The 143,317-nt window shown below is 41.6% G+C and overlaps 11 protein-coding genes across 11 annotated transcripts; 7 read left to right on the forward strand and 4 right to left on the reverse strand.

The window, feature by feature from the left end:
- The first annotated feature begins 432 nt into the window (after positions 1–432).
- Positions 433–1,603, forward strand: LOC106084071 (death-associated protein 1). Its single transcript, XM_013247519.2, has 4 exons — positions 433–540; positions 608–704; positions 1,032–1,120; positions 1,187–1,603. Exons 2-4 carry the CDS (start codon positions 656–658, stop codon positions 1,340–1,342), a joined length of 294 nt encoding a protein of 97 aa, XP_013102973.1. The 5' UTR covers positions 433–540; positions 608–655; the 3' UTR covers positions 1,343–1,603.
- A 20,611-nt stretch (positions 1,604–22,214) lies between these two features.
- Positions 22,215–43,592, reverse strand: LOC106084067 (uncharacterized). The gene is made up of 6 exons (XM_013247512.2): positions 42,757–43,592; positions 38,265–38,318; positions 37,268–37,491; positions 29,692–29,838; positions 28,951–29,097; positions 22,215–23,068 (listed from the first exon to the last, which is right to left on the reverse strand). Exons 1-6 carry the CDS (start codon positions 43,516–43,518, stop codon positions 22,270–22,272), a joined length of 2,133 nt encoding a protein of 710 aa, XP_013102966.2. The 5' UTR covers positions 43,519–43,592; the 3' UTR covers positions 22,215–22,269.
- Positions 29,462–29,946, reverse strand: LOC106084072 (coiled-coil domain-containing protein 103). Its single transcript, XM_013247520.2, has 2 exons — positions 29,692–29,946; positions 29,462–29,635 (listed from the first exon to the last, which is right to left on the reverse strand). The coding sequence occupies exons 1-2, from the start codon at positions 29,847–29,849 to the stop codon at positions 29,527–29,529; spliced, it is 267 nt and encodes an 88-aa protein (XP_013102974.2). The 5' UTR covers positions 29,850–29,946; the 3' UTR covers positions 29,462–29,526.
- Positions 36,938–37,743, forward strand: LOC131997606 (trypsin alpha-4). Its single transcript, XM_059368595.1, has one exon. It carries the CDS (start codon positions 36,944–36,946, stop codon positions 37,709–37,711), a length of 768 nt encoding a protein of 255 aa, XP_059224578.1. The 5' UTR covers positions 36,938–36,943; the 3' UTR covers positions 37,712–37,743.
- A 5,162-nt stretch (positions 43,593–48,754) lies between the features above and the next one.
- LOC106084059 (uncharacterized) lies at positions 48,755–113,283 on the forward strand. Its single transcript, XM_059369756.1, has 18 exons — positions 48,755–49,531; positions 55,961–56,018; positions 56,801–56,926; positions 56,977–57,042; positions 58,127–58,945; positions 61,727–61,848; positions 62,032–62,084; positions 65,658–66,441; positions 76,434–76,560; positions 76,968–77,644; positions 80,872–81,603; positions 86,877–86,980; positions 87,154–87,314; positions 88,685–88,847; positions 91,266–91,707; positions 99,743–100,516; positions 108,274–109,068; positions 112,458–113,283. The coding sequence occupies exons 1-18, from the start codon at positions 48,770–48,772 to the stop codon at positions 113,256–113,258; spliced, it is 7,566 nt and encodes a 2,521-aa protein (XP_059225739.1). The 5' UTR covers positions 48,755–48,769; the 3' UTR covers positions 113,259–113,283.
- Positions 76,921–77,937, forward strand: LOC106084063 (trypsin delta-like). The gene has a single exon (XM_013247506.2). The coding sequence runs from the start codon at positions 76,922–76,924 to the stop codon at positions 77,690–77,692; it is 771 nt and encodes a 256-aa protein (XP_013102960.2). The 5' UTR covers position 76,921; the 3' UTR covers positions 77,693–77,937.
- LOC106084060 (trypsin alpha-4-like) lies at positions 80,842–81,740 on the forward strand. The gene has a single exon (XM_013247502.2). The coding sequence runs from the start codon at positions 80,863–80,865 to the stop codon at positions 81,628–81,630; it is 768 nt and encodes a 255-aa protein (XP_013102956.1). The 5' UTR covers positions 80,842–80,862; the 3' UTR covers positions 81,631–81,740.
- On the reverse strand, positions 88,353–89,218 carry LOC106084061 (trypsin beta). The gene has a single exon (XM_013247503.2). It carries the CDS (start codon positions 89,175–89,177, stop codon positions 88,395–88,397), a length of 783 nt encoding a protein of 260 aa, XP_013102957.2. The 5' UTR covers positions 89,178–89,218; the 3' UTR covers positions 88,353–88,394.
- Positions 99,720–100,612, forward strand: LOC106084062 (trypsin alpha-4). Its single transcript, XM_013247504.2, has one exon. The coding sequence runs from the start codon at positions 99,749–99,751 to the stop codon at positions 100,520–100,522; it is 774 nt and encodes a 257-aa protein (XP_013102958.1). The 5' UTR covers positions 99,720–99,748; the 3' UTR covers positions 100,523–100,612.
- A 3,564-nt stretch (positions 113,284–116,847) lies between the features above and the next one.
- LOC131997605 (trypsin alpha-4-like) lies at positions 116,848–117,740 on the reverse strand. Its single transcript, XM_059368593.1, has one exon. It carries the CDS (start codon positions 117,712–117,714, stop codon positions 116,938–116,940), a length of 777 nt encoding a protein of 258 aa, XP_059224576.1. The 5' UTR covers positions 117,715–117,740; the 3' UTR covers positions 116,848–116,937.
- A 17,381-nt stretch (positions 117,741–135,121) lies between these two features.
- Positions 135,122–135,964, forward strand: LOC106091296 (trypsin). Its single transcript, XM_013257774.2, has one exon. The coding sequence runs from the start codon at positions 135,122–135,124 to the stop codon at positions 135,884–135,886; it is 765 nt and encodes a 254-aa protein (XP_013113228.2). The 3' UTR covers positions 135,887–135,964.
- The last annotated feature ends 7,353 nt before the right edge of the window (positions 135,965–143,317 follow it).

Consider the following 143,317-nt stretch of genomic DNA (forward strand, 5'->3'; position numbering starts at 1 on the left):
GCCGTTTTAGCTACACCGTGTGGAGCATTCCACTATCCGCCAAACGTGGACACAATGCTGTCTCGTGACAGCAATGAACACGGCACAGATCGGACCTCACTATTCCAGCATGTGTGGTGCTCAAAGCAATCGCGTGCCGTTGTTGTTGTTGCAGTGTGGTATACACTGAGTAGGCAGCCCTTGCCGATGAGGAACTCCATCGGGTCAATCTGGTACGTACAACCGGCTGCCATGTACAATCGCGTGCCGTGTCTATGCATAGTGATGTACAAACTTTATTTATTTTTTCATAAATATGCTGCTACGTTAAACGTTACGTCTTGTGTATAGTTGTACGATATATCATTTATACTGTAGTGGTGGTAACTCTAGGTGCAATGGTAACAAAAAAAAAAAAGGCGATAAAGAACAACAACAAAACAGAGGACGAAAATTCTTAAATTCTATCATATCATATATAAAACTGCAGTCGTGTCACAAAACAATCGTCTCACCCGGCTAACAGAGTTGAAATCTGGAATTTCACATCATTTAATAAAGGTAAGCAGAAAAGATAAAAGGTGCCTAAAAGGCTAACGCAGTAATTGTGAATTTTGTTTCTTTCTAGCATTTATATTTATAAACAAAAGCAAAGAATACCAAGCACAAACTGAAAATGGCCGATGAAGAGCAGCCACAACTTCTAGCTGGACATCCCCCCGCAGGTATGTGGATTTATGTAGAAGAAAATAAATTGGGAGGAACACAATTCACCAATCCTCCTCGTTTTCTTTTACTACGCATCAGACATTTGTGCTAGGCCAACATTAAGTAAATAAGAAGGTTGGTATGTAAAGATATGCACGTATATATGTCTGTATGTATGTATGCAGTACGTGAGAACGTGGAGGAATGACTTCATGACGCATTGACCTTGCATTGACCAAAGATTTGGAGCGGTCAGGCATTTTTTGTTGATTGAGGGGAAAGATGGGCTACAGGTGTAAAGTCTGATTAGAATGTTCTATTGATTTTTTGTTTTAATTTTACAGTTAAAGCCGGAGGAATGCGTATTGTGCAGCATAAAACCCATAGCAATGAACGCCCTGCCAAGGATGCAGAGGATTGCACTGGACTGACAGTAAGAAGTTTTTAGGTTCATTTCTTTTTTGTCTTCAGTTCTAAGTGTGCTTTATTTTGTTTACAGCAACCTGTTAGTGTGAATACCATGTCGGTGAGTGGTGCGCCCGTTAAGGGTCATGTCGATTACACCACTGAAGCTGTACAGGTGGCACATTCCCCTAAACCACCAACTTTTGTGCCTGCCAAACCCAACATAAATATTCAACAACCTCGCAAGTGAGCTGCCAGGACAGCAACAGCAACAACAACAGCAACTGCATATTTTTATTAGTAATATTTAAGATAACCCACATACTACATTCCCTACATATGCCTTTTGTTTTTGTATTAATTTCCACTAAAAGTTATTAACATTTTTTTTTTGCTTTATTACTACGGCTTTGTGGATTTTTTCAAATAAAAATTTTGAGAGTATATATATTTTAAATATATATTGTCAAAATTGTTTAAAATAAACTAAATCATATTTTTTGTATATGTATGTCGCTCAATTTGTCTTAATTGTTTGTTGATTTTTAAGAATGCCTATGGCTAAGCAATAATATGAAATTTTTTATTTTCGATTTATTATGTGTATTTTCCAAAATGTATCTCATAGGGAGAAAGACAGATTAATGGCTTTTTGAAAAAAAATCACATGATTTTCGACCAGGCCTTTCTGATAAGAAAGTTTACCATTCTTGTGTTTGTTGCCGCTTAGACAACGAGTATTTTCTATAGAAATTACCTACTTTATAGTTGCTAGTGCTTGAAAGATTGCACTGGGATATAATGCCTGCGGGAACGAACATTCTGATAAGAACTATATACACAATTGATTTGAAAATTATTTTTTTAATTGATATAGGAATACAAGAGAAGATAGTCTTTTTCTGCCCTCTTAGTGGGATTAGTTGACAACTAGGTTATGTTGGCAATTTTTCTTTTAAGCACTTTTGTGATTGTTCTGGCTTGATGCTGAGTTGTTGGTACTTAAATACATATTTGTTAACGCAGCACCTCTTGCTTTAATCTGTTTGCAGCGCAGCACTGTTGTACGTATTATCGTACCCATAATGCTGCGATAGGCAAATGCATTCATCGGTTACTTAAAAGATATAAGATAAATGTTAGAGAATAAAATGTTCGAATTTCTTTTATCAACCACAGCTTCCGTCCTTAGGTCTTAGCTTTAAGTAGTTCACTTTTTCTTCAACATCCATTGTGGTAAGATCGTCGTCTTCCCAGAATAAAAGAACTGATCCGAATTACAATTCTAATTCACGGTGTTTTATTTTCCCTTGTCTCGCCCCCAACCGAGTTTTTATCCATTACACATCAACTGAGAAATAACTGGAGTTAACTGCCTTCCTCCCCTCATTGGTTCTTTTTCTAAGGGCTTCAGTATTGAGTCCCTCCCCGACATCCTCTACTTATTATTCCAGAGAAACATTGGTCCTCAACGAACCGGATTAGCAGCGAGTGAGAGACATCCCGTTGGTGCGTAGCAGAAATTAACAGAAGAACTTTGGAGACAAGGTACGTTTGTTGTTTGGCTTTGGTATTGCATTCAGTACAGTAACAAGTGTCAGGAAAAGAAAATTAAAAAAGTGTGCTCGTCGAAATACTTAAAGTTTCACAGAAATAATGAAGAAAACGTCGAAAATAATATAATTTTAAAATACGATTGTCATGAATTGCTCATAATACTGAAATCGGAAGCAAAGCCAACGTTGTGGACTTTTGGATGAATTAGGATATCTATATATTGCGTATATTCTAAACCAAACATTTTGAGGAGAAGCGACTAGACATTTTCCATGGGCTTAGTTTACCAAAAGTAAGTTTTTAATGAATTCAGTAGTGTTTGAAAAAGAAATATTCTTATTTACGACTGTCAAGGCATTTCTGATCAAAGCACGTGTTGTTGTGAACGAAAACGGCCATATGAATGTTACATGCTCTATGGCCGCACATTGCAATTGACTTACGTACATCGCCCACTTATTGATTTGATCTTTTTTGTGGTATTTTTTATGCATAGACACCACGAGTAAATTTTGCATGAATATTTGTTTTTGGTTTTTCGTCTCAGTTCATTACCTTTGGGGACATCGGGGCTAGCATATCTTTGTTGTAGTTCTGACAACAACTACTTCTATTTCTTTTTTCTCGCATGCGATAATTACAAAAGCTTTACTGTTCTCATCATTTCACTCAAACCAGTTGTTTCACAGCAGCAAGGTGATAACAGAGAGTTTGAGCTTTATTACGATTCTATTTTGGTTTCATACTCATCGCTGTTATTTCGTTTGGCTCTCTTGGTGGAGAACATTTCCAAACAGCGACGGGCCATACCATATACATATCTTCATATATATCTTCCAGTGACGGTGCTACCTACAAACCTCTCTTAAGTTGTGATTTTTCTACACACCTGTATAAGGTAATCCACATCCTCCATTGGAACACTTTCCAAGCTCTCAGTGAACTATCTCAGCTATATGTTGGGGTAAACGAACTGGTGTTCCAGGAACATATGTTTATGTTGTTTTTCTTTCTTGTACATTAGCGCCCTTCCAGTTTTGCTTTTACATTTTGCTTCGTTCATAGATGCATCCACTGAATACTTAAAGGTTCGATCTTTATCTTCAATTCTTGAGTAGAGTTGCCATCAACTTTTTTACCCGACTATTTCTCGGTTTCCTACAGATCGAATTGTAGCCTTTCCTTTTCATAGTTTTTGGTTGAGATATTTCCGAAATGTCCCTCGATCATTTCATCCGTATGGCGGATCGGTTAGTGGAGTTTGAGGCAGCATTGAACACTAACGCGATACCGATTTCTTCCGTCTTCGCTATCGAGACACATAAGGAAGAAGTTAAATCGATTTGGAATAAATTGAAGCAGGCTTATGATAAATGTTTAGAAGACATTTCAAACGATGATGTCGATGGGGAAGGTTTGGCAAAGGACGATGCTAGTGAAGAGGAGGAGGCCAATGAGCTAGCGATAGTCAAGGCCAAATACCAGAGCTGTTATATAACGTATAGCAGGTGTACAACTACCCTTTGTGAACTAAAACAGGAAATGCTCCCTAGTCCTCAGGGGCGGGTCTCAAGCCCCAAGCCTGCATTTTCGCTACCGCCATGTGATATTCCAACTTTCCAAGGGGACTACCAGTCCTGGCCTACATTTAGGGACTTATTTACGGCGGTATGTAAGGATAATTCGCGATTATCCGGAGTAGAGAAATTGTTCCACTTGTTGCAGAAAACCAAAGGGGAGGCCCACGATATTGTAGCTAAGAGTCCACTGACTAACGAGGGATTTTGTTCGGCATGGGCAAATCTCTGTTCCCGTTTTGAGAATAGAAGGATTTTGGTGAATGAACAACTTAAATCATTGTTTAATTTGCCTTCTATTTCTGTCGAATCCGCCAGCTCAATTAAAGTTTTGCAACGAGATATTAACTCTTGCATTTCCGCTCTTGGTCTTTACGAGATAAATGTGGAGAGCTGGGACCCCGTTTTTGTTTTCATTTGCTCCAATCGCCTACCGGAGACTACTCTCACGATGTGGGAGCAATCGCTCCACAATAAAGCCGTTATTCCGAAATGGTCGGATTTAGATTTATTTCTTACTGACCGTCACAGGACTCTAGAGTCTGTTCATCATACGAGGAGCATGAAGGAGACAAAGTCGGGTACAGGAAAATCAAATGTTTCTTCGAAGAAAGTCGAGGCAGTCCGAACGTATCATGCGAATGTCAACCCGACAGAATGTCGTCTTTGTCCCAACGAATTTCATATCATCCGAAAGTGTCCTCGGTTTCTTGAGATGGACTGCAACCAAAGGCTTTCCGAAATAAAGGCCAGCAAACTATGTATCAACTGCTTCTCCAGTGTCCATTCAGTAAGAAATTGTAAAAGTAAACATTCATGTTTTAAATGTCAACGACGCCATAATACCCTGCTCCATAGGGATACTAATGATACTACTACGGCCTCCTCGCCAGTCTCAAACTCGGCACAAAATACACAACCTTCTCTGAACCTTAACACAGCAACCGCTTGTCCACTTTCTCCCCCCATACAGTCCACTACGTCCAAAGGGAGTTGTGTTCAGACGTACTTTTCTATCGGTTCCAGGACTGTTTTGTTAGGAACAGCCCTCGTGAGGATAGATCACTTAGGTGACACATATATAGCCCGCGCTTTATTGGATTCAGGTTCAGAGGGTACTTTGGTCTCTGAGAGGTTGTTTAAAAGGTTGAGGATCCCTTTTAAACGCGCCTGCGCGAAAATATCAGGTTTGAACAACTCGGTGACTGCCGATGTTTCCAAACAATGTTCTTTTGCTTTGAAGTCGAATATGGATGATTCCCATGAAGTTTCCGCGACCGCTCTCGTGGTCCCTCACTTGTCCAGTACACTTCCTTCTCAGACCATCAATATTGACTCCCTTCCTGATCTTCCCCAGATTTCATTGGCAGACCCCCACTTTTATCGAAGTTCTAATGTCGATGTTCTTATTGGTAGCGATCTGCTTCCGTCGATTATTCTACCGGGGGTCTTGCAACAGGTCTGTGGCACGTTGATGGCACAGCAGACCATTTTCGGATGGGTCCTGACTGGACCTCTTCCTGTTTCCGGGTACTCACGTATTTCTCCTTGTGTTTCGTGCTTTTGCGAAATTTCTTTAGATAAAGAAATTTCTAGATTTTGGGAGGTGGAGGACGTTCCACGATTGAGGCCACTTTCCCCACAAGATCTTTTTTGTGAGGAGTTGTATAGGCGTACGACGAGACGGAATGCGCAAGGAAGGTACATTGTGTCACTTCCGTTCAAGGAGGATGATTTAATGAGTCTCGGTATTGGTCAGTCCAGACAGGGGGCAATAGCACAATTTTTACGCAACGAGTGTCGTTTGGGGCGCGACACGGGGCTGAAGAGGCAGTATGATGAAGTACTCCAGGAGTATATTGACCTAGGTCATATGTCTCCTGTATCCGCACCTATCCGCGAGGATCCTTTACGTCATTACTATATGCCCCACCACGCTGTCATGAAGGCGGAGAGCACGACAACGAAGTTGCGTGTTGTGTTTAACGCCTCATGTCCGACTTCGAATGGCCGAAGTCTTAACGACCTTTTGCATACAGGTCCGACTCTACAGAAAGATTTGACTGTTCTCATTCTGAAATGGCGTTTATTCCGGTACGTGTTCAGTGGGGACATCCAGAAGATGTACAGGCAGATTTTGCTAAACCCCGAACATACCACATTCCAACGCATTGTATTTCGATCCAATTCCAAAGATGTCTTACAGGACTTTCGATTAAATACTGTGACCTTTGGGGTTAATTGTGCACCTTATCTAGCGATAAGGACCATTCTGCAACTAGCCGATGACGTCCAGGATAAATATCCTTTAGCTAGCAATATTCTAAGAAGTTCTATGTACGTAGACGATGCCATTGCCGGTTCCCACACAATAGAGGACGCCATTTCTGCCAGGGATCAACTGATCGTGGCTTTGAAATCAGCAGGATTCACCATGAGGAAATGGACTGCTAATACTAAGAAACTGTTGTCGGATCTCCCAAATGACCATCTCCTTTTTGAGGATTTTTTGGACTTGGATGATCGTTGTTCCGCAAAGACTTTGGGGATCCGATGGAATGCTCGATCGGATGAGTTTTATTTCTCCCTTACGGAATTTCCGGAGAATTGTGAATATACGAAGCGTGAGGTCCTTTCACAGATTTCGAAATTATTTGACCCTGCGGGATGGCTATCCCCTGTTGTCATTCAGGCGAAAATTATAATGCAGAGGGTATGGGTTGATAGGACCGAATGGGACGAAGTCCTTTCCCCCGCATCCTTGCAGTCCTGGAAAATATTTCAACAGAATTACTCTGATATAAATTTGATAAAAATTCCGCGATGGATTCGATTTTGTCCAAGAAGTAATGTCCAATTTCATGCGTTTTCCGACGCGTCGGAAAGGGCTTATGCGGCTGTACTTTATGCACGTGTACAACAAGGCGAATCGGTGTCTTGCCATTTAATATCATCTAAAACTAGGGTGGCTCCTATCAAGACCCTCTCGATTCCTAGGCTGGAGTTATGTGGGGCCACTTTATTGGCGGATATGGTCGATAATGTTCTTCCTCAATTGGAAATCGAGAATTATGCATTATTTTGTTGGACCGACTCAAGCATAGTCCTTTCCTGGCTGGCAAAACCCCCATGTTTTTGGACCACATTTGTGGCCAATAGGATTTCCCGAATTTCCCAGGTAACAGATACGGTTCGTTGGTATCATGTTAATTCCGAGGAGAACCCCGCTGATTTACCGAGCAGGGGAGTGTCACCACAGGACTTAAGAGGTAATGATCTTTGGTGGCATGGTCCGAAATGGCTATCAAATCCGATCTTGAAGTGCCCCGATTTTCGAAACACGGAAACTGAATTGGAAAGAAAACCACTGAAAGTGAATATCTCATATTTTGTAAACTTCTCCGATATTCTTGAGCGTTTTTCTTCATTCCCTAGAGCTCTTCGGGTGGTAGCATATATCTACCGTTTCTTTCACCATACCCATCCAAAGTTTCGAATAGGATTTTGTAGGGAATCCACTGTGATAAGTGCTTCTGAAATTAATTCCGTAAAGAATGTACTCATTATTGTATGTCAAAAGGCTTGGTACTCCAGAGAATACCATGCCTTATCCAGAAAGACGCAAATATGTTCCTCTAGTTCCCTACTTAGCCTTAATCCGTTTTTGGACGCGAAAGGGGTAATGCGCATTTGCGGAAGATTGGAATCCGCTCCAGGGCTGTCTTATGATGAAAGACATCCAATCATCCTTCCCTATGACTGCCAGTTTTCTCGTCTTCTAGTTCAGTTCGTTCATCATATTAGTTTACATGGCGGGAACCAGTTAGTACTACGTCTTTTGCGAACATCCTACTGGATTCCTCGAGTTCAGAGTTTAATTAGGACCACTATCCATAAGTGTAAGCCGTGTGTCTTGTATAGAAAGAAATGCCAGAAACAATTGATGGCTGCCCTACCTCCGGAAAGATGTGAGGTCTCAAGACCCTTCACTCACACGGGCTTGGATTTCGCGGGGCCTTTCGACATCAAAACATACTCTGGTAGATCCTTTCGCCTTACTAAGGCTTATGTATGCGTTTTTATATGTTTTGGCACCAAGGCTATACACCTTGAAGTTACTTCCGACTTGTCTACTTCGGCTTTCCTTGCGGCTTTTGCTCGCTTTGTTTCGCGCCGAGGGTGCCCCTTACATATTCACTCCGACAATGGCACTACCTTTGTGGGGGCTTCTAGAAGCATAGCTCGTGACTTTGTTCAAGCGTCAAGAGAATCCACCATATCCAACTACTCGCATCAAAATTTGGTTTGGCATTTCATTCCGCCAGGAGCACCTCATATGGGAGGGCTCTGGGAGGCAGGGGTGAAAAGTTTTAAACAACATTTCAAAAAAGTTGCAGGTAATATGAAATACACCTACGAAGAATTTCAGACGATTCTTTGTAGAATTGAATCTTGTTTGAATTCAAGACCTCTGTCTCCCATGTCCCAAGACGTTTCCGACCTCTCCGCATTAACACCAGGCCACTTTTTAGTGGGTTCCCCATTATTGGCCCCAGTCGAACCAAGTATAGATGAAGCTCCCCTATCATTGCGAAATCGATGGCAAAGGGTCAAACTTATTTATCAGAATTTCTGTTCGAGGTGGAAATCGGAATACCTCAAAGAGCTTCATCGACGAACCAAATGGAAGGAACCAGAGGAGAATATTCATGAGAACGCCCTGGTCGTTATTAAGGAGGACAATATTCCTCCAAACTGCTGGCGACTTGGTCGAATTTGTAAAGTCTATCCAGGCTCTGATAAAAGGATTCGTGTCGCAGATATCCGTACCATAAAAGGTACTATTACACGTCCGATAACAAAGTTGGTTGTGCTTCCGAGCGATTCCTGACTATTCATCTACTTTATCAATGTCCAATTGTGTAACAGTCACTCGTCTGGTGTTTTACAGAAATATGCGCAACCAATCTCCAAGCAAACCATACCACAAATCTAAGAGGGGTAATCATGGGAACTACGACTGTAGAGTTTGCAAAGGAACCCATCCTCTTAGACTGTGTCGTCGTTTCCTTAGCATGAATACCATACAAAGAAAGGAAACCGTCCAGAAATATGGTTATTGTCCTAACTGTCTTGCGCACGTACACTCCAAAAACTCCTGCTTTAGCACCTCCGGATGCAAGTACTGTAAAAAACACCATCATACATTGCTACATATTCATCCACGGTTCCATATGCAATCTAATAAATATAAATCCACCACATCCGATTCCAAATCATCCTGTTCCAAATCATCAGATTCCAAATCATCCGGTTCCAAATCATCTGATTTCAAAGGATCCACTTCCAAATTATCCAATTCAAGCAATTCCAAGGCATCAAAATCATCATTTCAACGGCAAACCTCAGAGTCCAAGAATGGCGTACCTAAATCAGCGACATCATCTTCAGAACCATCCTTATCATCAATCCTAAAGCAAAATGTAATCACCCTCCTTCCTACAGCTATAGTGAATGTAGAAACCAAAAATGGATCCTACCAGGGCCGCTGTTTACTGGACTCAGGGTCAAAAATGAGCTATGTTTCCAAAAAATTTGTCGATAAGTTAAACCTTATGACCTTAGAACTGGACGATGAAATAATGTGCCCGTTGACCTTGGTTTCATCTACCGATCTTAACGATAAAATCCACGTTATTCTTAGAGTCAATAACAGAATCGCGATTACTACCCCCAGCCAAGATTTACCTGAAGAAATTAAGAAAAACTTTCAAAATTTTGTCCTCGCCGATAAGAATTTTTACAAATCTGCACCCATTGAATTAATCTTAGGGGTTGATATTTACTCAAAAGTTGTAACTGATGGTATTTTTGTCCGCAGTGGTCTCCCTACTGCCCAAAATACGACTTTTGGTATAATCTTATACGGCACTGTCTCAATTTAAATAACTGAATGCAAATCCAAAGACTAGAAACAAACGTAGAAAACACATTGGTTCACCATATTTAGTTTTAACTTCTTTCTAAGCATTAAAACATGAATTTTAAAATTTGCAAATGAAATCACGCTATAAGAAATTTTTGTTATAAGAATACTGAATTGAATGATTTATAATCCTTAGAATACTTATCTTTATTTACTGAGATTAATCTAAAAGGAAATGTGGTTTTAAATTAACGTTCTAATGAAAGATTATTTGCAGTAGTACTGCAAGGGGGGCGGCGATGTTAACGCAGCACCTCTTGCTTTAATCTGTTTGCAGCGCAGCACTGTTGTACGTATTATCGTACCCATAATGCTGCGATAGGCAAATGCATTCATCGGTTACTTAAAAGATATAAGATAAATGTTAGAGAATAAAATGTTCGAATTTCTTTTATCAACCACAGCTTCCGTCCTTAGGTCTTAGCTTTAAGTAGTTCACTTTTTCTTCAACATCCATTGTGGTAAGATCGTCGTCTTCCCAGAATAAAAGAACTGATCCGAATTACAATTCTAATTCACGGTGTTTTATTTTCCCTTGTCTCGCCCCCAACCGAGTTTTTATCCATTACACATCAACTGAGAAATAACTGGAGTTAACTGCCTTCCTCCCCTCATTGGTTCTTTTTCTAAGGGCTTCAGTATTGAGTCCCTCCCCGACATCCTCTACTTATTATTCCAGAGAAACATATTCTTTGGCATAATTTCAGCCTTTCGATATTCTATTTAATTTTTTAAAAACATTATTAGATGAGAATTTTTCATCAAGAGTATAGCACATAGACTATTGCAAAGAATTTTATTTTATTTGACTTTGTTCAACATGAGATTCTTTGAATATGGTAAAGGGGCATATTTGCGCTCCAAATGATATCTTACTATTTTGCCATTCTACTATGGCTTGGGGTTAAGTAATTTTATTTCTCAAGGTCAGACAAAAATGAAAAATGCAAGCAATGCGTTAATTTCGACACTTCGCTCACTCAGAATTTTGTTATTAAACAACTCATGAAAATGCTATACCTAATTAGTTGTGCGATAATTTGCTTTTTAAGCACCTTACCGCAAAATCTAAGTGGATTTAAATAGGGATTTTTTTTCTTGTTGATCATTATACTGTGGAAAAGTGTTACCGTTGTGCGACTAAAGTCGAGTCGGAATTTCCGACCTTTTTATACCCACCACCATTGGAAGGAGGTATACTAATCTAGTCATTCCGTTTGTAACACCTCGAAATATTCGTCTAAGACCCCATAAAGTATATAGATTCTTGATCGTCCCGACGTTCTGAGTCGATCTAGCCATGTCCGTCAGTCTGTCGACATTACGATAGAGTTCGAACGCGTAAAGCTAGCTATTTGAAATTTTGTACAAATAATAAATCAGATTTGGATATAGCGCCCATATAAATCGATCTCTCGATTTGAATAATTGAGCCCCTGGAAGGAACAATTTTTGTCCGATTTGGCTGAAATTTTGCAGATAGTGTTCCCTTATGACTTTCAACAACTGTGCCTTGTACGATTCGAATCGGTCTATAAACTGATATAGCTCCCATATAAACCCATCTTCCTTTGTCTGATTTGGGTAAAATTTTGCATATAGTGTCTCGTTATGATGTAACGATATAGCTCCCATACAAACCGATCTCCCGATTTGACCTCTTGAGTCCTTACAAGCCGCAATTTTTTGTCCGATTAGGCTCAAATTTTGCTTGTGATGCTTACGACTTCCAACAATTGTGCTAAATACGGCCAAAATCAGACTATAACCTGGTAACGCTCCCATATAAAAGGTCTCTCTATCATTCTTGTTCGGTTCCTAGAAGCTACATATAATTTTTGCTGGTCTAACAGAAGTTTGGAATGTAGAATAAAATTATGCCCTACAACTAAATTTATTTTGTTTTTAACAGAATCCATGGCGATGGGTTCCCAAGATTCGGTACGGCCGAACCTAGCACGCTTTTACTTGTTAGAGTTAAATAATTTTTGTTCAACCTTTGAAATTCACACTTTTTTGTGACTTTAATAACCACCACCATAAGATGGGGTTATACTAATCCAGTCATTCCGTTTGTAACACCTCGAAAGTATATATAATCTTTATATTAAGAGGTCAGCTAATGCAAGAAGACGAAGAATGTTTCGAATTGTTTTCAATTCAAAGGTTTTATTAGAAGTAAAAAGAACATATTTCGCAAATGAAAAATATGTACATATACTATGTGAGAAATTGCTTCAAAGACTACCTTGGTAAAACATAAAAAGTAATAAATGAAAGTAACAAAGTGTTATTGTTAAAGTAAATCCAATACCCCTTCTCAATAACACTATATAAATATTATTTAATTAATCCGCCAAGTTCTTTGAGTGTTCTCAATTTTATGTTGCCTAATGGCTTAGTTAACATATCGGCAATCATAGTAGCCGTAGGAAAGTACTTATATTCTATTTCATTGGAATTCTTAATATCTTTAATATAAAATTATTTAACATCAATATGTTTGCAGCGTGGGTTAATTCTTTCCGAGTCTAGTATTTTTAGACAGCTTTGATTATCTTCAAATATAAGTGGCTTTTCGATAAGATCAATTTTGAAATCCTTCAGCAATTGCTTGCATAGCTGATAGTGGCTTGACCAGTTTGAATAAATATCCACTAGTTGACTTGCGATCTTTGTTGTCACCTGCCCAATCGGCATCTGCATAACCCGTCAACTTTACGTCTTTTGTGCCTACACAAAGCTTTTCACATCGAGTCCCTTTCAGATATTTGAACACACGTTTCACTTCATTCCAATCCCTTTTGGACGGCTTGCTTACTTTGCGCGATAAAATAGAAACGGCAGCAGAAATATCTGGCCTGGAATTACCAGCCAAGTAAAGTAGTGAACCAATAGCCATGCGATATTTGTTGTCGGTTTCCAATAAATCTTCATCTTTTATTTCTTTGAAGTAGGCTATATCTAGCGGGATAAGTGACGGTTTTGCTTTATCAAGGGCATACTGGTTAATAATTTTGTCTATATATCTAGTTTGTGATATATAAAATAATCCATTATCATCTCTTGAGACCTCCATCCCTAGGTACAATTTAAGTTCTCCCATGTCTGTTACTTTGAATTTTGACGATATATAAGATATTACTTCTTGAACAATATCATCGCAGTTGGCTGCTACAAGTATATCATCTACGTACACTACGTAATTACGTATACGTAATTACCAGACACTTCCTTCTCCTACAAACAATTATCCGCTTTTCCCCTTAAAACTTACGTCTCTACTTATGATAATGGTGTTATCATTGGGATCCAGCAGACGATAACCTTTTGTTTCATCAGAATATCCCACGAAGATGTATTTTCTTGCAACAGCATCCAGCTTTTGGCGCTTCTTCTTTGTGACGTGAGCATATGCAACAGAACCAAAAATCTTAATATGTTTCATGCTTGGCTTTTTCGAATGCCATTCCTCACAGGGTGTTACTTCGGTTGCAAACGTTGGTAGACGATTTTGTAGATAATTTGCAGTGTTAACTGCCTCTGCCCAATATTTCACATCCATATCCGCATCAAAGAGCATGCATTTTGCCATTTCCATTAGGCTTCTGTTTTTTCTTTCAGCTACACCATTCTGTTCGGGTGTATATGGAGCAGTTAACTCGTGAAGAATCCCTTTGCTATTTAGAAATGATTTCATCTCCTTGTTGCAAAATTCTCCGCCTCTGTCTGTCCGCAAGGTTTTCATACGCTTACCAAATTTTGTTTCAGTGTATGCCACAAAATCTTTGATTTTATGAATTGCTTCCCCTTTATTTTTCAAAAAATAAACAGTACAATATCTGCTCTTGTCATCAATTAGGGTCAGAACATAACGATTACCAGTTGGTGTGCAATTTTGCATGGGACCATACAAGTCACTGTGTATTAAGTCGAGTGTGCTTTTTGCGCGATTTTCTGTAATCTTCGGAAAGGGTTTCCGAGTCATCTTCCCTTTTAAACACACTTCACACTTACTTTCACTATTGCATCTCTCCAATTGTATCCCAGCCATTAGTGACAAGTGTGAATACACGACGTCATCATAGCCGTATGTTTTTCATCCATTACAAATAGATTTCCGTTTAATGTAGCACTAGCATACAACTCACCTTTCAGAGTTATCAAACACTTCTGTCCTTCGAATTTTATTGTGAAGCCTTGCATTGTCAACTTTGGGACTGATAACAAGCTTTCCTCCAATTTCGGCATAAAAAGAACGTTTTTCATTTTAGTTTCCTTATGTAAACCATAAAATATTCCTTCGCCAACACCATTGGACTTCAAAATTGTACCATCAGCTAGATAAACATCATTGGCACAATTTTTATCAAGCTCCGTGAAAAAACTCTCCTTACACGTCATATGGCAAGTTGCAGCAGAATCTATGAACCACATGTTCTCATTTTGAGATGAAGCGGCAACAAAACACGCATTTGAGTCCGCTTTTGACGTATATTTAGCATTTTCTCTCTGCTTATTTTGACGTTGATTGCAATATCTTTTATTGTGTCCGTTCTTACCACACTGATAGCATTTCGGGTTATAACCTGGTTTCTTGCTTCTGGCTTTTAGCACAGCTTCTTGTCCGACAAATGCACCATTTCTCCGTTTTGCCTCTTGCGTTAGTTTTTCTTTTACCATCTCCAATGTTAAATCCTTTTTCGGGCGAACTTCCAAGGCTGACACCAAGATATTATAATCTTCCGGCAAGCTTCCAAGAAGGAAAGACACGACCTTATGCTCGGGAAATTCTTCTCCGAGATCCTCAAATTTACCCACAATTTCCAAGAATTCTGAGATGTGACTCTCCATCGACTGGCTTTCGTTCATACGCTTCGATGATAGCTGTCGGAGGAGACTGACACGGAGGAAATGTTAGCTTTAAATCCATTTTCAGCTTCCTTTTATATTTTTCCTTTGATGATTATTGTTTTGTTCCCGAAAGATTTTAGCGTAGGCCCATAACCTATTAAGAGGTCAGCTAATGCAAGAAGACGAAGAATGTTTCGAATTGTTTTCAATACAAAGGTTTTATTAGAAGTAAAAAGAACATATTTCGCAATGAAAAATATGTATACTATGTGAGAAATTGCTTCAAAGACTACCTTGGTAAAACATAAAAAGTAATAAATGAAAGTAATAAAGTGTTATTGTTAAAGTAAATCCAATACTTTATCGTCCTGAGTCGATACTTAATCCGGTGTAACCTTGGTTTCGCCAATAATAATTTTCCTTTTCACATTCGTTTCACCAAAAAAAAATATTTAGGTGGCCGCCAATTCACACGAAATAATTTTTTCGAAGTCACACATGGTGAAACAATTACAGGTGGTCTCATTTGTACAACAACTATCAAGCTGATCAGCGATTTGCCCATGCATGCAAACAAATTTGTGTGCATGTGTGTATACGTGTGCGTACATGAGCAGAGTGTATGTGAGAAAGAAGATAACAACATGAGAATGCAAACAAAAATCTGACATCTTAATACCGTCAAACCCGGCCGGCTGTTTACTGCGGTTCGCGTGAGACCACCTTTTTAAACCCGTCTTAAAAGTCACAGTTCGAAAAATGGAAACATATGTTTTGTCTGCAAATTCATACCATTTGCAGAAACAAATGTAACCAAAAGATGGAAAGAGCAAGAACCCGCTGGGTACTTGGACCCAAATTTAAATACCATATTCGTTTTATGGTCTCCAATACCTTTCATTTGATACCCTTATTGTGCCCATCGGATCACTTTCGGATATGGGTAGCGTTTTTGGGGGTAAGGGGGAGGGTCCGTCTCCACCCGATATCTAAAAATTATATAGCCTATGTTTTCTTCCAGACAAACGTACACAATCTCTGAAAATTTTAAGAAAATCGGTTCAGTCTAGTATCATATAGTCATAATGGGTCTAATGGCGTTTTTGAGGGGAGGCGTGACCCCCTATACTTCGATCTGATTTTTTATGTCAGATTCTAAATCTAATTCCGAATACCTTTCACTTGAGCCCCATACTGAAATGAATGTCTAATATGTCTGTTTGGGGGAGTTTTTGGGATGGAGCGCCCTGATGGGAAATTTGACTCAAATTTTAATACCAAATTCGTATTCTACTCTCCAGTACCTTCCATTTGATACCTATATTGTCCCGATCGGTCCACTTTTGATTTTGGGTTGTGTTATGGCATAAGGGGGAGGGTCCGTCCCCCTTCCGATACCGAAAAATTATATAGCCTATGTTTCCTTCCAGACCATCCAACACAATATGCGAAAATTTTGAGAAAATCGGTTCTGCCGTTTTTCAGTCTATGCGGAACAAACAAATCGAGTCCGATATATCCGTGATTGGCTAATGTGCCCATTATAGGCGGTGACCCCCTATACTTCGACATAATTTTGTATGCAAGGTTCGTTATCTACTCCCGCATACTTAGAATTTGATACCCATATTGTCCTTATCGGTCCACTTTTGATTTTGTGTGGTGTTTTTGGGGTAACGGTGGAGGGTCCTTCCAGACCAACCTATACAATCTGTGAAAATGTCAAGGTAATCGGTTCAGCCGTTTTTGAGTCTATACGGCACAAACAAAACGACATACAAACACAAATTGAATTTTATATGTAAGATAAGCCTGCGAAACGAAACCAAGGTCATACCCGAATATTGATGTAGGCCGTTGGGGGTTACAAAGGTCATACCGATCTCCCGATTTAACTTCTTGAGCCCCTGGAAGCCGCAATTTTTGTACGATTTGGCTGGAATTTTGTACATAGTGTTCCGTTATAACTTCCAACAACTGCGCAAAATACGGCCTAAATCGGGCAAAAACCTGATATAGCTCCCATAGATACTGAGTTGACTTCCTGAGCCCCTGGAAGCCGCAATTTTTGTCAGATTTGGTTGAAATTTTGCATGAAGTGTTCCATTTATACTTCATACAACTGTGCCAAGTACGATACGAATCGCTCTTTAACTTGATATAGCTTCCATATAAACCGATCTCACGATTTGACTTCTTGAGCTCTGGAAGTTGCAATTTTTGTTAGATTTTGCTGAAATTTTGCACATTTTCGTTACGACTTGCAACAACTATGGCAAGTACGGTTCAAATCGGTTAAGAACCTGATATAGCTCCCATATAAACCGATCTCCCAATTTGACTTCTTGAGCCTTTACAAGCCGCAATTTTTTGTCCGATTTGGCTGAAAGTTTGCATGTGGTGTTCTGTTATGACTTTCAACAACTCTGCCAGGTGCGGTCCGAATCGGTCTAGAACCTGATATAGCTCCCATATAAACCGATCTCCCGATTTGACTTCTTGAGTCATTACAAGCCGCACTTTTGTCCGATTTGGCTGAAATTCTGCATGCGGTGTTTTATTACCTAATATAGCTCCTATATAAACCGATCTCCCGATTTGACTACTTCAGCCCTTACAAGCCGCAATTTTTGTTCGATTTGGCTGAAATTTTGCATGCGGTGTTCTGTTACGACTTTCAACGGTTTAAATCAGTCTATTACCTAATATAGCTCCTATATAAACCGGTCTCTCGATCATCCTTGTTCATATCCTAGAAGCTTTAACTTTACACTGAGACGACAGCCCTTGCCGATGTAGGATTCCATCGGGTCAATCCGGTACGTAAAACCGGCTGCCATGGAATTGCGACTTTTTGCTTAAAGGCTGGTACCATATTCGCTTCTAGCGAACTTTTATCATATTTAAGTTTTTTAATTCTTGTTTGTTTCTCTATGAGACGCGTTTCGTCTTTGGTTAGAAGACACATTTCGAACCGAACACTGATTTTGGTAATAAAATTCAATGATTTGCAAGCGTTGCTCGTTAGTAAGTCTATTCATGATGAAATGTCAAAGCATACTGAGCATCTTTCTCTTTGACACCATGTCTGAAATCCCACGTGATCTGTCAAATACTAATGCATGAAAATCCTAACCTCAAAAAAATCACCCTATATAACTCTATCTCGGTGGTACCGGAACTAGCTGCTATCCCCATGAACTCCATGTAGGGGTTACTAGCGCCAGGCGAAAGCGAGATAGGTCTATACTGCCTCGGAGATCGTTGCAATTCAATTGCAAAAATGATACACCTCCTAGCACTGGCTGGGGGTCACATAGTCCGATGACGAGGACGCAGAAGGCGACGACGACGGCGCTTGTGACCCACTGCTGTCTATGTTCGCACAGCACGTTGCAACATATTCAGTGTGGATATACTCCAGTAGTGACGTGAGGCCAGAGCAAGATCGGAAGTATACCTACTCCATGCACCGGTTACACCACACCGACACCGACCGATGATGGAGGCGGTTATGGCAAACCGACCAGAACCAGTGTCCTGGGTTCATTTTAATCCTGGCATGGACCAGAAGCGTGCGGTGAAAACACTCCGGGATATGTCTCTCCCATGACGAAAAAAGGAAGGAAGTCTCTCCCATGACGGAAAGGAAGTAGTGGAATGGCTAAGATAAGATGTTATTAAGAAGATTGGCATAAATATCTTCTCAGACAGCCAGGCAGCCATCCCTGGAGAACGTATTTCTGAACACAAAAACCGTCCTCGACTGACGCAGATCTCTCAACGAGATGGCTGAACAGTTCAAAACTCACCTGTTCTGAGTGCCGAGCCACAGAGATATCGCAAGGAATTGTAAAGCGGACGAGCTTGCGAGACTAGAAAATATCCTACACATTCCAGGGATACTGGAATCGGTGGGTATCTTCTCACGATAGCGCTCACCATTACAGTTACGTTACGATTCGCATCATCTTTGAAGAAGTACGGTCCAATGATGCCACCAGCCCATAAACCGCATCAAACTGTGACTTTTTTTGAATGCATTGGTAGCTCTTGCAATGCTTCTGGGCTGATCTTCACTCCAAAATTGACAATTCTGCTTATTTTCGTACCCATGGAGCCAAAAAAGACCTTTGTCGCTGAAGAACAAGAAGTGCGTGATGAACTTTCTTAACAGAGCACGCATTTACGGATAAAATTCAATAATTTGCAAGCGTTGTTCGTTTGTAAAATTATATACCAAACTGAAGATGTTCAATAGTGAAACAAAACACAAAACGTGCGTGAGCTGTTTAAAACAGTGTTGTCAAAAAATAATAGCTAAAAAATCACCCTTTAGTTGCATAAGCTTAAGTTTTCGTGAGTATACTCTAAACGCAGTATCTTCGCTAAACAGAATAAATGCTGGTTTGGGACAAGTCTCGGCACACGTTCTAAAGGCATATCCTTAGTAGATCGTCATGATAACCTTCAGCACTGTTTAGTGTAGCAAAGGGTTGCAGAAAAACTCTTCAATAAAACGATAATTATAAGGCATAACTGGACTGGGAAATCTAATAAATAACAAGTAAACGCGTGCTAAGTTCTGCCGGGCCGAATCTTATATACCCTCCACCATGGATCGAATTTGTCAAGTTCTTTGCGCGGTATCTCTGTTGCGCTGTTTAAGGCTATAGACCGATGCTGTTTCAGGCTACAGACCGATTCAGACCATATTTGACACATATGTTGAAGGTCATGGGAGAAACCGTTCTACAAAATTTCAGCCACATCGGATAATAATTGCGCCCTCTAGTGGCTCAAGAAGTCAAGATCCCAGATCCGTTTATATGACAGCTATGTCAGGTTATGGACCGATTTGAACCATACTTAGTACAGTTGTTGGATGTCATAACAAAACACGTCATCCCAAATTTCAGCTAAATCGGATGGAAATTACGCTCTCTAGAGGCTCAAGAAGTAAAGTAGGGAGATCGGTTTATATAGGAGCTGTATCAGGCTATGGACCGATTCGGGCCATATTTGATACGTATATCGAAGGTTATGGGAAAAGCCGTTATTCTGTAGCTGGAAGCTGTATCAGGCTATAGACCGATTCGGACCATATTTGTTACGTATGTTGAAGGATATGGGAAAAACCGTTATTCGAATTTTCAGCCAAATTGGATAAGAATTGCGCACGCTAGAGGCTCAAGAAGTCAAGATCCCAGATCGGTTTATATGACAGCTATATCAGGTTGTGGACCGATTTCCACCATACTTAGCACAGTTGTTCGAAGTCATACCGACACACGTCATGCCAAATTTCAGTCAAATCGGGTAAGAATTGCGCCCTTTAGGTGTTCAAGAAGTCAAGATCCAAGATCGGTTTATATGGCAGCTATATCAAAACATGGACCGATTTGGCCCATTTACAATCCCAACCGACCTACACGAATAAGAAGTATTTGTGCAAAATTTCAAGCGGTTTGCTTTACTCCTTCGAAAGTTAGCGTGCTTTCAACAGACAGACGGACGGACATGGCTAGATCGACTTAAATGTCATGTCGATCAAGAATATATATACTTTATGCGGTCTTAGAGGAATATTTCGAGTAGTTACAAACAGAATGACGAAATTAGTATACCCCCATCCTATGGTGGAAAATCGATTTGTGTGTTCCTTAAAGACTCAAAAACGGCTGAACCGATTTTCTTGAAATTTTCACAGATGGTGCATAATGATAATGATCCCGTGGTAAAAATAGGATATGATGGGTGGGCGGACCCTTCCCCTTACCCTAATTTTCAGAAACGCCAGATCTGGATGTTGCGTTTTAAGCTAAATTTTGTGTGCTTTGTAAGCTGGAATAAGAATTTGATAACCAAATGTCGGACCAAGTTTCTGGGGGTCCACCCCTTTCCCAAAACACCCCCAAACCTGTCTTATATATTGGCCATGCAATATGGGGCTTAAATAAAAGCTATTTGAGTGTAGAATGCGAATCTGATATCCAAATGTGGGACCAAGTATTTGGTAGGACGTCCCTCCCCAAAAACATCCCCCAGAGGACAAATTTACGACCATAGCAATATGGGGCTCAAATGGGAGCTATTTGGGAGTATAGCATGAATTTGATATCAATATTCGTGAAAGTGTCTATGAGGCCACTCCACCCCCTAACACCACCCATATAGGAAGTATTTGCTGACCATTACAATATGGGGCTTAAATAAGAGGTATTTTAAAGAAGAACACGAATATGATATGTATACTTTCATTGTCAAGTCAATGAGTGGCCGCCCCATCCCCCAAAAATACCCCCAAACCGGTCATGTTGGCTGACTATGGAAATATGGGTCTCAAATGAAAGGTATTTGAGAGTAGACCATGAATCTGATATCAACATTCAGGACCAACTGTCTAGGGGACGTACCACCACCATAACAACCCTCAAATAGGACGTATTTGCTCACCAAGACAATTTTGGTCTTAAAGAGAGTGGAGATCGATATTGATAGGAGTCCCTACCGGACTTTTCGAATAAGGGGTTTCAAAGAAAGGTATTTGAGATAAGAAAACAAATTTGATATCTAATTTCGAGGTCAATGATAATACGGGGTTCAAATAAATGATATATAGACACATGAGAATAGAGCACGTTGCTGATATATTTTCAGGGCTTAGTGTTTGGGGGACCACCCCACTCCCCAAAACAACCCTAAATCGGGCATATTTACCGACAATGTCAATGTGGGGCTCATATTAAATGTATTGGGGAGCAGAGCACGAAGTTGATACCCACTTTCGGGACCAATTTTCTGGAGGTCTACCCCTTTCCCAAAAAAGACCACAAACAGCAATTATTTACTGACCATCGCAATATGGGGCTCAAATAAAGATATTTGGGAGGTATTTGGGAGTATAATATCCAAATGTGGGACCATATATTTGGGGCACCTTCTTTACCCAAAAACCCCCCGAAGGGTAAAAATTTGTCGGCCCGGAAAACGTATTACAAGCTGCATCCATAATTAAGGGAGATATACCCTGCATGTTGTATTTATCTGTGGTATGAAATGACATTAGGGCCATTTCAGACTGTGCAAGAAAATTTTCTTTCAGCACATTGATTTTTATTTTAAATCATAATTTATTTGATAGTATTTTCGAGTTTAGAATATAAATAGAAATTCAAAAATTAGATTAGATAAGATTGTTATTTAAACCGTAGAGGCAGCATTGACAACCCATGACTGTAGAGCGGCCACATCAGCATATACACCAGGATAATCAGCATAAGCACAACCATAGCCCCAGGAGACAACTCCCACCAATAGGCCCCCTGATACCAAGGGCCCACCAGAATCACCTTGACAGGCATCCTTATCTTTGGCAGCAGCACAAATCATGGTGGTTTTAATTTCAGCTCCGTAACCGTAGTTGGAAGAAGCACACTGGGTTCGACTTACGATATTGAGTTCAATGTATTTCAATTGCGTAGGTAGCGAGGCAGAACCATATTGTGTGGTACCCCATCCAGATACTGTGGCACTGGCCCCATTGGCTGGAGCAGTGGTGGCCAATGCAATGGTCTTGATGGTCGAGCTCATGGTCAGGGAGTTGTCCAAACGAATGACTGCAATGTCATTTATCATGGTTTGGGGGTTATAGCCTTCATGATTGAGAAAAGCGGCCACTGGAATCAGCACACCCCCTGAGCTCCAGTAGGAGGAACCAGCACGTACCTTTAGTATGGAGGTGGAAACGGATTGCAAGCAGTGGGCTGCAGTTACAATGATATTAGCCGAATAGATTGATCCACCACAGGAATGGGAACCACTGCGCTGTAAAGAGATTTGCCAAGGGAAAGAGCTGATGGTGGTGAAGGAACCCCCAACAATGCGACCATCCAGTTGGGGAACCATACCCTGGGGCAGGGCAGCGCCCAAAACACAAGCCACTGCGGACAAAAGAACTACGAGGCACTTGAACATGACGAGTGAAAAAAACCTACTACTACTGGACATGTCATCAAATATCGTTGGTGGAATTTTTCGAACAAAATTTTCAATATACCAACAATTTTGTGATATTTTTTTCATTATCGGACTAAACTAGAAAAAACCAAATCACAATACCTGTATGCCACTTGAGAAAGGTGATTGCCAAATCGATTAGATTAGGAGTCTTTGTTTTCCACTTAATCCGGAACATATGTATGTGCATACATATGTATATGGTAGATGGAAGTGAAAGTATTTTTCTTTTCATGACGGAATAATTGCATGATATCGCTTTGCCTTGAACATCTTAAGAATATTCCCTAACAAAGTTTTAATAACCTTTGTTTCCTGTTATACTATTTTTCCATTACAGGTAATTTAAAAATATCTTCCAATTACTAAAACAGACTTTTTAATCCCTCAGACATCTCTGACGTAGAAATATACACAGCACCAGCACTTTATCCCCAATATTGGTGTGTCCGGGCTAGAAAGTCCATTTTTGCAATTTATTTGGCGATTTATAAGCAATAGTCCATACGGCGAGATAGATGAGATTATAGATTTCCTGAGTTGGAAGAGATTAATGCGTGGTGCAAACAAAAGCCGTTTATAACTTGCTGACCTATTACGCCTGCCCTCGAAGCTAGTGACCCAAACCTCTAATATATGGGGTTACAGTCAATCTTGGATCTGCCGGGAGTGAGCATATACCGTCGCGACGGTTGAAAGTTATGCCCCAGATTATATGCCTTAAATCAATCGCCTGTTCGGCGTCTATAATCGATTGGTACTTAAAGACTTTGATCGGCATCATGATAACGCTAGATTCGTGGTACTTATTCCTAGGTTGTGACTAGAGGGACATGGCTTTGCAACAAAAACAAAAGGTAATAGCAATAGCTCGCCAGATAGTTCTAAAGTGTCCCCTGTTCTTTTAAATGGTGTATTTTAGCAGCGTGTGATTTCTTTGGAATTAAAAATTCTTCTCTGAAAACCGAAAAACTGATTGAACTCATACCCGGCATATGTAACGAGAGTGATGGTATTCGTCGTTCCAATCATAGAATCTGATATCTGAAGCTAAAAGTCAATAGGGTGATCAATGAACATAAGTGGAATATATGGCTAGAGCAGTTTAGCATTGCAACTTAAGTTTCTGGATAATCTTGAGAACGTGCCTTTCCCCAACCACTTAGACTAGATGGGATGGTTGGGAAGGCAAGCGCAAAGAGAACATGCACAAAGACTTGTGCTTGGATGCGAGGGGTCACTGGTTGACACGAACCGATTAGACACGTGGGGTGTGGTTGGTAAACACATGTGGCCGAGACCGACAGGGGTTCAACATTACTTACTGTCACAAATTTCAATGAAATCGGACAATAAATGCGCTTTTTACGCGCTCAAAAACTTAAATCGGGAGATCTGTCTATATGACAGCTATATCCAAATTTAATCCGGTGTTTAAGGTGTTTAACATTACTTACTTTCACAAATTAAAGTGAAATCGGATAATAAATGCGCTTTTTATGGGCCCAAGCCCTTAAATCGATTAAATCGATGTCAAGAGGCCTAACACAACTCACTGTACCAAATTTCAGCAAAATCGGATAAAAAATGTGGCTTTTATAGGCCTAAGACCCTAAATCGGAGGATCGGTCTATATGGCAGCTATAACCAAATCTGGACCGATCCGGGCCAAATGAACGAGGGATGTCGAAGGGCCTAACACAACTCACTGTCCCAAATTTCCGCAAAATCGGATAAAAAATGTTACTTTTATTGGCCTAAGGCCCTAAATCGGCGGATCGGTCTATATGGGGGCTACACCAAGATATAGTCCGATATAGCCCATCTTCGAACTTAGCCTGCTTATGGACAAAAAAGATTCTGTGCAAAGTTTTCGCTCAATATCTCTATTTTTGAAGACTGTAGCGTGATTTCAACAGACAGACGGACGGACATGTCTAGATCGTCTTAGATTTTTACGCCGATAAAGAATATATATATTTTATAGGGTCGGCAATGGATATTTCGATGTGTTGCAAACGGAATGACAAAATGAATATACCCTCATCCTTCGGTGGTGGGTATAAAAATTTGTGAACCAGGCAGTTAGTATAAGCATGGCGATAGCAGCATACCAGTGAAGGGTCGAGGATTTTGAAAATTGCATATTGCCCATGAACATTGCATTAAGGACAGAGACACATATCAATGAATTTTGTCCGATTCAAGTTTAAGCTCAATGAGATTTTACGTGGCATAGCACCTCACACATGTCGCCAGCATAGGAGGGGATAAATAATAATAAAGAATTCTATCCTTCGCCTGTAGTTTGTTGTACAAGTAGCCAGAGAAGACTGTTCATATTTATTGTCCCTGTCATTGTTGTTGTTGTTGTTGTTGTAGCAGTTTATTGTGTTCTATCTTTCGTCTGCTTGATTCTGTTGAGTGTCAAGACCCAGGAACTCCGCGACTAAGATGGGGTGCGTCCACAGGGATCTGGGTCTGAGTCGAGTGGGTCTGGCCGGGCAGTTAAACAGGTGACGTGTATCGTGCGGTCCCTGGTTACAATCGGGACATACATCTTGCACGTCGGCATCAATCCTGGCTCTGTGGGAATTGAGGCGGCTGCATCTGCCGGAAGGTAATTGAGCCAGAACTACTCTGGTTTGCCGGGGGAGGTTGATTTCTTCGGGTGCAATGGATGGCGGTCGTTCTCCAAGGACTACATTCACCCGGTAACCAATTAACGCGTCTGCTACCGTGTCTGCATGAATGTTGTTCAGACCCGCTTGATATGCCGCTTGATCTAGAGGTTCTCTCTTGTAGCGCTGAACCTCACGCTCTAGATCGATCTACCTTAAGGCTTCTGGGCGGTGGGTATCTATCCACAAGATGATGATTTGGATGATTTCTGCGATAACAGCCCAAAAGGTATTGCTTAGACATCTTGTAGTTATGTCTTCGCACTGGTAGGATCTTTGTCTCCTGATGGAGGTGGTCCACATGATAACTGAGGAGACAGCCCGTCGCAGTTCAGAGGGCGCCATTCTGACAGATCTGAATATTATTCCACTGCGTGTCACAAAGTTGACGTGACCACACTGGCGCTGCATAACTTACCACAGACCGGCTTTGTACGTGGTCAACAAGGTTTCTTTGTCTGCACCCCAAGTGCTGCCAGCGAGTGACTTGAGGACCTTGTTTCTACTTTCGACTTTATTGCAGATTGCTGTGGCATGTGTAGAGAAAGTGTAGGAGCTGTCAAATGTGACGCCAAGTATTTTGGGACACTTGATGGTCGGAATCACATCTCCATCGACCATCACAGTCAGCTCAGTATTCACCTCACGCGTATTTGTAGTGAACAGTGTGGCTGAAGATTTGGTGGCGGATATCTTCAGATTTCTTGCAGCGAAATATGAGGCAAGCTCGTTGAGGTAGACGTTCAACCTATCGCAGATGTCATCAATGGGTGGGGGGCCTGATGCCATGATCGTACAATCGTCCGCATATGATACGATCTCTATGCCGTCTGGAGGGGGTGGGATGGAGGATAGGTAGAGGTTAAACAGAGCCGGAGATATCACCCTACCTTGTGGAACTCCCTGTTTCACTCTACCGCGTTTCGACTTCTTATCCCTAAATTCCACAAATGACTGGCGGTCACACAGATAATTCGCGACCCAACGTTTCAGGCCTGGCTGGAGGGACGTGTTGGCGATGTCCTCAAATAATTTGGCATAGCTGACCGTGTCGAATGCCTTCGAAAGGTCCAGTGCCACGAGGACCGTCCTATCACATGCCCTGGGTTGATTGAAGCCACGGCAAATTGTGTGTGGTGATGGCATGCAAAGCTGTTGTTGTGCTGTGCAGTCTCCGAAATCCATGTTGATGCTCGGCGAATGGAAATTCTCCTACGAGGCTCGGGAGGAGTAATGCCTCAAGCGTCTTTGCCACTGGTGAGAGAAGGGAGATCGGTCTGTACGACTCCCCCAAACTCGGGTCTTTTCCAGGCTTCAGTAGCGGGATCACTCTGCCCATTTTCCAGACATCGGGAACTATAAGAGAGTTCAATGACAGGTTAAGGACAGTGGTAAGGTACTCAACTCCAGGTGAATCCAGATTCTTCAGCATCAATGTAGAGATTCCGTCGGGGCCCAACGACTTGGAAGATTTGACGCCACGGATGACTTTCGTAACTTCGCCCACTGTAAATTGTGATGGCTGTTCATCGGCTCGGAGACCACGAATACGGCGAATGGCTCTCCTCCTTGCCCTGTCTCTCTCGGGATGCACAATAAATTGACGGTTGAACAACCTGGCGCATCTCTTCGGAGCAGTCACGGTTATCTCGCCAAAAGTGACTGAGGTCCTGTCGTCCCGTCTACCGGGGTTCGAGAGAGACTTAACAGTGGCCCACAGTTTGCCTGCACCGGTGCCTAAGTTACATTGCTCCAAGTGTTCCAGCCACAAATTCCGCTTATGTTCGTTGACTACCATGTTTATTTCCAGATTCAGCTCGCTGATTCTGGGGTTAGCGGGGTCCATAGCACGAATCCCATCACGCTCGTCTGCGAGTACCGCTGCTTGCGCCGGGAAATTGGGTTGCACTTGTGATATTCGACCGGCTGGTATAAAGCGAGCGGCTGCTGCGTTGATGATGTCTCGGAATATCCTCTCGGCCACAAGCACATCAGAGGGGGGTGGCAGTTCATTGAAGCGGCGATTGGTATACTCTCTGAAGCCAGTCCAATTGGCCTTCTTATAGTTGATGAACGTCCGGCGCTCAGAGGTTATGAAGTCGGGTGGTCGGTCGATAGTGAGAATTATGGGGAGGTGGTCTGACCCCAAAGAGATGACGGCTTGCCAGGATACGTCACTCAGGAGATCAGGGGATGCAATTGAGATGTCTGGCGAGCTGCTACACCTCCTCGTAATCCTGGTGGGGGCATCCGGATACACCGTGGAGCTATCTATCTGCTCAGCCAAAGCTATGCCACGCTGGTCGTTACCTAGGGGAGAATGCCATGACGTGTGATGTGCATTAAAATCCCCCAGAACCAGACGACTATGGCCGGATAGCAACCCACTTATGTCGGGGTAGTAAGCCTGGCCATTAATCGGGACACAGCTACCAACCGGCGGTATATACACGTTGTATATCTCTATCTCGGCAGTACCAGACCTGACTGTTACCCCCATACATTCCATGTATGGGTCACTAGCGTCAAGCGGAGGCGAGATAGGTCTATACTGCACGGAATGGTGTATAACGAAGGCCACTCCCCCACCTCCATTCCTTGAGCGATCCTTACGTAGCACATTGCAACTGTGCAAGCTGCAGGTGTTGGTCAGCTTTGTCTCCTGGATCGCTGCGACCGATATGCTCTTCCGACTCATAAAATCTACGATCTCATCAATCTTGCCACGCAGTCCGTTGCAGTTTAACTGCAAGAACGATACACTTCCCGGCACTGGCCTGACAATAGTAGGGCTAGGGTGCTGTCGTTGCATAAATAGTCGTACGAGGACGCCGAAGGCGACGACGGCGACGCTTGTGACCCACTATTGGCTATGTTCGCACAGCATCTAGCGACATATCCAGTATGACTATACTCCCGTAGCTAAGTTAGGCCAGAGCAAGAACGGAAATGTACCCACTCCAAGCACCGGTTACACCTCACCGACCGATAATGAAGGCGGTTCTGGCAAAACGAACAGAACCAGGGTCCGGGGTTCTTTTCAATCCCGGCACAGACCAGAAGCGTACGGAGAAGGCACTCCGGGATGTGCCTCTCCCATGTGTAATATCTATGTTGCTTTGGATGTTGATCTAACTATACTGGCTGTAAAATTTTTGTAGCCAGTATTACCCTAACCTTCTACGCATCCCTACGTAATGGGTGGTGGCCTCCTCGATCGGCAGACACCGGTGAGCGGCGTGGGAACGAAAGATAACTACCGTTCTCGTCAAAGCTAGAATCCAAGAGTTCAGCGTCGTAGGCGGACAGGGTAAATAATGAGCTACGGTAGCTTCCAAAGGAAGGTTTGAAAAAGGTTTCTAATGCGAGTATACGTGTTAAGTTGTCTCTTCTGTAGTCTGTGGAATGGATTTCCCGCTTTTGGGATAAAAATCGCGCTACTAAAGCCAGGAAAGGATTAAATTAAATAGAATCGTATTGGTATGCCATCTCTCATTGACATCCCATCTCTCATTGGAATCCCATCTCTCATTGGTATCCCATCTCTCATTGGTATCCCATCTCCCATTGGTATCCCAACTCTCGCCAGTAGTCAAGACACTCTTAAAAAATTTAAATTTTGTTTTGAAAATTCCACTTGGTTGTTGCTACCTCATTTTGATATGATGTTTGATTTTTAAAACCGAAACAAGAAATTATGTCAAGCGCAAGATATTTATTTTTGAAGTGTTTTTAACTATTTGTGATAGCAGAGAATATTCTATTCCTCGTTTTCCGCTGCTGCTGTATTCCAAAGGCGGTTTTTGGTTTTCGCATTCATCTTGTCTGCCTTTGATATGGGTTTCAAATGGGCCGCATCCACAATGTCCCTAAAAATAAGAGCAATTAACTATAAGGTGAATATTTAAGACTATATTCCACACACTTGAATTCCTCATAATTTTTGGTATTGTTGACTGCCCGCAATTTGGCATCATTTCGTAGCGTATGCAACTCACCCATCTTTAGGCGTTCCATGCATATTTCTTGTAGCTTTTGCAATTCTTCCGGGGTTATTCGATCGGATATGTTGCTGGAAAACATTTTTACATTTTAGTGCGGGATATGTGAATCTATCTTTGTTATATTTTATTTAAAAGAATTTAAGAAAAACTGGCATTGTTTGTGGCTAGTAAATTAAATTTGTTGCCAAGGCAACCCTGAAACCTATGTTGGTTTTAGTACACATAGAGAAAAGTTTTTACCCTCAAACAAGGTGTATTTAATAAGGTGGCCGCATCGGCGAATTGCTACAACAACGCATCTTTTTTTGGAACTCAAAATTTGTAAACAGGGCGAAGAAGTAGTAATTCCCTACACCTACCCAAAAATACAATGAGGGACCTATATCCATTTCTGAACCAATTTTGATGGACCTCGGCGAGCAAATATGTTCAAACTGTAAAAACTGCGGTTGACAAATGACAACATTATGGCAAATTACCCAAAATCAGACGAACATATATATGGGAGCTATATCTACTTCTGAACCGATTTCGAGAAAAACATCTCAGATAATGTAGTAGTCGTCGAGGAAAGCGTTGTGCAAAATTTTGGCAAGATTGGTCAAACAATGCGCTTTTAGTGGCTCTTGGGGTGAAAATCTGGCCATATACATATATGACAGCTATATCTAAATCCTGGCAGATTTCTATGAAATTCAACAGTTATATTGATATTTCTCAAAATCGGTAGTCGTCGGGGAAAGCGTTGTGCAATACTTTGGCAAGATTGGTCAATAAATGTGCTTGCAGTGGCTCTAGGAGTGAAAATCGGCCGATATATATATATATATATATATATATATGAGAGCTATATCTAAATCTGAACCGATTTCAACGAAACCAGTAATGTCGATAAAAAAATCCTTCCTGCCAAATTTCGAGATAATCGGTTAACAAATGACCATTTTATTGCTTTATTACCGAAAATCGGACGAACATATATTGGGTTGCCCAAAAAGTAATTGCGGATTTTTCATATAGTCGGCGTTGACAATTTTTTTCACAGCTTGTGATTCTGTAATTGCATTCTTTCTTCTGTCAGTTATCAGCTGTTACTTTTAGCTTGCTTTAGAAAAAAAGTGTAAAAAAAGTATATTTGATTAGAGTTCATTTTAAAGTTAATTTTTTTTGCATTTTTATTAAAAATGTATTTACTTTCTTTTAAAAAATCCGTAATTACTTTTTGGGCAACCCAATATATGGGAGCTGAATCCGGATCTGAACTGATTTTTTCCAATTTCAATAGGCTTCATATCTAGACCGAAAAACACGCCTGTACCAAATTTTAAGATGATCGGATGAAAAGTGCGACCTGTACTTTGTACACAAATTAACATGGACAGACGGACAGACAGACAGACTGAACAGACAGACGGACATAGCTAAATCGAATCAGAAAGTGATTCTGAGTCGATCGGTATACTTATCAATGGGTCTATCTCTCACCCTTTTGGGTGCTACAAACTAATTCACTAATTCACCCTGTACCACAGTAGTGATGTAGGGTATAAAAATGTTCAAAATTCCAATTAGCTTCAGAGGCTTTAACCACAAAACTGGGTGGAACATTGAGGTCCGATTTGCGTTGTGTTCATTGCTGTCACGAGAAGCTTAGCTGCTAGCTACCGGGCGCGTCCACAGATTACGGATAGTGGAATGCTCCATACGAAGTAGCTGCAACGGCAGTCGCGGACAATCACCGGTATCGAGCGGAGAGTCTCAGTGAGAAGCCGGCCGGCACCGACTCTTGCACAAATGCTGAATGCCTATGATGTTCGATATGACAAGGCGGGTTATTGCCGTCTTTCAATAACCAATGGCCACTCTGTAGCCGCGGCGATTGGTCCTTTGACTGGAACGACAAGGATCGCCATCTCCACATGAAAATGTGGCTACAACAACAACCCACCAGGATGGCAGGTTTAAATAGTTTTCATAAGCTTATTGTAGCCGTAGATAGCTACCAAGTGAATGCTAACAAATGGCTCATATAAGAAGATTGTGATTTGAGCTCAATCACCGCAAGGAGGGGTTGTGTACCCCTTTTTGGCTCTTGGATATCTATCAGATTTTATGGTCATTTGAAAAGGTCAGTTAAAGTTTGTTGGCTGTGAGGATGACGTTGTCATCGTGGTGTGGCCCTTTAGAGTGCATACAGTATGCTGCCAAAATACTAGGTAACTTGGTATGTTCAGTGGACCTCTCCTAGATATGATGGAGCTGCCGCTCTAACTATTGAATGTCCTGAAAAGCCATTGCAATATCAGGACTTTGACCATGCGCTGGTCACAGTCGGACTTGATTTGTGGGGATGAGGAGGAGTCATACATAGTTGATCATCTATTGTGAGACTGCCCTGAAATTGGGAGAGTAGATTTATGGCTACACAAAAACCTATTTTCCTGTCTAAATTATCTTCATGCAATAGTCCTTGTGCCGCTTTCGACTACAATAGCCTTAAATTGCATATTGTAGGGAGCATCTTCAGACCGCATGGTCATTTTGTCATCAATGTTGGCTCCTAATCTTCTTCATTTTCATGTCTGCCTTTGCACTGACGTAATTTTTATCAGTTTTCTTTTGCGCTTATTGAATCTTTCGGGGGCGACACAATAGACCTAAGTTCCCTGAGTGGAACTGATGGTGAATGAGGTTGCTAGACGCATGCCATTATATACCATATAGACAAAAATTGAGGTTTTTGATAAAAACTGATACGAAGGAACTCTCGGAGACACTGGAATCTTAAAATAATGAGGTTGTTTGAAGGCTTATCTTCACAGAATGTATGGTAAAGAAAAACTTGAATAGCTTACAACCAATTAAGTCACTCGGACCTGATGAAATATTGCCGCCATTACTACATAAGGTCTAGGACTGGCATTTCCTCCGAAAGCCTGACAGGATGTTAGGGTGGTATTTATACCCAAACCCGGCAAGCAAGTTATTCGACAACAAAGGCGTATAGACCTATATCCGTCCTCTCTACTCAAAACCAGGTAACGTACTATGGATACCATGATAAAGAGAGAGGCGCCCAGCGAACCGCATGAACCGTATGACGTGCCAAGGAAGGTCCGTATGCCAAGGAAGGTCCGTATGCCAAGGGAAGGTCGGAATAGAAGAATCCTTCGATGCCAAGACGAACACATAGGCGGTTTGCATTGACATCGAGGGGGCGTTTAACAATGTGCGGAACGATACATTGATCCAATCCTTAGATCAGTTCCGAGTGAAATGGGTGCTTAGAAACTGGATAAACCATATGCTAAGGAACAGATGGATAAATTGTGGGTCCCATGACATAAATATAAGGCAGAAAGTGGACCAACACATGGGGTCTATTATCGCCACTTCTATGAGTGACCACCATAAATGACCTATTATAAATGCTGGCTGAGCAGAGATCTGAACCCGTCTGCTACGCACACGATGTTATATTTCATCTAAGAGGTAAGGATCCGAACCAGCTATGCAGAAGGACAGAAAGGGTCTTCCAGATGGCATACGATTGGGCTAGACCTAGTGGTCTTAATGTTAACCCAGAGAAGGCTGAAATCTGCCTGTTTAGGAGGAAGACGAATGTGAGCCATTTGACGTTTCGTCAATAGAACGATTTCGATATCAAACAAGGTCAAATACTTAGATGTGATCTTGGACAGGAAACTAAACTAGAAGTGTCACATTCAGCAGCGTACTGAGAAGGGTCACAAGTGCTGGGTACTATGTAGACGAGCCGTAGGCTCGAAATGGGGCATGAAACCGAAAATAGTCCACTGGCTCTACAGGAGAGTGATTAGACTTAGATGTGATCTTGGACAGGAAACTAAACTAGAAGTGTCACATTCAGCAGCGTACTGAGAAGGGTCACAAGTGCTGGGTACTATGTAGACGAGCCTTAGGCTCGAAATGGGGCATGAAACCGAAAATAGTCCAGTACTTAGTACTTACTTACGCCTCAGTAGTTTGGTGGACTGCGATGAAGAAAAAGCGCAACGTAAGAATAATACAACAGGTTCAGAAAACATGGGCATAGTCGGCATGGAAAGAGGAAAGGAGTATGTCATGCCATCTCGGTATAATCGAGGCGACGAAGGAAGGAAGCAATGGAAGAGGTATCCAATCGGATACCTGAGACAATACTTGAGGTCGAGTGCAAAGCAATGCTGCCATCGGCTTAGTCTTGGATTGACGGAACTCTGCTAATGCCATATGGAAGATCATGCTACACAGTTGTTTTAAAGCTAGAGGACAGAGTCTGGGGGTCTATACTGAGCACTCAGGGACTGAGATCTGTTTTCGACTGCCTGACCATAATATGGTCCTGCAGACGTAGATCCGGGCTATCACGGTATGTGTGGGGTGGCGTGGTGCTAACGTGGACGTCGAGTGTAAATATCTTTATGGACAGTAAACTGGCCAACCGGGCAATAGCAATCAGAACGGTAAGTTCACGAACAGTCGTGGAATCTTAGAAGGAGATTAACGCATTTTCTGAGGATGGCACGATGACGTGTGGGGCTAAGAACTTTGGAATCGGAGTTTTGCGATTTCAAAAATTTTAGGAAAAAAAATTTTCTCTAAAAATTGTCAATTTTGGGACGGCCTTAGCATATATATTTGTTAGACAAATCGGGACTTCCGCAACATTAATCGCATCTACATTAAGTCCTCTTTTTAAATATACAAAAGGAAAAAAAAACACCACTCCAAGAAAAAAAGTTATAAAGGAAAAAATGCAAAATTATAATTTTTTCGAAAATTTTAAATTCTGAAGAGATAAACTTTTATAGGAAGGGACAATTTGCACATTTTTCTTCAATACTCATAGAGTTTAATAACCGTTCTAACTATGTCAACCCAGGGAAGACGGAGCTGGTACTTTTTAGGTGTAGATATAAGATACCGGAGTTCGGACTCCCCTGCGGCTGTCGAATGATGCGAAGTACCTCGGCATAATCCTCGATTCGAAACTTTCCTGGAAGAGGAACACCGAGGAAAGAAGCCGTAAGGCACTGTGTGCTCTTTAACTTCTGCAGGAGGATGTTCGGTAGGAAGTGGGGGGTGACTCCCAAGAAGATTTATTGGATGTATACGGCCATGGTGAGACCAGTACGTTCCTATGGAGCACTGGTATGGTGGGACGCCGTAGGGAAGAGGATGCGTGCGAAGGAGTTCGAGAAGGTTCAGAGACTGGCCTGCGTCGGGATCACAGGGGCGCTGAGATTTGCACCGCAGGTAGGCCTGCAAGTGGAGCTGGATCTGCAGCCCATTGAGGCCTATATTCAGAACTGCGCCGCCAAGGTCGCGCTTAGGCTGAGGGGTGAGGGTTCTAGGTGTTATGGATACGGAGGGTAGACTGAGGAGGATCTTTGACTACCTGGCACCTGTGCCGACTGCAGTGAGGTCATTCGCGATTCGTTTTTCTGAGAGGGACGAATGGAGGGCGGATGGTGTACTTGAGGAGGATGAGACCTCAATGTACACAGATGGCTCTAAGATGGAGTCAGGGACTGGATTGGGGGTCTACTCTGATGCACTCAATATTAGTATGTCTCTGAGATTGCCGGACGAGTGTACGGTCTTTCAGGCAGAGGTCTGTGCCATTGAAGTAGCCGCAAGAGAAATTCTGGCAAGGGGCTTACCGCCCTCGATATTCGGAATTTTTGTGGACGGCGGCGCTCAATACCTTGGGGTCGAGGATGGTGAGGTCGAGATGCGTGGCGGACTGTTTGGAATCCCTGGATAGGCTCCGGGCCCACGTTGTGACGCTGACATAGGGTCCTGGGCATTGGGGGATTCCAGGAAATGAGAGGGTGGACGAGTGCGCCAGGAGGGGTTCGTCTGCGCCGGGTGGACCAGTCATCGGTCTTGCCTACGTGCCATTTTTCGAGCTACTGAACACCGTCGAGGGGATGGACAGGGCGGCGAGGTGGGAAACGATGTAGATGGTTGCCGGAGCTACTGAACACAGTAGAGCGGATGGTCAGGGCGGCGTCGGTGGCGAGGTGGGACACGATGTTGATGGTTGCCGGACTGCGAAGGCGCTATGGCCGGTCATTGACCATAGGAGGACGAGGGAACTGCTGGCGTTCGATAAGAGGTCGATGAGTACTTTGACAGGGGGTCATAACCGGACACTGTGTCATAGGCTGCGTGGCGGCGCGCATGGGGATACCGCACAATGACTTCTGTTGGAGTTGCCTCGATGAGGATGAGGGGGAGACTATTGAGCACTTGCTATGTTCTTGTCCGGGTCTTCGGAGACGTATGCTCTCCTTGCTGGGGAGCCGTTTCTACTGTAATCTAAGTGAACTTGCGAAAGTACCTCTGGTTTGTTGAGGGAACAGGGTGGTTCCGACGAGGGGTGGCACAGGCTCCGGCGTAGGTAGGTCCGTGCTTGCGTAGGGAATGGCGGTCCTTCACCTCCCGCTCGGGTTTCTCCACACCTCCTGTCTTTTTCTTTTTATTCGTGGATAACCTCTAGTACGAGGTCTCACATTTTCCAATTTCTTCCCTTTCAAGTCCCATGGATCAGCCTCTGGACCCACTAGGGTACTTGTAAAGAACTATTACTAAGTTTTTTCGATTTGCCAACGCTGTGCGTTAGTTAATTTCCTATGTCATTGCCCGGCTTTCGCAGCTAACTGACACCGGCATTTATGTGGGGACACAATACGAGACATGAATCAATTTAGGAAAACAGTTAGGGGTTTTGTAAGAATTCATCCGGAATTCCTTTTCAATCTAACCTAACCTAATCTAAATACAAAAATTCCACAAAATTTGTTAAAAAAATACCATTACAAAAACCTTATCAGGTACTTCTGAATTGCTATTAAATTCCTATGCAAAATAAGTGATTTTCAATTTATATTCAATTTCAAATTATATTCAATGCAACGCCCATATCATTTATGTCCAAGCAAAGATGACTTATCTAGTCAAACTGATTATTGAAGCACAAGAACCACCATGCAGAATTTATACCCTAATCGTTGACCTTTGATACAATTTTTCAAAAGTTTTAACAATCTTGAAAGTGCATTGATTTTCCGAAATTGAATTTATCGACAGTGCGTGTGGTATAAAAAGGCCGTCAGTTGGAGAGAAAACTTCAGTTAATTCCTTAACATGTTGAAGTTTGTGATTTTATTGTCTGCTGTGGCTTGTGCTTTGGGAGCTACCATTCCTGAAGGTATGGTGCCCCAATTGGATGGTCGTATTGTGGGTGGTGCTGCCACCACAATCAACTCCTTCCCCTGGCAAATCTCTTTGCAACGTAGTGGCTCCCACTCTTGCGGTGGTTCTATCTACAACAGCAAGATCATTGTCACTGCCGCTCACTGCTTGCAATCCGTCTCCGCCTCTTCCTTGAAGGTGCGTGCTGGTTCCACCTACTGGAACTCTGGCGGTGTCCTGATATCCGTTGCTGCTTTCAAGAATCACGAAGGTTACAATCCCAGCACCATGGTCAACGATATTGCCGTTATCCGTTTGTCCTCTGCCTTGACCATGAGCTCTACCATTAAGGCTATCGGTTTGGCCAGTAGCAATCCCGCTAACGGTGCTGCCGCTTCAGTCTCTGGCTGGGGTACCACCTCTGTTGGTGGCTCCATCCCCACACAATTGAGATATGTCGATGTTAAGATTGTCAGCCGCACCAACTGTGCTTCCTCCACCTATGGCTATGGCTCTCAAATCAAGGCCTCCATGATCTGTGCCTACACTGTTGGCAAGGATGCTTGCCAAGGCGATTCCGGTGGCCCATTGGTATCCGGTGGTCAATTGGTCGGTGTTGTTTCCTGGGGTTATGGCTGCGCTTACACCAATTATCCTGGTGTTTATGCTTCAGTTGCTGACCTTCGTTCCTGGGTTGTCAACGCTGCCAACTCCGTTTAAATATGTTGATAGAAGTTTTTAAAAATAAAGATTTTATTACGTTAGTATTTATTATGATTTATTTTGGAAGTGTTTTTGCCATAGGATGGGGGTATACTAATCTAGTCATTGCATTTGTAACACCTCGAAATATTCGTATAAGACCCTATATGATATATATAATTGATCGCTTCGACGTTCTGAGTCGATCTAGATATGTTCGTCCGTCCGTCTGTCGAAATCTCGATAACGGTCGAACGCGTAATGTTAGCCGCTTGAAATTTTGCACAGATACTTAATATTGATCTAGGTCGTTGTGGACTGTAAATGGGCCATATCGGTTCAGATTTGGACATAGCTCCCATATAAACCGATCTCCCGATTTGACTTCTTGCGCTCCTGGAAGCCTCAATTTTGTCCGATTTAGTTGAAATTTTCGCACATAGTGTTCTGCTATGACTTCCAACACCTGTGCCAAGTAACTGTAACTTGATATAGCTCCCATATTTTACCAGAATCCATGGTGGTGGGTCCCAAGATTCGACCCGGCCGAATTTAGCACGCTTTAACTTACAGCCAAACCATACATGTTAACGTTCGCCAAGTCACTGATGCGAAAACGCAACACCTGTTTAAAATGGGTTAAGAGGTACGTTTGCTTAAGCCTGCATATGACACTTACTTTTACTTTACTTTAATTGGTTATGACAGAATATTTGTTCCACTAGCCGAACGTAGAATAGAGTTCCAAGCGCCTCGATCTTCTGTGCTCATTCTCAAATCTCGGACACCAAGTTTCGAGGTGTCTCCCAAGACTTGATCTTTCCATCGGGCTTTTGGTCTTTCCGGTTTGCGTGTACCGCAAACCGTGTCTCCCAAGACTTGATCTTTCCATCGGGCTTTTGGTCTTTCCGGTTTGCGTGTACCGCCGTGTTTGCCGGCGTCAGTACCGTCAGTGTCTTGTATATTGTAATCTTCGTCTATCGAGAGGTGGCCTTGTTTCTAAACTGCTTACTTAGTCTAAAATAGCATCTGTTTGCCACTATTATTCTTCGCTTAATCCAAAAACTGGTGTCATTCGTTTCGGTTACGGCGGTGCCGAGGTAGATATAGTTACTGTCTCAAAGTTGTGGTTCCCAAATTTTTCCATTTTCTTTATCTGCTCGGTTGTGCAAGGCTTTTGGGAGTTGAAGCCATCCATTTCGTCTTATCTCCATTTACTGCCAGACCCATTTTCACTGACTCTCTTTCGATTCTTTCAAAGGCTGCAGTTACTACTTCCGGTGACCGCCTTATGATATCGATGTCGTCTGCACAAGCGAGATAGAGATCACACGATAGACTGTCTCCTTGTCTTAAACCTCGTTTGGTATTAAATGGTTGCGAGAGATTCTTTCCTATGCTTACAGAGGTACGCGTATCAGCAAGTGTCATTCGCAGATTCTTATTAATTTTGAAGGGATACCAAACTCAGACATGGCTTGAAATACCTTTGAACGTAAAGGAGTATCGGAGGCGGCTTTGTAGTCGACAAAGAGATAGTAGGTGTTGATTGTTCCTTCTCGGGTTTTTTCCAGGATTTGGAGCAGTGTGAATATATGGTCCATGGTGGATTTACCAGGTCCAAAGCCGCACTGATAGGGCCCAATTATCTCATTGACTTTTGGTTTTAATCTTTCACATAGTACGCTCGAGAGTATCTTGTATGGGATGGGGAGGAGACTTATTCCTCTGTAGTTGGCACATTCCGTCTTGTATGCGTTCTTCTAGCAGATAAGCTGATGCATACGCCTTATCAGCGTGTCGCCTCCGGTCTTAAATAGTTCAGCGGGTAACCCGTCGGCTGCTGTTGCCTTATTGTTCTTTAGTCGGGTTACTGCTACTTGGACCTCATTCTGACTAGGAGGTAAACATTCTATACAATCATCAGGGATTGGTTCTGGGGTATCCTCTTCGCCGCCAACGTCGGACACAAGCAGTTGGGTAAAATGTTCTTGCCATATCCTCAGCATGTTATCTGTGTCAGTTACCAGATCTCCTTTTTTGTCTCTGCAGGAGGATGTGCCTGCACCAAAGCCATCGGTTTGATGTTTAATTCTTTGGTAGAATTTCCGGACTTCATTCTAGCTCCTCAAAAATCGACGATAAGAATAGCTTACCATATCTAAAGCTAAAAAGAATTTAAAAACTTTATTGAAATGTAATTTTTACGGAAAAACCTTTCGTCAATATTTAACGTTCTTTTAGAGTTTCATCGAAATAAAGTTCTTAAAGTAAAACCTTTTTTTTAGAAAATAATTTTTGCAAAAAAATTTGTTTAACGACCTTTGATTTTTATATAAAAAATTTCAAAATTTTGTTTACACCCTACACAGTGGGAGGGTAGACATATAGTACTTTGGTGTGAATCAAATAAAATTTTAAGCATTGACACTACTTGTACAGCTTTTCTACAAACTCTAACCTTTGTTATTGTTCTGAGTCCCACCATTTGGATTCACCCATAAAAAAGAGGTATTTTAGTAATTGTTAAATATGAAATCGTCCCTCCCTGGGTTTATTAATGAATTGTTTAAAAACCCCCGAATCCGAATGCCAACCTCTAAAGAATGTCAAGAGTGGGAATTTCAAGACACTCCCAATAAAAATAAATCGTACAAGTATTAATCCGAAGCGCTCTGGTGTTGCCACATGCAAATGCAAATTTTGCCCATGAACATTCCACTAAGGAACAGGGGCAATCTTACATATCAATGAGTGCAGTCCGATTCAATTTTAAGCTCAATGCCGAACGGCGTGCCGCAGTGCGACACCTCTTTGGAGAGAAGTTTTACATAGCATAGTACCTCACAAATGCAGCATTAGGAGGGGAAAACCACCGCTGATAATTTTTTTTTCTGAAGGTTTCGCTAGGATTCGAACCCAGGCTTTCAGCGTCATAGGCGGACATGCTAATCTCTGCGCTACGGTGGCATCCCAAACGGTGGTGTTGCCACATAGCATCTCAAAATATTTTGATGAGTTTCCTGCAATTGTTATACTCACATATAAATTATCACTTGTAGCGTGTAGACGTGTTTATTTGAGCTCCTGATAAAACACTCCATACTCTGTTCATAAACCACAAAAAGATACAAATAAAAGCAAATTCAACAAGTGGTACACCCTGTGTTCAATAATAATCATTTTCGAGTAACAGAAAGTGTTATGTGTTACAAACATTTCATTAACGACTCTAGATTGGAAATCGTTCCTCATGCAAAGAACTTGGGCGTTGTTATTAACAGCACTCTGACTTGGAGTAATCATATCGATTCTGTCGTTGGTCAGGGATATTCAAAATTGCGTGCTCTCTGGGCCACTCAGTCGGTTACTCCGCTGCGGGTTAGGTCTGTCTTGGCAAAGACTTATCTTGTTCCTGGCATTCTCTACGGCTGTGAGTTGTTTGCTAATTGCGACTCGGTAAGTAGACGTAAGCTAAACACTTTTTTTAATAGCGTTACTCGTTATGTATTTGGCTTGAGACGGCGCGATTCCATCTCTGAATACTCTTTTTCTCTGTATGGCGTCTCCTTACAGCAATTGTTGTTCCTAAGATCGCTTGCTTTCCTGCATAAACTGATCTACACGCAGGCACCACAATATCTGTATGGATTTATTGATTTCGCCAGATCTACTAGAGGTAAAAAAATCATTCCCAAAATGTATCGGAGGCTTGTTTCTGAATGGCATATGTTCATATTCGCTGTACGTCTCTGGAATTCTCTTCCTAACGATCTGCAATTACTCAGTAACTCGGCAACATTTAAAACCAGACTTTGGAAACATTTTACTGCATTAAGTTGATGAATGTTAAGACTCATTTATATATTTATTTTTATTCTTCTATACTTACCTTAATTTCTTTTTTTTCGGATCAACTAAGTCTACTAATTCCTCTTTAATTGATAAATTCACTTTTGTTTTTTTTTTTTCTTTTAAATTCAAATCTACAAACTCACAATTGTTAGTTTTTTCCGTAAGTTATTCATTCAAAATCTGTGATGCATTGTATAGCTATAGATTCTTAGTTTTAAGTGTTTACTATGTACAATTGTTGGAGATATTACCCGCACTTTAATTATAAGAATTTTATATTCTTGTTGCGCGGGTGTAAATAAATAAATTACAAATTACAAATTACCACCATAGGATGTGGGTATACTTATCTAGTCATTCCGTTTGTAGCATCTCGAAATATTCGTTTAAGACCCAATAAAGTATATATATTCGTGATCGCCTCGACGTGCTGAGTCGATCTAGTCATGTCCGTCCGTCTTTCGAAATCACGATAGCGGTCGAACGCGTAAAGCTAGCCGCTTGAAATTTTGCACAGATACTAAGTATTGATGTAGGTCGTTGGGGATTGGAAATGGGCCACATCGGTTCAGATTAAGATATAGCCCCATTTAAACCGATCTCCCGATTTGACATCTTGAGCTACTGGAAGCCACAATTTTTGTCTAATTAGTCTGAAATTTTGCATGTAGTGTTCCGTTGTGACTTCCAACAACTCTGCCAAGTACGGTGGGAGTCGGTCTATAACCTGATATAGCTCCCATATAAACCAATCTCCCGATTTGACTTCTTGAGCCCTTATAAGCCGAAATTTTTGTCCGATTCGGCTGATATTTTGCATGCGGTGTGCCAAATACGGTGCCAGTCAGTCTATAACCTGATATAGCTCCCATGAACACCGGTCTCTCCATTATCCTTGTTCGGTTCCTGGAAACTTTAATTTTTGCCGGTTTGACAGAAGTTTGGTATGTGGGATAAAATTATGCCCTTAAATCCATGGGTTCCCAGGCCCGGCCGAACTTAGAACAATTTTACTTGTTTGACTTTAAAGTTACAACGATTTGACATTATGAAATAAATCTACATGTGTTTCAGAGGTGAGGAGTGCGTCTTTGTCATTTGTGTCGTTTATCGTTTATGTCCGAAAAAGAAATCGTAAAGAATAGAAATTTATCAAAAAATCTCAGGGTGATCTTTATTTTCGAAAACTTCCATCAACATATTTAAACGGAGTTGGCAGCGTTGACAACCCAGGAACGAAGATCAGCAACTGAAGCATAAACACCAGGATAATTGGTGTAAGCGCAGCCATAACCCCAGGAAACAACACCGACCAATTGACCACCAGATACCAATGGGCCACCGGAATCACCTTGGCAGGAATCCTTGCCAACAGTGTAGGCACAGATCATGGAGGCCTTGATTTGAGAGCCATAGCCATAGGTGGAGGAAGCACAGTTGGTGCGGCTGACAATCTTAACATCGACATATCTCAATTGAGATGGGATGGAGCCACCAACAGAGGTGGTACCCCAGCCAGAGACTGAAGCGGCGGCACCGTTAGCGGGATTGGAACTGGCCAAACCGATAGTCTTGATGGTAGAGCTCATGGTCAAGGCGGAGGACAAACGGATAACGGCAATATCGTTAACTTTGGTGCTGGGATTGTAACCTTCGTGATTCTTGAAAACGGCAACGGATATCAGGACACCACCAGAGTTCCAGTAGGTGGAACCAGCACGCACCTTCAAGGATGAAGCAGAGACGGATTGCAAGCAATGAGCGGCAGTGACAATGATCTTGCTGTTGTAGATGGAACCACCGCAGGAGTGGGAACCACTGCGTTGCAAAGAGATTTGCCAGGGGAAGGAGTTGATTGTGGTGGCGGCACCACCCACAATACGACCATCCAATTCAGGCACCATACCATCGGGAATGACAGCTCCCAAGGCGCAAGCCACAGCAGACAATAAAATCACAAACTTCAACATGTTGAGGAAATTACTGAAGCTGTCTCTCCAACTGCCGGCCTTTTTATACCACTCGCACTTTTGATAAATTCAATTTCGGAAAATCAATTCCCTTTCAAGATTGAAAAATTGTGTCAAATTTCAATGATTAGAGTAGAAATTCTGAATGGTGGTTCTTGTGCTTCCATAATCAGTTTGACAAGATAAGCCATCTATTGCTTGGACATGTATGATATGTACTTTTGAGGACTCATACACGCAAAAATTTTCGACAAGCAAAATTCTTTTGTTAGAAATGTTGGACTTTGTTTACGATGAAGGTAAATGTTTTTTGTTTGCGATAAATTCTTCGAAGAATTTTTGAAATATACAAAGATTTTGTCACCCTGACAATACTTCTTTTTTGATATATTATATAAAAAAACATTTATTAATTAACTTAACCTCAAGCTTAGTTAAAAGATTATTTTTTCAAATACATTGTCCACATTGAAAAGGATGCAAAGTTCAATTTAACGTTGAAGCATAATTCAAACTCAATTTTTTACAAATTGTAACCTGATCTTAGTTGACAAGAGCTTGTTTGTAACACCCAGAAGGAAGAGGGATAGACCCATTGATAAGTATACTGATCGACTCAGAATCACTTTCTGATTCGATTTAGATATGTCCATCTGTCCGTCTACCCATGTAAATTTGTGTACATAGTACAGTTCGCAGTTTTCATCAGATCGGCTTAGAATTTGGTACAGGAATATTTTTCGGCGTATAGGCAAAGCCTATTGAAACTGGAAAAAATCGGTTCAGATTTGAATGTAGCTCCCATATATATGTTCATCCGATTTGCACTAATAATGCGATAAAATGGTCATTTGTTAACCGATTCTCTCGAAATTCGTCAGGATTGACTTTCTCTTGACTTTCGAAATTACTGGTGAATTTCATGGAAATCTGTTCAGAGTGCTCATTTCTCGTATTTTGCCAGGAGGGTTCTTATGTATTTCGGTGTTATTGCAATATCTGATTGTATTACTGCAGCATAATTCTCCTTTTCGTTATCGTGGGACTGCAGGTTGTTTCAAACATAATGTTAAACTTGTGGGGTTACATTGTCCCAAGATATAGCTGCTGCCTACAAAGCAGTCATGATATTCAAGGATTTGGCAAAATTATGTCTGCTGTCTGAAACCAAAAGTTTTTGGTGATTCAATTACGGTGGTTGAAGTTTCGGATTGTCCCTTGAACAGTAGGCTGAATTAAGCATGTAGAAGAAATGTGACTATAACTTTTTCAGATATCACTGCTTACATATATCCAGAAGCAGAAGCACTTCGCACTCCTTATCCAAGCAAATGTTTAGTAGAATTTCTGGAGGGATATTTGAAAATAATTTTTATACCCACCACCATAGCATGGGGTTATACTAATCTAGACATTCCGTTTGTAACACCTAGAAATATAGATCTGTGGCCCCATAAAGAATATATATTCTGGATCGTCTGGACATTTTGAGTCTACCTAGCCATGTCCGTCCGTCTGTCGAAATCATGATAGCGGTCGAACGCGTAAAGCTAGCCGCTTGAAATTTTGCACAGATACTTAGTATTAATGTAAAGGCAAAACCACGGAAACAGCCCTTCACGACCTAATTGGCTACATAGGGGGTTCTCTCGAAGTCAAGGAATGGTAGCATTTCTTGACATTGAAGGTGCTTTCAATTATGTAAAACCAACATCAATCATGAAGGAATTGGAGTTTCTACACATCAACTCTACCGTAAGAAAGTTTATTAATAACATACTTACTAAAAGATGCATTACGGCAGGCTTGGGATCTGTGGATCTAAAAGGATGGGTCAGCAGAGGAACACCTCAAGCAGGTGTACTGTCTCCTCTACTTTGGAATATAGCCATTAACAATATATTATTGTCTCTGGAAGAAAAAGGTCGCGTATGCTTATGGCGTAGCAATTGCGGTTAGGGGAAAGTTTTCGAGAATTCTAAGAGATGTATTTCAGGAAGATCTACGTGCAACTGCAAAGTGGGCTACCGAAAGTAGCCAGGGTATAAATCCGTGCAAGACAGAAGTAGTTCTTTCCAGCAGGAGATACAAGTTGCCTTCAGTGGAACCTGTCTCCTTGGGTTGAGAGAATGTTCCATTTACAGAAAGTGCAAAATACCTGCGTGTTTTGCTGGACAGGAAACTGAACTTCAAATCCAACATTTAGGAAAGGTCAAGAAAGGCCACTTTTGCCCTATACACCTGCAAGGGAGCCATTGGCAAAAGTTGGGGATTTAGACCGCGTGTCATGCATTGGGTATATACTGCAGTTGTCAGACCTATTATGCTATATGGTGTTGTGGTCTGGTGGTCGGCGCTTCAAAAATCTACCTACTGCTCAATACTTAACCGGATCCAAAGGATGGCTTGTTTGTGCATCACAGCCGCACTGAGAACGACACCATCTGATGCATAGAATTTAATGCTACATCTTATGCCTCTGGACATCGTGGCTACCCAAATTGCAGCGACCACTGCCGAGAGGTTAAGGGAGCTTTCTCATTGGTCATGTGGCGGCCACGGACACTGTGTTATACTTGATACAATTTCCGATGTTCCAGGCAGTGTGAATTACACCCTAGCTGAGCCGCTTCTTAATAAAAATTACTGTACCACTATTCCTGATAGAACCGATTGGAACTACGATATCCCTGGTTACCGAAGTTGCATAGACTTCTATACGGATGGTTCCAGACTAAACGCCCAGGTGGGCTTTGGATATACTCTAAAGATCTAGAACTGGTCATGTCGAAAAGGTTACCCGATCACTGCAGTGTGTATCAAGCAGAGATCCTTGTATTTAAGGAAGTGGTGGAATAGCTAAGATATAATGTCATTACGAAGATTGACATGAATATCCTCAGACAGCCAGGCAGCCATTAAATCCCTGGAGAACGTATTTCTGAACACAAAAACCGCGCTCGACTGTCGCAGACCTCTCAACGAGATGGCTGAACAGTTCAAAATTTCCCTGTTCTAGGCGCCGGGCCACAGAAATATCCCAGGGAATTCGAAAGCAGACGATGTTGCGAGACTAGGAACTACCTTACACACTCCAATGAAACTGCAATCTGTGGGTATGCCTCTAGCGATATGTAAGCTAAGTTTTTAGGACCAGGCCCGAAGGGCAACGAATGATAGATGGTCTCAAAGAAGGAGCTGTGAGCATTCCAAAACTATGTGGCCTCATCTAGACTTGAAGAGGTCTACTGATTTGCTGTCTTTGGCTAGAACAGACGTCTTAATCATTGTTTCCGTCATGACAGGTCACTGTCTAATCGGAAAACAGCTGACAGGCTGAAGGTTGCCAGCAACGACTTTTGCAGAAGCTGAAGGGACATCGAGGAAGATGAGACTATAGAACACCTGTGTGTGTATTCCCCACTAGCAGTTAGAAGGAGTTCCACTTTAGGTTCTCATTTCTTTGAGAACCTGTCTGATTTAGCGAATGTGAACATTCGCAAGTTTTTGGGCTTTTTAAAGCGATCTGGATGGTTCAACGATAGGAACTAGAAGGCATCTTCCTTCTTCTGTTCCTGTGGTATCACAATGGGCGAACACGTCTAAGTGAGTCTGATGACAGACTGCCACTTAAACCTAACCTAACCTAGTATTGATGTAGCTCGTTGGAGATTGCAAATGGGCCATATCGGTTAAGATTTAGATATAGCCCCCGTATAAACCGATCTCCCGATTTGACTTCTTGAGCCCTTACAAGTCGCAGTGTTTGTCCCATTTGGCTGAAATGTTGCATGTGGTGTTCTGTTATGACTTCCAACAACTGTGCCATTTACGGTCAAAATCAGTCTATAGCGCTCCCTTGTAAGCCGGTCTCTCGATCATTCTTGTTCGGTTCCTAGAAGCTTTAATTTTTGCTGGTTTGACAGAAGTTTGTGTGCAGATAAAAATTATGCCCTTCAACTAAATTTATTTTATATAAATTTTTGGCAGTATCCATGGTGGTGGTTTCCCAAGATTCGGCCCGGCCGAACTAAGCACTCTTTTACTTGTTCTGGATGCATTGGTAGTTCTGGCAATGCTTCTGGGTAATTTTCACTGCAAAATCGAGAGTGATACAAAAACAAATATTGCCCATGAACATTCCACCAAGGAGAAGGGCAAACTTCTCATATAGTAATGAGTGCTGTCCGTTTCAAGTTTAAGCTTATTGATAAGCGGCCTCCTTTTTTATAGCCGAACCCGAACGGCGTGCCGCAGTGCGACACCTCTTTGAAGAGAAGTTTTACATGCCATAGTATCTAACAAATTTTGCCAGTATTAGGAAGGGAAAACCACCGCTGACATTTTTTTTTCTGATGGTCCCACCAGGATTCGAATCCAGGCGTTTAACATAGGCGGCCATGCTAACCTATGCGCTACGGTGGCCTCCTTTACGTATCCATTGAGCCAAAAATTAGATTCGTCGCTGAACACGTCGCGTTTTTCATTTCATGGACGATTCATTTTTTAATGAGAGACCAAACTGAAGATGTTTAACAGTGCAACAAAATACGAAACGTGTGTGAGCTGTTTAAACCAGTGTTGCCAAAGGACAAAAAAAATCAACCTTTGTATTCTTGCTGCTCTTGACGAAAGCACGCTAATATCAATCGATATTCAGGCAAAAACCAAAATTTTGCCAGCCCTACCACATTTCGCCATGGTCAGTCAATAAGTGCAATTTGGGGGATGTTATGGGGGTGGGGCGGCACACCAGAAAATTGGTCCCAGTTTTTTGCTCTACACCCAAAAATCCCAAAACCGGACATATTTGACGATTACCCCATCCTGCTGTAATCGTCAAATATGTCCGGTTTTGGGATGTTTTGCTCCCGCCAGAGCGCCATCTGTGAAATTTCAAGAAAATCGTTTCAGCCGTTCTATACAGAACACACACACAAACAAACAAATTAATTTTTATATATAAGATTAAGGGGACGTCATACTACCAGATTATCTTTATCAGTTGTTAAAATTAAATCATTTCAAATGCTTCACAATACTCAGAGAAAGCTTAAGGACTTAAGGCTTTCAATCAATCAGCTATTGAACATTAAATGTCAAAAATATCAAATTTGATAACGTTTATCTGATGGTCAGCTAAATAACATAAATGGCATGAAGTTTATCAGTTCTTTTGTTTGTACTTTTTTTTGTATAAAAACTTGGGAAATTTGGCAAAACTTTCAGTAGTTGTTTTAACTCTATCAACATGTTGAAGTTCGTGATTTTATTGTCTGCAGTGGCTTGTGCCTTGGGAGCTGCCATTCCCGATGGTATGTTGCCTCAATTGGATGGTCGTATTGTCGGTGGTGCCGCCACCACAATCAACTCCTTCCCCTGGCAAATCTCTTTGCAACGTAGTGGCTCCCACTCCTGCGGTGGTTCCATCTACAACAGCAAGATCATCGTCACTGCCGCTCATTGCCTGCAATCCGTCTCTGCTTCATCCTTGAAGGTGCGTGCTGGTTCCACCTACTGGAACTCCGGCGGTGTCCTGATTTCCGTTGCTGCTTTCAAGAATCACGAAGGATACAATCCCAGCACCATGGTCAACGATATTGCCGTCATCCGTTTGTCCTCTGCCTTGACCATGAGCTCTACCATTAAGGCTATTGGCTTGGCCAGTACCAATCCCGCTAACGGTGCCGCCGCTTCAGTCTCTGGCTGGGGTACCACCTCTGTTGGTGGCTCCATCCCCTCTCAATTGAGATATGTCGATGTCAAGATTGTCAGCCGCACCAACTGTGCTTCCTCCACCTATGGCTATGGCTCTCAAATCAAGGCTTCCATGATCTGCGCCTACACCGTTGGCAAGGATGCTTGCCAAGGTGATTCCGGTGGCCCATTGGTTTCTGGTGGTCAATTGGTCGGTGTTGTCTCCTGGGGCATTGGCTGCGCTTACACCAACTATCCCGGTGTCTATGCTTCGGTTGCTGACCTTCGTTCCTGGGTCGTCAATGCTGCTGGTTCCGTTTAGATACGTTTCCCAGAAAGTTTTCAAAAATTATATCGATTATTGAAATCGAAAAAATATATATTTTGCCCTAACAGGCAAAGAACTTGAAAATGAAAACATATTTTCTTTGATTTATTGAACTCAGTTGTGTAGTCTGCAGTGTTGTGAGAATTAGAGTTTGGAATTCTCTAAAGAAATATATTGTGTATAGTTCGTAGTAAGTAGAGGCATCCTTGGGCATTTCCTCCACCAGCATGCATTCAATATTGCAGGAACACCTTGCCGTAAAAGAAGGTTTGTTCTCGTTGGATTTCGCACAATTTGACAATCGCTCAAAAAAATGCTTAGTGCGAAGAGATGTTGAAACAAGTGAGAACGGGTTAAAGTCGGGCGAAGCCGACTTTTTGATACCTAACACCACATTGGATATGCAGGCTAAGTTGTCGAATTTAAAATTTGCTTAAATTTGATATCAAGAATTTCGATCAAAATCCGTGCGTATTGTAGGAGCCATAGAATAAATCGTTGTGCAAATTCTTGAGAAGATCGATAGACAAATGCGTTAGCATAGGCAAAGGTCTTAAAAGTGAAAACCGGGAGATGCATATAGATGGGAGCTATATCTAAAACTGAACAAATTGCTATGAAATTCATCAGTCATCAGAAGAACTACAAGAGACCCTTAGTTTAAAATTTTATGAAGATTGGTTAACAAATTACTTAATTATTGAGAACAATTCAAAATTAGACCAATATATATGGGAGCTATATCTAAATCTGAACCGATTTTTATTAAATTCAATAGCAATACCGGGAGTCATTTGTGTGGCACTTTTCGTGAATCGGTTAACAAATGACTAAATTGTTGCAATACTAGTCCAAATCGGGCGAACATATGTATGGGAGCTATATCTAAATCTGAACCGATTTCTATGAATTTCACCAATAATGTCGAGACTTCTAAGAGAATCCCTCCTGCAAAATTTCTTGAGAATCAGTTTACAAATGACAATATAATTGCAATACTAGTCCAAATCGGACGAACATATATATGGGAGCTATATCCAAATCTGAACCGATTTTTTCAATAGGCTTCGTCTCTAGACCCAAGAAAATGCTTTTGCTAAATTTGAAGACGATCGGATGAAAATTGCGACCTGTACTTTGCACACAAATTACATGAACAGACGGACATAGCTAAATCAAATCAGAAAGTGATTCTGAGTCGTTCGGTATACTTATCAATGGGTCTATACTCTTCCTTCTGGGTGTTATAAACAAATTCACTATGTTATAATACCCTGTACCTCAGTAGTGCTGTAGGGTATAAAATAAGATCGTAGTGCTTCGAAGTACTTATAAGATCGACACAGGTGGCAAATCGTGGATCTATGCGTATAAGCCCGAAACAAAACAAAAATTTACCCTGTGGGACTTTAAAGTCGAGCCAAATTTAACGAAAGTTCTTCGTGGTAGAAGCACTTCGAAGCTAATGGGCGTCTGTTTCTTCGGCCAACTGGTCATGTGGCGACTGTTCCGCTTGAGCAATAGGAAGGTGAATTGTGAGTGATGCATCACATTTTGCGTGCGTGAAGTCTTGGAAGAAAATCAAAAAACAAACAAGAGAAGACGAATCATTGCTCAGCAATGCAAGCTCTGACGCGTCGGCACAAAGCAGCGCCTTCTTGACCGACCAAAAACGTCGAATTGATGGGAGGTCATTCGCTGTAAAGCCATGACTTGGCACCCAAACACTTCATTTTATTCTTTAGAACATGCTGTTGAAGCGTTCAATAACCATATTTTGGAGGTGTCTTAATCGGGGTGCTTCGACAATTGGTTTAAGCCCATGCAGAAGTGTATAAATCATTCTGGAGGATTTTTGATGATAAAAATTTGAACTTTTATTATTAGGCCAGAAATTTATATAGCCACCTTCGGACTAATACTGCAAATGCAAATATTGCCCATGAACATTCTACTAAGGAACTGGTGCTAATTTCTCACATATTAATGAGTGCAGTCCGATTCAAGTTTAAGCTCAATGATAAGGGGCTTCCTTTTTATAGCCGAGTCCGAACGGCGTGCCGCAGTGCGACACCACTTCGGAGATATGTTTTTACATGGCATAGTACCCTACAAATGCTGCCAGTATTAGGAGAGGAAAACCACCGCTGAAAATTTTTTCTGATGGTCTCGCCTGGATTCGAACCCATGCATTTGTCGTCATGCTAACCTCTGCGCTACAGGCTTATACTAGTAAATATATATTTTGGATTAACTTGTCGATATACCTAGTGCCAGTGCTTCAGAGCATAGCCCAAAGCCAGCTTGAAGCCATCTGGACGGCTATGTGGGTTTTGAGGTGTACATACACCGATCGCAGTTGTGTGTGTCTTGCAAGACTAGCAGCTCTCTTACACATTCGAGATAAGGTCTGAAGAGCATCGGACAACAGATTCTCACGTTTTGTGGGCTGCAAGTAGGTCTATATGCGGAACAATGCTACCAAGGTTCCGTTCAGGCTGAGGAAGCTCGGTATGCTGAAGAGGTACGGCCAGAGTTTTATTCTGGTTACTGTACATATCATTCGGGTAGACTGGGGAAGACCTTCGCCAAATACCTGGCATCAAGACCGATTTAAGAGAAGATATTAGATGAGACCCATGCCTTCATTGATGCCAAGCCTCTCATATCAGTATGTTACTGCATACACTCGTTCGAACAGGTTTTTATTCAGAGCTCTGTACAATGACGACAGCTTCAAAGAAAATACTTGTAAGTGACTTACCACCTTAGCACCGAATTCCAAACATAGATTTTGTCTTTCGAGGTTACTTTTTTAAGTATTTAGAGCGCACAACAAGCCGTTTACTGTCTTAGGTGTATGCCCATAGTGGTATGGGGCGGATTAATATCCGCATCCTCTTTTTCAACCTACCCTAACTTATCACCTTCGAAACTTAGGTTTTGTGTGGTGGCACTCAAGGCCTTGGAGTCGTAAGATTGTGTTTCGAGATGACAAAATGTCTAGAATCAACAAATTAACTTCGGTCTCATGACACATGACATCATGTGTTATCGGGCAAATATTTCATGAAGGGCCTGTCCACGCTTATCGAACTAGGCGGGTCCTGATTGCGTGCCACTTGTCGACTTGCTGAACACAGTAGAGTGGTTGGCCATTTCGTTGTTGGTGCTAAGAAGGGAACCTGACCTTTCTATCTAGAATAGACGCTTTTTCTCCTACTTCTTATGTTGTCTCTAGATGTTATGGGAATTTATGAGGTTTTTATTTATCTTCTTATCTACTCTTATTTTTTTAGCTAGAGTATCACATTAGGCTAAACAGGTCTCCGACCCATCTTTATAGTAGGGTTCCCATTCAACCTAGGTTAGGTTATGTTATGTTTAGGTGGCAGTCTGCCATTAGACTCACTTAAACGATGTTGTCTTACAGTTCTACCATTGAACCATTCAGATCCCTTTAAAAAACCACACATCCGCTAAATCAGACAAGTCCTCAAAGACATGAGAACCTAAAATGGAACTCCTTCTGACTGTCAAAGCGTGACATACACACACACACACAAAAGGCATTCTATTGTCTTCTCTTCTTCGACTTCCTCACAGCTTTTGCAGAAGTCGTTGCAACCTTCAGTCTGCCAGCATGTTTTTCGATCAGACAGTGACCTGTCATGACGGACACAATGACTGTGACGTTCGTTCTAGCTACGGAAAGCAAAGCGGTAGACCTCTTCAAGTCTAGATTAGGCTTCATAATTTTGGAATGCCCATAACCCCCCTTTGTGACCATCTATCATTCGTTGCGCTTCGAAACTGATCTAGAAGACTTAGCTTAAATGACGCTAGAGGCATACCCACAGATTCCAGTCTCCTTGGAATGTGTAAGGTAGTTCCTAGTCTCGCAAGCTCGTCCGCTCAACAATTTCCTAGGATATCTCTGTGTGTCCAGCACCCAGAACAAGTGAATTTTGAACTTTTCAGCCATCTCGTTGAGAAATCTGCGACAGTCGAGGGCGGTTTTTGAATTCAGAGAGACATTCTCCAGGGATTTAATCGCTGTCTGGCTGTGTGAGAAGGTATTTATGCAAATCTTCGTTAAGACATTGCATCTAAGCCATTCCACCACTTCTTTAATTGTAAGGATCTCCGTTTGATACACAGTGCAGTGGTCGATATGACCAGTTCTAGATCTTCAGAGTACACCCAAAGCCCACCTAGTCGTCTAGTTTGGAACCATCCGTATAGAAGTCTATGTAACTGTTGTTTTTGTTGTTGTAGCCACAATTTCATGTGGAGGTGGCGATCCTCGTCAAGCTCCTGTAAGTGAGCATGCTCGTTCCGGTCCAAACGACCGATCGCCGCGGGAACAGGGTGGCCATTGGTTATTTAAATGCCCCAATAACTCGCCTTGTCATATCGAGCATCATACGCACTCAGTATTTGTGGAAGAGGCGGTGCTGGCCGGCCTCTCACTGAGACTCTCCGTTCGATACCGCTGATTGTCCGCGACTGCCGTTTCAGCTATTCCGTGTGACGCGCCCGGTGGCAACCTATGGAAGCGCCCGGTAGCTCGCAGCTAGATTCTCATGACAGCAATAAACACCACACAAATTGGAGCTCAATGTTCCAGTGGTGCTCACAGCTATTCCCGTGCCGGGAGGGGATATCGTAGTTCCAACCGGTTCTATCAGGAATAGTGGTACAGTACTTTTTATCAAATAGTGGCTCAGGTAGGGTGATAAAAACACACTGCCTGCAACATAGGATATTGTATCAAGGATAACACAGTGTCCGTAGCCGCCACATGATCAAGGAGAAAGCTCCCTTAGCCTCACGGCAGTGTTCTCAGCAATTTGTCCAGCCACGATGTCGAGAGGTGTCGTCTACAGTGCGGTTGTGATGAACGAACAAGCCATACTGCACAGTGTGTGGATTTTTGAAGCGCCATCCACCAGACCATAGCAGAATATATCAGTGTAGGTCTGACAACTGCAGTATATACCCAGTGCATGATAGCGGTTTAAACCCTCAACTTTTGCCAATGGCTTTCTTCCAGGTGTATAGAGCAAGATTTGCCTTTCTTGCCCTTTCCAAAATGTTGGATTTGAAGTTCAATTTCCTGTCTAGCAAAAACCCAAGTATTTTGCGCTTTCAGTAAATGAAATATTCTCTCTTCCCAAGGAAACAGGTGCCACTGCAGGTAACTTGTATCTCCTGCTGAAAAGAACTACTTCTGTCTTGCACGGATTTACGCCTAGACCACTTTTGGTAGCTCATTTCGCTGTCGTACTTAGTTTATCTCTAAGAGTGTTTCCTGAAGTATATCTCTAAGAGGGCTGGGAACTTTCCTCTAACCTCTTTATCTCTAAGAGTGCTTCCTGAAGTATATCTCTAAGAGGGCTGGGAACTTTCCTCTAACCGCTATAGCCACGTCATGATCATAGGCGATGACTTTTATGCCTTTTTCTTCCAGAGACGATAATATACTTAGTTCATGGCTACATTGCAAAGTAGAGGAGACAGTACAGCTCCTTGAGGTGATCCTCTGCTGACTCATCTTTTTAGATCCACAGATCTTAAGTCCCCTGTAATGTATCGTTTAGTTAGTAAGTTATTTATTAACTTTTTTACGGCAGAGTTGCTGCCTATAAATTCCAGCTCCTACATGGTTGGCGTCGGTGTGACATTATTGTAAGCACCTTCGATATCATTGTATATTTCTTGACAGCGAGAGAATCCATTGCATAGTAGGGGAGACAGTACAGCTCCTTGAGGTGATCCTCTGCTGACCCATCTTTTTAGATCCACAGATCTCAAGTCCCCTGTAATGTATCGTTTAGTTAGTAAGTTATTGTAAGCACCTTCGATATCATTGTATATTTGTCACTGTATATTGGTCACTCCATCGGAGTTTTTGTTTTCCTCTTTTACGTTTTCTTTTATGGTAGTTTTCAAAAGACTTCTTCCTCTCCGTTCTGTATGACCTAGCCAACGCAGCTGTTGTATTTTGATGCATTTAACTATGCTAGCGTCGTTATACATCTCGTGCTATATTTTCCATGAAAGTAGACTGGTACATATAATTTACGAAGGATTTTTCTCTCAAACACTCCAAGTACTGCCTCATCTGCTTTCGCAAGTGTCCATGCTTCGGAGCCATACAACAGCACGGGTAGTATCAGTGTCTTGTAAAGCGTAATTTTTGTCTGACAAGAGGTGGCTTTGATCCTCAGCTGTTTGCTCAATCTAAAATTGTCTGTTTTAGACGGTATTATCCTACGTCTTATTTCAAAACTGATGTCATTTGTTTCGGTGACAGTGGTGCCATGGAAAAAGTTGTAGTTCCCAACTTTCTCCATTTTCCTTATTTGATCGGATTTACATGACTTCGTTGATTCCCTTTCGATACTTTCAAAGGCTGCGATTGCTTCTTCCGGTGAACGATCTTTAATATCGAAGTCGTCGGTAGAGGCAAGTAGAATATGATCTTTTGTCAGTAGTATGCCATGCTTATTCACATCTGCTTCTCGGTTCGCGGTTCGTTCCTCCTCCTTTTAACTGAGAAACGTATATCAGCAAGCGTCATCCTGCAAAGTCGTATCGGTTTTGCAGGGATATCAAACTCAGGATTCGTTGACTTTAGACTGTAATCTTTCACAAAGTGCCTTCGATAGTATCTTGCATGCGATGGGGTGGAGACTTATTCTTCTTTAGTTGGCACTTGTCTTGTCACCTTTTTTGCGTACGGGACATAGTATGCTGAGGTTCCTATCATCGGGTATGACAGACTAATAGATTCTTCGAGGCAAATTGCGCATAGAAGCTGATGCATACGCCTTTTCAGCGTGTCGCCTCTTGTCTTAAACAGTTCAGCCGGCAACCCATGGGCTCCTGCTGCCTTATGGGTTTTCACATGGTTATTGCTACATGGACCTCGTTCTGACTAAAATTTTTTTGTAACATTAAACATGGAAATACAAATTTTACATGCAATCGAATGTAGGACAAATAAAAATTTTTAAATGATTTGTTTTTGGACAGTCAAAATGTGTTAAATAAATGTGTCTAATGTGGGTTTATGTATTTTGATCGGGTGACAGTCTTGTAGTTGTGTGAATCCTTCGATGTTGGGAACTGGTGCTGCTAACTAACAATTTACCTCAATCCATTATCGGAAGTTTTTTCGTGTAGGCTAAATTTTCCGATTGTTGGACCAAAGATATTTTCCTTCCCAATTTTCGCATTAAAATCTCCCAGAACACTTACCACTCGGTATTGTTATGGAGCCCTTCCCGAGCCATCACACTTCCAGTTTGGCAGTAATGTCTGCCCTGTACTTCTCCAAAAAATTCGTCAGTGCGTTCACTGCTTTGCGTTTGTCGGGTGATGGGCTACTAACCCGACGCTCCAACCTTCTTTTTATCGCTCTATAGGTAAACTCGTGGCTCATTTCAGCTCACTACCTTTAAGAGTAGCAACGCAGGTGACACCGCGGGGAGGTTTGTGTCCACATTTGAAGGAAGGCCAAAATAAGCCTGGATTTTTCCAAGTCAAAACCAATCAGAACCGTGGCTTGGTTTCCAACCTTAAGATAAATTACCTAGCCAGACAATAATGAGACTTATTAATTTCAAGGCTGGCTTCTACTGAATCTTTAGTGCTTAGAGACGGAAGAAGATAAAAATTTAGACTTAACACGAATACAGGCTCTGTGTCTCTCATTCCCCGAACCCTTGAGTAGTTTAAATCCAGGAATTATTAGTCCACGTACCATTCCTCCGCACACCCATGGTTCCTGGATAAGAACCACGTCAAATCCTCCTACCATAATAATTAGAACCTTCGAAGCGGGGTTACAATGATGGAGATCGATGGTTATCCCCTTGCTAATGCCGGCTACATTTGTGAGGTATCCTGCCATGTTAAAACTTCTTTACCAAGAGGTGTCGCTATGTTGCACGCGTTCGGACTTGGCTAAAAAAATTGAGCTTAAACTTTAATCGGACTGCACTCGTCGATATGAAAGAAGTATCCCCTGTTACTTAATGGAACACTCATGGGAAAGTTAGTTAGACAATTGGATAACATGTTTCTTGATTAAAATCTTTTATGGATGGACGAACACACCGACGAACGGCCAGATAGATGGCCATACCTTTATTAAATAACGATGTCAGTCGGTTATTCTAAAACTAAATCTAAACATCTCCCCATTTTAGCAGTGTAAACAAAGTACGAATCCATAATACCGATTGAAGTGTTCTAGGTCCTAAAAAATATATGCTTGTGAATTTAAATAAATAAATTGAATAATTTAAAAAAAGAGTTTTTCTTAAGGAGACGTCATGTCATCTGATTAGTCCAATCTTTATAAGTTCTTAAAATTAAATGAATTAAATCAATGCTAATGCTTCACTGGCCCCATTGCGCAGATAAGGTTTAAAGACTTAAGGCATACAATCACATAAACTATTGAACATAAGACGTCAAAACCATTAAATCAGATATTTTTTATCTGGTGATCAGTTCAAATGACATCGGCATAGAGTTTTTAGTTTATCGGTTTTTGTTTTTTGCTTCAAGTTTTTGCTATAAAAACGGGGGAAACTTGGCAAAACTTCAGTAGTTGGTTTAACTCTATCAACATGTTGAAGTTCGTGATTTTATTGTCTGCTGTGGCTTGCGCCTTGGGAGCTGCCGTTCCCGAGGGTATGCTGCCTCAATTGGATGGTCGTATTGTCGGTGGTGCTGCCACCACAATCAACTCCTTCCCCTGGCAAATCTCTTTGCAACGTAGTGGCTCCCACTCCTGCGGTGGTTCCATCTACAACAGCAAGATCATTGTCACTGCCGCTCATTGCTTGCAATCCGTCTCTGCCTCTTCCTTGAAGGTGCGTGCTGGTTCCACCTACTGGAACTCTGGCGGTGTCCTGATTTCCGTTGCCGCTTTCAAGAATCACGAAGGTTACAATCCCAGCACCATGGTCAACGATATTGCCGTCATCCGTTTGTCCTCCGCCTTGACCATGAGCTCTACCATCAAGACTATCGGTTTGGCCAGTTCCAATCCCGCTAACGGTGCTGCCGCTCAAGTTTCTGGCTGGGGTACCACCTCTGTTGGTGGCTCCATCCCCACTCAATTGAGATATGTCGATGTTAAGATTGTCAGCCGCACCAACTGTGCTTCCTCCACCTATGGCTATGGTTCTCAAATCAAGGCTTCCATGATCTGCGCCTACACCGTTGGTAAGGATGCTTGCCAAGGTGATTCCGGTGGCCCATTGGTATCTGGTGGTCAATTGGTCGGTGTTGTCTCCTGGGGCTATGGCTGTGCCTACACCAACTATCCTGGTGTCTATGCTTCGGTTGCTGATCTCCGTTCCTGGGTTGTCAATGCTGCTGGTTCCGTTTAAACACTTTTTTGGCGAAAAAATTTTCAAGAATAATTTCGACTACGCAATATTCTTGTAATTTTGAAATCGACGAAAATATATTTCCTTTATTTATTGAACTCTATCGTGTATCGTTTGTTGTTTATAAATGGGGTATTTGTGTTGTTGTGGTAATTAGAAAAAAAAAACAACTTAAAACGCGTTAAGTTCGGTCCTGCAGAATTTGATATATATCAGGCAATCCGAACCGGGCCCGCTTCGCTGCGCCTTCTTCAACTCTCTAATATCTTTTTAGGGTGGGGACACTTCGCCCTGAATGCGGATATAGAATTCGTGCCATTGTAGCCTATGACGCTAAACGCGTTCGAATCTTGGCGAGAACATCGGACAAAGCGGTGTTTATCCCCTCTTAATGTTGGCGATATTTGCGAAGAACAATGCCATACATGGTGATTTAAAAAATTTCCCCAAAGAGGTTTCGCACTGCGGGAAGCCGTTCGGACTCGGCTATAAAAAAAGGTCCCTTATCATTGAGCTTAAACTTGAATCGGAAAGCACTCACTGATGTGTGAGAATTTGCCCCTTCTCGGTTCCTGGTAGAAATGTTGGTTGGATGGCACCTCAGACATTTCGACTCAAACATGGATATCAAATTCGTGGTGCACTTCCAAACCCCTTTACTTTGAGCCCCATATTGCCATGGCCGGTAAATATGAACCGTTTGGAGGGTGTTTTGGGGCTGGGGCGGCCACCGACACTTTGCCCTGGGTACTTGGACCAAAATGTTAATACCATATTTTCTGGTCTTCAATACTTTTCATTGATACCCTTATTGTGCCCATCGGACCACTTTTGGGCTAAAGGGGAGGATCCACCATCACCCGATATCTAAAAATTATATAGCCTATGAAAAAGTCGGTTCAGCCAAGTGTCATAAAGTCATAATGGGTCTAATGGCGTTTTTGAGGGGTGTCATAAACCTCTATACTTCGATCTGATTTTGTATGTCAGATAACGAAATCTACCCCCGAATACCTTTCATTTGAGCCCCATAGTGAAATGAACGTCCAATATGTCTGTTCGGGGGAGTTTTGGGGTTGGGGCGGCCCTATGGGTACTTGAGTCAAATTTTAATACCATATTCGTATTCTACTATCCAATACCATTCATTTGATACCTATATTGTCCCGATCGGTCCACTTTGGATTTTGGGTTGTGTTTTTGACATAGGGAGGAGGGTCCGTCCCCCTTCCGATACCGAAATATTATATAGCCTATGTTTCCCTCCAGACCAACCTACACAATATGCGAAAATTTCGAGAAAATCGGTTCTGCCGTTTTTCCGTATATAGGGAATAAACAAACCGAGTCCCATATATCCGTGATTGGCTAATGTGCCCATTTTGGACGTTTTTGTGGAGGTGGGGTGACTCCCTATACTTTGACATGAATTTGTATGTCAGATTCGTAATCTACTCCCGAATACCTTTCATTTGAGTTCCATATTGCCATGATCGTCAAATAAACCTTTTTTAAGGGGGTTTGATTCTAACCTCGGGTGCGGATTCTAACCTGTCCCTCTTTAAAATAGGCATACACTTAAACCAGCATTTGCGCGATCTAATAAATGAAAGACCCTCCGAAAGTTTGCACCAGGAATTCCGTGCTTATCAGATAATCTCTAGTCACTTTTCCATATGTGCCCCTAAGCCTGGTATTGTATACCCACCTAAGAGTCAGAATCTTTTAGCAGCGAAAGTCAGGCATTTGCATGAGAAATGCTCCAATGATTTGTCGCCTTTCCCACATGTCCTACACACGCTATCACTTGCCACACCTAGGTTAGGTTAGAGGGAATGGGTTGCCACCGTAGGTGAGTTCCTTGGAGGCCAGTTTCAGTAGACCTCCTAGAGGTACATTCCTAAGATCATCCAGATTACAGAAGAACCGCCTTCCCAGAAAGGAGAGCCTGCGTCCCTACATACCCGGACATGAACAGAGAACGTGCTCTAAAGTCTCCTCCTCATGCTCATCAAGACAACTCCTACAGAAGTCATTGTGTGGTATTCCCAAGCACGGCGCCATGCAGCCTATGGCACAGTGTCCGTTTATTACACCCCTGTCAATGTGCTCAGCGACCTCTTACTGACCCCAGTAACTCCTTCGTTCTTCTCCGGTTGATGACAGGCCAGGGCGCCTTAGCGGCCCTGCAACCATCCGCTGAGTCCCATTTCGACACTGATCGCGCTCACCTACTATGCTCAGTAGTTCGACAAATGGCTCGCAGGCAATACCGGTGACTGGCCTTTAATTTCTCAGAATCCCTTCATGCCCGGAAACCCATATCAGCGTTACATCGTGGACCCGGAGCCTATCCAGGGACTTGAAACAATCCGCCACACACCTCGACCGCACTGTTCTCGAATCCAAGACCTTGAGCGCCGCCATACTGTTCACATAAATCCATAGTTATGAATTACTCTTGCGGCTATTGTAATGGCACAGACCTGAATGACCGTACACTCGTCCGTTAGTCCCAGAGACATACCTATGCTGGAGTAGGCTCTCAATTCAGTCTCAGTGAAGATCGAGGTGTTATACCCCTCAAACACAGTTTTCACCCTCCATTCCTCTTTCCCAGGAAAACGAATCCTGAATGTCCTAATTCCAATCGGTAACGGTGCCAGATAGTCGGAGATCCTCCTTAGTCTACCCTCCGCATCAATAACATCCAGGATGGAGCTGTGGTCGCACCTGTCCTCCTTCAACATGCCGGGTTCCCTCAGCCTAGGCGCCACCTTGGAGGCGCGGTTCCCATTGAGGCGAATAAAGGCCTCAACGGGCTGCATATCCAGTATCACCTTGAGATCTGCCTTCGATGCGGATCTCAGTGTTCCTGTGACTTCGACGCAGGTCAGTCTCTGAAGCTTCTCGAACTACCTCGTCGAATTATCTTATCTGCCGTCCACCATACCAGGGCCCCACAGGTCCGCACTGTTCTTGGATGTTGCCCCCAACTTCCTACCGAACATCCTCCTACAGGTGTAAAAAGCGCACATTGCTTTACGACTCCTTCCCTATGTATCCCTCTTCCAGGATAGCTTCGATCGAGGACTATGGAAATACTTCGCCTCTTCAACAGCTGTAGGGTGATTACACCCAAGGACGAAAATCTGAACTCCGGTATCTTGTATCTGCGAGTGAAGAGCATCAGCTACATCTTCCTTGCGTTGGTCCTCAACCTATTTTTGGTAGCTCATCGCGACAATCTCCTCAGTGACCATTCCAAGATCTCGCTAATTGTCGACAGAAACTTGCCTCGTACCAGCAACACGACGTCGTTCCCATTAGTGATTATCTTCGTGCCATCTCCATCGAGATCCAAAAAGAATTCATTCAACAGGAGGTTCCACTGATTCGGAACCTATCTCCTAGGTTCGCATTAATTATCCTACTCCACTGGGAGATAATAGGGTGGATACCCGTGCGGCGACTAATGATCGTATCTCCACGTTATTGGAGGCTCCTTCAATTTCTAGGTTAGGTTAAATTGGCAGTCTGCCATCTGTCTCATATAGACGTTTCCTCGACGTCCTCACAGCTTCGGCAAAAGCCGTTACTGGCAATCTTCAGTCTGTCAGCATGTTTTCCGATTAGACAGTGACCTGTCATGACGAACACAATGACCGAGACGTCTGTTCTAGCCAGTGACAGCAAAGGGGTAGACCACTTCAAGTCTAGATTAGGTTACATAGTTTTGGAATGCTCACAGCCCCTTCTTTGTGACCATCTATCATTCGTTGCCCTTCGGGCTTGATCCTGGGAACATAGCTAATACGTCGCTAGAAGCATACGCACTGATTCCAGTTTCCCTGGAGTGTGTAAGGAATAGTCACTTTCTGTGACTTTTATGCAATGGTGAGATAAGACGTTGGAGCATTTCCTTTGTCATTGCCCGGTTTTCGCGTCTAACAGATACCGGAACTTAGGGGGAGATACAATTCCAGACATGAACCAATTTGGGGGACTGGTATTGAAACCAATTAAGGATTTTGTACGTAGCACGGAATTCCTAACTTAAAAGTTTTTTTTTAGAGCTTACTGCATAGTTTTTAAGGCGCACAACAAGTCGATTACTGGCTTAGGTGTATGTCCATAGTGGCATGGGGCGGATCAATATCTGCACTCTCTTTTCAACCTAACCTAACCTACTATATTGTCTGCCATTAGCTGTTTGTTTATGAAAGACTCGAACATGTTGCGATCTATGGCGAATCTGAGAGATGTGAATATCATATCTTCCGCGTCCTCCTCCATTGTAGAGCAATTTGGGCACCGTGGAGAGGTGTCATGTCCGAATCGATACAGGAAGCTTCTGTAGCAGACATGGCCAGTCAAAAATTCTTACTTCCTTTTAGTAATATCCTCGTCTTCTCACGATCCGTATCTCCCCATAGGATTTTCGTTGTCCTACCGACCGTTTCGCTATTCCACAGTGTTCGTAGCCCACGCACTTAACTCGGACTGCGTGGACCCGAAAGGCTTTGGGTTAACCAAGTTTATTGACGGCAGTCTTCAGGCCTTCACTGCCTAATCATCTGGTCTTTCATTCCCCCTTACTCCGCTATGGCCCAGCAACCATACGATGCGGATCGTGCCATCCTCAGAGAAGGGGTTAATCTCCTTCTTACACTCTAAGACTGTTGTTGTCCTGGTTGTCATTGCCCTGATGGCTAGTTTACTGTCCGTAAAGATGTATACACTCGACGTCCTCGTGTGAAAACCACACCACCTCACGCATTCCGTGATAGCCGGATCTCTGCGTGCAGGATAGTATTATGGTCAGATGTGGTCAATGTAGACCCCCAGGCCCACTCTGTCCTCTAGCTTTGATCCATCTGTTTATCATGATCTTCCAGATGGCAATACTAAGGTTCCATCAATCCAAGACTGTGCCACTGACAGCAGTGCCTCGTTCTCTACCTTAAGTGTGGTCTCAGGTATCCGATTAGAAACCTTTTCAATTCTTTCCAGGATTCCTATCGTCACCTCGTTTATACTGCTATGATGTGAACTGCTCCCATCCTCTATCCATTCTCCCATCGCCTTTAGTCTCATGTCCACAGTGGCTGCCTCAAACTTAATCTGTATGTCTTTGGGTCGGATATATAGAATAGTATCCAGTGTCCTAGTGGGCGTGCTGCTCTTAGCTCCGCCTATGCCAAGACATGTTCTTTGAACCTGTTTTATGGTCCTAACGTTGCACTTGCCCTACTTCGCAGTACACCAAACTAGTGAGGCATAAGTAATTATTGCTCTAATCACTGTGGACCCAGTGAACTATCCTCGAATTCAGGCTACATTTCGTGCCTATGGCCCGTCTACATAGTGCCCAACATCTGTGAGCCTTCTCGGTATGGTCATGAATGCCCGTAAAACGTCCACCCACCAGGTGCCCGCAAAAGGTCAACCTACCTAAGGCTCTTAAATTCGTTCTTGACGTCCAGCGTTGCCAATAGAATGATGGGTCTGCTACGAGGGTTCAGCCGTTGGCCTGCTTCCACAACCTCAACTACGTCCTTTAGGGCTCCATAGGGTCTTCATCGGGGTTTTACAATGACGGAATTGGTATATTCACACCCTATGGTATGGGTTATAAAACCATTCGAGGGTATCCTTTTATATTTCGGCATTGGACAACCCTTGTGTTGCAATCTGCCAACTGACAGTCTATCGTAAAGCTTGACAATTTTGAGCTTATACGTACTTAGAACGTTTTGACACACGATCGCTATTTGTGTTGTTTACAGTAACTTAAAAAAATTCATCTCGCCCAGAAAATGGAATTAAATCGTGAACACATTCGTGCGATTACTTTTTACAACTTTCGGCGTGGATTAACTTAAAAAACAGTGCATCGATAAACTTAGTTTAATTTTTGGTGATGATGCTCCATCAAGGACCAGTGTTTATCGATGGTATGGTGAATTCAACCGAGGTCGTAGTTCACTCCAAGATGAATTTCCTGAAGGTCGTCCAAAATCAGTTGTTATTCTAAAAACCATTGATGCTGTGCGGCAACTGATATTGCAAGATCATCATGTGACCTATTGTGAGGTTGAGACAACCTTCGGCATTAGTGGGACCAGAACATTAGACCGTAAAAAAAAATTTTTTTCGTGTTGGATCCCACACAATTTGTCAATCGCATGACCTGGAGATACCTCAATCAGAGTGGAAAAAGTGCTTCGACAATTGGTCCAAACGCATGCAAAAGTGTATAGATTTTAATGGAGAATATTTTTTAAAAAACCGTAAAGCGATTTTCGATGATTAATATTTGTTTTTGTTCTCTAATCTCGAAATATAAGAGGCAACCCTTGCATATACTTGTGAATTTAAAAATAAATATGAATTTGCCGAAATAAAGATATTTTAAGGAGACGTCATGCCACCTGATTAGTTCTATCTCAATCACTTGGTGAAGTTAAATGAATTAAATCAATGCTAATGCCCCAGTGGCCACAATGCCCAGATAACGCTTAAGGACTTAAGGCGTACTCTCAATAGCGTACGCTATTGAACATAAAACGTCAAAAACATCTAATCTGAAAATGATCATATCTGGTGATCAGCCCAAAGTTGCACAGTCATGGAGTTTTTCGTTTATCAGTTTTTATGTTTTGGCTATAAAAACTGGTGCAATTTGGCGAAAACTTCAGTAGTTGGTTAAACTCTATCAACATGTTGAAGTTCGTGATTTTATTGTGCGCTGTGGCCTGTGCCTTGGGAGCTGCCGTTCCCGAGGGTATGCTGCCTCAATTGGATGGCCGTATTGTCGGTGGTGCTGCCACCACAATCAACTCCTTCCCCTGGCAAATCTCTTTGCAACGTAGTGGCTCCCACTCCTGCGGTGGTTCCATCTACAACAGCAAGATTATTGTCACTGCCGCTCATTGCTTGCAATCCGTCTCTGCCTCTTCCTTGAAGGTGCGTGCTGGTTCCACCTACTGGAACTCTGGCGGTGTCTTGATTTCTGTTGCCGCTTTCAAGAATCACGAAGGTTACAATCCCAGCACCATGGTCAACGATATTGCCGTCATCCGTTTGTCCTCCGCCTTGACCATGAGCTCTACCATCAAGACCATCGGTTTGGCCAGTTCCAATCCCGCTAACGGTGCCGCCGCTCAAGTTTCTGGCTGGGGTACCACCTCTGTTGGTGGTTCCATCCCCACCCAATTGAGATATGTCGATGTTAAGATTGTCAGCCGCACCAACTGTGCTTCCTCCACCTATGGCTATGGCTCTCAAATCAAGGCTTCCATGATCTGCGCCTACACTGTTGGTAAGGACGCTTGCCAAGGTGATTCCGGTGGCCCATTGGTATCCGGTGGTCAATTGGTCGGTGTTGTCTCCTGGGGCTATGGCTGTGCCTACACCAACTATCCCGGTGTCTATGCTTCGGTTGCTGATCTCCGTTCCTGGGTTGTCAACGCTGCTGGTTCCGTTTAAGTTTCAGTTCTGAAATAGTTTTCTAATTTTGGAGTAATAAATATAACATTGTCAATTTAAAATGGGTTGTTTTATAATTTGCAAATTTACTAGCCAGTATGTTTTAATACAGCGTTGGACTAATTTAAGCATTTTAGTTCGTTGCGATTCTGGCTGCTTCAACTTGTATTCCTGTGGTATATAAATAAGAAGCAGGCAGAATTGCTTTCAAAAGGACAACAACTTATTAAAGTTTGCAACTCCACCGTAGCGCAGAGGTTAGCATGTCAGCATATGACGCTGAACGCCTGGGTTCGAATCCTGGCGAGACCGTCAGAAAAAATTTTCAGCGGTGGGTTTCCCCTCTTAATGCTGGCAACATTTGTGAGGTACTATGCCATATAAAACTTCTCTCCAAAGAGGTGTCGCACTGCGGCACACCGTTCGGACTCGGCTATAAAAAGGAGGCCCCTTATCATTGAGCTTAAATTTGAACCGGACTGCACTTATTGATATGTGAGAAGTTTGCCCCTGTTCCTTAGTGGAATGTTCATGGGCAAAATTTGCAATGGCAAACACCATACAGCCACCCAATTGTATCATTGCTTCCACTCTATAATTGGTCTGCTCATGCTCTGCGATTCAAAGTGTGAGAGCAGTGCAAATACCAAGTGGAGAGTTAGTTTCATGTTCTCGCCAGCTTATTCGGCTTATCGGCTGCTGGCCGATGATCGGAACCAGCAGAAGAAGAATGGGGAGTTCAGTTACGGCAGCCGGCAAGAACAGGTTCTCATAGACAAAAGCCGAAAGGTGAAATTGGTTCACCATTAACTCAGCCAAAGAAATATTAATGTTAGTTTGAGCTCTTTCTTCTTGCCAGTGCGGGCCACGCCTACAGAAATTGTTCTCTAGTCTCCTTTTCCTCGACATCCTCACGGCTTGTGCTGATGTCTTGACTTGCATGCTTCGGACTATCAGCAGATTTTCGGTTGTTCCAATCATCTGCCACGATATATGCTAAGTACTTTCAAGCTCTTCAAGCCTTTCAAGCTCTTCTGCTTCCCTTGGATATCTCTGTGGCCCGGCTTCCAAACACAGGAGAATTTAAAATTGTTCATGTATCACGTTAAGGCATCTGAGGAAGTCGAGGGGATTCTCCCGAAATTTCATAGCCTCAGAAAATAGTTGCTCCAAAGGCCGCTAATACATTTCATCTTGGCCTCTATACCACTTCTTTAAGAACAAGGATCTTGATAAAGATTGGGAAACCTTCTAGATATGCCATGGCCTATTAGTACCGACCTTTATTACTAGGAACAGGCGGGAGGTACTAGATTTAACCTTTGTATCGGAGGATATTAGCGCGAGGATATGCGAGCGGGAAGTGTTGGATGATCACAGTTTCTCTGATCATCGTTATATTAGTTTACGCCATGGGGAAAATACTGCAGAAATGTTCCCTCGGCTAAACCGAAGAATGGCAGATTGGCATAAATTTCGCTACACATTCTGCACGACTGACCCTTAACCAGAAAAGGAAGTGGAAACTTTGGACGACATCGACATAATGGGCAAGCGGATCACGAACGCCCTGAATGTCTCGCTTGTGTCAGCATGTCCTAGAACCAATCCAAGGGGCAAACAGCTACTGCCATGGTGTACCCCAGAACGCGTTGGTCTAAGAAAGGACTACAGAAAATTCTTCAACAGGGCAAAAGCCACAAGGGCACTACACGATTAGAACGTTTATAACGTTGAGCTAAGAAAATACAACGGTGAGTTGAGAAAGGCTCAGAACAAATCTTGGATGGAATTCTGCAGCTCCGTGAGGGATACATCTGAGGCCTCTAGGCAAAGAAAGACCCTATGCTCGAAACCAATTAACACTACTTAATTTCCCATAAACATACCATTAAGGGACAGGGTTTACTTCTCTCACATCATTGAGTGCATTCCGATTAAAGTTTAAGCTCAGTGATAAAGGCCTCCTTTTTTACGCTGAGTCTGAAAGGCATGGCGCATAGCAACACCCTTGGTAGAGAAGTTTCATCATGTCAGAATACCTCACACATGCAGCCAATGTAAGTAAGAAGATAACCACCGTTGAAAATTGGTTTGATGTTCACGGCGGTATTTGAACCCGGGTGTTTAGTGTTATAGGCGGACATGTTAACCTCTGCGATACGGTGGCCTCCAAACCTATTACGGTGGGATATATTCAGAAGTTAGAGAATGTTTGGACAATGTTTAGTGAGGAAATACTAGATCTACTTGTTGATACACATTTCCCGGGTGTTCTTCAGTGAACAACGTGGCGCCAGAGGAAGTTGTCACTGATATGGATTCGTCGGAGGTTATTGAGGAAATTGTTTCTGAGTCGAAAATCCTTTGGGCGATAACAAATTTCGATAGTCTCCAGGCCCCGATGATGTACCGCCGGTTGAATTACAACTGTGTCCGATAGACTGTCTCCTTGGCTCAGGGAGATATACTCTGATTGTATCAGCATGTCGTATATAAAAGGTGATTTTTAAGAGCTAAAGAAAGTTTTTGCTATGGAGAAAAAGTGCAACATAAGGATCATACAACAGGTTCAGAGAACAGAACATGTTGTCTTGGCATAGGCGGACCGTTGAGGACCACGTCCACTAAGCCACTGTAGACTATTCTAGATATCCGACCCATTGACATACAGATTAAGTGTGAAACAACCACTGTGGTTATGAGACTTAAGGCGATGGGAGAATAGATAGAGTATGGGAGCAGCTCATACCATCGCGGTATAATCGAGACGACGATAGGAAATCTGGAAGGAAGGGAAGAGGTTTCCGATCGGATATCTGAGATGAACCTAGAGGTCGAGTGCAGCATGGTCTTGGATTAACGGAACTCTAGTATTGCCATCCAGTAAATCAAAGTGGACCTTGGGTCTACATTAAGAACCCAGGGACTGAGATCTGTTTCAGACTGCCTAGCCATAATACGGTCCTGCAGGTGGAGATCCGGGCGATTACGGCGTGCGTGGGATGGTGTGGTGCTAACCCGAGGACGTCGAGTGTAAACATCTTTACGTCAGACTGCCGTCAAAAACTTGGTTAACCCTAAGCTTTTCGGGTAGACAAAGTCCGAGTTAAAGGCTTGGGCGACGAGTGCGCATGTGTGGAACAGCGAAAATCCTATGGGGGATCCAGATCGTGAGGCTATTACTGAAAGGAAGTAAGAAGGAGGTGTCATGACGAGACATTGGTATCATGACGAAACACATAGGACTACGAGCTCACTTATGCAAAATCGGCAAATAATAGCATGTGTAGGGCATGCGGGGAAGATGATGAGACGTTGGAGCATTTCCTTCGTCATTGGCCGGCTTTCGCGTCTAACAGATACCGGCACTTAGGTGGGGACACTATACCAGACATGAACCAACTTAGGGAAGTATGAAAACAATCAAGGATTTTGTAAGAAGCACGGAATTCCTAACTTAGATTTTCTTTTTGGGGGTTACTTTTTTGTATTTAGAGCGCACGACAAGCCGATTACTGACTTAGGTGTATGTCCATAGTGGCATAAAATTCAGAAAAATGCATGACATCTTTACGCGTGCTGTGTGGCATGTGGCACCATCTTGTTGAAACCACATGTCATGCAAGTCAAGCTCTTTCATTTTAGGCAAAAAAGTTAGGTATCATCTCACGGTAGCGTTCACCATTCACAGTTACGTTACGATTCACATCATCTTTGAAGAAGTACGGTCCAATGATGCCACCAGCCCATAAACTATATAAAATTTAATAATTTGCAAGCTTTGTTCGTTTGTAAGACGATTCATGGTTAAATTATACACCAAACTGAAGATTTTTGAAAGTGAAATAACACACGAAATGTGCGTGAGCTGTTTAAACCAGTGTTGCCAAAAAGATCATAGCTAAAAAATCACCTTTTAGCAGTTGGAAGGAGGGACACAAAGGCCATTTTCATTCTAAATCCTGGAAAACCTAACCTCTGAATTTAATGCTACACTTGATGCCTCTGGACATTGTGGCTAGAAAAATTGCTTCGATCACTGCTACAAAGGTAATGGAGCTTTCTCTTTGGTTATTCGGCGACTATGGACACTATGCTTTCTTTGATACAATATGTTCCAGGCAGCATAGATTAAACCCTTTTTGTTCCACTAATCGTGATAGAACCCAATGGAACAACAATATCCCTGGTAAAAGAAGTGACATACGAGTAGACTTCTATATAGATGAATCAAAATTAGACCACCATGTTGGCTTTTGGGTGTACTATGAAGAATTAGAACTGGTCATATCGAAAAGGTTACCCGACCACTGTAGTGTGCATCAAGCCGAGATCCTTGCGATTAAGGAAGTGGTGGGATTATTATGATGTAATAACGACGATTGGCATAAATATCTTCTCATACAGCCAGATAGCCACTAAATCTCTGGGGAAACCATTTCTGAACTCAAAACCCGCCCTCGATTGTCGTAGATCATCCAACGAGATGGCTGAACAGTTCAAAATTCATGTATTCTGGGTGCCGGGCCACAGAGATATTCCGGGGTATGTATAGCGGACGAGCTTGCGAGACTAGGAACTACGTTTAACATTCCAGGGGAACTGGAATCTGCGGGTATGCCTCTAGCGATATGCAAGCTAGGTCTACAGAATCAGGCTCCAAGAGCAACGAATGATAGATGGTCACAAAGTAGAGGACGTGGACACTACAAAATTATGTGGCCCAATATAGACTTGAACAGAGGTCTTTTTATACATAAATTCCCTAAATACCCATTTTAAGCAAAGATAGTTTCCACATCGGCATATTTTAGTAAATTTGTTGTGGAGGCTACAAACATTGTTAGGTCAAAAAATTATTTGCATGGGTTTAGGGGATCAGGGCTTTGGAATTCGAGAACTAGAGGGGTTTTCCCAATTTACCAATCTAGTCATTATGTTTGTAACCCCTCAAAATATTCGTCTAAGACCCCATAAAGTATAAATATTCTTGATCGTCTCGACGTTCAGATTCGAAATATCCATGTCCGTCCGTCTGTCGAAATTACGATAGGGGTCGTACGCGTAAAGTTAGCCACATGAAATTTTGCACAGCGGCTCGCCACAACGAGGGATACATGTGCAATCTCACAAAACCCCTGCGGTTGGGTCGCTGGGCCAGTAACCCGCCGTCGGAAATTTATAAGAATTACTTTAAGAAACAAAAGAATAGTAAAACGGACCCCCCTAACGTAGACGACCCACGCAAACGAAAAAAGGACCATGATTTCCGAATCTGCACCTGTAATGTCCGGACTCTTTATATAGAAGGTGTAGTATACGCATTGACAGATGTATTGGAAAATTACAAGGCAGATATTACCGCATTACAGGAAGTGCGATGGAACGGGAATGGTGTCGCAACAACACCAAACGGTGATGAACTATACTATAGCTGCCAGGACCCGAGGCATGAATTTGACTGTGGAATTGTGGTTAGTCGGAGACTGAAACACCTTGTCTCCAGCTTTACTCGGGTAGATGAGAGGCAGGCCACAATCCGCATAAAAGCTAAATTCTTCAACACCAGCCTTATTTGTGCCCATACCCCGACGGAAGACGAAGACGAACAAATCAAGGATCAAGGATATTTTCTACGAGCGCCTAGAGAGAGAATATGACCGCTGCCCCGCCCATGATGTTAAAATTGTTCTGGAAGATTTTAATGCAAAGATAGGGAAGGAAGACATTTTTGGTTCAACAGTCGGAAAGTTTAGCCTCCACAAGATAACGTCCAGCAATGGCAAAAAACATGGTAGTTAGTAGCACCAGATTTCAACATAAAAATATTCACAAAGCCATATGGCTGTCACCCGATCAACACACGAGGAACCTAGTTGATCAGATGGAAGGCATTCATCCAGCGTGTAAGATGTGCGATCGATCCGTGGAGCGAATATAGGTTCGCACCCGTTTGAACATGGCGAGGATAGTATGATCTGACACTGCACGGAAGCTGGACATTGAAAAGCTGCAAACACAACAGATGGCAGCGGCGTTCTCTACTCGACTGACCCAATTGCTTGATGAAAGCACTCCTTGTTTCGATGATATAATGGCCCAGTGGCAAACTATTGCCCACTCCATACAAAATGCCGCGAAATCCGTACTTGGGTACCGGAAGCCTCCTCCAAGAAACCCATGGTACGACCAAGAGTGTCGAGATGCTACTGAAGCCAATAATGCGGTATATAGAGCAACCATGCAATCAGTAGAAGCCAATAATGCGGCATATAGAGCAACCCTGCAATCAGTAGCAACGCGGCAATGAAGGAGAGGTATCGGGAGAAAAAGGAAATGGAAAGACGTGAGTGCGGGCGAATCGAGATGTCCAGGAGTCAGAATGAAGTCCGGAAATTCTAGCAAATAGTTAAACATCAAACCGATGGCTTTGGAAGGTATAGAACGTTTACCTCCTAGTTAGAATGAGGTTCAGGTAGCAGTGACCCGACTAAAGAACAACAAGGCGGCAGGAGCCTATGGGTTACCCGCTGAATTATTAAAGGCCAGAGGCAAGCATCAGCTTATCTGCGCAATCTGGCTAGAAGAACTCATACCCGATGATTGGAACATCAGCATACTATGTCCCGTACACAACAAAGGAGGCAGGACGGAATGTGCCAACTACAGAGTAATAAGTGTGTGAAAGATTAAAACCTTAAGTCAATGAGATAATTGGGCCCTATCAATGCGGCTTTAGACCTGGTAAATCCACCCTGGACCAGATATTCATACTGCGCCATATTCATCGCTTTGTTGACTACAAAGCCGCTTTCGATATTCCTTTACGTTCAAAGGTATTCCAAGCCATGTCTGAGTTTGGCATCCCTGCAAAATTAATGAGACTCTGCAGGATGTCACTTGCTGATACGCGTTCCTCAGTAAGAATAGGAAAGAATCTCCCCGAACCATTTAATACTAAACGAAGTTTCAGACAAAGAGAGCCTATCGTGGGATCTCTTTAATATCGTGTTGGAGAAGATTATACGAGATGTAGATGTGAAAAGATATGGCACATTAATTACAAGAGAACATAGTTCGGTTACCGGAAGTAGTAACTGCAGGCTTTGAAAGAATCGAAGGTAAGTCAGTGAAAATGGGCCGGGCAGTAAATGGAGATAAGACGAAATGGATGGTTTCAATTCGCAAAACGTCTTGTACAACCGAGCAGATAAAGAAAATGAAGAAAGTTGGACACCACAACTTTGAGAGAGTCAGTAACTTTATCTACATACTTCGAAACCGCCGTAACCGAAACGAATGACATCAGTTTTGAGATAAAGCGCAGAATAATACTGGCAAACAGATGATACTTTGGACTAAGTAAGCAGTTTAGTGACAAGGCCACCTCTCGACAGATGAAGATTACTTAATACAAGACACTGATACTACCTGTGTTGTTATATGGTTCTGAGGCTTGGGTACTTGTGAAAGCAGATGAGACAGTGCTTGGAGTATTTGAGAGAAAGATTCTTCGCAAAATATATGGACCAGTTTGTATTAATGGAGAATATAGGCGACGTGTGAACCACGAGCTGTGTCAGCTGTACGATGACGATAACATAGTTACACGCATCAAAATACAACAGCTGAGTTGGCTAGGTCTTATTGTCAGAATGGATGAAGAAGCTCCAGCAAACAAGCCTTTTGAAGGCAAACACGGTTGTACACGCAAACCGGGAAGACCAAAAGCCCGATGGAAAGATCAAGTGGTGGGAGATACCTCGAAACTTGGTGTCAGAGATTTTCGAATGAGCGCAGAAGATCAAGGCGCTTGGAACGCTATTCTACGTTTGGCTAGTCGAACAAATGTTCTGTCATAGCCAATTAAAGTAAAGTAAGTACAGCGGTCAAAAAAAGTATTCATCATTAGCAAAATTGATAATAAATTCACTTATTTTGGGTAATTGAAGAAAATTTAAAGTAAACAAATAATGCAGTTTTATGCAATAGTTTATTTTTCGTAATATGTTTTAAAATAAATTCAAAAAATAAATTTAATTAGCGCAAAAAATGCAATTTTATATAATAACACCAAAAACAGAACAAAAAAAGTATTCATCATTGATGTGCTATCATCAAAGTCAAATTCAAATATTATTTGGGAATCCCCCTTTTCTGTTTTATTTAGTAAAGGAGGCTTTGCCCTTGACAGCAAATATTTAATTTCATTGAAAATATAGTTTTTGTCAAAATGGGTCGTAAGCAAAACGAGGTTTCTGATGAGGTAAAAGTTTTGATAATAAAACACCACAGGAATGGTTTAACTCAAAAAACTATCAGTGAAATATTAAATAGACCACGATCTACTATACAATCCATCATCAGAAAGTGGACAGAAACGAAAACTGTTGACAATAAACCAAGATCTGGTCGACCAAAAGCACTTTCAGTTGGAGATGTGCGTTGGCTAGTGCGGCAAGTTCAGAAAACTCCGAAGACAAATGCGACCATTCTTCGTAAAAACACTATGGAATATTTAGGGAAGGAAGTTACTACACAAACAATTCGAAATACACTCAAAAGGCATAGTTACAGAGGAAGAACTGCACGTAAGAAGCCCTTTATAAATAAAATAAACCGAGTGAAAAGGCTAAACTTCGCAAAAATGTATGTAAAACAGCCCGAATCATTTTGGAAAACAGTCATTTTTGCAGACGAGAGCAAGTTTAATCTTTTTGGGTGCGATGGAAAGGTCATAGTGTACAGAAAACCAAATACAGAGCTTGAAGAACGAAACACAGTTGCTACTGTAAAACATGGTGGAGGTGGTTTAATGGTTTGGGGGTGTATGGCGGCTTCAGGAGCGGGAAATCTTGAAATTATTAATGGAGTAATGGATCATAAGTATTACATTGACATTTTAAAGAGGAATTTAAAAGATAGTGCTGTAAAACTTGGGCTTGGTAATAACTTTCAATATTATCAAGATAATGACCCCAAACATTCTGCTTTAAATACCAAGATGTGGATGCTGTATAACTGCCACAAAGTCATTAAAACTCCTCCTCAAAGTCCCGACTTGAACCCAATTGAACATCTTTGGGAACATCTCGAACGCAAATTGAGAACGCGCAATTTTTCGAGCAAGAGTCAAATGCAACAGGTGATAATGGAGGAATGGACTAATATAGACCAAAATATAACCGCTAAATTAGTCCAATCGATGTCAAACCGTTTAAAAGAAGTTATAAGACGCGGTGGTCGAATAACAAAGTATTAATTTTTTTAAATTATGTTATTTATTTTTTTGTTTTTTTGCAATGATGAATACTTTTTTTGTTTAATTTTTTGTGTTCAGCTGTAAAATGGCCCTTTTTGTTCCAATAAATACTATTTTTTTCTTTAAAAACAATGAAATTGTGTACATATATATCACACAAGCACTACTGCATCATTAGTTTAATATGTTTTTATTCCAATTGTCTTTTGTAGACTTATTAAAAAAAAAAACATTGAATGATGAATACTTTTTTTGACCGCTGTAAGTAAGTAATCGGATACGGACATTGATTGCGGCACAGTCGATTTCAATTTCACAAATCCAAATCATGCTTGAGAATGAAAATCGAACCACACATGACTTCGTTAATTGCAAAATACGAGAGCAATCTCGGCCAAAATTTCAACAAATAAAAATTAAAACTCGTATATCCTCGAAACCGAAGAGATATTGTATACCTTTTTGTAGGGATTTTTTAGCACTATCCTGCAAAAAAAGATTTGAAAATCGGACACAAGTGAAGTTTAACAGCCCGAACAATTTTTTGAAATGCCGAGGTAACCAACTTAAGGGCCTGTCAAGGGGCGCCCGGGCCGGATTTCAGTAAACGGAAGATTTTATCCTCTCAAGGATACAGGTGCCCACGCGGAGTGCTTGTCGAACCGGAACCGTCCGGACCGGATTTCAGTAAACGGAAGATTTTCTCTTCTCAAGGATACAGGTGCCAACGGGGATTCGCGTCGAACACTTACGCCATCCCACTTTGCCGTCGTACATAGACATCTCTGATGTCTCTAAGAATGCCAGGGAGTTTCCCCCAAGCACAATATCTACTTCATTGGATGAGTGTAGACAGTACACCTCCTTGAGGTTTAAAATGTTTTGGGGTCAACATGTTCCAGAACAATATTTCTTACTGCTTTGTTGATCGATTTTATGCCTTTCAATACGTAAATTGTTCTAAACTGCTAAAAGCATGAGCGTCACTGGTCTGATAAGGGTTAAGAATCACAATACATACCAAAAACCGCAATTTTTTTTTGCTTAGAATTTAATCAAAAGTCAAAAATAACTGATTATGGTCATATGATTATCTGTTTAATAAGCAAAAGTTTATTATTTTAAATTATTTTTTCTAGGAAAATATTTTTGTTATAAAAACACTTAAATAATGGCAAAAGCTTTAGTATTCCATTCGTTTTCATCAACATGTTGAAATTTGTGATTTTTTTATCTGCATTGTCGATTGCTTTAGCAGCTGTTGTTCCCAATGGCATGCTTCCGCAACTGGATGGTCGTATTGTGGGTGGCATAGATACAACAATCGATTCCTTTCCCTGGCAGATATCCTTGCAACGTAGTGGTTCTCATATTTGCGGAGGTTCGGTGTATTCTGCCAACATCATTGTTACCGCTGCTCATTGCTTGCAATCTGTCACTGCCTCTGTTTTGAGAGTACGTGCTGGTTCCACCTACTGGAACTCTGGAGGTACTGTGGTCAATGTGGCCGCCTTTAGAAATCATGAAGGCTACAATCCCAGCACTATGGTCAATGATATTGCCGTTGTTCGTTTGTCTTCATCCTTGACCATGAGTTCCACTATCAAGGCCATTGGTTTGGCTTCTTCCAATCCTGCTCAAGGTGCTGACGCTCAAGTTTCCGGTTGGGGCACCACTACTTATGGCTCCGCTACAATTCCCAACCAATTGAAATATGTCGATGTTACGATTGTTAGCCGTACCAACTGTGCTTCCTCCACCTACGGCTATGGCTCTGCAATCAAGGAATCCATGATCTGTGGCTACGCCTTTGGTAAAGATGCTTGTCAAGGTGATTCTGGTGGGCCATTGGTATCGGGCGGAGTCTTGGTCGGTGTTGTTTCCTGGGGCTATGGCTGTGCCTACGACAACTATCCCCATGTCTATGCTTCGGTTGCTGATCTCCATTCTTGGGTTGTCAACGCTGCCAATTCTGTTTAAATTTTGTAACGGAAAAAATTTAATTTAATAAAAATGTGCCAAAGAACCTAACTGAGAAACTTGCATATACGAATTATTAACCGTTTTAAGATTTTAATAAGCAATTTTTTGTTCGGCCAAAGTTTATTGACCAAGTGTCCAGAAAGTTTGAAAATTTAATCGCTATTAAACAATTAGTTTATTATCAGTTTTCAACGGAAATTTATTGTAATTGTAGAATTATTTGTATTGTTATCTCTAATTTTATATATATACCTGTCACATAATGTGAAGTACCCAAAAAACGGCACATCATCTTTCGTACGAAATTATATTTCGATTATATTTCGATCGGTCTATATGGCAGCTATATCCAAATCTGGACCGATCTGGGCCAAATTGACTAAGGATGTCGAAGGGCCCAACACAACTCACTGTCTCAAATTTCATCAAAATCGGATAATAAATGTGGCTTTTATGGGCCTAAGACCCTAAACCGGCCGATCGGTCTATATGGGGGCTATATCAAGGAATAGTCCGATATTGCCCGTCTTCGAACTTGACCTGCTTATGAACAAAAATAAGAACCTGTGCAAAATTTCTGCTCAATATCTCTATTTTTAAAGACTGTAGAGTGATTTCAACAGATAGACGGACGGACATGTCTAAATCCTCTTAGACTTTTACGCTGATCAAGAATATATATACTTTATAGGGTCGGAAATGGATATTTCGATGTGTTGCAAACGGAATGACGAAATGAGGATCGGTCTATATGGCAGCTATATCCAAAATATCGAAGGATGTCAAAGGGCCTAACACAATTCACTGTCCCAAATTTCCGCAAAATTGGATAATAAATGTGGCTTTTATGGGCCTAAGACCCTAAATCGGTCTATAGGGGGTTATATCAAGATATAGTACGATATAGCCCATCTTCGAATTTAACCTGCTTATGGACAAAAAAAGAATCTGTGCAAAATTTCAGCTCAATATCTCTATTTTTAAAGACTGTAGCGTGATTTCAACAGACAGACGGACGGACGGACATGTCTAGATCGTCTTAGATTTTTACACTGATCAAGAATATATATAATTTATAGGGTCGGAAATGGTTATTTCGATGTGTTGCAAACGGAATGACAAAATGAATATATCCCCATCCTTCGGTGGTGGGTATAAAAATTATGAACTTTATTATTGATTACTCTCATTGATGAATGTTGGAGGCCACTGTAACGTAGAGGTTAGCATGTCCGCCTATGACGCTGAACGCCTGGCGAGAACATCAGCGGTGGTTATTCCCTTCTAATGCTGGCGACATTTGTCGGGTACTTTGCCGTATAAAAACTTTTCCCCAAAGATGTGTCGAACTGCGGCACGCCTTTCTGATTCGTCTATAAAAAAGAGGTCCCTTATCGTTGAGCTTAAACTTGAATCGGACAGCACTCTTTGATTTGTGAGAAGTTTGCCCTTGTTCCATAATAGATGGGCTATTTGCTTTTGTACTCTCATTATCATATTTAAACGGAGTTAGCAGCGTTGATAACCCAGAAATGGATAACCCAGAAATGGAGATAAGCAACCAAAGCATAGACGATAGTTAGTGTAGGCGCAGCCATATCCCTAAGAAACAATACCGACCAGGACACCACAAAATACCAATGGGTCACCGTAGGTAAGGATGCTTACCAAAACCTTGATTTGAGTACCATAGCCATAGGTGAAAGAGGCGCAGCTGGCTTAGCTGACCATTTTAACATCCACATATCTCAAATGGATGGAGATGGAGCCACCAACAGAGATGGAACCCCAGCCGGAAATTTGAACTTTAGCACCGTTAGCCGAATTGTAGGTGACCAAACCAAAGCGGAGGACAAAAACTTCTCCTCAAAGAGGTACCGTACTGCGGCACGCAGTCCGGACTCGTCTATAAAATGGAGGTCCCTTATCATTGAGCTTAAGCTTGAATCGGACAGCACTCATTGATATGTGATAAGTTTACTCCTGTTGTTTAATGGAATGTCCATGGGTAAATATCCATTTACCAGTTACCATTTACCGGAGTGTACGAGTGTTAGAAACAGATTAATCAGACGGACGGACGGACAGATGGACGGACGGACAGATGGACGGAAGGACAGATGGACGGACGGTCAGATGGACGGACGGGCAGATGGACGGAAGGACAGATGGGCGGACAGACAGATGGACGGACGGACAGATGGACGGACGGACGGCCAGATGGACGGGCCGACAGACATGGCTAGATCGCCATAGATTTTTACGACAATCAAGAATATATATACTTTAAGGGTTGGAAATGGATATTTCGATGTGTTGCAAATGGATTATAAAAATGGCATGGCAGCCATGTAAAAATTTTCTCCAAATGGGTGTCGTTCTCGGGCATGCCTTTTGGACTCGGCTATAAAATGGAGGCCCCTTATCATTGAGACTTAACGTGAATCGGAAAGAAGTTTTCCCCTTTTCCTTAATGGAATGTTTATGGGCATTGAGTTTTGAGCGGCAGCGCCAATGATTTTGCCAGAGTAGACGCAACCATAGCAAGGGCGGGAACCACTACGTTGCAAAGAGATTTGCCAAGGGAAGAAGTGGATTGTGGTAGCCACACCACCCACAATACGGCCATCCAAATGGGGGAGCATACCCTCGTGAAAGGCAGCTCTCAAGCCACAAACCACAGCAGACAATAAAATCACAAACTTTAACCTGTTGCACTCCATCAACCAACTCCATGTACCAACTATTGAAGTTAGTTCCCCACCATCGGGGTTTTTATAGGAAATTCATTTTGTTAACAAAAAGCTTCGTGAAATCAAGTACACGGTTAGTATAATCGCAAACACTGTTAAAAAGTTTCAAAGTTCGGACAATTGTGGAAAAAATTAATAAAAGAGTATTTAGAAGAAAATGATTAAAGGGGACGTGTCAACTAACCTGCTTCAAATGCAGATTTAATCAATGCACATAATGCATAGGCGCCTTGGTTTTTTGATAAGCTCTTGGGTTACAAAAAAGCAACCTGAAATTAATTAATTTGAGATAAAATCGTAGGACTGTAGTACCTGACTTTGGCTATCTGTTTTTAATTTTTTCCAACATAATTTTTGCTATAAAAAGTCTTTAAACAGCACTGAAACTTTAGTAGTTGGTTTATTTGCATCAACATGTTGAAGTTCGTGATTTTGTTATCTGCTGTGGCCTGTGCCTTGGGAGCTGCCGTTCCCGAGGGTATGCTCCCCCAATTGGACGGTCGTATTGTGGGTGGTGTGGCTACCACAATTAACTCCTTCCCCTGGCAAATCTCCTTGCAACGTAGTGGCTCTCACTCCTGCGGTGGTTCCGTCTATTCTGGCAATATCATTGTGACTGCCGCTCACTGCTTGCAATCCGTCTCTGCCTCCTCCTTGAGGGTTCGTGCTGGTTCCACCTACTGGAACTCTGGTGGTACCTTGGTCAATGTTGCCGCTTTCAGAAATCATGAGGGTTACAATCCCAGCACCATGGTCAACGATATTGCCGTCATCCGTTTGTCCTCCGCCTTGAGCATGAGCTCTACCATTAGAGCCATCGGTTTGGCCACCTACAATCCCGCTAACGGTGCCGCCGCTCAAGTTTCTGGCTGGGGTACCACCTCTGTTGGAGGCTCCATCCCCACCCAGTTGAGATATGTCGATGTTAAAATGGTCAGTCAAGCCAGCTGCGCTTCCTCCACCTATGGCTATGGTTCTCAAATCAAGGCTTCCATGATCTGCGCCTACACCGTTGGCAAGGATGCTTGCCAAGGTGACTCCGGTGGTCCATTGGTATCTGGTGGTGTCTTGGTTGGTGTTGTCTCCTGGGGCTATGGCTGCGCCTACACCAACTATCCCGGTGTCTATGCTTCGGTTGCTGATCTCCGTTCCTGGGTTGTCAACGCTGCTAACTCTGTTTAAATATTTTGATCTGATCGACCGTTGATACAGTTTTTAATTTTTTTCAATTGATTCGCATTAGTAATTGTGTCAATGGGCGATAGTAATTAAATGTTTTAATATTTTTCACAGTAAAACATTTACGACTTTTTTTTGATTTTCCATATAAGTCGGATCGAAAATTTCGGTGGCTAAGACTTGTTGAACAGAAAAAAGAAAATTTTATTTTATTATTTAGGAGCTTCAAACCATTTAAGTCACCTGGACCTGATGGAATAGTTCCGGCGTTACTACAGAAAGAGGCGGACTATCTGGCGCCCCATCTGGCCTTATTACAGAAAGAGGGAGACTATCTGGAGCCTCATTACGCCAATATTTTCACAACGTGCCTAGGGCTTGCATATACTCCAAAAGCCTGGCAGGAGGCAAGGGTGGTGTTTATACCCAAGCCCGGCAAGGTAAGTTATGCGACACCAAAGGCCTACAGACCCATAAGCCTTACATCCTTTCTACTCAAAACCATGGAACGTATTGTGGACACCATGATAAAGAGTAGGACATTCAGCGAACTGCTAAAATACAAACAGCATGCCTATGTCAAGGGAAGGTCAATGGAGACTGCCCTGCACGAGTTTGTGCATAAAATAGAAAAATCCTTCGATGCCAAAACGTACACCCTGGCGGTATGCATTGACATCGAGGGGGCTTTTAACAATGTGCGGACCTACACACTGATCCAATCCTTAGCCCACTACCGGGTGGACCCGGTCCTTAGAGACTGGATAAATCATATGCTCAGGAACAGGTTAATCAATTGTGTGTCTCATGGCATAAATATAAGGGAGAAAGTGGCACAAGGCACGGCACAGGGGGCATTTTTTCGGCATTCCTATGGGTGACCTATTACAGATAATGACTGAAGAGGGATTTGAACACGTCTGCTCCGCAGACGATGTTATAATACTTCTAAGGGGAAGGATCCGAACGAGCTATGCAGAAGGGTCGATAGGGTCTTGCATATGGCATATGACTGGGCTAGACCCAGAGGTCTCAATGTTAACCCATAGAAGACTGAAATATGCCTGTTCACGGGGAAGACGAAGGTGGGCCAATTTAACGCACCACATTTCCTCAATAAGACGATTTCGATATCTGACGAGGTCAAATACTTAGGTCTGATCTTGGACAGAAAACTGAATTTTAAGTGTCACATTCAGGAGCGTACTGAGAAGGTTCACAGATGTTGGGCACTATGTAGACGGGTCGTAGGCTTGAAATGGGGCCTAAATCCGAGGATAGTCCACTGGCTCTTTAGGAGCGTGATTAGACCAATACTTACGCCTCAGTAGTTTGGTGGACTGCTATGACGAAAAAGTGGAGTATAAGCAACAAACAACAGATTCAAATAACAAGTTACCTTGGCATAGGCGGAGCGATGAAGACCACGCCCACTAGGGCACTGGAGACTATTCTACATATCCGACCCATTGTCATACAAATTAAGTGTGAGGCAGCCACTACGGCTATGAGACTTAAGGCGATGGGAGAATTGATTGAGGATGGAAACAGCTCATACCATCGCGGTATAATCAAGGCGACGATAGAAAGGAAAGAGCTTTCCGATCGGATACCTGAGATGAACCTTGAAGTCGAGTGCGAGGCACTGCTGCCATCGGCACAGTCTTGGATTAACGGAACCCTAGTATTGCCATCTGGAAGATCATGTTGCACAGATGGATCAAAGCTAGAGGGCAGAGTGGGCCTGGGGGTTAACATTGAGAACGCAGGGACTGAGATTTGTTTTAGACTGCCTAAGCATAATACGGTCCTACAGGCGGAGATCCGGGCGATCACGGAATGCGTGAAGTGGTGTGGTGCTAACGCGAGGACATCGAGTGTGAACATCTTTACCGACAGTAAAATTGCCATAAGGACAATAACAAGCAGGACGGTAAGGTCACGAATAGTGTTGCAGTCTTAGAAGGAGATTAACGCTTTCTCTGAGGATGGCAAAATCCGCATCGTTTGGGTGCCGGGTCATAACGGAGTAAGGTAAAATGAAAGGACGGACGATTTGGCGGTGGAGGCCAGAGGACTGCTGTCAATAAACTTGGTTAACCCGAAGCCTTTCGGGTCGACGCTGTCCGAGTTAAGGGAGTGGGCGATAAATGCGCATGCAACATTGTGGAACAGCGAAACGGTGGGTAGGACGTCGAAAATCCTATGGGGGATACAGATCGTGAGAAGACGAGGCTTTTACTGAAAGGAAGTAAGAAGGAGGTCAGTATGGCTATTGGTATCATAACGGGGCACATAGGGCTACGAGCTCACTTATGTAAAATCGGTGCGGCAAGTGATAGCATGAGTAGGACAAGCGGGGAAGTTGGTGAGACGTTGGAGCATTTGCTTTGTCATTGCCAGGCTTCCGCGTCTAACAGATACCGGCACTTAGGTGGAGACACAATACCAGACATGAACCATCTCAGGGGAGAGGTATTGAAAACAATTAAGGACTATGTAAGTAGCACGGAATTCCTAACTTAAAATTTTCTTTTTAGTAGTTACATTATTAGTTAGTTTTGAGATCGAACAACAAGCCGATTACTGGCTTAGGTGTATGTTCATAGTGGCATGGGGTGGATTAATATCTGCACCCTCTTTTCAACCTAACCTATTTTTCAAATCTTTACATCTACTGAGTTATGGCTGTGTTCAAATCGCGGTATGAACATCAGAAAATTCTTCAGTGGTGATTATTCCCCTACTAATGTCGGCTACATTTATGAGGTATACTGCCATTTTAAAACTTCTTTTCCAAGCGGTGTTGCTATGTGGTACGCCGCTCTTACTCGTAATAAAAATGAGGCCCCTTATCAGTGAGCATAAACTTTATTCGGATTGCACTCATTGATATTAGAGAAATATATATTAGAGAAGTATAAGTTAGAAGTAGTTAGCAACCATTGCGTGGAGTGGACGTGTTTGAAAGCCTTTCAGGTGTAGGCTCAAAATGGACTCCAAAGGCACAACAGCTGCTGTGGTGGCATCAGTGTGGGTGCCATGGCACCAGTAGTTGAGTAATGCTTCGAGAGTTGAGGTCAGCAGGGCGACGGCAGTAGTGAGCGAAGGCTTTGCTCAGAAAAAAACCGAGAAAGTAATTCGGGACACTTCGAAGGATAATGAGCAATAGGGCGAAAGTACAGGGATAAAACTGACATGCCCTGTACTTTTACGAAATGTGGAAAAAGAATTAGATCTTCCTAAAAGCATAACACTGCTAATACGCTAAAAAAGAGCTTCCCGCTTTCAAGTACTCTGGGAAGACCAAGCTAGCTCTCCCGCAATGGACAGTGTCCTGCGGATGGAGACAAGGTCAGAAAAGGAACGAAGGAAGAGCGCATAGTCCCTAAATCATCATGGAAGGCTGTGATGCCACAGCGGGACGACGGCAGTAGTTAGCGAGGACTTTGCCAAGATCACTAGAAGGCCGATAAAGCAATCCGGGGCACTACTAAGGATACTGAGGAGTATGCACCGGTAGCGCAATAGGGCGAAAGTTTTAGTGTGTGGTGTAGTGTTTCCCAAACATCCCATTGCGAAACAAATTAGAGGGAAACTAACTTCTCACAATATCAATTGAGTGCTGCCCGTTTCAAATTTAAGCTCAATCATAGGGGAACTCCTGTTTTATCCCCAGTCCGAACGGTGTGTCACTGAAAAGAGACATCTCTTGGTTGAGAAGTTGTACATGACTGAAATACTCACAAACGTTGCAAGCATTTGGTTAGGGGATAACCAGCGCTGAAAAATGTTTTAAGGTGTTCTCGCCGGCAGGATATGAATCCGGGCGTTTGGGCACGATAGGCGGGCATGCTTACCTATGCACCACGGTGGCCCCAAGGCGCGCAAAAGGGGATAAAACTAATATGCCCTGTACTTCTACGGAAGCTGGAAAAATAATCAGATCTCCCGAAAAGGATAACACTGCTAAAATGCTGAAAAAGAAAAAGAGCTTCCCACTTTCAAGTACTCTGTGAAGACGAAGCTAGCTCTCCCGCAATGGACAGTGTCCTGCGGATTGAGCCAAGGTCAGAAAAGGAACGAAGGAAGAGCGCATACCACCTAAATCTTCATGGAAGACTATGACGCCTCAGCCATCACGGAAGGGGAAGATGGTCCCTGAAAAGGGTAAGGAGCCGCCCTTTTACGCTAGAGTGGCATGGAAGCACAACAGATGTGGTGTAATAGGACGCCTGATGTATGCAGTCATTCATATGAGTAGTGCATACGTTAGAATTCCACTAGATCATCGGCGCCAAATAGAGTATCTGGTAAACTATCGGATTTTCGACTATGTGCAGAACTCTGAAGAGGGTCAACCATTCAAATTATGAGTTGCGAGTATAAAGGGGAAATCTTGATGTTGCGCTTAGCATCAGCAGAATGAATCAAAAAGATTACGTCACTTCGGGAGTATAGTCGCATTGAATTCCAAGATGCTGTGCGAACAAAGGCAGCAGTGGGTTACAAGCGTCATCCTAGTGGCATTATGCGTCCTCGTCGTCGGACTATGTGACCCTCTCGACCTCTCCCGTTCGGCAATATACGCAACAGCAGCATCCTAGCCCCAATATTGCCAGGCCAGTGCCGGAAGTGTCTCTTTCTTGCAACTGAATTGCAATAGTCTGAGAAGTAAGATCGACGAGATGGTGGATTTTCTGAGTCTGGAAAAAGTATTGATTGCAGCGATCCAGGAGACAAAGCTTGCACCTGCAGCCTGCTCAGTTGCCATGGGTACAATGTGCTACTTAAGGAATGGAGATGGGGGATTGGCCTTCGTTGTTGTAGCAGCTTCGTTCGTCTGCTTGATTCTGTTGAATATCCAGATCCAGGAACTCAATATTGTTAATCTCCTTCTTACACTTCAAGACTGTTCGTGACATTACCGACCTGGTTGTTATTCACACTCGACGTCCTTGTGTTAACACCACACAACTTCATGCATTCCGCGATAGCCCGAATCTCCGCCTGCAGGACCGTATTATGGTCAGTCAATTGAGGAAAGATCGCAGTCCCTGGCTTCTCCAGGTAGACCACCAGGTCCACTCTGTCCTCTGTAGCTTTGAATCATCTGTGTGGCATAATGTTCCAAATGGCAATACCAGAGTTCCTTCAATCCAAGGATATGCCAATGGCAGCAGTGCTTCGCACTCGACCTTAAGTATCGTCTCAGGTATCCGATTGTAAACCTCTTCCATTCCCTCCAGGTTTACTATCGTCGCCACGATTATACCGCTATGGTAAAACCTGCTCCTATCCTTTCCCATTGTCCCATCGCTTTAAGTCTCATAGCCACAGTGGCGCCCCTGGCGTAAGCCCCTAACACCTTCCTATCGGGTTGCGGCAGGAGTAGAGCTAATTCATTACCTCTTTAGCTTATAGAGAGAGCGCAGTAGATCTACTCCATTCGGAACAAGTACCAAGAAAACCGCCAGCTTTTGTTTCCTACTGAAAATTATCAGCTCAGTCTTTCTGCCGTTCAAGCCAAGGCCCTCGCATATGCAGACAGCTTCCTCAACCTTCCCTGAACAAAGACTATAGTAGTACAGAGAAATCGGCCACCCACCATGATGATGACGTCATGCGCGTAGGCATCGACCTTCACTCGCTTCTTGTCGAAAGACCTGAGAATCTCATTGAAAAACGTAAGACATAAAAGTGTGGAAAAGCCACCCCTGGCAGAGTTATTCCTCTCAAATTATTCCTGATCAACCCCTTTGTCAGTGGTGCGTTGATAGCCCGATCAGCAACCTATAAACTCAAATACTATGTGCTTATGGATAGAGGATCCTCATGTCCGCCAGAGTTTTATGTGGATACTCCAACACCACGCTATCAAAAGTCCCTTCTATTTCCATGATGTTCGACAAAGTGATGATGTCTATCACTAAATTCCCTTTGCTGCGTCGAAGAGAAATTGGGGACCACATCTTGTAGGGCACAGTGAACTTATCGACGCTTAGGGTAAGCATGCTGATAGTCGTGTACTAATAAAGGTAAGCGACTATCCCTAGTACGCTTGTCCAGTAGTATCTCCGTGGTCTTAAAAAGTTTCAAACCTTCCTCAGAATTCCCTTCTCATCCATCGTTCTCTTGCAGCATACCGAGTTCTCTCAGTCTAAGTGCAACCCTGGAGGCATAGTTTTGAATATACACCCAATAAGCTGTATTTTCATCAACGCTTCCCAAACCAGACTGCGATGTGGACTTTAGCGATGCCGTGATCCTGCTGCAGGTAACAATTAACAACAATTTAACCTTTTCGGATTCCCTAGTACGTGTCCTATCCATAGCCTTTCACCACATCAGTGCCTTTATATGTCACCACTGGCCTTATCTTGGCCTTAAACTTTTACTAGGCCATGAGCTAACTTTTAACTCAACATCCTCCTGAAGAAATATAATATTTGGACAAAATATAACCGAAATTTTATTTAGCACTGTAACTTAGACCCCTTTTTTAAATTAGACCCTATTTTGAAATTGAGACAATTTTGTTAAAATTTTAATTTCAAAGTGACTTTGTTCAAATTTTAGTGAAGTATCAAAGACGATAAAATTTTGTCCATATTTCCTTTGCACACTTTGACAAAAATCTCCTATAACCATCCAATTATAGCAAAATTTCCTTTACCTTAGAATAGTTGAAACATATGCCATTGAAATGAATTATTCGGATTGCATTCTATTTGAAATGTCAGTTTATTGTATTTGTAGCATTTTTTTTAGCTTACATATGTAATATTGGCAGCATCGACAATCCAGGAACGGAGATTAGCAACGCTGGCGTATACTCCTGGATATTTAGGTTCAGCGCAGCCATAACCCCAGGAAACAACACCTACCAAATATCCCCCAGACACCAAGGGTCCACCAGAATCTCCTTGGCAGGCATCTTTATCCTTGGCCGCCGCACATAGCATAGTACGTTGTACATTTTCTCCATAGCCATAAGTGGCAGAGGCGCATGCAGCTTGGGTAATGATTTTAACAGTGACATATTGCAATTGTGTAGAGAGTGATACAGAACCATACGCAGTACTACCCCAACCGGTGACACCGGCAAGCGCATCAGCAGCGGGAATGGAGGTGGCCAAAGTGATAAGCTTGACATTTGGCCCCATTGAGAGTGGAGAAGATAGGCGAATAACGGCAATGTCATTTATCTTTGTTCTGGGGTTATATTCTTCGTGCCTCCTGAACGAGTGTACGCCAACCAATTGACCACCATTGTTCCAATATGAGGAGCCAGCTCTTACCTTGAGCACGTTGGTGGACACTGATTGTAGGCAATGGGCAGCTGTCACAATGATGATGTCAGAGTAGATGGAGCCACCGCAAAAGTGGGAACCACTTCGTTGCACGGAGACTTGCCAAGGGTAGTTGCTGATGTTGACCACATTTCCTCCTACAATACGACCATCCAACTGGGGCAATAAGCCTTCCGAAAGTGCTGCACCCAAAGCACTGGAGACAAGAGCTGCTATGAAAATAGTCAATTTCAACATTTTACCGTGCTAATAGTATACAAAATGCTTCTAATACTACTGATTTTAGTAGCATCGAGAAGGGGCAATTTATAGGACTTGAGTCGGGGAACAATCACTTGAAATCAAAGTACTTCAATAGAAATTGAAATTCTATAGAAATTGCAGTGCTTACCCTACATTTTGGTTTGGTACTGCGTGATTAACATTTGCAATGGAAATTTGATAAAAATTCTATTGCTTGAGAGATTTTAATCCAAATGGATTTTAACCCAAATGGAGATGGAGCAGAACGGTCCCGTGGTGAAAATAGGGTACCTCATTTTTATATCCACCGCCATAGGATGGGGGTATACTAATCTAGTCATTCCGTTTCTAATAACTCGAAATTTTGATCTAGGACCCCATAAAGTATATATATATATATATATATTCTTGATCGTCTCGACATTCTGAGTCGATCTAGCCATGTCCGTCCGTCCGTCTGTCGAAATCACGATAGCAGTCGAACTGCTTGCAATTTTGCACAGATAATTCCTTTTGATGTAAGTCGTTGGGGATTGCATATGGGTCGGTTCATCGGTTCAGATAGCTCCCATATAAACCGATCTCCCAATATGAATTCTTGAGCCCCTGGAAGCCTCCATTTGCATCCTATTTGGCTGAAATTTTGCACATAGTTGTTGCAGCAGTGTTTTATAGACTGAGGCGGCAGCCTTGCCGATGAAGAATTCCATCGGGTCAATCTGGTACGTAAAACCGGCTGCCATGGGATTGTTTTGCACATAGTGTTCTGTTATGACTTCCAACAACTGTGCCATGTACGGTCCAAATCGGTCTATAACCTGATAAAGCTTCCCTATAATCCGATCTCGCAATTTGACCTCTTGAGACCCTGGAAGCCGCAATTTTTGTCCAATTTGACGGAATTTGAGCATGTGGTGTTTTATTATGACTTTCAACAACTGTGCCAAGTATGATCCAAATCGGTCTATAACCTGATATAGCTCCGATACAAACCGATCTCGCAATTTAACTTCTTGAGCCCTTACAAGCCGCAATTTTTTTTCCGATTTGACTGAATTTGAGCATGTGGTGGTTTATTATGCCTTTAACAACTGTGCCAAGTACGATCCAAATCGGTCTATAATCTGATGTAGCTTCCCTATAATCCGATCTCGCGATTTGACTTCTTGAGACCCTGGAAGCCGCAATTTTTGTCCAATTTTGACGGAATTTGAGCATGTGGTGTTTTATTATGACTTTCAACAACTCTGCCAAGTACGATCCAAATCTGTCTATAACCTGATATAGCTTCCCCATAAACCGATCTCGCGATTTGACTTCTTGAGACCCTGGAAACCGCAATTTTTGTCCGATCTGACTGAATTTGAGCATGATATGTTTTGTTATGACTTTCAACAACTGTACCAAGTACGATTCAAATGGGTCTATAACCCGATATAGCTCTCAGATAAACCGATCTCCCGATTTGACTACTTGAGCCCTTACAAGCCGCAATTCCTTACAAGCCCTTACAAGTCCGATTCATCTGAAATTTAGCATGCGGTGTTCTGTTACGACTTCCAACAAACGTGCCAAATACGAACCAAATCAGTATATAACCTGATATAGCTCCCATGCAAAACGGTCTCTAGATCATTCTTGTTCGGTTCCTAGAAGCTTTGGTATGTAGAGAGGTTGGGTATGTAGAATAAAATAATGCCCTTCAACTAAATTTATTTCGTATACATTTTTAGCAGAATCCATGGTGGGTGGGTTCCCAAGATTCGGCCCGGCCAAACTTACCACGCTTTTACTTGTTTTAATATAAAGCAGATACATCATGATGATTCAATCATGATCAGTTCAATACTATTATCATGATCAGTTCAATACTATTTATGATCTTTCCAAATACACCACTAAAAAACAAATAAATAAACGCAATCCGTATCCGTGGCTTAACGAGGAGATAGTAAAGTGGTGCGAAATTAGAGATAAATTACATAAAAAATGGCAAAAGAATAAAAATAATAAAACCAACGAAAAAATTTACAAGACATTCAATAATAAATTAAACAAAAGGATTATTTACGCCAAAAATAGGCACAATTACAATGAATTTTTAGAAAACAGAAATAACATTCGTGAAACATGGAAATTGATAAATAGAATCACAGGTAAACGTGTTGACAACATTGATGCAAGCATTAAAAGAAATTTTCCGATGAGGAATGCACAAAACTTGGCAAATAATTTTGCCAACTCTCTCGAAAATAATGTCCAGAAAATATTACACACGTGCAACATCAAAACCTATCAATATAATAGTAATTGTCTACAAAATACATTGTACATGGAGGACACTAATGAGGAGGAAATATTTAACATACTAAATTCCTTGAATGTAAGAAAAACCGCTGGAATTGACGGCATCAGATCTATAGACATTAAATCTAACGCTAGCTATCTAACAACTGTTATAACTGCTTTTGTAAACATGAGTTTAAGAGAATCGTCAGTACCTGCTCTTTTAAAAACCGCAATCGTACGGCCTATATTTAAAAGTGGAAGCAAATCCGATATAAGTAATTATAGACCAATATCGATTTTACCAGTCTTGGAGAAAGTCTTGGAAGAAATTGTAGTCAGAAGACTTAACAATTTCCTGATAAAATATCAAATAATAAACAAATTCCAGTTCGGGTTTCAAAAAGGGAAAAATATTAATCAGCTTCTTGGATATTTCTCAAACCACATAAACAAGCATCTTAATAAAAGCCATCACTGCCTAGCACTATTCATTGACTTCAGCAAGGCTTTTGACACGCTGTCGCATGTGCAGCTATTAAATACTTTAGAAAAATGTGGAATAAGAGGGAATTGTCTAAATTGGTTTAGGGATTATCTCAACTGTAGGCAATATACAGTTAAAATTGATAATGAATTGAGTTACCAAAAGCCAGTCAATTTCGGAGTACCTCAAGGATCTAAATTAGGCCCGATATTGTACATAATCTATGCAAATGAGATGATTGAACTGCTAAAAAACAGCACTGCTTTTTCTTATGCAGATGACACTGCAATTCTTGTGGAACATAAAAACCTAAAAGAAGCTGAAATAGTAATGCAGAATGAACTGAACATTCTTTGCAAATGGTGTCACGACAATGGCCTTATAATCAACGCAAACAAAACCAAAATTATGCATATCAGACCTAGACACGTACCAAAAACTGATGTAAAAATAACTTTCCATAATTTCGATTGCCTTCACCGATCTTGCACTTTCGGAGATATTGGGACTATAGTTGATAATTGTGAAACAACCATAGAACTCGTCGATACTTACAAATATCTAGGCGTACATTTAGATCACAACTTTAAATGGAAAGTGCATATTGAACACCTATCAAAACAGCTACGTAAATGTATGTTCGCTTTATACCACCTTAGCAATTGCGCGCCATACTTTGTGCTTAGACAGGCATATTTCTCATTGGTGGAATCTCAACTGAGGCATGGCGTAACTGCGTGGGGAAAGTCAAAAAACTGCAGAATACTACAAACATACCAAAACAGGCTTGTTAAGCTTTTATACAAAAATAGAAGTAAAACAACAACGGACAACAACTCAACACCCACACAAAGCAAAGAACTTTATAACATCCTAGAAATACTTAACATCGACGGAATCTACAATTCAACTATAGCTCGTGAATTCTTCAACAATTCATCCATATTGAAACGCATAAGCCACAGTAGAAACACTCGTAGCAAGTCCGCAGGAAAGTACGAAATACCCAAGTATTCGAACGATTATGGCAAATTATCTTTAGAGGTCACCTTGCCATACTTTTTAAATAAATTACCACAAAATATTGTAAATAGTAACAATAAATTTGAAAGAAATAAATTGATAAAAAAGTTCCTTATAGTAAACTAAGTGCACAATCTAAACCAAAATTGTAAAAATTTAAAAAAAAAAAAAAAAAAAAAAAAAAAAAAAAAAATTGTATTAATATTCTTGTTTTTCCATTTTGATATTTGTTATATTAACATTGTCTTTTTTAATATTTTTTTATATATAATACTACTAATGTAGACACATATACTACAGCTTGGCTGATATACATCCTACAGACAAGCCGATATGGCTTCGTGGGAATTTATATATATATATCATATAAGTCATTGTAAAACTGAAAGAAATCAATAAATAAAAAAAAAAAAAAAAAAAAAAAAAAAAAAAAAAAAAAAAAAAAAAAAAAAAAATGTTATGGACCGTACTTGTCATGGCTATAAGAAGTCATAAAAAAATACAGCGTTTGATATTTCAGCCAAGTTGTATAATAATTGCGCCCTCTAAAGGCTCAAGAAGACAAATCGATCGGTTTATATCTGATGGGTATTAGAAGTCATAAAAAAATACATCATTTGAAATTTCAGCCAAGTTGTATAATAATTGCACCCTCTAGAGGCTCAAGAAGACAAATCGATCGGTTTATATGCATCAGGTTGTGGACCGATTTGGACTAAACATTAAGCTGCTGTTGTACGTAACAGCAAAACTTTGCCTAAAAAATTTCATCCATATCGGGTTATACTTGCGCCCTCTAGAGGCTAAAGAAGTCCAATCGAGAGATAATTTCATATGGGAGCAATATCAGGTTATGGACCGATTTAGACCATTATTGGCGCAGTTGTGCAAAATTTCAGCCAAATGGGATAAGAATTGGGACCTCTATATTAAATCAAGGACCGACATGGCCCATTTACAACCCTTTCTGACTTTCACTTATAGGAAGTATTAGTGCAAAATTTTAAGCGGCCAGCTTTCTTTCTTGGAAAGTTGTCTTGTTTTCGACAGACAGACAGACGGACGGATATGGCTAAATGGACTAGCCGATCACGAATATATATACTTTGGTGGCTCTTAGATTAATATTTCAGTGTGTCACAAATGGAATGAAGAATTTAGTATACCCCCATCCAATGGTGGAGTTTATAATAACTGGATAAATATTTCTCGGAATGTATATTCTTGTAATTGGAAATTGTCTTTTTTTATCTTTTTTCAATTGATCACAGTGAAGTGTTGCTAAAGCTTATACCACTTGTGACCGCTACTTCTACATTTTAGCTGGGTTAGTTCCAAGTGATAATTTCCTCTTGATATCTTTCAATCATCTAGAACTGATTATTGGAATTTTCGTTTAAATGCCCCTTGTTGGTCTTGAAAAATTCATTTCCATTTCTTTCATAATTTTAGTTCATAATATTAAAGTATGTACATAAGAAGTTTTGGATTCCGAGCTACTTACTAGGATTTGTTGCCTTAGAAATCAGTCATTGGGCTTATAGTGCATAAGGAGGAACCGAATGAAAAAGATTTATCCTCATATTTGTCTGTCATCCACTTTACTGAAAATTTTAGAGAGGTTGATAGATACAAAAGTTCATGGCGTAGATTCTATAGCAAGGGCTAGTCCACAGAAACAACAATTCATGGAGCAGCCGGAACCTAGGTACTTTAAGGCATCTGTTTTTTACTGTTTATATGGTATCACAATGGACGAATGTGTCGGAGAGGATCTAATTGCAGACTGCCACCAACCCTACGCAAAACTAAGTAAAGAATTTCCCTGTAATATGATTGCAAATTTAAATTTGCCCATAAACATTCCTTTAAGGAACAGGGGCAAACATTTCATATTTCCGATCCTATAAAGTGTATATATTCTTGATCTTCGTAAAAATCTTAGACGATTTAGCCATGTCTGTCCGTCCGTCTGTCTGTTGAAATCACGCTACAATCTTTACAAATAGAGATATTGAGCTGCAACTTTGCACAGATTGATTCTTTGTCCATAGGTAGGTTAAGTTCGAAAATGGGCCATATCGGACTATATATTGATACAGCCCCCATATAGACCGATCTGCCGATTTATGGTCTTAGGCCTATAAAAGCTACATTTATTACATGATTTTGCTGAAATTTGAGACAGTAAGTAGTGTAGGGCCAGTCGACATCTTTCTTCAATTTGGCCCAGATTGGTTCAGATTTGGATATAGCTGCCATATAGACCGATCTCTCGATTTAAGGACTTGGCCCATAAAAGGCGCATTTATTGTCCGATTTTGCTGAAATTTGGGACAGTGAATTTTGTTACGCCCTTCTACATCTGTTTTCAATTTGGCCCAGATCGGTCCAGATTTGAATATAACTGCCATTTAGACCGATCTCTCGATTTAAAGTCTTGGCCCTATAAACGGGGCATTTGTTATCCGATTTCGCTGAAATTTGACACAGTGACTTATGTAACGCTTTTCGACATCCGAGTCCTTAATGGTGCATTTTGGTCTATATTTGGATATAGCTGCTAAAAAGACCAATATTGAACCAACATTTAACAGTGACTTGTATTTATTAGACTATGTGCATGCTGAATTTGGTCCAAATCGGACCATATTTCGATATAGCTGTTATGGGTGTATAAATTAAGCCTTTTTTTTACCGGATTATGACGAAAGATGGCTTACATATATACCCGAGATGGTAGGTATCCAAAGTTCGGCCCGGCCGAACTTAATGCCTTTCTAGTTTTTCAAATGGCATAGTACGTCACAAACGTCACCAGCATTAGGAGGGGAAAACCACCGCTGAATTTTTTTCTGATGTTTTCGCTAAGATTCGAACCCTGGCGTTCAGCGTCATAGGCGGACATACTAAAATCTGCGCTACGGTGGCCTCTTGTTATATGACTTCTCTATATTATCGCAATGAAATAAAATGGATCTGAATGCAGATTTCCACTTTTCAATTTTTTTTCTCCCTAGCTTCGCTGCCCCCGATAGTACACTTAACATCAAGGTGTATTTGTGGCGCAATATAGCCTAATCCGTTAAAGTAAGTGTTAAATTATAAAGTTTTACTAGATAAATAAACGAATAACAAGTAAAAAGGCGTTAAGTTCGGCCGGGCCGAACTTTGGATACCCACCAACTCCGGTATATATGTAAACCACCTTTCATCAAAATTCGGTGAAAATTTCATACCTTATACTCATATACCTCGTACCGATCTGAACTATATACGACACGGATGTCGAAAAGCCGAACATAAGTCGCTGTGTCAAATTTCAGTGAAATCGGATTATAAATGCGCCTTTTATGGGGCCAAGACTTTAAATCGAGATATCGGTCTACATGGCAGCTATATCCAAATCTGAACCGATTTGGGCCAAGTTGCATAAACATGTCGAAAAGCCTAACACAAAGCACTGTCCCAAATTTCGGCGAAATCGGACAATAAATGCCTCTTTTATGGGCCCTAAACCTTAAATCGAGAGATCGGTCTATATGGCAGCTATATCCAAATCTGGACCGATCTGTACGATATTGCAGAAGTATGTCAAGGGGATTAACTTAACTCACTGTTCCAAATTTCGGCGACATCGGGCAATAAATGAGCATTTTATGGGCCCAAAACCATAAATCAAGAAATCGGTCTAAATGGCAGGTATATCTAAATCTGAACCGATCTGGACCAAATATGTCAAGAAATATGTCAAAGGGCCTAACACAACTCACTGTCCCAAATTTCAGCAAAATCGGATAATGAATGTGGCTTTATGGGCCTTACACTATAAATCGGAGGATCGGTCTATATGGCAACTATATCCAAATCTGGACCGCTCTGAACCAAATTAACGAAGGATGTCGATGGGCCTTACATAATTCACTGTCCCGAATTTCATCAAAATCGGTTAATAAATGTGGCTTTTGTGGGCCTAAGACCCTTAACCGGAGGATCGCTCTATATGGGGGCTATATCAAGATATAGTCCGATATAGCCCATCTTCGAACTTAACCTGCTTATGGACAAAAAAATCTGTGCAAAATTTCAGCTCAATATCTCTATTTTTAAAGACTGTAGCGTGATTTCAACAGACAGACGGACAGACGGACGGACATGTCTAGATCGTCTTAGATTTTTACGCTGATCAAAAATATATATACTTTATGGGGTCGGAAATGGATATTTCGATGTGTTGCAAACGGAATGACAAAATGATTATACCCCCATCCTTCGGTGGTGGGTATAAAAAAACTTCTAGTCTAAAGTAGCATGTTCTACGTTTAAGAACCTATATGTACAAATTTCAAAAAAATCTTCTAGTCATTCTGTACTTACTGCCAAGATGGACCTGCATCCAAAATTTCAGAGCTGTAGCTCAGTCTTTAAAGAAAATACCATTTTGTACGTTTCAAAAAAAAAATCTTCTAGTCATCCTGTACTTACTGCCAAGGTGGACCTGCATCCCAAATTTAAGAGCTGTAGCTCTGTCTGTAAAGAAAGTACCATCTTGTACGTGTTATTACTAAAATGTACGAATATCAAAAAAAATCTTCTAGTCGTCCAATAAATATTGTCAAGGAGTACCTGCAACTCAAATTTCAGATATCTAGGCCAGTCTGTAAAGAAAATAACATTTTGTATGTTAAAGTATCTAATGTACGACTTTCAAAAAATCATCTAGTCGCCCAATATATATTGCCGGGGTGTAACTGTATCGCAATTTTGAGATCTTAAGCCCAATCCATAAATAAAGCACCACTTTGCTCATTTTAGTACCTAAATGACAAATTTCTAAAAAATGTTCTAGTCACCCGGTACATACGGCCAAGATGTACTTGTATCCAAATTTCAGAGCTTAGTTTTGTTTGAAAAGAAAGTTCAATTTTGTACGGTTTAGTACCATAAGTTACCATGAAAAAAACTTTAAGTCGCCGATACATACTGCCAAGATGTACCTTTATCCCAAATTTCAAAGCTGTAGATCAGTCTTTAAAAAAAGTACCATTTTGAACGTTTCAAAAAAATCGTCTAGTCATCCTTTACTAAGTACCAAGAGGGGCCTGAATCCCAAATTTCAGAGCTGTAGCTTTGTCTGTAAAGAAAGTACCATTTTGTACGCTTTTGGTACGAATATCAAAAAAAAATTTTAGTCGCCCGGTACATAATGTCAAGATGTACCTTTATTCCAAATTTCAGAGCTGTAGCTCAATCCGTAAACAAGGTACCATTTTGTACGCTTTAGTACCAAAATGTACGAATAACAACAAAATCTTCTCGTCGCATGGTACATACTGCCAGAATGTGTCTGTGTCCCAAATTTCAGAGATGTACCTATGTCCCAAATTTCAGAGATGTATTGGGTTGCCCAAAAAGTAATTGCGGATTTTTTAAAAGAAAGTAAATGCATTTTTAATAAAACTTAGACTGAACTTTAATCAAATATACTTTTTTACACTTTTTTTCTAAAGCAAGCTAAAAGTTACAGCTGATAACTGACAGAAGAAAGAATGCAATTACAGAGTCACAAGCTGTGAAAAAATTTGTCAACGCGGACTATATGAAAATTCCGCAATTACTTTTTGGGCAACCCAATACCTATGTCCCATATTTCAGCCCAGAGGTGTAATTTAATCTATAAAGAAAGTACCAAATAGTACCAATTACATCACTTAAGTACGTTTTCTTCCACTCCTGGTACGATTTCAGCATTTCGTATTTGGTACAACTTATCGTATTTTAGTCCAGACTACAATATTTTTCACCAAATTATTTAATTTTACCGTCTCCGTTCACTGTAATAGTAAATAAGACATTTCGCACATATCTAGTTAAACCCGTAAAGAAAGTACGAAATTTTATCAAATACGGCACTAAACGTTCGTTTTTCCCAATTCCAGTACTATTTTCATATTTTTTCAATCCATGCCTTTTATTTCGCAACAACAATCATTTAAGCCAAATTTCGAAGATCTAGCTCTACCCGTTCGTCCTATGCAAAGATCACCTATTTCGTACTATTTTGGTACTTTTTAGTACCTAAAAGTCCAAAAACTCATTTAGCTTTCGAATTTAGGTTGCTATAGTGTACCTAAGTGCCAAAGTTCAAAGCTGTAGCTCAATTAACAAAAAAGGTAACAAAAAGTAACAATTGCCATTACCATTTCCGGTATGAGTTTGAGAAATTTTTGGCACCAAATCTTAGTTTTTCGAGACGCTCTCTAATTTTAGCCAAAAATCATAATTTTAGCCCTTTCCGATCGCGCTAGGCAAACATTCACCATTTCGTATTTCTTGGTACATTTTTGTACCTAAACGTACTAATATCACTAAATCCCTTCTTATAACGCGCCTAAGACCCAAGACCCATATTCGTGCCAAATTTCATGACTAGCTTCAGCCGTTTGGGCTGGGCGTTGATCAGTCCGTCAGTCAATCTGTCAGTCACGGAACTCTCTTACATATGTAGATATATATTTCCTGGAATTAGTTTTCTTTCCATTTTCCATTGGAAATTGCGTTGTGTGACGACAATCTTTCATTTGCCGTCGTACTCAAGTGTCATAATTCATAAGTAATACCATCCACTTTAGGAATGCGGCAAGTTTCATGTAATAGTGTCTAATTGATAACTAGCATTGACCTAGAACCGACTTCTGCAATTTTCATATAAATACCTCGTATTGTACTCGTGGAATTCATTCACTTTTTGCAAATACTTCAGTTCAAAATGTTAAAGTTTCTGATTTTATCAACGGCACTTGTTGCCTGTGCCTTGGGAGCTGCAGTCCCCGAGGGCATGTTGCCCCAATTAGATGGACGCATTGTAGGCGGTTCCCCTACCACTATTAATAGCTATCCTTGGCAAATCTCTCTACAACGTAGTGGTGCCCATTCCTGCGGCGGTTCCATCTACTCGCCCTACATTGTCGTAACTGCTGCTCACTGCTTGCAATTCGCCACCTCTAGCGCTCTAAAGGTGCGCGCTGGTTCTACCACTTGGAATGCTGGTGGCACTTTGGTCTCAGTGGCTGCTTTCAAAAAACATCAAGGATACAGCATTGTAAGCATGATGAATGACATTGCTGTTCTCCGTTTGAGCTCCTCGTTGACTTTTGGTCCTACCATTAAACCCATTGAGTTGGCTACTAAGGCTCCTGCTGATGGCGCTATTGCTGCTGTCTCTGGTTGGGGTACTTTGGAAGCCGGAGGCTCTTTTTTGCCAACCACTTTGCAATATGTCGAAGTCAGCATTTTGAGTCAAACGTCCTGCGCTTCTTCCAGCTATGGCTATGGTACTCAAATCAAACCTACTATGATCTGTGCCTATACCGTTGGCAAAGATTCCTGTCAAGGTGATTCGGGTGGCCCATTGGTATCCGGTGGTGTCTTGGTGGGTGTTGTTTCCTGGGGTAAGGGTTGTGCTGAGCAAAATTATCCTGGTGTATATGCCGATGTTGCTGCTCTCCGCTCCTGGGTTATCGATACCGCTGCATCTGTTTAAGAAAATGTAGGTTAAGTTAAAAAAAATAAAATATAAATTATTATGACAGTAATAAGTAAATGAATTGCTTTAAAAAAAATGTTTGGCATACAAGTATTTTATTGGATGCAAAACATGTTGTCTTGGCAAAGGCGAAGCGATGAGAACCACGTCCACAAGGGCACTGGAGACTATTCTATATATCCGATCCATTGATGTACAGATTAAGGGTGTGGCAGCCACTGCCGCTTTGAGAATTAAGGCGATGGGAGAATGGGTAGAGGATAATAGCAGGTCATACCATTGCGGTATAATCAAGGCGATGAAAGGAAACCTGGATGGATTAGAAGGGGTTTCCGATCGAAATTCTGAGATGACACTTGAGGTTGAATGCTGCTGCCAGAGGCACCGTCTTGGATTGACGGAACTCTGGCATTGCTATCTGAGAGATCATGCTTTACAGAGATCTGTTTTCGACTGCCTGACCATGATACAATCCTGCGTGCAGAAATCCGGGTGTTCAGGGAATGCATAAGGTGGTGTGATTTTCACGAGTGTGACAGTAAACTGGCAATAACAACCAGGACGGTAAGGTCACGAACAGTCTTGCAGTGTAAGGAGAAGACTAACGCCTTCTGAGGATGGCACAATCCGCATCGTTAGAGTGCCAGGTCATAGCGCTGTAAGGAGGAAATGATGAAAGAGCAGACGATTTAGTAGTGAAGGCCAGAGGTCTGCAGTCAATAAACTTGGTTAACTCGAAGCGCTTGAAGTCGATGCATTCCGAATTAAGGACATGTAACACTGTGGAACTGTGAAACGGAACATAAGCAAGCTAACACCTCAGCTATAACCATTTCATGAAAATACCTTCATCCGTTCAAAAATTGCAGACTTATTTTCATTAATTTTTTCTCCATCCCGCGGTGCGTTGTCCGTGGAAGATTTTCCCCGGGGAAATGTGTATCAATGAGTAGTTCTAGTGTTTCCTCACTAGACATTGTCCATACATGCTGTGATTTCTAAAGATATCCCAACGTAAAAAGTTTCGATAGTAGGGTCTTCCTTAGCCTAGAGACCTCAGATGTATCCATGGAGGTGCAGAATTTCATCCAGGATATGTTCTGAGTCCTTTTTAGGTCGCTCTCATATTTTCTTACTCAGCTTTATAGACGTGCTAGTCGTGTGGTGCCCTGGTATTTTCCGCTCTGTGGAAGAGTTTTCTGCAGCCCTTCCATAGACCACCAGTTCTGGGGTCCACCATGGCGGTCGCTGCTTGCCCCATTGGATTGGCTCGGGAATATGCTGACACCAGCCTTTATGATCCGTTTGGCCATTATGTCTATGTCCTCCGCAGTTTCCACTACCCTTTCAGGTCTGGAGGGGATAGTCGTGCTGATTGTTTGCCGAAATGTAACCCAATTCGCTGCAGGATTTTCTCAAAGAAACTGTGGTCATCCAACACTTTCCAGTCACATGTCTTTCCGCTGATGTTTTTTGATACAAAGGTAATATCTAGTACCTACTATTGGTAATAAAGGTCGGTTTATTTCCTGCAGGATCATTTCCACTGTAGAGGTGGTTTCAACCGCTAATAATGACATGAAGGCGGCATCTATGAATTGTGTGCCATGTTTAGGGAGGCCAACCGGTAATGAGACTTATTAGCTTCAAGGCTGGCTACTACTGAATCTTGAGTGCTTAGCGACGGAAGGAGAAAAAATAGACTACTCTTTGTAGGAAAACGGACTCGGTGTCTTCCATTTCCCGTACCCTTGTTTAGTCAATCTAGGAATTCTTAATCCACGAACATTCCTTCACACACCCATGGTTTCTGGATAAGAACAACGGGAAATCCTCTTGCTATCAGAAGAACCTTTAGTGCCGCCAAAGCGGTCTTACAATTATGGAGATTTATCTGCAGAAACCGGACCATAGTCACGCCTCAGCATTTCCCCCACTCTTGCGTTAGGCTCATTTTCCGAGTCCGTCAGCAGTTTATCCTCACATGATTCGTTTCTTTTTGTCTTGAAGAGTTTCCTTACGCATTAAGGGTGAGATGCGAAATAAATAAACCACTTTTCCTCAGGACAGTGGACCTTGGTTTGTGGACGAATCCTCCTTAGATGCTTCACTAGCTGTTTTTAGTGGAAGTACCTTTTGAGTTCTGTCCTTCCGGGCTGGCTCACATCTTGAGCTGAAAACAACCGGATGACGCAGCCACACAGAGCTGGTCGGGCCCCGTTTCGACGCCTTCCCCTTTTGTTTTGATCGTGGTAGGTGGATTTTCAGTCTCCTGCGGTCGATAGTTCCTAAGACAAGTGTTTAGCAACAATTGCTGAGTTGTCTTCTGATGCCCCAACCCCACCGCTTCTATAGACCTTCAACACCCTAGGATATATTGTAGCTCCTTCAGACTTCAGAAGCTAGCGTTTGGTATGAATACTTCATGTCTCCGATCGCCTTTAGCTTCATCCAATCTACCAATTTTCCAGTCCAATCTACCAATCTTCCAGTCCAATCTACCAATCTTCCAGTCGGTGGTTGAAGAATTAGGATTACAGCCCCAATTCTTCAACCACAGTCCTACAGGCCGCGTCGGGCTTACAATGGTGGAGATTTTTCTGTAGAAAAAACGAACCATATTCAGGATTCAGAACTTCCACCACTGTTGTGTTAGCCTCGCCTTTTGATTCCACCAGGAGTTCATCCTCACAAGATTCGATAGAACTTGTTATGATGACCTTCCGTACACATCCAGGGACAGGTGAGAAAGCTGTGGAACCACTCTTCCACAGGACACTGGACACTTACAGTGTGGACGATTTCTACATAGATGCTTCACTAACGGCTGCTGTCGAAGTATATTTTGAGTTATGTGCTTCTCCGCTGGCGCACACCTTGAGCCTAGTCCAACTTTGTGATCCATCCACACAGGGCTTGTCGGGTCCCGTTTCGATGCCATCCCCTCCTGTCTCGATTGTGGCAGGCGGATTTTCAGTCTCCTGCAATCCGCCAGTCTTTAGCGATGTGCTCGATAGTTCCTCAGGCAAGTGTTCAGCAACAACTGCTGAGTTGTCCCCTGATTCCGTAACGCCCAGGGCTTCTATAGACATTCAGTTTCAACTTGTCGAATCCCTAGGATACAACCCCTTAGACTTGTGGAAGTCTGCGGGACAGCTGGCGTTTAGTACGAATACTGCATATCTACGATCGCCTTCGGCTTCATCCAATCTACCAATCTTCCAGTCGGTGGTTGAAGAATTGGGATTACAGTCCCAAGTACGTATTCAGGATCTGAGGGAATCCTTGGTATCCAATCGTGTGCCGCTGAACGAAAAGGAATATCTTCCTTCTTGACTAAATCCAGTGCTAAGCCTGGCCAGATCTCGCCTAATTTTTTTAGGGTGCAACGATACATTTCGACTGAACCTTGATCCCCGAAAGCATATGATTTGAACTGGCCCGATACCAGCCTGCATAGTCAAAAACTAGAGGCCCTGACAATTTTGCAGGGACGTCGGAGTATACATATGACAGTGACTATTCCACTCCAATTACTCCTAGGTATGCAGATCTGTTCTTTATCCTTGTCGACAACTAGCATCATCAAGCTGTCCTTGGCGACATTATCAATGGTTCTTGGATCCAAATGACTATTATTTCCCTTATGGTGATTTCGATTCTGGAAAAAATGTTAGTGTTGCACTTATACGGGACAAAATTTTTTTCGGAGAGGATTTCAGAATCATTCGCACCAATCCTCTCAATAAACCATAAAGCTGTACGCCTTTTATTATTCCAGAGCTATTCTTTAGAAATTTCGATTAGATGTAGAAGAAGTGTTAACATAATAATGTACCCTTAACGGCCCGCAGACCTGTTGGTAAGCCAACAAATTTTGTTTCCTTGATTTTAAGAAATTTGTTTCGGTCCATTTGGGGTGAGATTTTACGCCTTTAATGAGTTCTTGAAACCTTTTGGAACAAGGCTTGCTTTTGCACATCATCAATTTTCAAAAAGAACTCCAGATCTCAGAGATGGGTGCAACGATTTAAGCGGAATATTTCATGCCACCTTATGGTACCCTCAAAAAAAATTAAATTGGTAAAAAATTTTGGGGTCAACTAATCTGGGGGATGCTCCATCTTAAAACCCACCCGAACGGACATGTTTAGGGGCTGGAACAATGCGGGTATCAAATTAAAGGTATAGGTATAGAGCAGAGTACGAACTTGGTATAAAAATGCCATCTTAAGTGTCACCCCCAAAAACAACCAAAAGGACACTTTCACCGGTTTGGGAAATATGGGTATCACTTGAAAGGTATTTAAAAGGAGAGTACAAATCTGATATACAAATCTATTCCTTGGTGTCTGAGGGCCCTTCCCACCCCCAAAACCTCCAGCAGGACATATTTATCGATTGGGACATGGATATCAAATGGAAGGTATTTAAAGAGTAAAAAGTTGACATACAAATTTATTCCTTGGTGTCTGAGGCGCCCCCAATCTCCACCCGATTGGAACAATATGGTTATCAAATAAAAAATGTTTGGAAGTTGTGTACACATCTGTTGTAAGAATTTGGTCTAAGATGTCTACGGGGCTTTCCCAACCTCAAAAACTCCCAAAAAGGGCATGAATGTCCAACGTCTCAAATGAGATCGGTCCAACCACTAAATGCCCTTCAATAGGACGTGTAGTACGATCGCGGTAATATGTGAATTAAAAGAGAGGTCTATGACATTAGAGTTCGGATCTAGGGTTGATAGAAGGATTCAAGTATCTGGGCCACGTACTAACGTCCTGCCGTCCAGTAGAACATATTGATCGCGACAATAAAATACTTAAATAAATTGTCTGTTGGGTCTAAGCGTCAAGGGGGCCAACCCTCACCTCCCAATAAAAAGAACACCAAACTGTCATGTAGGACGTCCGGGAAAATATTGCACTCAAATGAAAGGACGTATCAGAGGGCACTCCCCCTCCCCCACCCTACCCAAAAAAAAGGAATTAAAAATAATATATGAAGGCAGATCAGTGTAGAATAGGACAGCAATAAAAGGGGTAGTAGAGTACACTTTTTTCCCTCAAATTAGGATAGACACAGGAGGACCTGCCGATCTTTAACAATGTGCTATCCCAAGTGGTAGCTATGAAATATGATTTTTGAATATAGATAACCAATACAAAAGAAATAATTGTTGTAGATCTGAACGAGACCCGTAGCTCTGAATATCTTGATTGCCACCTTCAAAATGCTTGAAATAAAATCGTGCTCTAGCATGATGTTAATATTATTTCAGAGGTCCGCCCTCTAAACTCCTCCTTTTAAACCGGCCATGTTTGCCTAATATGGCATTAAATAATAGGTATTTGATAGTAGAACACGACTTTGATATCCAATTTTGAGGCCACGTGCTTGGGTTCGTCTCACCCCTAAAACTCCCCCTAAACCAAGTAAAAGAAATTTGAGTGTAAAGCACGATGCTGATATCACCCTACATACCTCTCAAACTGTACATATTTGTGGATTATGGCAAAAAGGGCCCAAATGTGGTTTTTGGGAGTAGATTATGAATATCGATATCCATCCAAACTGTAATGGGCGGATCCTCCCCTTACTTTATTTTCAAAAAAGCCAGATCTCGGAGATGAGTGAGGATATTTAAATGAAATTTCGTTTGTTTATAATAAATCAAACAAATGAAAAGGCGTTAAGTTTGGCCGGGCCGAACTTTGGATACCCACCACCTTGAGTGTATATGTAAACAACCTTCCGTCATAATCCGATGAAATATGTATAATTTATGCCCCCATATTGGTCTTTTATGTAGCTATATCCAAATAAAGACCGATCTGAACCATATACGAAAAGCCTTACACAACTCACTGTCCCAAATTTCGGCGAAATCGCACAATAAATGCACATTTTGTGGTTCCAAGGCCTTAAATCGAGAGATTGGTCTATATGGCAGCATTATTCAAATTTGGGTCGATCTAGGCCAAATTGAAGAAAGATGTCGAAGGCCCTAACAAAACTCCCTGTCCTAAATTTTGCCGACATGGCAGCTATATCCAAATCTGAACTGAACTGGGCCAAATTACAGAAATTTGTCGTAGGGCCTAACACAACCCACTGGCCCAAAATTCTGCGATATCAGACAATAAATGCGCATTTTACAGGCCCAAAACCTTAAATCGAGAGATCGGTCTATATGGCAGCCGTATCCAAATCTTGACCGATCTGGGCCAAATTATAGAAAGATGTCAAGGGGCTGAACACAACTCAGTGTCCCAAATTTCGACGAAATCGTACAATAAATGCGCCTTTTGTGGACCTAAGACCTTAAATAGGCGGATTGGTCTATATGGGGGCTATATGAAGTTATAGTCCGATATAGCCCATCTTCAAACTTAACCCGCTTATTGACAAAAAAAAAAAAAGAATCTGTGCAAAGTTTCAGCTCAATATCTTTATTTTTAAAGACTGTAGCGTGATTTCAACAGATTATGGCATCCTTATTTAAGGTGGCATATCCAGAGGGGGCCGCCCCACCTCCAAAGCCCGCCAAACTTATAATGACAATATTGGGCTTAAATGAAAGGCATTTCAGACTACCACGAATCTGATATATCGGGGTCCACCTCGTCCCCAAAAATACCACCATACCGGACATATTTACCGACCGTAGCAATATAAGCCTCAAATGAAAGGTATTTGGGAGTAGAGCACCAATATGATATCCATATTTGGGCGAAATATCTGAAAGATCGTACCAGCACCCCCAAACAGAACTTATTTTCTGATTGTGGCAGTATAAGGCTCAGATGAAAGAAGATAGCGAAAGAAGGCGCAGCGGAGCGGGCCCTGTCCAGCTATCTCGTATAAATGGGAAAATATGCGACTAAGAAAAGTATTTTTTACTTGAAAATTTTCGTCGATGCTGATCTCGTATTCTGTTATAAGGGACGCTTTTTTATTTTTTTTTTCAATCTACCTATACAACTGTGTATCTTTAAGACAAATGTTTTTATGCTATGTTATAGCTCAAAGTTCTCAGAATAGGACACATATACATATATTTGTACCAACTATTCCACTTCAATATTTACGCGGTAGATAACAAAACTATACGTTGGGCGCACTTTACCATAAAATTCCTTTTGGGTATTAAAAAGCTTTAATTTTGAATTTTTTTATTATCTCTGACGTACCACAGCAAGAATGGGGATTTTGAAGAAATGTCTAGTCAGTCATCCTGGGTGCTTAACATTAAATCGGTAATGTTGGCACGCGTTAACAGCAACTGATAATAATGATTGATATGGCAGTCGAATGGTTATACCTTCTAAATTTTTACAAGAATAAAACCCTCAGAAATTTATAATCACTTGCTATCGTAACGTAGAATTCATAGAAGGGTCATTCCAATATGAAACTCCATTAAGTGTTGAATAATTTGAAAATAGAACTTATTATATATGTAAACAAAAACGAATTTTTAATCCTCGAAATATGGTCTCATAAGAGCGAGTAATTAATAACTTATGCACTTTGGCAAGAGCCTCAATTGCAATTCCGCATTTTAGCCAAAATGACCGCGATAAGATAATGGTAACCCCTAACTTATGTTAAATCCCTTTGAATGATATATGTATTGTCTTATCAGCATATTACAAAGCTTAAGACTGTCATTGACAATGTGTGGCCCCTTGATGGTACATTGGAGTTTTCATATAAATACACCCATCGAGGGTCCAGAATAGTCAGTGATTACCATTTCGTACATCATGTTGAAGTTTGTGATTTTATTGTCAGCTGTTGCCTGTGCCTCCTTGGCCGCTGAAATCCCCAAGGGTATGTTGCCCCAATTGGATGGACGCATTGTTGGTGGTCAAGCTACCACAATCAGTGCCTTCCCCTGGCAAGTCTCTCTCCAGCGCAGTGGCTCCCACTCTTGCGGTGGCTCTGTCTACTCTGCCAATATCATCATTACCGCTGCCCATTGCTTGCAAGGAGGTGTCCCCACCTCCGTCCTAAAGGTCCGTGCTGGTTCCACCACCTACAATGCTGGCGGAAGTTTGGTGTCGGTTGCTGCCTACAAAAATCATGAAGGCTACAGTTCCAACCTCATGACCAACGATATTGCTGTCATCCGTTTGAGCTCATCCCTTACCTTCGGTTCCAACATCAAAGCCATTGAAATGGCTACCAAGGCTCCTGCTAGTGGTGCTGCCGCCGTTGTCTCTGGCTGGGGTTCTTTGCAATCCGGTGGTTTCACTCTCCCCACCAACTTGCAATATGTTGATCTGAGCATTGTCAGCCGTGAAGATTGTGCCTCTTCCACCTATGGTTATGGCTCCGACATTCGTCCTACCATGATCTGTGCCTATTCGGTGGGTAAGGATTCTTGCCAAGGTGATTCTGGTGGCCCATTAGTGTCTGGTGGCAAATTGGTTGGTGTTGTATCCTGGGGTTATGGTTGCGCTTGGGCCAACTATCCTGGTGTCTATGCTGATGTTGCTGCCCTCCGCTCCTGGGTATTGGAAGCCGTTGTCAAAGTTTAGACAATTATTGCATTGAAATGCTAATAAATAAATAAAGGACTATTAAAAAAAAGTATATTTTGGTAGAAAAAAATTTTTATATTAGTAAAATATGATAAAATTATCTACAGCAAGATTTTCTGACAAAATTTCCTATAGAAATGAAATGTTGACAAAATTTTCTATAGAAATGAAATCTTGACAAAATTTCCTATAGAAATGAAATCTTGAAAAATTTTTCTTTAAAAATGAATTTTTGACAAAATTTCCTGTAGAAATGTAATTTTGACAAAATTTGACAAAATTTCTTATAGAAATGTATTTTTGACAAAATTTTCAGTAGAAATTTTTGTCAAAACTCTCGTAAGAACTGAAATTTTGACAAAATTTCCTATAGAAATGAAATTTTCACAATATTTTCCATAGAAAAGAAATTTTGACAAAATTTCTCATAGTAATGAAATTTTGACAAAATATCCTATGGAATGAAATTTCGACGAATTTTCCTACAGAAATGAAATTTCCTATTGAAATGAAATTTTCTACTGGAGTGAAATTTCCTATTGAAATTAAATTTTTACAAAATTTCCATGAAAATTAATATTTTGCAAAACAATTTCCTATAGAAATTTGTCACCCTGACACTAAGGGTGACATTTGATGCCAAGTTCGTACTCTACTCTTGAATAGCTTTCATTTGATACCCATATTATCCCAGTCGGTAAATATGTCCGTTCGGTTGGGTTTTGAGGTGGGGCGTTCCCCCATGTTAGTTGACCTCAAAATTGTATACCAATTTCGTGTTTTTGGCGTACCATTAAGTGGCATACAAAATTTCACTTAAATCGGTGCACACATCCCCGAAATCTGGCGTTTTTGAAAATTGGGATAGGTGAGGTTAGCTTTAAGTGGCAGTCTGCCATCAGGCTTACTTTGACGTTTTCGTTCATTGTGATACCACAGGAACAGAAGAAGGTGAATGCCTTCTAGTTCCTACCGTTGAATCATCCAGATCGCTTTAAAAAGCCCAATAACTTGCGAATGTTCACAACCGCTAAATCAGACAGGTTCTCAAAGAAATGAGAACCTAAAGTGAAACTCCTTCTAACTGCTAATGCGGGACACACACACATAAGTTGTTCTATAGTCTCTTCTTCTTTGATGTCCTCACACCTTCTGCAAAAGTCGTTGCTGGCAACCTTCTGTCTGTCAGCATGTTTTCCGATTAGACAGTGACCTGCCTTAACGGACACAATGACTGAGACATCTGTTTTAGCCAATGACAGCAAAGCAGTAGACCTCGTCAAGTCTAGATTAGGCCACATAGTTTTGGAATGCTTACAGCCCTCTCTTTGTGACCATCTATCATTCGTTATCCTTCGGGCCTGGTCCTGAAAACTTAGCTTATATGTCGCTAAAGGCATACTCACAGATTCCAGTATCCCTGGAATGTGTAGGGTATTTGTGAATTTTGAACCGTTCAGTCATCTCGTTGAGAGATCTGCGACAGTCGAGGGTGGTTTTTGTATTCAGAAATACGTTCTCCAGGGCTGTCTGAGAAGATATTTATGCCAATCATCGTATTAACATTATATCTTAGCCATTCCATCACTTCCTTAATTGCAAGGATCTCCGCTTGATACACACTGCCGAGGTCGGGTAACCTTTTCCATATGACCAGTTCTAGATCTTAAAAGTACACCCAAATCCCACCTGGTCGTTTAGTTTGGAACCATCCAAATTACAGAAATTTGTCGTAGGGCCTAACACAACTCACTGGCCCAAAATTCTGCGATATCAGACAATAAATGCGCATTTTACAGGCCCAAAACCTTAAATCGAGAGATCGGTCTATATGGCAGCTGTATCCAAATCTTGACCGATCTGGGCCAAATTATAGAAAGATGTCAAGGGGCTGAACACAACTCAGTGTCCCAAATTTCGTCGAAATCGTACAATAAATGCGCCTTTTGTGGACCTAAGACCTTAAATAGGCGGATTGGTCTATATGGGGGCTATATGAAGTTATAGTCCGATATAGCCCATCTTCAAACTTAACCCGCTTATTGACAAAAAAAAAAAGAATCTGTGCAAAGTTTCAGCTCAATATCTTTATTTTTAAAGACTGTAGCGTGATTTCAACAGATTATGGCATCCTTATTTAAGGTGGCATATCCAGAGGGGCCGCCCCACCTCCAAAGCCCGCCAAACTTATAATGACAATATTGGGCTTAAATGAAAGGCATTTCAGACTACCACGAATCTGATATATCGGGGTCCACCTCGTCCCCAAAAATACCACCATACCGGACATATTTACCGACCGTAGCAATATAAGCCTCAAATGAAAGGTATTTGGGAGTAGAGCACCAATATGATATCCATATTTGGGCGAAATATCTGAAAGATCGTACCAGCACCCCCAAACAGAACTTATTTTCTGATTGTGGCAGTATAAGGCTCAGATGAAAGAAGATAGCGAAAGAAGGCGCAGCGGAGCGGGCCCTGTCCAGCTATCTCGTATAAATGGGAAAATATGCGACTAAGAAAAGTATTTTTTACTTGAAAATTTTCGTCGATGCTGATCTCGTATTCTGTTATAAGGGACGCTTTTTTAATTTTTTTTTCAATCTACCTATTCCACTGTGTATCTTTAAGACAAATGTGTTTATGCTATGTTATAGCTCAAAGTTCTCAGAATAGGACACATATACATATATTTGTACCAACTATTCCACTTCAATATTTACGCGGTAGATAACAAAACTATACGTTGGGCGCACTTTACCATAAAATTCCTTTTGGGTAATAAAAAGCTTTAATTTTGAATTTTTTTATTATCTCTGACGTACCACAGCAAGAATGGGGATTTTGAAGAAATGTCTAGTCAGTCATCCTGGGTGCTTAACATTAAATCGGTAATGTTGGCACGCGTTAACAGCAACTGATAATAATGATTGATATGGCAGTCGAATGGTTATACCTTCTAAATTTTTACAAGAATAAAACCCTCAGAAATTTATAATCACTTGCTATCGTAACGTAGAATTCATAGAAGGGTCATTCCAATATGCAACTCCATTAAGTGTTGAATAATTTGAAAATAGAACTTATTATATATGTAAACAAAAACGAATTTTTAATCCTCGAAATATGGTCTCATAAGAGCGAGTAATTAATAACTTATGCACTTTGGCAAGAGCCTCAATTGCAATTCCGCATTTTAGCCAAAATGACCGCGATAAGATAATGGTAACCCCTAACTTATGTTAAATCCCTTTGAATGATATATGTATTGTCTTATCAGCATATTACAAAGCTTAAGACTGTCATTGACAATGTGTGGCCCCTTGATGGTACATTGGAGTTTTCATATAAATACACCCATCGAGGGTCCAGAATAGTCAGTGATTACCATTTCGTACATCATGTTGAAGTTTGTGATTTTATTGTCAGCTGTTGCCTGTGCCTCCTTGGCCGCTGAAATCCCCAAGGGTATGTTGCCCCAATTGGATGGACGCATTGTTGGTGGTCAAGCTACCACAATCAGTGCCTTCCCCTGGCAAGTCTCTCTCCAGCGCAGTGGCTCCCACTCTTGCGGTGGCTCTGTCTACTCTGCCAATATCATCATTACCGCTGCCCATTGCTTGCAAGGAGGTGTCCCCACTTCCGTCCTAAAGGTCCGTGCTGGTTCCACCACCTACAATGCTGGCGGAAGTTTGGTGTCGGTTGCTGCCTACAAAAATCATGAAGGCTACAGTTCCAACCTCATGACCAACGATATTGCTGTCATCCGTTTGAGCTCATCCCTTACCTTCGGTTCCAACATCAAAGCCATTGAAATGGCTACCAAGGCTCCTGCTAGTGGTGCTGCCGCCGTTGTCTCTGGCTGGGGTACTTTGCAATCCGGTGGTTTCACTCTCCCCACCAACTTGCAATATGTTGATCTGAGCATTGTCAGCCGTGAAGATTGTGCCTCTTCCACCTATGGTTATGGCTCCGACATTCGTCCTACCATGATCTGTGCCTATTCGGTGGGTAAGGATTCTTGCCAAGGTGATTCTGGTGGCCCATTGGTGTCTGGTGGCAAATTGGTTGGTGTTGTATCCTGGGGTTATGGTTGCGCTTGGGCCAACTATCCTGGTGTCTATGCTGATGTTGCTGCCCTCCGCTCCTGGGTATTGGAAGCCGTTGTCAAAGTTTAGACAATTATTGCATTGAAATGCTAATAAATAATAATGCTGACAAAATTTCCTATAGAAATGAAATGTTGACAAAATTTCCTATAGAAATGAAATCTTGACAAAATTTCCTATAGAAATGAAATCTTGAAAAATTTTTCTTTAAAAATGAATTTTTGACAAAATTTCCTGTAGAAATGTAATTTTGACAAAATTTGACAAAATTTCTTATAGAAATGTATTTTTGACAAAATTTTCAGTAGAAATTTTTGTCAAAACTCTCGTAAGAACTGAAATTTTGACAAAATTTCCTATAGAAATGAAATTTTCACAATATTTTCCATAGAAAAGAAATTTTGACAAAATTTCCCTAAGTAATGAAATTTTGACAAAATATCCTATGGAATGAAATTTCGACGAATTTTCCTACAGAAATGAAATTTCCTATTGAAATGAAATTTTCTACTGGAGTGAAATTTCCTATTGAAATTAAATTTTTACAAAATTTCCATGAAAATTAATATTTTGCAAAACAATTTCCTATAGAAATTTGTCACCCTGACACTAAGGGTGACATTTGATGCCAAGTTCGTACTCTACTCTTGAATAGCTTTCATTTGATACCCATATTATCCCAGTCGGTAAATATGTCCGTTCGGTTGGGTTTTGAGGTGGGGCGTTCCCCCATGTTAGTTGACCTCAAAATTGTATACCAATTTCGTGTTTTTGGCGTACCATTAAGTGGCATACAAAATTTCACTTAAATCGGTGCACACATCCCCGAAATCTGGCGTTTTTGAAAATTGGGATAGGTGAGGTTAGCTTTAAGTGGCAGTCTGCCATCAGGCTTACTTTGACGTTTTCGTTCATTGTGATACCACAGGAACAGAAGAAGGTGAATGCCTTCTAGTTCCTACCGTTGAATCATCCAGATCGCTTTAAAAAGCCCAATAACTTGCGAATGTTCACAACCGCTAAATCAGACAGGTTCTCAAAGAAATGAGAACCTAAAGTGAAACTCCTTCTAACTGCTAATGCGGGACACACACACATAAGTTGTTCTATAGTCTCTTCTTCTTTGATGTCCTCACACCTTCTGCAAAAGTCGTTGCTGGCAACCTTCTGTCTGTCAGCATGTTTTCCGATTAGACAGTGACCTGCCTTAACGGACACAATGACTGAGACATCTGTTTTAGCCAATGACAGCAAAGCAGTAGACCTCGTCAAGTCTAGATTAGGCCACATAGTTTTGGAATGCTTACAGCCCTCTCTTTGTGACCATCTATCATTCGTTATCCTTCGGGCCTGGTCCTGAAAACTTAGCTTATATGTCGCTAAAGGCATACCCACAGATTCCAGTATCCCTGGAATGTGTAGGGTATTTGTGAATTTTGAACCGTTCAGTCATCTCGTTGAGAGATCTGCGACAGTCGAGGGTGGTTTTTGTATTCAGAAATACGTTCTCCAGGGCTGTCTGAGAAGATATTTATGCCAATCATCGTATTAACATTATATCTTAGCCATTCCATCACTTCCTTAATTGCAAGGATCTCCGCTTGATACACACTGCCGAGGTCGGGTAACCTTTTCCATATGACCAGTTCTAGATCTTAAAAGTACACCCAAAGCCCACCTGGTCGTTTAGTTTGGAACCATCCGTATAGAAGTCTATGTTACTTCTGTTACCAGGGATATCGTAGTTCCAATTGGTTTTATTAGGAATAGTGTTACAGTACTTTTCATCAAAAAGTAGCTCAGGTAGGGTGTAATCCACACTGCCTAGAACATCACATATTGTATCAAGGATAACACAGTGTCCGTAGCCGCTACATGACCAATGAGAAAGCTTCCTCAATATCACCGCAGTGGTCGCTGCGATTTGTCCAACCACAATGTCCAGAGGCCTTAGATGTATCATTGAATTCAGTGCATCAGATGGTGTCGTTCTCAGTGCGGCTGTGATGCACAAACAAGCCATCCTTTGGACCCGGTTAAGTATTGAGCAGTAGGTGGACTTTTGAAGCGCCGTCTAAACCCCCAACTTTTGTCTATGGCTCTCTTGCAGGTGTACTGGGTTGCTGAGTTGCCTTTCTTGCCTTTCCAAAATGTTGGATTTGAAGTTCAAAAAAAAAAAAAAACACCCAGGTATTTTGCTGGACTGGAAATTCAACGTTCTCTTCTCCCATGAAGATAGGTTCCACTGTTGGCAACTTGCACCTCCTGCTGAAAGCACTACTTCGGTCTTGCACGGGTTTATACCTAGGCTGCTTTCGATAGCCCACTTTGCTGGTGCAGGTAGAGGTTCCAGAAGTATATCTCTTAGAGTGCAGGGGAACTTTCCACTAACCGCAATAGACACGTTATCAGCATACGCGACCACTTTTACTCCTTTTTTCCAGAGACAATAATATATTGTAAATGGCTATCTTCCAAAGTAGAGGAGACAGTACACCTTCTTGAGGTGTTCCTCTGTTGTCCTATCTTTTTAGATCCACAGATCCCAAGCTCTCCGTAATGCATCTTTTAGTAAGTAGGTTTTGAATAAACTTTCTTATGGTAGAGTTGATGCCTAGAAACTCCAACTCCTCCCTTCAAGAAATGCTACCATTGTATACTCCTTGACTGCGAGGGAGTCCTCTATGTAGCCGACCAGGTCGTGAAGGGCCGTTTCAGTGGATTTGCCTTTACTATATACATGGTACTGCCGCGATAGGCGATCTCCAGGGATCTTTGCCCTAAAATATGTTTTTATAAACCTCTCAAGAGTCTTCAGCATATAGGATGATAGACTAATAGGACCAAATCTTTTGCCTTAGCGTGGTAGGGTTTTCCTGCTTTCGAAATGAAAATGACTTTCCCACACGTATATAAGACATTCTGATACAAGCAGAGTATATCGCCCTAAGCCAGGGAACCGGTCTATCAGACACAGCTTGTAATTCAACCGGTGATACATCATTAGGGGCTGGTGACTTAAAGGAGTCGAAACTTCTTATCGTCCAAAGGATTTTCGGCTCAGACACAATTTTCCTAATGACCTCCGACGAATGCATACCAGTGACAACCTCTTCTGGCGCCACGCTGTCCGTTGGAGAATTTCCCGGGAAATGTGTTTCAACGAGTAGTTCTAATGTTTCCTCACTAGACATTGTCCATACATTCTCTGACTTCTGAATATACCCCACCATAATAGGTGTATAGGACAGAATCTTCCTTATACTAGAGGTCTCAGATGTATCCTCCACGGGGCTGCAGAATTCTACCCGGGATTTGTTCTGAGCCTATCTAAGTTCGCCCTTATATTTTCTTAGCTCAGTCTTGTAGATGTCCTAATCGTGTGGTGCTGTTGTGGCTTTTGCTCCGTTGAAGAGTTTTCTGCAGTCCTTCCTTAGACCAACCAGCTATTGGGTCCACCATGGCGGTCGCTGTTTGCGCCTTAGCTTGGCACTAGGGTTTAAAATTGGTGTAAGAGGGAGGGTCCGCACCCTTCGGATATCAAAAAATGTAGTGAAAATTTCATGAAAATCGGTTCAGCCCGTTTTTACCTGTCACAGGACAAATCCTACAGGGAACCTGTCCCATTTCCCGTAGGGAAACAAACAAAGCGCAACAATTTATTTTTTATATAATAGAAGAAAGATAGATTTTTTAGTTTATATTCTTTATCACAATTCCACAACAATGTAACATTCTTACTAGCTATTTAAACTTTGAAAGCGGCTTCCAAAACCCAGGATCGAAGAGCAGCAACATCAGCATAGACACCAGGATAGTTGGCCCAAGCGCAACCATAACCCCAGGATACGACACCAACCAGTTTGCCACCAGACACCAGTGGGCCACCAGAGTCACCTTGGCAAGAATCCTTGCCCACCGAATAGGCACAGATCATGGTGGGAAGAATGTTCGTGCCATAGCCATAAGTGGAAGAGGCACAATCTTCACGGCTGACAATGCTGAGATCAACGTATTGCAAAGTGGTGGGTAGTGTAGAACCTCCGGATTGTAAAGTACCCCAGCCAGAGACAACGGCGGCAGCACCACTAGCAGGAGCCTTGGTAGCCAATGTGATCGTTTTTACGGTGGAGCTGAAAGTGAGGGAAGAGCTCAAACGGATGACAGCAATATCGTTGGTCATGAGGTTGGAACTGTAGCCTTCATGATTTTTGTAGGCAGCTACGGATACCAAACTTCCGCCAGCATTGTAGGTGGTGGAACCAGCACGGACCTTTAGGATGGAGGTGGGGACACCTCCTTGCAAGCAATGGGCAGCGGTAATGATAATTTTAGCAGAGTAGACAGAGCCACCACAAGAATGAGAGCCACTGCGCTGGAGAGAGACTTGCCAGGGGAAGGCACTGATTGTGGTAGCTTGACCACCCACAATGCGGCCATCTAATTGGGGCAACATACCCCTGGGGATTTCGGCGGCCAAGGAGGCGCAGGCTACAGCTGACAATAAAATCACAAACTTCAACATGATGTACGATATGGTTATCGCTGACTATTCTGGGCGTTCGATGGATGTATTTATATTAAAAAAAAAATCTATTGCACTCATCAACAAGGCGTCACATTGTCAATGATTGTCTTAAGCCTTGTAATATTTTGCTAAGACCACATATTTTGCGAAGAGAAGTTTATTTGGTAGGTGGCTTTCAGGAGTTATCGCAAACACTTTGTCCAAAATGAAGTAATGCTCTTAATGCACTTTTAATAGCGCCGACTATTATTATACCCACCACCGAAAGATGGTGGTATATTAATTTTGTCATTCTGTTTGCAACATATCGAAATATACATTTTCGACCCTATAAAGTATATATTTTCTTGATCAGCGTAAAAATTTAAGACGATCTAGCTATGTCCGTCCGTCTGTCTTTTGAAATCACGCTACATTCTTTTAAAAACAGAGATATTGAGCTGAAACTTTGCACAGATTCTTTTTTTGTCCGTAAGTAGGTTAAGTTCGAAGATGGACTATATCGGACTATATCTTCATATAGCCCCCATATAGACCGATCCGCCGATTTAGGGTTTTCGGCCCATAAAAGACTCCCTTAACATCCGATTTTGCTGCAATTTGGACCAGTGAGTTGTGTTAGGGGTTTCGACATTTTTTTCAATTTGGTTCAATCTGGAACAGGTTTGCTGAAATTTGAAACAGTGAGAGTTCAATTTGACCCTGATCGGTCCAGATTGGTCTATATAGCTGTCGCCGATCTCTCGATTTAAGGCCTTGGGCCCATAAAATGTGCATTTATTGCCCGATTTAGCCAAAATTTGGGACAGTAAGTTATATAAAGCCCCTTGACCTCCTTTTGCAATTTGGCTCAGATCGGCCCAGATTTGGATAAAGCTGCCGTATTGACCGATCTCTCGATTTAAGTTTTTGGGCCCATAAAAGGCGTATTTATTGTCCGATGTCGCCAAAATTAGGGACAGTGAGATAAGTTGGGCCCCTCCACATCTTTCTGCAATATGGCATAGATCGGTTCAGATTTGGATATAGCTGCCATATAGACCGAACTCTCGATTTAAGTTTTTGGGCCCATAAAAGGCGCAAATTATTTTCCGATGTCTCCAAAATTAGAGGCGGTGAGATAAGTTGGGTCCCTCGACATCTTTCTGCAATATGTCATAGATCGGTCCAGATTTGGATATAGCCGTCATATAGACCGATCTCTGGATTTAAAGTTTTTGGCCCATAAAAGGCGCATTTTTTGTCCGATGTCGCCAAAATTTGGTACAGTGAGTTGTGTTAGGCCCTTCGACATTTTTTTTTCAATTTGGCCCAGATCGGTCCAGATTTGGATATATCTGCCATATAGACCGATCCCTTGATATAATGTTTTTGGGCCATTAAAGGCGCATTTATTGTCCGATGTCGCCAAAATTTGGTACAGTGAGTTGTGTTTGGCCCTTCGACATTCTTCTTCAATTTAGCTCAGATCGGTTCAGTTTTGGATATAGCTTTTTATAGACCGATCTCTCGATTTAAAGTCTTGGACTCGTAAAAGGCGTATTTATCAAAATTTGGGACAGTAAGTTATGTTAGGCCCTTCGACATTTTTTTTTCAACTTGGCCCAGATCGGTCCAGATTTCGATATAGCTGCCATGTAGACCGATCTCTCGATATAATGTTTTTGAGCCATTAGAGGTGCTTTTATTGTCAGATTTCGCCAAAACTTGGGACAGGGAATTGTGTTAGGCCCTTCGATAGCTCTCCTCAATTTGGCTCAGATCGGTTTAGATTTGGATATAGCTGCCATATTGACCGACCTCTCGATTTGAAGTCTTGGCCTAATAAAGAGCACATTTATAATCCGATTTCGCTGAAATTTGACACAGTGACTTATGTTAGGCTTTTCGACATCCGTGTCGTATATGGTTCAGATCGGACTATATTTGGATATGGCTACCAAAGAGACTAATATTTTGTTCTACAAAATTGAACAATGACTTGTACTTATTAGACCTCTCAAAATCCGTGTCGAATTTGGTCCAAATCGGACCATATTTCGATATAGCTGCTATGGGGGCATAAATTATGCATTTTTCATCGGATTATGACGAAAGGGGTTTCATGTATACCCAAGGTGGTGGGTATCCAAAGTTCGGCCCATCCGAACTTAACGCCTTTTTACTTGTTTTTACTATGTATTTAATTTTAGAAAAGACCACTAGTTGTCATGCCTATCCGCTGTGCAAAGGCCTAGATTCAAAATCCAGCAAGAAATCTCCATATCATATTTAATGATAGTTATTAAAGCTCTGTATAAGTTTTTTTTTTAAATTTCCGTAGAAGAAAGTAGAAAAAAATGTTAGCAAAATATTAGGTGTTTTTGTTTGAGGATATTGCGGTATAAAATTCTCAATTTTTTCCAAATAATATTAGAAATAATGTTCTTAAAACAATATTTCGAAATTTGTTTAAAATATTTTCGGGAAAATTATTTTTTGAGACAAATATTTTTCGAGAAAATTATTTTTCGATAATATTTGTTTATCTAAGCCTCTCACAAATGTTATTAAGCGAAGGGGCTATTGATTGCAGTATGTGTTTATCTAAACTTCTACAAGTTGGTATTTGGCATATGGGGTTTCCATACTATAAATAAGCAAAGTCTCACCAAATGCCAAAACAACCATGTAGTGAAAAAATGTTATGAAGACCATAAATCCCATAAATCCTTTGGTGTTTTCTTTGCAGAGATTTCTGCAATTTAATAAAAAAAAAACTCAATAATAAAAAAACTCTCAAGTGCATGTTTTGCTTCTTTTCAACGCTTAATAACTACGATAAGACCTTGAGAGCTCCTCGTCCAACCAATGTAACTGAAGAGACCTTATCAAATAATTACAACGATTTAATTGCATAAATTTCCAAACAAGAACAACAACAACCACTGCAAACAGAGATAATGAAACCCCCTGCGCATAGGAGTTTTGATATAAATACACCCATGTAGGACCCCAACCAATCAGTGATTACAGTGATTGCTTTAATCAATTTCGATCATCATGTTGAAGTTTGTGATTTTGTTGTCGGCCATTGCCTGTGCCTTGGCCGCTCAGGTCCCTGAGGGTATGTTGCCCCAATTGGATGGTCGCATTGTTGGTGGTCAAGCCACCACAATTGGTGCCTTCCCCTGGCAAATCTCCCTTCAGCGCAGTGGCTCCCATTCTTGTGGTGGCTCTGTCTACTCGGCCAACATCATTATTACCGCTGCCCATTGCTTGCAAGGTGGTGTCTCCACTTCCATTTTGAAGGTACGTGCTGGTTCCACCACCTGGAATGCTGGTGGTAGCTTGGTAACTGTGGCTGCTTACAAAAATCACGAAGGTTACAATCCTTCTTCCATGATGAACGATATTGCCGTTATCCGTTTGAGTTCTTCTTTGACCTTTGGTCCCAACATCAAGACCATAGAACTGGCCACCAAGGCTCCCGCTGATGGTGCCGCCGCTGCCGTCTCTGGCTGGGGCACTTTGCAATCTGGTGGCTCCACCCTTCCCACAACTTTGCAATTCGTTGATCTCGAGATTGTCAGCCAAGAAGTGTGCGCCTCCTCCTCCTACGGCTATGGCTCCAACATACGCCCCACCATGATCTGTGCCTACACCAAGGGTAAGGATGCCTGCCAAGGTGACTCTGGTGGTCCCTTGGTATCTGGTGGTAAATTGGTTGGTGTTGTGTCCTGGGGCTTTGGCTGTGCCTTCCCCAAGTTCCCCGGTGTATATGCTGATGTTGCTTCCCTCCGCTCCTGGGTGTTGGAAGCTGTTCGCTCCGTTTAAAGAATTTATAATTTCATAAAATATTTTTAAAATTAGCACAAACTATAATAGAACATTAAATATTGGGCTTTTGACTTACAGAAATTAAATCCTTTTTATTTTTCTGCAGTATGAATGGGCATGTGTCAAAGAAGGGGGGTGTTGCATTGCAACACTCAATACTCATAAGAAAAGAAAAAGGCCAAAAGTTTACATTCTGAGTCGATTTGGCCGTCTGTCTGTATGTTCAATATTAACATAAAAGAAAGGGAAAAACTTGAACATGTCATTACATTTCGCCTTGTTTTCAAACTTTAACAAATTGCTTGTCTGGGTTTGAGATCAATGCCGGGGTGGAGATAACATTGAACAGCTATTTTTAAGGGCTAGGGGCTACTTAGGGCCGTTGAAGTGTTTTGATGACGTTACTCCTCATTAATACCAACTGATGATAGAGACGTTTCTGACCAACCAAACAGCACCATGGTCTATGAACGAAAATAATTACAAACCAGTAAGGAAGGGCAAAAGACGTGCGGTGCCGACTGTATAATACCATACACCTACCTTATAAGTACAATGTGGGAGCTATATCCAATTCTGAGCCAATTTTGATGGACCTCGGTGAGCAAATAAGTTCAAACTGTGATAACTTCGTTTGACAAATTACAACATTATTGCAAATTACCCAAAATCTGACGAACATAAATATGGGAGCTATATCTAATTCTGAATCGATTTCGAGCAAACTTCTTAGATAATGTGATAGTCGTCGAGGAAAGCATTGTGCAAAATTTTGGCAAGATTGATCAAACAATGCGCTTGAAGTGGCTCTTGGGGTGAAAATCTGGCGATATGCATATTTGACAGCTATATCTAAATCTGGGCCGATTTCTTTGAAATTCGCCAGTAGTATCGAGAGTCATAAGAAAATCCTTTCTGCAAAATTTCAAGAGAATCGGTTAAAGAGTGAGCACTTTCTTGCAATATTTCTCAAAATCGGACGAACATATATATGGGAGCTATACCTAAATCTGAACCGATTTCGAAAAAATATTTCAGATACTGTGGCAGTCGCCGAGGAAAGTATTTTGCAAAATGGGTCAATAAATGCGCTGGCTGTGACTCTAGAAGTTAAAATTGGGCAATATACATATATGACAGATATATCTAAATCTGAATCGATTTCTATAAAATTCATTCACAATGTCGAGAAGCAAGAGAAAATCCTTCTTACCATATTTCGAGAGAATCGATTAACAAATGACTATGAACAAATGAAATATTACTGCAAATCGGACGAGTGCTATGTCTAAATCTGAACCGATTTCGAAGTCGTCCAGGAAAGCGTTGTACAAAATTTTGGGAAGATTGGTCAATAAATGCGCTTGCAGGGGCTCTAGGAGTGAAAATCGGCGTTGACAAATTTTTATAGATATATAAGATATAGATAAGATATAGAGTATTGAGCCCATAAAAGGAGCATTTTTCATCCAATTTTAATGAAATTTGAAACAGTGGGTTTTATATATAGTTAACTAGATTCCTTGGAAAGCACTGCATCCAACTTTGGACGTCGCACAGTGGGATGAGGGAAAATAATAAGTGGAAATAAGCCTGCCATTTTGGAACGCCATGCAAAAAGTCAGGGCACTAGAAGTTCCAGGGGCTCATTGGTCGGCCTTCAAAGTTGGTCACCTCGGCTCTACAAAATTTTGTTCGGGCTGTCAAAAGTGCATTTACGATGCGTCGTAGCGGCACTGGTTATCGTTAAGCGATCGCAATACATTTCGTATTTTGCTTATTGTGATCAAAAGGAACAAAATGGAGGGTATGCGTTTCTCTATTGGCAAAAAAATTGTCTCCTCTTAAGCTTGGGACGGTCTAATGTACTAGTACATATATCAATCAGAGGAAACCCGATTGAGATAGCCTCAGAGAATATGCCAATCGCCGCTATGGTGAGCTACATGCTACCTCAGATATGCATATTGCTCAGAAGAAATTCTGAGACATCATATTGCAGCAACCGCTCGCTTTATGCCAGCCGGTCGAATACCCCATGCGCGCTCAAAATTCCAGGGTAGGCCTTGGAATTCGCAGACGAAAGTGCTGAGATTAATTTCTCCGATCCTGCTGATCCCAGAATGGGGGAACTTAATCTGAAAATCAACTTAAGTACCTGTATTGCCAAGCTTTGGTCTACTGTTAAGTCTCTTTAAATCCCCGTTAGAAGTGAGTCACTTTGTTCGACGAAACTGTGGCTGATCCGAATAGATGCGCCAAGTTGTTCAAGCGTTAACTTATTGAACATCTCAATAGAAAGAGATAAACCGTTCGCCCACAGAACAAAATTTTAGATTTTTCTGCATTCGTAGGATTTTAGCAATGACAACGAGCCAAAGAACCAAAACTCTAAATTAGAGATGCTATTTTTATACCCACCACCATAGGCTGGTGGTATACTAATCTAATCTTTCCGTTTGTAACACCTCGAAATATTGACCTAAGACCCTACAAAGTATATATATTCTTGATCGTCTCGACATCTTGAGTCGATCTAGCCATGTCCGTCCATCCTTTAGTCAAAATCACGATAGTGTTCGAACGTGTAAAGCTAGCCGCTTGAAATTTTGCACAGATACTAACTATTGATGTAGGTCGTTGGGGATTGCAAATGGGCTATATTGGTTCAGATTTGGATATAGCTCCCATATGAACCTATCTCCCGATTTGACTTCTTGAGCCCCTCAAAGCCGCAATTTTTATCCGGTTTGGCTGAAATTTTTTATTTTATTTTGCACATAGTGTTTTGACTTACGACTTGGACATAGTTTTCTTTTATGATTTCCAATAACTGTGCAAAATACCGTTGAAATCGGTTAAGAACTTCATATAGCTCCCACATGAACCGATCTCCCGATTTAACTTCTTGAGCCCATGGAAGCCACAATTTTCATCCGATTTAGCTGAAATTTTGCACATAGTGTAACAACTGTGCCAAGCACGGATTAAATTGGTCTATAACCTAATATAGCTCCCATAGAAACCGATCTCCCGATTTTACTTCTTGTGCCCCTGGAATCCGCAATTTTTGTCTGATTTGGCTGATGCGGTGCATGCGTTGTTCTTTTATGATTTCCAAAAACTAAGTGCGGTTCAAATCGGTCAAGAACCCGATATAGTTCCCATATAAACCGATCTCCCGATTTGATTTCTTGAGCCCCTGGAAGCCTCAATTTTCATCCGAATTGGCTGAAAATTTGAACATAGTATTCTGTTATGACTTTCAACTATTATCCTTAGTAAATTCCAAATCGGTCTATAGCCTGGTATGGCTACCATTTAAACCTATCTGCCAATTTGACTTCTTGAGTCTTTACAAGCCGCAATTTTTGTCCGATTTGGCTAAAATTTAGTGTTCTGTTTCGACTTCCAACAGCTGTGCCAAGTCCGGTCCAAATCAGTTTATAACCTGATATAGTTTCCATAATCCTTGTTTGGTTAGAATTTGGTCATCAGAATTTGCTTATCTAATCTATTGATTTTCAATTGAAATTGAAGGGTCGCGTGGTCTATCTGTTTTTTTTTTAACTATTTGTTTTGTGCCATATTCATATCAATATTGTACACACCTACTTAAGAGATAATATTTTTAAATCAAATGTTTGTTTTTTGGTTTTATTTTAAGCCTTTTAAAGTACAAAAAAACTTTCGGGTTTTTTAGTGAAATTATCTAAGTAAAATTAATATGCATAGCTTATATAAGGTTATAATTGGTCAATCTGAGGAAAAGGTTTTCACAACAAACGTAAAGACGTCAGGGTGGGTTAGTGACATTTTGAAATAAAATAAAATGAAAAACAAGTAAAATGGCGTTAAGTTGGGCCGGGTCGAACTTTGGATACCCACCACCTAGGGTATATATGTAAACGACTTTTCGTCAAAATCCGGTGAAAAATGCATACCTTATATTCCATAGCAGCTATATCGAAATATGTTCCCATTTGGACCAAATACTAATAAGAACAAGTCATTGTTTAATTGTGTATAACAATATATTGGTCTTTTTAGTAGCTTTATGTAAAAATAAACCGATCTGAACCATAAACCGATCTGAACCATATACGAAAAGCCTAACATAAATCACTGTGTCAAATTTCAGTGAAATTGGATTATAAATGCGCCTTTTATGGGGCCAAGACTTTAAATCGAGATATCGGTCCATATGGCAGCTATACCCAAATCTGGACTGATCTGAGCCAAATTGAACTGGGATAACGACTGGCCGAACACAACTCGGTTAATAAATGTGGCTTTTAGGAGCCTAAGACCCTAAATCGAAGGATCGGTCTATATGGGAGCTATATCCAAAACTGGACCGATCCGAGCCAAATTGACGAAGGATGTCGAAGGATCTAACGGAACTCACTGTCCCAAATTTCAGCAAAATCGGTTAATAAATGTGGCTTTTGTGGGCCTAAGACCCTAAATCGAAAGATCGGTCTATATGGGGGCTATATAAAGATATAGTCCGATATAGCCCATCTTCGAACTTAACCTGCTTATGGACAAAAAAAGAAGCTGTTGCAATGTTTCAGCTCGATATCTCTATTTGTGTGTCTAGATCGTCTTAGATTTTTACGCTGATCAAAAATATACAAGTTTATAGAGTCGGAAATGAATATTTCGATGTGTTGCAATCGGAATGATTGCATTGGTGGGTATAAAAAACAAAAATGAATTTATCAATTAAAGAGGAATTAATAATCTTAGTTGATCCGTAAAGAAAAGAAATTAAGGTAAGTATAAAAGAATAAAAATAAATAAATAAATGAGTCTTAACATTCATCAACTTAACACAGTAAAATGTTTCCAAAGTCTGGTTTTAAATGTTGTCGAGTTACTGAGTAATTGCAGATCGTTAGGAAGTGAGTTTCAGAGACGTACAGCGAATATGAACACATGCCATTCAGAAACAAGCCTCCGATAAAGTTTGGGAATGATTTTTTTTACCTCTAACAGATCTGGCGAAATCAATAAATCCATACAGATATTGTGGTGCCTGCGTGTAGATCAGTGCATGCAGGAAAGTAAACGATCTCAGGTACAACAAGTGCTGTAAGCAGACGCCATACAGGGATAAAGAGTATACAGAGATGGAATCGCGCCGTCTCAAGCCAAATACATAATGAGTAACGCTTTTAAAAAAGGCGTTTAGCTTACGTCTACTTACCGAGTCGCAATTGGCAAACATCTCACAGCCGTAGAGAATGCCAGGAAGAAGATAAGTCTTTGCCAAGAGAGACCTAACCCTCAGCGGAGTAACCGACTGAGTGGCCCAGAGAGCACGCAATTTTGAATATACCTGACCAACGACAGAGTCGATATGATTACTCAAAGTCAGTGTGCTTTTAATAACCACGCCCAAGTTCTTTGCATGAGGAACGATTTCCAATCCAGAGTCGTTAATGAATATACCGACATCACATGAAAAACGAGACAAACTGTTTCTGATAACCACACACTTGGACTTTTCAGGGTTGAGACACAGGCCATTGGCTTTCGCTCACGTGCTGACTCTTGACAGATCATGATTAAGCAGACGTATGTTTTCAGCAATCTCATCCTCGGATTACCGTTATATATTTGTACATCGTCAGCGTACATATGTACCTCACAACAAGACAATTGACTCGCCAAGTCGTTAGTGTACAATGAAAATAGAAGAGGACTCAGAATTGATCCCTGAGGAACACCTTTTAAAACAAGCAGAGGTGACGATACAGAAGACTTATAACTGACGGACTGAGTGCGGTGTGACAGATACGACAAAATAAGACGAACGGACGTAGAAGAAAAATTGTAAAGATGTCTCATCTTATCACATAACAAGGAATGCCTTAGAATGGTCAAGAAGAACAAGGAAATTTATCTAGTGACCCCGATCCTCTCAGTGACCTCTGCCAAGGCAGTTACGCAGCTGTGTTAGGTGGAAACCCGGACTGTCTCACATATAACAAAGAGTTCTCGTTGACAAAAGACGACATTTGTAAATAAAACAATTTCTCAAAGACCTTTGGCAGGTAACAAAGAATCGCAATTGGTCTATATTCCTTGGAATTTTTAGGCAGTGGGATGACTTTGGCATGTTTCCACGCTAATAGAAAGTAACTCGTGGTGAAAATCCTGTTGAAACATAGGTTACATTAGGAATAATAAGGGGGAGCAAGTCTTACAAATTTAGGATCAATGCCATCAGATCCGACAGCGTTAGACTTTACAGTCGCGACGCACTCAAGGACATCGGTGGGACCAATACCACTGAAGCCAAAACCAGAGTCGTCATCGAGAGAGGGGGAGATATTGAAGCCATAGAAATTGGGATCAACTGGGATCTGTGGGACATTAACAAAGGCATCATTAAGCCCATTGATGTCCAAGTTTGTTGAACATCTATTTGTATCGTTCCCAATTCCTACGTCTCGAATAACCTTCCACGTTCTCTTGGAGCCTATTGCAGAAGTAAAGCGTCTGTAATAGTAGTCTCTCTTCGCTATCTTAATCAACTTATTGACGTGGTCTCTTGCTGAGCAAAAGGCATCATGTAACTTTATGTCTTCCAACATTCGACCTGAATATGGTTCATATCGGACTATATTTAACTATAATTGCCATATAGACCGACCTGCCGATTAAGGGTCTGAGCCCATAAAAGCTGCATTTATTAGCCAATTTCGCTGAAATTTGAAACAGTGAGTTGTCTTAAGCTTCCCGCCATCTGACCCAGATATTGTAGAGATCGAACGATATTTAGATATAGCTGTCATATAAACCGATATGCCGATTGAGAGTCTAAAGCCCATAAAAGCTGCATTTATTACCCGATTTCGTTGAAATTTGAAATAGTGAGTTGTTTTAAGCCTCCCGACATCCAACCCAAATATGAATCAGATCAGACTATACAGTTATAGTTGTCATATAGACCGAACTTCTAATTTTGGGTCGTAGTTCCATAAAAAGCTGATTTCTTGCCAGATTTTGCTGAAGCTGTAACTTGTATATGAATTCTCGTCACCTGAATAAAATGTGATCGGGGACAGACCCTATTTAGATATTACAATGGATATAATAGTAGAGTTATAACTAAATAGGATGATTATTCTATCCTTCTTATACATTGATTTTATATCAGCAAACCCATCATCATAGGTTTGTGGTAAATTATCTCGCCATTCCTTTGAAGATTCTTGAAAATATCGATTCACTACCCTATAACGTGCAATTCGAGTATATGTATTCTTTCGTCCGTCTTGCTATGCCCGTCCGTCCATTCGCTTGTGGAACTCACAACTTTGGAAATCAAATACATGGTGACATATTGGTTCATGCAGTTGTTGCTCCTGAACCTCTTAGCCCCCTACGACAGGTAATATTATAGAATATTTGGTATGTATTTGAATAACACTTGTGACTTTAAACACTCCAATCACATAGGGTATAGATTAGTCTCTACCTTGACTTTATTTATAGCTATCATTGATTTTTTAGACTGTAAACATGCATACTAAATACGGCAAAGATAGGTCTTAAAAAAGATTCAGGGCCATATTACTCCCTGTCCCATTATTTGACTTCTAAAAATTCTATATTGCTGCGTTCTGTCCTAATGTATACCTGTGTGTCTTTTTCTAAACACGTATAGGAGTACTTTTATTTGTTTTATTTTTAATTGTTATGTATTTATGACTTATTTATTTAAGATATGATATCAATAATAATAATACTATTTGCCAAAATAAAAGTTTCTTTCTTTGATTGATTGGCAAAAGCTGTGAGTTGAACAACTTTTTCTTTTTGGGAATTATTGTTGAAAATTTTCTTCTAGAATGTGGGGTAATCACATGATATGTTAAACATAAACAAAGAAGTCAATAATCGGTGAAAATAACAATAATTTTATATAATAATATAATTTTTTATTTAGGAACTTAATCTGTGCGTGGATAAATCTTTGCCAAATTTTAGCTCAATATCAGCATCAAAACTATAAACGAGCAAAACAGCACATCTAATGTTGACGACCCCCACAAACTACCTCGATCAATCCCATGGCAGCCGGTTGTACGTACCGGATTGACCCGATGGATTCCTTCATCGGCAAGGGCTGCCGCCTCAGTGTATAACACACTGTTACAATAACAACAACCTCGATCACGTAAGTGAACCTCGCCTCGGTGTCTGTCTTAACCAACATTCTGTCCTTATCCGGTAGACACTGGACCCACGTCCGTGTAACCTTGCGCTTCGATCATGCCGTGAAGGTATCACGTCTCGGTTACTATCTTAGAAAGAGTTTTGCCATTGTCCTCAGACACAAGATCCACTTAGTCATTGATAAAAAGTTTGTCAATCTGCCCACATCTGCTTACTGGTGACCTAGTGGCTCGAACACGCAGTAAGTGAAACAAGTTTCCATGTAATTTTCTGAACGATTTGGCTGAAGTTTACAATACAATAACAACTGCAATATGGTCCTATTTTTGGCGTAGGTTTAGGTAGAATGAGAAGCCTGCCACGAAAGGTGTGTTCACTCGAAGACTAGTCTGACTCACTAGGATACCATAGAGAGCTAAGAAGTGTGAGTGAAAAGGTAAATAAAAAGTGCGCAATATGGGAAACATAAGAAGAAATACAAGAAGAGAGTGGGGGTAAATCGTCGATCCCACACGTCCTGAATCATCAGTCCATGGGATCCCATCGCAGCCGGATTGACGCTATGGAATTCTTCATCGGCAAGGGCTACCGCCTCAGTGTACGTGTTTGTCCTTTTTTCGTCATGGAAGAGGTACATTTCGGAGCGTTTTCTCCTCATGGTTCTGGTCCATGACGGGATTGAAAAGAACCCAGGACCCTGGGTTCATTGACGGGACCCTGTTCGGTTTGCCAAAACTGTGTCCTTCATCGTTCGGAGTCGGTGAAGTGTAACCAGTGCATGGAGTATAGTCGCACTGAATATGTTGCAAGGTGCTGTACCAGCAGTGGGTCACAAGCGTTATTGTCGTCGCCTTTGGCGTTCTCGTCGTCGAATAATGTGACCCCTCCGACCTTTCCCGTGCGTCAGTTTTACGCAACAGCAGCCGGGCCAGTGCCGGGAAGAGTATCATTCTTGCAATTGAAATGCAGCGGTCTCCGAGGCAAGATCGAAAAGATAGTAGATTTTATGAGTCGGTAGAACATATTGGCTGCAGTGATCCGGAAGACAAAGCTGACCAACAACTGCAGCCTGCACAGTTGTCACGGATCGCTTAAGGAGTGGATCGGATAGGATTTTTGGGCACTATCTAGCAAAATTTTGGAAATCGAACCACAAATGAAGATTTGACAGAGCGAACAATATTTCGAAATGCCGAGATGATCAACTTTAGGGCCCTGGAAAGAGGCGCCCGCACCATCAAGGGCCTTGACCTCAACTCTAAACACTTCAAATTTCAAAGAGTTATCTGTATTCGTTCTCAAATGGCATATTATACCCTCCACCATTAGATGCGGGTATACTAATTGCGTCATTCTGTTTGTAACTACTCGAAATATTCGTCTGAGACCCCATAAAGTATATATATTCCTGATCGTCGTGGCATTTTATGTCGATCTAGCCATGTCCGTCCGTCTGTCTGTCGAAAGAAACGCTAACTTCCGAAGGAGTAAAGCTAGCCGCTTGAAATTTTGCACAAATACTTCTTATTGGTGTAGGTCGGTTGGTATTGTAAATGGGCCATATCGGTCCATGTTTTGATATAGCTGCCATATAAACCGATCTTGGGTCTTGACTTCTTGAGCCTCTAGAGTGCGCAATTCTTATCCGATTTGAATGCATTTTTGCACGAAGTGTTTTGTTATGATATCCAACAACTGTGCCAAGTGTGGTTCAAATCGGTCCATAACCTGATATAGCTGTCGTATAAACAGATCTGGGGACTTGACTTCTTGAGCTTCTAGAGGGCGCAATTCCTATCCGATTTGGTTGAAAATTTTCATGAAGTATTTTATTCTTACTTTCAACAACTGTGTCAAATAAGATTTAAATCGGTTCATAACCTCATATAGCTGCCATATAAACCGATCTGGGATCTTGACTTCTTGAGCCGCTAGAGGTCGCAATTATTATCCGATTTGCCTGAAATTTTGTACTACGGATCCTCTCATGGCCATCAACATACGTGTATATTATGATCTGAATCGGTCTATAGCCCGATACAGCTACCATATAAATCGATCTCTCTATTTTACTTCTTGAGCCCCAAAGGTCGCAATTCTTATTCGAATTGGCTGACATTTTACACAGGTCTCCAACATATAATTTAATTGTGGTGCTTACCGCACCATATCTTGATATCGCTCTAACAGCAGAGCAAATCTTTTCTTATATCTTTTTTTTTGCCTAAAAACAGATGCCGGGAAAATAACTTGTTTTGTACTAGTTTTTCTCGATTCTATACCAGTGTACGTCGTTTGGTTGTTGTGACCCAATTAATGGTCAGGTTTACAGCTAAACCTTAGTGGCCTACTGTCTGGCCATAATCGCCTGGTTCTAGGAGGCTTATATGCGCATAAGGTGTCATAGCATTTTCCCCTAGCTAACGATCTCCAAGGCACAGCTTCGGTAGAGCAGATTGAAGGCTCCATGTTTTGCACGGTGAATGAGAATACCCCCACTAGGATTACGTGGAGGTGCAGCAGCTCGTCAGATATTTCCATTGCATCCCCTTATGTCCGCAGAGACGTATCCTGGCAAGCCGTAATTTCTTTCGGATCAGACCACCTCCCCATTATGCTGCCTATCGACGAACCACCCGACTTCATAACCTCTGAGCGCCGAACATTTATCAATCCGAAGAAGGCCGATTGGGTTGGCTTCAGAGAGTACATCCATCGCCGCTTCAGTGAGCTGACACCCCCTAAAATGTGCTAGTTGCCGAGACGAAATTCCGAGTGTTTAGGCTCTACTTATCCTCCATTCCATTCCCCTCACACCGGCATAGCGACTCTACCATATGCGGACGGTCGTACGATCATGGCATCAGGCCTTCACCAATTGTTGACATCTGCAATAAGTAAAACGTCTATCTCAACGAACTTGCCACTTATTTTTTTGGAAGAGATCTAAGGATATATGCGGGCTGTCTTCTCAGTTCTTACGTGGACCACCATCATTAGGAGACAAGCATCCTATCCGTGCGATCGCAGGGACAATCCAAATCGTCATCTTGCGGATCGATCGTCTTCTCCTCATCCATCACGACATCAGCCCATATGAGCTGTCTCACAGTCCCCGGTTATAACTCCCTTAATAATACTCAGTAACTTCTTATCAAAGACCGGCAGTTACTTCGTTCTCTTTCAGTCGACGATAGGCCAGAGTAGCCTGACATTTTGGCATCCACCTCCCAGCTCCCCATCGTCTCCTCACTGGCCATTTCTTCTCTCATGGACAGCAGTTTGATAAGTGGCAATTATTTAAGACCGGCGGCTTGTTCGCTTTTAGTGTAGGAGCCTTTCCTGGATTATTCGCTGCCTTCTCTTTACGCGTAATACCACTGTGCCCGAAAACCCAGTTAAGGCTATGCCGTAAGCCCAGAGTTAATTTAGGGCCTCCAAACACTTCTCGAACTCAAGTGCTTGGACCCACTGTACTGTTCGCATAAATCCTGACTTTTAAAAACGGTAAATACTTTGCCAAGATATCATTTGTGGATATGCATGCACCATGTACTTTGGAGGGTCTTGGTGTAGAAAACCAGTCCCGTCCCTGACTTCAACTTCGAGCCATTTGTAAAGTCCGAGGTCTCATTCTCTTCAAACCCAGAGCATCATAGGCAATCAGTATTTGTGCAAGAGCCGGTACCGCTCACTAAGACTCTCCGCTCGATACCGCTGATTCTCTGCGACTGCCGTTGCAGCTATTTCGTTTGGAGCATTCTACTATCCGCAACCTGTGGACGGGCCCGGTAGCTCGCAGCTAAGCTTCTCGTGACAGCAATGAGAACCACACAGATCGGACCTTTAATGTTCCAGCCAGTGTTGCGGTCATAGCTATCCCGTGCAGGGTCCTCTCCAATGCTCTTGGTGGGTAAATTAATTTTTGCTATCAGTTCGCAGTGCCCTGTTGGCGTGTCTTGGCTAAGTTGTATTCAAATTTATCTTCGCGAACATCTCAGCATGTCATGTTGTCCCAGCCTAAACGCACTCTCAATAGGGTGCATATCCAGCATTGTTTCTATATCTTTGGACTTTCACACTACCGTGATTGCGGCACAGGCCAGTCTTTACACCGTGAGGAACTCCTGTTGTGATATCTCTTCACCACAATCTTCCAGTATACCAGTGCCGCATATGGCAGCACTGGTATCCCGTGTAAACCGTTCCACCTAACATCCTTCTGCAGGTGCAGAGGGCGCATAGCGCCTTTCGTCTTCTTTCCTGGTTATTAGTTTCGAATCGAGGAAAAGTCCTAGATATGTCGCCTACTTCGATAACTGCAGGGTGATTCGGTTCAAAAACGGGAGTCTAAAATCAGGTAAGATCTCCAAGAAAAGAGGTCAATCTGCTTCAAACCATTTCGCATAGCCCATCTCGATAGTGGGTATTTCGATATATTGATAGCGGACATACTCCTGACTGGCTGGAAAGTGCAGCTTCCACCGTCTCGGTGTAAGTACGTACTCTGAGCACTAGTGCCCTCATATTCTTCGCAGATTTAGCCCAAAAACTTCTCTACGCTCTTTTCGCCCTTTGCCGTTTTATCTCTCTCTCTCCCTTCGCACTGTTGAAGAGCTTCCTGCTTTTGTTCCTGAGTACTTTCGACACCGTTGTCCACTACCAGTGTGTTGGTATTGACTCCAAGTATAAGGTCGTTCCCCTGGGCCTTGCATAATCCGACCGGCTTTGGTTGGGTTTTGCTTGGAAGCTATGACCAGTAAAAGTATGCTTGGCGTCTCCAGAACACTACCGTTAAGTCGTAGTTAGGTTAGGTTATGTAAGAGTGGCAGTCCTTTACAGACTCACTTAGACTATTTAAAGTCCATTGTGATACCACAGTAGCGACAAGCCTAGGCTTCTGGCGGGAATCGAACCCACGACCCAAGCACGCTACCAACTCGGCTACCGGGGCGCCCTAAGTGCTCCTGTGTAAGAAATCCTCTTTTGCTTCTTTTAACCCCGTTTATGTCTAAAAAATAAGTCTTGGAAAATCATTAAAATATAAATTTTTCAAAAGCTTTCAGAGCGATTCGGGTTATTGCTCCATTCTTTTGACATAAAGAAAGAACCTCTTTGGTACTTTGTAATTTTTATTTATCAAAATAAACATTTAATAAATATTGCAGTACATATTGAAATAATTCATGGGAAAAACTTCAGATTTTTGCATGCCTTATTTAAAAAAAAACTGACCAAAAATAAATGAAGGCACTTGTCGATAAGTTCATTGGCTATTGTTGGTTGCAACAGATAAGCCAAAAAAATATTTTGATAAGCCCATAAAAGTTTTCAATTCCAATATCTTGGTATAAATAACAAAATCGTTGCAAAAGACAATTGTCAGTTCAATATGTTGCGTTTCGCAGTAGTTTTCGCTTTGGCTTGTTGTGCCTTAGCCGGCACTGTTACCGATGAATTTTATGGCCGTATTGTCAACGGTAAGGACACCACCATTGAAAAACATCCCTATCAGGTGTCTTTGCAAACCTACTCTGGTAGCCATTTCTGTGGTGGTTCCATTATCAGCGAAGATATCATTGTGACCGCTGCTCATTGCATGCAATCCTATACCGCTTCCCAAATTAGGGTACGTCTTGGCTCTACCGAATACAACAAGGGTGGTGAATTGGTGGCTGTCAAAGCCTTCAGATATCATGAGGGCTACAACTCCAAGACAAAGGTGAACGATATTGCCGTCATTAAATTGGCCACTCCCGTCAAGGAATCGTCCAGAATTCGTTACATAGCTATGGCCACCAGAACTCCTCCCACGGGCACCCATGCTGTTGTCACCGGCTGGGGTACCAAATGCTTTTTGACCTGTGTCAGCCTGCCCAAGACTTTGCAAGAAGTTGAAGTTGATATTGTGGATGAGAAGGCTTGTGCTTCCAGTGAATACAAATATGGATCTCAAATTAAGGAAACCATGGTGTGTGCCTATGCTGTCGACAAGGATGCTTGCCAAGGTGATTCAGGTGGTCCCTTGGTTGCTGAAGGCAAACTGGTGGGTGTTGTCTCCTGGGGTAATGGATGTGCCAAGTCTGGCTATCCTGGTGTCTATGCTGATGTTCCCTCCCTACACCTCTGGGTGGAGAGAACCGCCGAGGTATTGTAAATTAATGAAAGCTGCCAAAATTTGATTAAAAATGAAACAAAAACGCTGGTCAAAATAAAAAAACGTTCCTGTTTATTTAAGAAATAGGGTTTTATCGCTAGCATTAACCGAAATAAACAAAGTGGCCATAAATAGTTCATATGGCTATATTAGGGGTTAAGATAAGCATAGTAAGATTTGAATTAGTCCATAACACCTTGCAACCAAGTGTTTTGCACAATGGGAATACAACATTCGAATTTAGATTTTTTCTTCAAGATACGAATTCAGACAACACCATGCTCGTAGTCAAAGCTAAAATTAAATTAATTTTTTTGATTAGAGTGATATAAAAACGTCGGGCGGTGCCGAATGTATAATACCCTACACCTACCCAATTCTGATCAAATTTTGATGTACCTCGGCAAATGACAACATTATTGCAAATTACCCAACATCTGACGAACATAAATATGGGAGCTATATCTAATTCAGAATCGAGCAAACGTCTCACATAATGTGGTAATCGTCGAGGAAAGCGTTGTGCAAAATTTTGGCAAGATTGGGCAAACAATGCGCTTGCAGTGGCTCTTGGGGTGAGAATCTGCTGATATACATAAATGACAGCTATATCTAAATCTGGTTCGATTTCTATGAAATTCACCAGTAATATCGAGGGTCATAAGAAAATCCTTCCTGCAAGCATTTATTGATCTTGCCAAAAATTTTGTTAAACGCTTTTAGATACAGTCGTCGAAGAAAGCGTTTTGCAAAATTTTTGGCAAGATCAATAAATGCTTGCAGGAACGATTTTCTTATGACCTCGAATCTCGAAGTTAAACCATATATGACAGGTATATCTAAATCTGAACCGATTTCTTTAAAATCCATCTACAATGCCGAGAAGCAAGAGAAAATCCTTTCTGCCATATTTCGAGAGAATCGATAAATAAATCGGACGAGAATATATATATTTATATATGGGAGCTATGTCTAAATCTGAACCGATTTTGAGCAAACTTTATGGACATTTTGGAAGTCATCGAGGAAAGCGTTGTACAAAATTTTGGGAAGATTGGTCAATAAATGCACTTGCAGTGGCTCTAGGAGTGAAAATCGGGCGATATATATGTATGAGAGCTATATCTAAATCTGAACCGATTTTCATGAAATTCATCACTAGAGTCGAGAGTCATTAGAAAATATTTCCTGCAAAATTTCGAGAGAATCGGGTAACAAATGACCATTTTATTGCATTATTACTGCAAATCGGACGAACATATATATGGGAGCTATATCCAAATCTGAACCCATTTCTATGAAAATTAACTGTAACATCGGGTGTCATAAGAAAATCCTTCCTGCCAAATTTCGAGAAAATCGGTTAACAAATGACCATTTTATTGCAGTATTACTGCAAATCGGACGAACATATATGTGGGGGCTATATCCAAATCTAAACCGATTGTTTCCAAATTCAATAGACTTCGTCTCTAGACCGAAAAATACGCCCATACCAAATTTGAAGACGATCGCATGAATATTGCGACTTGTAGTTTGTACACAAATTAACATGGACAGACAGACAGACGGACATAGCTAAATCGAATCAGAAAGTGATTCTGAACCCATCGGTGTACTTATCAATGGGTCTATCTCTCTTCCTTCTGGGTGTTACAAACTCATTCACTAAGTTATAATACCCTGTACCACAGTAGTGGTGTAGGGTATAATTATCTATTGAGAATTTATGAAATTGCATGTAACCTAGTGTAAATAGGTGTATTGTAACGGAGTTTTAGGGATTTCCATACCAGAATTCTTGAAAACAAAATTTAAACATTCCCAAAATGAGGGCTGTAGAAAATATTTTTAGCCATTTTAAAATTTTAATTACATTTTCCCTGAAAGAACATTGGAAAAATTTAAGTTTCTAGGGTCTGAAGAAGACCAATTGAGATATCTGTTAGCACAGGAGCTAAAACCGGTTATAACCGATTTGGATCATACTCGTCATGGTTGTTGAAAGTCAAAACGCGTACAAAATCGGATAACAATTGTGGTTTTAAGGGACACAAGAAGTCAAACCCAAGGGCCCATTGTTTTGAGAGCTATATCCAAATACGAACCGATTTGGCTTATTGGCAACTCTCAATGATCTTCATCGAAATTTGAAGTGAACGGACGGACGGACATGGCGAGATTGACTTAGAATATCAAGAAAATAAAGAATATATATATATATATATATATATATATATATAGCATCGCAAATCGATATTTCGAGGTTTTAAGAGATGGAAGATTAGATATGTTTATCCGACCTTAGGTGTGATCTTGGACAGGAAACTTAATTGGAAGTGTCACATTCAGGAGCGTACCGAGAAGGCTCACAGATGTTGGGGATTAAGAAGATGGGCCGAAATGAGGCCTGAATCCGTGGAAAGATCACTGGTTCTACAGGAGCGTGATTATACCGATACTTACATACTCCTCAATAGTTTGGTGGACTGCGACAAGGTGCAACGTAAGGATAATACAACAGGTTCAGAGAACATGTTGTGTTGGCATAGGTGGATCGAAGAGGACTACGCCCACTAGGGCACTGGAGACTTTTATAGATATCCGACCCAAAGACATGTAGATTAAGTGCGAAGCAGCCACTGCGGCTATGAGACTTAAGACGATGGGAGAATGGATAGAGGTTAGAACCAGCTCATACCATCGCGGTATAATCGAGGAGACGATTGGAAACCTGGGAGGAAGGGAAGAGATTTCCGATCGGATACCTGAGATAAACCTTGAAGTCGAGTGCGTGGCACTGCTGCCATCGGCACAGTCTTGGATTGACGAAATCCTAGTATTGCCATCTGGAAGATCATGTTTCACGGACGGATCAAAACTAGAGGACAGATTGGGCCTTGGGGTCTACATTGAGTGAGATCTGTGTTAGACTGCCTGACCATATTGCGATCCTGCCGGCGGAGATCCGAGCGATCACGGAATGCGTGAGGTGATATGGTTTTCACGCGAGGACGTCGAGTATAAACATCCTTGCGGACAGTACACTAGCCATCAGGGCAATAGCAACCAGGACGGTAGGGTCACGAACAGTCTTGCAGTGTTAGAAGGAGATTAACGCCTTCTCTGAGGATGACACTATCCTCGTCGTTTTGTTGTCGGGCCATAGCATTGTAAGGGGAAAGGAAAAAGCAGTCGATTTGGCTGTGAAGGCCAAAGGATTCAATGTGATGTGTCCGTTGGTCAAAACATGTATTCGAAGTGTCGAAGGAAGCATTCAAGTGTTTAGGCTTTTTTAGGCGGTGTAAGAAATATTTCCCTCCCTCTGATCTTCTTAATATCTACACTACGTACATTAGGCCGTAGACTCGCATATATGGGCCGGAGCTTCAAAATCATCCTAGGAGCTGCTTGACCGTGTCCAGAGGCAGGCGTTGGTGTTGATTGGAGATGGTAGGGCGCTGTTCTATTGATTCTACCACGGTATGTGTTTTTCGGAAATCAGTCTTCTGATTACTGACTTGAGGTTGTTTGTCAAAAATACAAGATTTCTAGAATCGCGCACCGGTTTGTAGTCGATTGGCCAGCTGATCGGACCATGCACTACCGAGAGAATTCTTTTTTGCAAGGACGGTTCGTATGTGGAATCGACTTCCGGTAGATGTCTTTCCCCCTACTTACTGCATCCAGAAATATCAATAAACACTACTCCCTCTTTCCCTCCACCGATCCTTAACCACTCTCAAACGCAATGCCCTACATATATAGGGGACATTCCCTGCGTGTTGATTGAACAAAAAAGAGCGTGGGCTACAAATGCGCATGTAACACTTTGGAATAGCGAAACGGTCGGTAGGACGGCGAAAATCCTATAGGGAGATCCAGATCTTCAGAAGATGAGGCTATAACTGAAATGAAGTAAGCTGGAGGTCAGTAAAGCTTTCGGTATCATAACAGGACACATAGGATTACGAGTTCACTTATGCAAAATCGGTGCGGCAAGCGATAACATGTGGGTAGATGATAAGACGTTGGAGCATTTCCTATATCATTGCCTGGCTTTCGCGTCTAACAGACAACGTCAACAAGGTGTGGACACAATACTAGACATGAACCAACTAAGGGGCGTAGTATGGAAAACAATTCGGGATTTTGTAAGCAGCACGGAATTCCTGACTTAAATCCTCTTTTACGATGTTATTTTTAGTATTTAGAACGAAGAATAAACCGTTTACTGGATTAGGTGTATGTCCATAGTGGTATGGGGCAGATTAATATCCACACCCTCTTTTCAACCTAACCTAACCTGAAATGTTTCTGTCCGGAGAATATCTTCTTGAAATGTTTATGCAGGGTAGGATTGATAGGGTTAGGTTAGGTTTAAGTTTTTGTCCATTTGTAATACCACAGGAACAGAATAAGGAAGATGTCTTCTATTGTAGTTCCTATCGTTGAACGATCCGCTAAATCAGACAGGTTCGTAAAGAAATGAGAACCGAAAGTGAAACTCTTTCCGACTGCTAGTGCTAGGTTGTAAGGTTGCGGCTCTGGATATCTCCAAAGCATTTGATAGGGTCTGGCACGGTGCACTACTATAAAAACTTGTCGCATTTGGTGTCGATAATGGCTTCGTTCGATTTATTTCGAGCTTTCTCAGAGATCGCACTATTCGAGTCGTTATAGATGGGTTCTCATCCAATGAGCACAAATTGACCACATGTGTACCCCAGGGCTCTGTTCCTTCTCTTTCTCTTTCTCCTTCTCTTTTTCTTATTTTCATCAACGATGTGTTGGGTCAGACATCGAATCCGATCTACTCATTTGCGGATGACAGTAATCTTTGTCATTCGTACTCATTCGGCCAAATGAAAAAGATTGGGTCCCAGTAATGGGAGATCGCCCACCCCTAAATACTCCCAAATGGGCATATTAGCCGACCATGGGTATATGGGACTCAAATGAAAGGTATTTGGGAGTAGATTACGAATATGATATTAAAGTTTGCATTCAAGTCTAGGTGGCACTTTCCCTCCTAAAGATACGTCAAATGGATTATTTGACCCAATATGACAATATGGGACTCAAATGAAAGGTATTTGAGAGGAGAAAACGAATTTGATATCCTCCTAAACTGAACTTCATTTCCGTTGGGAATAAAGAACGAATTTGAGTGCAAAGTGCCGGTGGCTGCCCCAGCCCCAAAACACCCTCTAAACGGTTCATATTTACCGACCATGGCAATATGGGGTTCAAATTAAAGGGATTTAGAAGTGCACCACGAATGTGATATCCATATTTGAGTGGAAATGTCTGAGGTGCCATCACTCCCCTTAAAAGCACTTCTCATTACCCTAATTTTTAAAAACACCAGGAACCGAGCAAGAGCAAACTTCTCACACATCAATGAGTATTTCCAATTCAAGTTCAAACTCAATGATAAGGGATCTTTTTTTATAGCCGAGTCCGAACGGCGTCCCACAGTGCGACACCTCTATGGGGAAATTTTTTTAAATGACCATGCATGGACTGACTCTCCCTCGGCAATATCGCCAACATTAAGAGAGGATAAACACCGCTTTGTCCGATGTTCTCGCCAGGTTTCGAACGCGTTCAGCGTAATAGGCTACAATGGCACGAATTCGATATCCGCATTCAGGGCGAAGTTTTCTCACCCTAAAGAGATATTATAGAGTTAAAGAAGGCCAGCAATGCGGGCCCGGTTCGGCTAGTTGCTGCAATATAAACCGACCTTGACTTCTTGAGCTTCTAGAGAGCGTAATTCCTATCCGAAATTTTGCACGAAAAGTTCTGGTATGACTTCCAACAACTGTGTTAAGTTTAGTCTAAATCAGTCCATAACCTGATATAGCCGTCATATAAACCGACCTTGGGTCTTGACTTCTTGAGCCTCTAGAGGGCGCAATTCCTATCCGATTTAGATGAAATTTTGCACGTGGTGTTTTGGTATAGCTTCCAACATTTTTGCGATGTATGGTCCAAATCGGTCCATAACCTGGTATAGGTGCCATATAAACCGACCTTGGGTCTTGACTTCTGGAGCTTCTAGAGGGCGCAATTCGTATCCGATTTGGCCGAAATTTTGCATGAAATGTTCTGGTATGAATTCCAACAACTGTGCTAAGTTTAGTATAAATCAGTTCATAACCTGATATAGCTGCCATGTAAACCGACCTTGTGTCTTGACTCTAGAGCGCGCAATTCCTATCCGATTTGGCTGAAATTTTGCGTGACGTGTTTCGTTATGACTTCCAACAACTGTGCTTAGTATGGTTTAAATCGGTTCATAACCTGATATGGCTGCCGTATAAGCTGATCTTGAGTCTTGACTTCTGGAGCTTCTAGAGGGCGCAATTCTTATCCGATTTGGCCAAAATTTAGCATGAAGTGTTTTATTTTCACGTCCAACAACTGTGTCAAGTATGGTCTAAATCAGTCAATAGCCTGATATAGCCGCCATGTAAACCAATCTCCCGATTTGACTTCTTGGGCTTCTAGATGGCGCAATTCTTATCACATATGGTTGAAATTTTGCATATGTCGTTTTGGTACGACTTCCAACAACTGTCCCAAGTATGATCTAAATCATTATATATCCTGATATAGTTGCCATAAACCGATCTCCCAATTCGACTTCTGAAGCCTCTGAAGAGCGCCAATACTACTTGATTTCCCTGTAATTTTGGAGGGGGTGTTTTTGTATGACTGGTATTTTTATACCCTCCACCATAGTATGGGGGTATACTAATTTCGTCATTCTGTTTGTAACACCTCGAAATATGCGTCTAAGACTCCATAAAGTATATATATTCCTGATCGTCGTGACATTTTAAGTCGAACTAGCCGAACTAGGTCGGTTGGGATTGTAAATGGGCCAAATCGGTTCATGTTTTGATATAGCTGCCATATAAACCGATCTTGGGTCTTGACTTCTTGAGCCTCTAGAGGGCGCAATTCTTATCCGATTTGAGTGAAATTTTGCACGATGTGTTTTGATATAATATCCTACAGCTGTGTCAAGTATGGTTCGAATCGGTCCATAACCTGATATAGCTGCTATATAAACCGATCTTGGGTCTTGACTTCTTGAGCTTTTGGAAGGCTCAATTCCTATCCGATTTGGCTGTAATTTTGCACGTGTTTTGGTATCACTTCCAACATTTATGCGAAGTATGGTCCAAATCGATCCAGGTTTTGATATAGCTGCCATATAAACCGATCTTGGATCTTGAGTTCTTGAGCCTCTAGAGAGCGCAATTCTCATCCGATTTGGCACAGATTTTTTACAACGGCTTCTCTCATGGCCTTCAATATACGTGTGCAATATGGTCTGAATCGATCTATAGCTTGATACAGCTCCCATATAAACCGATCTCCCGATGTTGCTTCTTGAGCCTCGAATCGGACTATAAC

This window comes from Stomoxys calcitrans, chromosome 5 (genome assembly GCF_963082655.1).
Source record: "Stomoxys calcitrans chromosome 5, idStoCalc2.1, whole genome shotgun sequence".
In the NCBI taxonomy this organism is placed as follows: Eukaryota; Metazoa; Arthropoda; class Insecta; order Diptera; family Muscidae; genus Stomoxys; species Stomoxys calcitrans.

Coding starts and splice junctions, on each gene's coding strand:
- LOC106091296 (XM_013257774.2), top strand. CDS start 135,122: ATGTTGCGTTTCGCAGTAGTTTTCGCTTTGGCTTGTTGTGCCTTAGCC.
- LOC131997605 (XM_059368593.1), bottom strand. CDS start 117,714: ATGTTGAAGTTTGTGATTTTATTGTCAGCTGTAGCCTGCGCCTCCTTG.
- LOC106084061 (XM_013247503.2), bottom strand. CDS start 89,177: ATGTTGAAATTGACTATTTTCATAGCAGCTCTTGTCTCCAGTGCTTTG.
- LOC106084067 (XM_013247512.2), bottom strand. CDS start 43,518: ATGTTGAAGTTTGTGATTTTATTGTCTGCTGTGGCTTGCGCCTTGGGA. Junction 38,319..42,756: donor TTGTCAACGCTGCCAACTCC/GTTTAAATATGT, acceptor CATTTTAAACAG/GTGTTGCGTTTTCGCATCAG. Junction 37,492..38,264: donor TTAACATGTATGGTTTGGCT/GTAAGTTAAAGC, acceptor CCATAGCCATAG/GTGGAGGAAGCACAGTTGGT.
- LOC106084063 (XM_013247506.2), top strand. CDS start 76,922: ATGTTGAAATTTGTGATTTTTTTATCTGCATTGTCGATTGCTTTAGCA.
- LOC106084072 (XM_013247520.2), bottom strand. CDS start 29,849: ATGTTTTCCAGCAACATATCCGATCGAATAACCCCGGAAGAATTGCAA. Junction 29,636..29,691: donor AAAAATTATGAGGAATTCAA/GTGTGTGGAATA, acceptor TCTTATTTTTAG/GGACATTGTGGATGCGGCCC.
- LOC131997606 (XM_059368595.1), top strand. CDS start 36,944: ATGTTGAAGTTTGTGATTTTATTGTCTGCTGTGGCTTGTGCTTTGGGA.
- LOC106084059 (XM_059369756.1), top strand. CDS start 48,770: ATGTTGAAGTTCGTGATTTTATTGTCTGCAGTGGCTTGTGCCTTGGGA. Junction 56,019..56,800: donor GAAGTCGTCGGTAGAGGCAA/GTAGAATATGAT, acceptor AAAATCTCCCAG/AACACTTACCACTCGGTATT. Junction 109,069..112,457: donor TATTGGAAGCCGTTGTCAAA/GTTTAGACAATT, acceptor GGTCCAGAATAG/TCAGTGATTACCATTTCGTA.
- LOC106084071 (XM_013247519.2), top strand. CDS start 656: ATGGCCGATGAAGAGCAGCCACAACTTCTAGCTGGACATCCCCCCGCA. Junction 705..1,031: donor AGCTGGACATCCCCCCGCAG/GTATGTGGATTT, acceptor TTAATTTTACAG/TTAAAGCCGGAGGAATGCGT. Junction 1,121..1,186: donor AGGATTGCACTGGACTGACA/GTAAGAAGTTTT, acceptor TTTTGTTTACAG/CAACCTGTTAGTGTGAATAC.
- LOC106084062 (XM_013247504.2), top strand. CDS start 99,749: ATGTTAAAGTTTCTGATTTTATCAACGGCACTTGTTGCCTGTGCCTTG.
- LOC106084060 (XM_013247502.2), top strand. CDS start 80,863: ATGTTGAAGTTCGTGATTTTGTTATCTGCTGTGGCCTGTGCCTTGGGA.